We start from the raw sequence: 141,223 nt of genomic DNA on the forward strand, positions 1-141,223 counted from the left end.
GGCTCTCTTGAAATTAATTTTTTTTAATGTTTATTTATTATTATTATTTTTAACGTTTATTTATTTTTGAGACAGAGAGAGATAGAGCATGAATGGGGGAGGGTCAGAGAGAGAGGGAGACACAGAATCTGAAACAGGCTCCAGGCTCTGAGCTGTCAGCACAGAGCCCGACGTGGGGCTCGAACCCACAAACTGCGAGATCGTGACCTGAGCTGAAGTCGGATACTTAGCCGACTGAGCCACCCAGGCGCCCAATGTTTATTTATTATTGAGAGACAGAGAGAGACAGAGCATGAGCATGGGAGGTGCAGAGAGAGGAGACACAGAATCCGAAGCAGGCTCCAGGCTCTGAGCTGTCAGCACAGAGCCCGACGTGGGGCTCGAACTCACAAACTGGGAGACCATGACCTGAGCCAAAGTCAGATACTTAACCGACTGAGCCACCCAGTGGCCCCTCTCTCGAAATTAAAAAAAAAAAAAAGTTCAAGATGGGAAAGTGAGAAATTCATTCACTTAAGTATGACAATATATGATCGAGTCAGTAAATTCTTCCAATGTCATTCCACATCTGGGCACGGTAGAAACACTAGTGTTCAGTGAGAAAGGTGTTAACTCTAGTCAACAACCCATAGTTCGGGGGGAAATGTTTGTATTTAAAGATTAAACTTCTGGGGGGAGGCTGGTGAGGCAGGGGACACAGAAAAAAAAATTAAATTTCAACCATGAAAGTTTTTAAAATTTACCTCTTCCAATATCATGAAAATGGTCTTTGTCTGAGAAAGTAATGTGATTTAACAAATAATGGTACCATTTCATTTCTAAAAATTTAAACTATGCAATTTTGATATTTAAATTCTAATTTTAGGCAGACAGGACAAGAGGTCATGGAGATCATTTTATAAAAGCCGGTTATCCTGGGTTTTTTTTTTTCCTTCAGGAACATTTAGAAGCACATACTTACATATTTATACCATTAAAAAGAGAGTATGCCTTTTCTCCTATTGTACACCCAATTCTTTACTGATTCTGAACCATCTCAAGTGTGATTTGTAATGAACTTACTAAACTTTCCTTTAAGGAACGCTATAATATTCTCTATTTATTAAGTACGTTATTATAAGTAAATGAGATACAGTAGGTAAAAACGTTTATTTTTATTATTAGTTTTTTAATGTTTATTTTTGAGAGAGAGAGAGAGCGCGGATGCCTATGAGTTGGGGAGGGGTAAGAGAGAGAGGGAGACACAGAATCTGAAGCAGGCTCCAGGCTCTGAGCTGTCAGCACAGAGCCCCACACGGGGCTCAAACTCACGAAACCTGAGATCATGACCTGAGCTGAAGTCAGAGGCTTAGCCAACTGAGCCACCCAGGTGCCCCTGTAGGCAAAAACTTACGAACAATATCCAGCACAGTGTTAGCTATGAATCCTTGTATGAGAAGTTCATTTGACTTATTTGTGCATAAGTTATTTCCCTCGCTATATAAAGAGGTGACAATACATGGTATAAAAATTATTTATTAATGACTTAAGATTATTCACATGTATATATTCATACAGTGGTCAAGGTACTAAAAGTTAAAAACAAGATGATTTTGAGGAAGTTTTACTTTTTTTTTGGTCTCTTGGAGATGGAAGTCAGAAAAATCAGAAAACGGGATGGGAAAGATCCACATGAATCCCTAAGAATATTCTATTAAAGCTGAACCACCAAAAAGTCATTCTGGGAGAAAGAAACCTCTGGTTATGTTCATACCCACACTCAGGTACTGAGTTATAATGGTAGGCAGAAAGCTTTCCAGAATGTTCCCTAAATGAATGTGGTATAGCTGTGAGATTTAGAAAGGTGAAGCTATATTTGGTAACCCAATTAAAATAACTACATTCTCAAGTTACTTACTGGGAAACTATGGTATTCTTAGTATTTTAAAACTTGTCACAACCTGTGCTAACGTTGGCTTTTTTCTTCCTCTTTTCCAAATAACTGTAATAATCAGCAGGTATAATAATAATTTTTTTTCCCCTAAAAGCAGAAAACAAGGAATCACAGCCTCCAAGTATCTGGCTACTGTGGCTAATGCTCTTCATTAATCCTTGAATTCCAAATTTGCCCCCTGGAGCCCAGGAATAGTACCAGGACACCTGAGAAATAAACTAGACAAACCAACTACATTACTTCAGTGTTTGTGCTTGCCTATATTTTCTGCCTTTCTGTACTAAATACACATAATCTGTGTATTGATGAGATGATACAAGTACATATTATGCTACTGACTTTGGGTCAATTATTGGTATTATAATCCTTCCTTGAGTCTAGGGAAGGGAAGGTAAATATTCATGTCTAAACCTCCTCCAGAGGGCTAAACTTCTAAGAGGAATCAAAGGAAGGAGACCAAGAAGGTCCTCCAGGAAGTTTTTGGGAGTGGCAGGCGGGGAAACAAGCAGACATCAGGAAGTACTGGTCATATCTGTGTACCAAGAACTACTGTTTGTTAATAAGTTATTCAAGAAGTATCTATCAAACACCTATTCTGAGCAAGAATGATCCCTGTTACATGACACAATTCAGGTTTGGAATTTTCTTTCCTTAATATGTCTGAGTGATTCCGTTCAATATAGATCCCTGAATTCTAGGCTTTTGTCATCAAGCCCATTAATATTACCAACAAGTTCTTCACTTCAATTTCTTAATAGGAGGAGGATTTAATTAACATTTACTCTATGCATTTACTATGGGAATAATTAGCAGTTAAAAAAATTCCCTTTTCGTTCACTTGGACTTCACCTCCAATTAATACTCTTTTTGGCATTTACACTTTTAAACCAACAAAAGAATAATATTCCTTCCCGGCCCTTTTTAAATTTTTTTAGGTGTTTATTTATATTTGAGAGAGAGAGAGAGTGGGGAGGGGCAGAAAGCAAGGGAGACAGAGAATCCCAGGCAGGCTCCAGGCTGTCAGTGCAGAGCCCCATGCAGGGCTCCAACTAACAATGGTGAGATGGTGACCCGAGCGGAAATCAAGAGTCAGACTGAGCCCCTCAGGAGCCCCGGTCTTTTCTTATTCAGGCAAAACAGGTTGCTGCTGGTAATCTGACCCTGGAAAACACTGGCTAACCTCAGGACATTTGCTCTGGCCATAGTGATCAGTTAACATTCTAAATCCTGCTAAATCACCTGAATGTGACAACTGGGTAAGAAGCTGTTGATGATGTTTCCACAGGCCAAGTTCAACGTCTGTTTTTAATCTAACTTCCTAGATCACCTCATTTTGTTATCGCCGCTGTGGCTCTCTCCAATCCGGGAAGACATTGCTGAAATTACATTAAAAAATAACAGCAAAAATAGTAAACTATCATTTTTTGAGAAAGGAACTGTGATAAAAATTTTAGAATTTAGAAAACTGTGGTTCAGAAAAGCATTTCTAAGACAAACCCCGGTCCTTTACCTACTAGTTTCCTTCGGAATTATTTTAACAATCTCAATAGTGATAGTCAACCAACATAGTATTCACTCCCTCAGAAATAACCTTCAAGAGATTCTTCCAATCATCTTTTTCGATTTAGTGAGTCAAGGAGTCGTTTTTGTGATTCAAATTAAAAATTTTATGTCACTCCTCTTTAACACAGTTCCTTTGTCTTCGAAGCTACCAAACATGTTATTGAATCATCTATAGGCTTTTTTTTCTTTTAAATGCTTATCAAAAATGTTCAAGAACGATCAGGCCTCCTCTGGTAATTTTATCAGAGCGGTTAATTTTCAACTAAGTGTTCAGAGTCAATCAACCTTCAACATATAAAGTTGTAAAATACTCAGCGGTCCAGCGTTTAAACACCGCAAACTTCTCAATTAAATATCAATAAAATCAATGTCAATACCAAACATCTTTACTAGGTTTCTCCCTCACCTACTGTTGTAATCCTGTAAGAATATACTCAGAAGATAATGCCATTAAAGTAAGAAAGCAGGGGCAGTCCCAAGATGAGGCAGAGAGGAAAAAAGAAAAAAAAAAAAAATCTAATTTAAGGCTAACATCTTCCAAAACATCGATGATGCTAGCACAGTTTCTAAAAACGCAGTAACTCGGCACCCCAAAGTGGATCCTACAGATACCAGGAGGTCCTCGGTCCCGCCGCCCCAGGACCCGTGGGACAGGAGGAGTGGGCCAGAATACCCCCACCGCGAAAACAAGTTCGCACCGCCGACCCGAGCCCAGGGGCGGCCGCGACGTCAGCGCCCGTCGCCCCCGCCGCCCCCAGTCCCGCCCGGGCCGCGGGGACCACGGTCCCACAAAGGGGCCCGAACCCCAAGTCCAAAAGGAGACGCCAGTCGCCGCCCCCGCCCTCCTGGTCCAAAGCCGTCAGCCCCGCCCCCACCCCACCCGCCGAGGCGACCCCCGCCCCCGCGGAGACCGCGGCGCTACCGCTCGCACCGCCCCTCCCCCACCGCCGAGCCGGAGCAAGCCTCCGCACCTCCCCCGCTCCGGCAGCCTCAGGTCCCGGAGACACCGCCCCCAGAAACCGGGCAGTCGCCGCGGAGCTCTATGGGGCTTGTAGTCCGTGAGGAGCCCTTTGTGCGCCTTAGAGGCGGAGCTGGGACCACTACTCCCACAACGCCCCGCGCCCGCCCCCGCGCCTTTGGCTTCCCGTCGCCCACAGACTACATCTCCCGACAGCCCTCGCGGCTCTCCCGCCCTCCCTCCCGAGACACGAGCCGAACTGGGCGTCAGGTCGGGGAGCGGGTCGGGTTCCCGCTCGCCGCCGCCACCGCCCCCCGCAGCGACTCTCCCGCCTCTCCCGCCGCGCCGGCCGCAGGAGCTGCATCGCCAACTCTGCTCGGCCGTGGAGCCGCCGGCCCGGGAGCACAGAGCCCGGGACGCAACACGCCGAACCCCTCATCACCTCCAGCCGGGGCGACCCCTCCCGGGTCCGCCCTCGTTCTGCGCTGCCGCCGGAGCCCCCAGCCCTGAGCGGCTCCGCGGCCCGGCGCCCGCACCCCGGCCCCTGCACTCCCGTAGCCGCCGCCCCCCACCCTGAACATGGACTCCGACTCTTGCGCCGCCGCCTTCCACCCGGAGGTGAGTGAGGGCTGCGTCCGGATCGCCCCTGACCACCCCCACTCCAGTCCTGGCGCTCCCCGCAGCCGGACCCCCGCCGGCCCAGCGCCGCCCTCCCCTCCCCCGGCCTTCCCTCGTCGCCCCCTTGGGCGCTCAACCCCGCCCCCCACTCGGGCCCGCGCCCGGTCCTCCCAGCCGGCCCTCGCCTCGGCGTCCCTCCCGCGGGCGTCCGCGTCTTCCCGGCGCCCGCTTCCCTCGGGTCGCCGCGCCCACCCCTCCCCGGCCTCGCGTAGCTCCGGGACCTGTCTGCGCCCCCGGCCCCTCCCCGCCGGCTTGGCTTACTCCTTCCCCGCCCCCGGGGACTCGGTCCCAGCCGCCGCCTCGCGTTCCCGCTTCTCGGACGAGCCCCCTGCCCCCCCTCCCGGAGGGGCTCGTGGTCCCCCTCGGACCGGGACTCCGCTCCGCGCGCCCCCGCCTGCTCCCTTAATCCCCAGGGCCCGGTAGTCCGCGCCCCGCCCCCTGACTCCCGCGCGGCCCCCGCCCCCTCCGGCTCCGGGGGCCTACTCCTGCCGGGTCCCCACCCCCGCAAACACCCGAATCGAGCCCCCCACCCTCCGCGCGCTCTCCTCCCCCTCCGGGGCCCCCGCCCCCCGGCCGCGGGCTCTCTCGCCCCGCCCCGGCTCCCCCTCCTTCCGGGGATCGGCCCTCGGTTCTCCCGGGCGGCCCCTCCGGCGCCCCCGCCTCGGTCCCCTCTCGCTCCCGAGGTCCGCCGGGCTCGGGTGCGGGTCCCGGCTCGAGCGGGTGGGGGAGGCGGCGGCGGGCGCGTTGGCTCGTCGCGCTGCCGCCTTGGGGGTTCGCGGGGCCCACCAGCCCCGGACCCCGAATCCTGCCCGGCCTCCCGCGCCCCCTCCCCCGCGGGATGGGCCCCGCACCTTCCGGGGCCGAGTGTCGGCGGGGGGCGGCTTCCGCGGAGGGCGGGGAGGGGGCCGCACCGCCATCTGCTTTTCCTAAAGGCGGCGGGGCGGCGAGGCGGGCGGGCGCGGTGGGGGCGGCGCGGGTCCCTCCGCCCCGGGCCCGAGGGCGCCGCCGCCTTGCGCTCCGCGTCCAGGCCCCTGACCCACTTTTGCGCGTTCCCCGCCGAAATAAAAGTTCGCCCCGAGAGTTTGAGGGCCGAGGGCCGCGGCCCTCCCACCGTGGCCGAAGCGCGGGCGGTCAGTGCTTCCCGGGGATGGGGGCAGGGTCTCTGCGCCGCAGGAAATGCCGGGTACCTCTCTGAGGCCGGTGCTCCGCCGACCTGCGCGCCCCTCGGGTCCCGGGGGCGGGGGGGGGAGGAAGGGGTCTGCTAGAACCAAGTTGAAAAAATAAGCGGAGCCTTGGGAAGGAAACCTGCGGGCGGCGCGCCGGTGCCGCGCCGCTTTCTGGGCCCTCCGTCCTGGGGAGGGGCTGGGCTGGGTCCAGGAACCCACCCCCCAGCTTCCTGTCCCGCTTTCACCCTAGCAGGGTAAGGGGGTCCCTGGGTTCTCGAAATGGGAGCTGAGCACGTAAGGATGGGGTTGGGATGGGTGCTAAAATGCCTGAAGGAAATCTCGGTAAATAAGCTAGCCGAATAAACCAAAATTAAGGAGACTTGTTTTGCTTTTTAGCAAATAAACGTTCTTTCTCCCCGAGCTGCTCTTTTTCGGGAGAAAACCCCTTCTTGTTAAGGACGTTTCTAGATTGAATGGAGACAGGACACACAAGCCAAAATCCTCTAGTATTTCATCCAGTATTTCTTCTCCCTGCAAGTTAAGCCTAGCAACAACGTTCCTGGTTTAATTTTTGAGTCGGGGAGCATTTGGGTGCTGGCCCCCTGGACGCTGGGTGTTGCAGCAGCTGAGGGCCGAGCGGAAGTGGCCTCTCCTGGAGGAGAGCGCCCAGGAGGAGGAGTTCCTCCCTGGCTGGGGAGGGGTCAGACCTGAGTTGAGTTCTGAAGGGTAAGAAGTAGTTGACTTTGAAATCACTTAAAAATATTTGGATTACAGCTGCAGCTGGAGTTTATTTTCAAAATGGAAAATCTGTAGCAAAAACACAGTTATTAGAGCTCCTGATAGGCCTGCAGACAGTGATAATGTTGGAAAATGCCACAGGAGCACAAGAAATAGATTCTTGTGCATGTTGTTATCTGCCCACCAGTGCCCCAGTGTTTGCCCTTGGCAAAACACCACAATACCCTTCTTTCAGCCTCCTGCGTACAGTGCTATTTCTCGGACCCAAACCTACCTTATCTTGTTTCTGGAGTGTTTGTACATCTAGCCATGTATTTTCAAGTGGTTGACGAGAACATCTCCAGCTGGCTTTGTTTTGTTTCTGTGGTTCCATCTCCAAGTGCCTACTTTCAAACACACCCCGTTTTCTCGCCTGCTAACAGGAGTGCTCCCCCAGTTACAAGAGGCGCAGGACTGTGGAGGATTTCAACAAATTCTGCACCTTTGTCTTGGCCTATGCTGGCTACATTCCTTATCCGAAGGAGGTAATCTTCAGGGCCACCCTTCTTGCTGGCAGTGAAGCCAGTGGCAGGGTGGGGGTCTGGAATGGGTGGGGTGGGGGGACTTCAGACGGCTGTCAGGTGGAAATCTTTCTCGGAAGCTTAGACCTGTCTGGGAGGTGGTTTCTAAAACTTGGATAGAAAACATAGGCTTGTCTAGAAATGATTTAATAAACTTTAAGCATTTGCTTGCAAATAACATGTTTCCTGTCTGCCCGCTCTGAATGTCCGGTGCAGATGCAGTGCCTACAGTGGCCGGGCGGCGTTCTTGGTCTTTATGATCTATGAGACAGGTGCTGTTATTTATCCCCATTTTAAAGACGAAGACGCTGGGGCACTCCTCGCCCTGGGTTCCAGGCTAATTACAGTGGCAGAGCCTGGGGTTCAGCCGGACGGTTAGGCCCGGTCTACACTGTTCTTCTGGTGAGCAGCTCTCCACTTGCTTTGCACACCATGTTACAGTGTCTTCAGGGACTTGTGGCCCAAATCCCCTGTGTTTTAAGGGATTTCTTTTCTCCTTGCTAAGTAACTAACGGGCAGAACTGAGGACCACCATGGTCATGGTGTTCAAGCTTGTATTAGGTCTCAAAAGAAAGGAAAGTTTATTAAGAGGTCAGAGTCCAGCATTGGCTTATCGTTTCTGTTTGCCGTGGACGTGGATAAGTGTGTCTTTTGTACCACGCAGAATGTTGCCACTGTTTGTAAATAAAATGCTTGACTGGTCTGAAGGAACCACAGAGATTAGCTCATGGCTTTGGGGCTATGATTACCTACTTTGATTTTGCAGTATTTGGGGGGATGTCTCCAGTTTTGAAGAAGAGTGTCAGCAAACTCCCAAAACTAATTTAAATTCACTTAATTAAAAGAAAAATACACCCCTTGGGAGGACAAACAGACAGGAGATATTACAATCTGGGAAAGATAAGGGGGTTTGAGAGGGTGTCCTTGGCACTTTTCTAGATACTTACTGGGCATCGAATGAGTTTCTGGCTCTGGTCCAGGGGCTGAGGGTTCAGCAAGAGAAGGTTTTCCTCCTTGGGGGTTAACATTCTATCTGGAAGGTCACGGTAGAGTGCTCATGACACCATTCCTAAAGAATACTGCCTGTGAGAGCCGAGAAGGTCACGGTTCCAATAGCCCTGGTCTGTAGGCCTGACCTGGCTGCGACACTCTGCCTGTGGCTAGCTCTTGTTGCCGGGGACCGGCCGAAACACTCGGACCCCACGCCTGTGCTTCTGTCCTTTCAGGAGCTCCCTTTGAGGAGCAGCCCCAGCCCTGCCAACAGCACCGCTGGTACCATCGACAGTGACGGCTGGGACGCTGGTTTCACCGACATGGCGTCCGCGGTACCCTTGCCGGTCTCTGACCGCTGCTTTGGCCACCTGCAGCCGAGCCTCCTGCAGCGAGCCAAGCCCAGTAACTTCTTGCTGGACAGAAAGAAAACGGACAAGCTGAAGAAGAAGAAGAAGAGGAAGCGGAGGGACAGTGATGTGCCTGTGAAGGAGGGGTACATGGGGAGCTTGCTGAAGCTGGAAGCCGCTGACCCATATGTAGAGACCCCCACAAGTCCCGCCCTGCAGGATATCCCCCAGGCTCCCGGCGACCCCTGCTCGGGCTGGGACTCTGACACTCCTTCCAGTGGATCTTGTGTCACGGTGTCACCTGATCAGGTCAAAGAAATAAAGACTGAAGGCAAACGGACTATTGTCCGGCAGGGAAAGCAGGTGGTGTTCCGGGACGAGGACAGCACCGGCAATGATGAGGACATAATGGTGGATTCGGGTGAGTGGTCCCCGGAGGAGTGCCACGCGAGTGGCTGGTGGTCCGAAGAGCAGGGGATGTAGGCAGGAGTTTTGGAACGGTCCCTTCCTGGCAGTGTGACAGCAGAGTGTGCCCCGCCATCTCTAGGGAGGAAGGGAGAAGAAGGTGGACACTGAGATGTTTAGGAAGTGGTGGGGGAGGGGGTGATTGCGGCTGGAGACAGCTGAGATTCCAGGACAGGCCTCCAAATACAAAAATAAGCTAGCTTCTAAGTCCACCTCTCGTGGTTAATTCCTGGTGCCACACATTTCAGTGGCTTCGTTCACGCATTTGCTCCGCTTTCGGAGAGGGGAGCACTTCCGAGGGCCCTGCCGGTCTGATAGCCCTGCCCTTCGTGCAAGTTGAAGTCCGTGCATTTGGTGAAGATCGGGCTTTACTGCAGCTCAGCTGCCTGGACCCACTGGAGGAGCGGGTGGGATGGGGAGGGGTCGCAGGAAGGTTCTTCCCCTCCCCTTACATGTGTCTCCCCTTTTCAGATGACGACTCCTGGGACCTCGTCACCTGCTTCTGCATGAAACCGTTCGCCGGCCGCCCTATGATTGAGTGTAATGAGTGCCACACCTGGATTCACCTGTCCTGTGCGAAAATCCGGAAATCCAATGTTCCGGAAGTGTTTGTCTGCCAGAAGTGCCGGGACTCCAAGTTCGACATCCGCCGCTCCAACCGTTCTCGGATGGGCTCACGGAAACTGTTTCTGGACTGACTGTTGGTGCGCGAGGAGACCATGGGCGAGGAATCGGAAGGGACGATGGGCTTTTTGGCCCGTCTCTTAGTTGAGCACAGAACTCTCAGCTCTGGTGCGGGCAGACCCCTGCCATTCAGGTGCCTAAGCAAAAGGACAGGCTGTCCAAGGTATACCCTGTATATAGCCAGTGACTGAATAAAATCCTCGTTGGCCAAAGCTGCTGCCAGAGCCGTGTTCTCTGCAGTGGAGGTGGACTCAACACTCAAGTACAGTGGGTTAGGTTCAGCTGAAAAGGAGGGTACGTGGTAGTGGTGAACCCTTGCTGTCATTTTGTTAACGAGCTCCCTCCGCTGGGAACGGGTGCGAGCTGTTACCCGCTTCCGCTGTCTCGGGAGAGGAGATGTTCGGTTTCCCGGGCCTGTTAGTGAACAGCCATACGTGTAAGCTTTCTCTCGAGTGTAAGTCTTTGACCATAAGTGTCTGTACAGCAACCATCAAGCTGCCCCAACCTTCGTGGTCTGCCCTCTCTCCCTGCTGTGGTTGCTGCTGTCCCCCCCTCACACCCCCCCACCCCCACCCCCACTGCTGGCTGCCAGCTAGAGTCCTCTGGTCTTGCTCTGGGAGGAGCCCTGGGGCAGAGGCCAGCTAACGATCCCTAGGTTTCCTTCTGTTTGTTAAAAGGGACAGTATGTGGCCACTTCTCGGTAGAAAAGGGGTTGGTTGGGGGGGGTTGAGGTGGCCCGTGTTCATAACTCAGTTTCCTGTTTTGCACGATGTAAAAAACCTGTCTTTTTGCACGATATAGCCAAAAGTATTGGCAGTTTTCTGCCTGGGTGCCCTTTTCAGTTGGTGGATGAGGTCCTGGGGTGCCCGGCAAGCTGTTCTCCAGCGAGAGGGCCCTTGGTTCCGGTGCTCCTCTTTCCCTCACCTTACTCCAGCAGCAGCAGGAAGGTTAGGCAGTCACTGGGGAATGGTGTTCCTCTACATAATGAGGTAAGGAAAACTTGAGGGGAGGCCTCTCCTGTGGTTGATTCTCAGTATGCTCTCACACAGGCTGGCCCGCTGGTTTCACGGGGCAAGGTTAGGATTTGAAGCCTTTTTTTTTTTTTTTTTTTTTTTTTTTGGTTTGAATTGGTGTGTGAGTGATAGGGTAACATTGGTCTCCAGGAATATACCATTGGACGGTGCAGACTTCCTTAGATCTGAATCAGGACCCTGGACTGGGGAGACTCCTGTGCAGGCCAGCTCTGGAGAAGCCAGGGAGTTTGCGCCTGCAGCTCCACAGGGCTCTGCTCAAGGGCAGGGGACACGGGTGGCTCTGGGGCCTGGAGGGAGAGGAAGGCTTCCGCTTTCTCTGAAGTTGACAGTGCTCTTGAGCAGTTCAAACACTCTTCTCAAAAATGTTTTTTTTTGGTAAATGGATGGGTGTGTTTTCATACACATTGTTTCTTGTGAAGCATGGAAAGGGAAGGATGCCCAGCTTGGTGGGTCATACTTACATTTACAGTGGGGGTGGACCCCCCCAGTCTCTCTGTGTGGGGGGGGGTTGTCTCCATGTGGCACCCTTGTGTGGGGCCACCACGGACGGGGACTCTTATTTGTATTCTCTCCCTTAGGCACAGTGGGGGGAGGTTGAACTCGAATTGGCTAATCAGAGCCCATTTTCTGTGCTAGTATCTTTCATGCTTCACCAGCCAACTGCCTTTTGTTTTGTATTCTGTTGCGCATATTAACACAGAAATAGAAATAGTTTCTGAAACCTACTTTATTGTGAAGATCCCCAAGGGGGAAGTTCTGCTGTAGAGAAAAATAGTGAGAAGCGGGCTTAGAACCAACCTTCTCCCCAGACAACTGTCTGGCTCTGATGAGGGCAAACGTCCAGGAAAAGTCGGAGAGGAATTTGCCAAAGATCTGCCCCATGACATTGCCTGTCCAGTGTCTTCACCATGAGAATAGCCAAAGTTCCAAAGTGTTTTTTTTTCTTTTTTTAAAACTCCACAAAGTTTTAAAAGTGCATTTAAGAATATGTGTGATTTTACAGTGGGACTACCAGCCTGGGCGATTGCTGTATTGCTTTTAGAAGGTTCAATGCCTGGTGACGCCTCTGGAAGGTACTTAATACTCATTTTGATCTGTTTCCTTCGTTTCCTTTTTGTTCTTTTAACAGATCGATCTATCCCTGTGGCTGGTGTCTAGGAAGTCAAGACACCTTGGTTTTTGTGTTAGGTTGAGCTGGGCAGCTGCAATCAGCTTTATGCAAATTAGGCATGGCCCATCTAGGGGCTCCTGGTTGGTGGCTGATAAAGGGAGGGGAGGGAAAGATGTCACCCCAAAAGTAAGCCCCTCGCATTGGCATTGGCCAGGCCAGACACTTAACATCGTTTACATGGTTCTGTGTAATTATAAAGTTTATGTGTATAAAGCGAAGCTGTTTCTGTGAAACTGTATATTTTGTAAATAAATATATTGCTACTTTGAGGTTCCTGACTACCTTCAGGTGTTTGTTTTCTGTGCTGAAGGGCGTAGCTGTGGCTGACCCCCGCCCCGCCCCCCCCCCCCCCCCCCAACGGTGATCACACAGAGACTTGGGGAGGTGAAGCCTGAGTTTGGTTTGGCAGGATGAAAAGTGCCCACAACGCTTCATATACCTCTCTAGTAAATTCTCCAGAAACAAACCGCAGTATGAATAGCTTTCACCGTTTCATCACACCGTGTGCATCAGCCTGAATCCCCGTGAGTGACTACCTGCTTTGTAAAAACTGCAGCCTCCCGTGAGGTTCTGCAAGTGGGTTTGCAGTCTCCCAGGGGTGCTCGTCCTGCCCCTTTACGCTCTGGGGTCCCCATAGCCTGCTCCTTCTGTCCGCTGTGTCTGCCTACCTCTAACCTGAGACCCAACTGGTGGTCAACTAGTACCTCCAGTGACTTTGAGCAGCCCAAATCTACGTTATTAACACCTGTTAAAACCTTAGAAATGCTGGCCAGCTTGGGCCGCGAGCCCTTCTCTGGTTTCCAGGTGTCCAAGGCTGTTTGGTGGGTGTGTCTTGATTCTTCAAAGCAAGGAGGTGAGGACCACGGGCTTTTTCGCGAATGGGTGGAACTTGCACCCGCGGCGCTTTTGGGGTGTCTGGCCTGAGCTGGGTCCGGGCGCACCCCCTTAACGGGGCACCCCGGAGCCCACCTGACTCTAGCGAGGCGGGCGGCAGAGAGAGCTCGCGAGGCGGGCCCAGGAGCCGAACAGAGGCAGGCCCGCCTCCGCCTCCCGGCGGTCCCGCCCCGCTCCCTGGCTCCACCCCGCCCACAGCCCAGCTCTCGTCCGCGGGCCCGGCAGTGCCCTGGAGGCCCCGCCTCGCCACGGTCCCCTCGCTGCCCCCTGGCCCCGCCCCGCCCCGCCCGCAGGCCAGGCTTCGCCCCGCAGGCCCCGCCCCGCTCTCTGGCTCCGCCCCGCAGGCCCGACGCCGCCATCTTTGTTAGGGGCACCTGGGTCTGGTGTTTGGAGATGCCGAAGTCGTGCGCGGCCCGGCAGTGCTGCAACCGCTACAGCAGCCGCAGGAAGCAGCTCACCTTCCACCGGTGAGGGGCGGGGGCGCCGTGGGGCGCGGGGGCCCGGCCGCCGACACCCCTCGCCCGGCCGACCGGCCGCGACCCCCCGCCGGAGCCCAAGGCCTGGCGCGCTGGGCGGGGACGCCGGAGCCTCTGCCCGGCAGCCGGAGAGGCCCGAGGGCGTGTAGCGGGGCCCTTCGCAGAGGGGCCGGCGGCCTGGGGACCGGCGGGGTCACCGGCGGCCCTGTGCCGCCTTAGCCGGCCTCGGCGCGTGGGGAGACTGTCGGAGAGGCTGAGCAACCTGCTGAGGGCGCATCGGGAAGGTCTCGAGCAGAGGGGTCCGGCGTGGGCCGCCCCTCCCCAGGCCGCGCCCCGCAGCCCCTAGCACCCTCTGCAGTTCTGGTGCCTGTCGTCCCCGGGTCTTGGTCTTGTTCGCGGGTGCATCCTGGAGCTTAGGTGCTCAGTGTGTACTGGCTGAATGCATTTCCAAATGAATGAGTGATGGTGACGGCCATCGGGTTTGCCTTGAGCTGGCCCCTTCTTAGCCCTGGCCAGACCTCCTGTCGTGAAGGGAGGGTGGCGTGCAGGAGTGAGAACGCTCCAGGGTGTCGGGGGAGTGGGGTCTGTCGCCGCGCTCGCAGCATGTCGGGCCTGGTGGGGTACCGGCTCTCTGCCCAAGAGAGCTCAGGTTCCAGCCACTGCCCGTGTTTGTGCTGCCTTTCGAGCACGACCCCGGGGCCAGCTGGGCACACTCTGCCCCCTCTTCCTTTCCTATTATCATTTTCCTTTTCAAAGTAAATCTTTTTATTGAAGCGTAAGACCTACAGAAAAGCGCACAAATCCTCCGCAGTCCGGCCCTTTCCACGAAGTGAACGTGGCGTCACTGCTGTGATTCATAATCTCACCAGCCCCTAGGGAACCCCCAGCCGCACCCCCTCCCTCCCCTCCTTCCCTCTCATCCCCAGGGGTGACCCATATCCTGCCATCTGTCAGCGTGGGGCGCTTTGGGCTGTTTTGAACTTCACACGTGGACTCCACTGTGCTTTTCTTGTGTCTCCTGCTCTGCTCGCCGCTGGCTGTGAGCCGCCCGCATGGAGCGCGGTGCCTTCCTCTCCGTCTGGAGCAGCGCTCCGCTGAACGAATATACCAGAATTGACCTGTTCTACAATGAAGGGCATTTGGGTGCCTCCGGTTTTTGGCCATTTCAAGCACGTCACCGTAGACGTTGCCGGGACAGGTCTTCCCCGTGCCCGTATCTGTTCCTTTCAGCCGGGCTTACGCCTGGAGTGGACTTGCTCCGATTCTCTCTCCAACTCATTCAGGCTCTTGCCGCGGCCACTCCCACAAAAGTGCCCTGCCAGGTCCCCAGTAGCCCTTGGTGGCGGCCATCCTCATCTGCAGCATTTGGCCCAGCTGACCACTGACCCCCGTGACACTCTCCCACTTGGCTTCTAGGGCACCCCATGACCTCTTCCTCTGTCACAGTGTCCCTTCTCAGACTCCTTTGCTGGGTCCTCCTCGTTTCCAACACTAGCCTTGGAGCCCTTCGGGGTGAGGGCCGTGGTCTTGTACCCTCCCCATGCCCTCTTACTCCCCAGGGCTCCGATCTCTCCCAGGCTTATGGCTTTACCACCCTTTACATGGGGATGGCCCCCACATTGACATACATCTTCTGACACGTGTCCCCCACCACTCCAGCAGGGACATGTAAGAGGTGCCTCACGTTTAACAGTTAACATAGAGAACCAAAATTCTGGTCCCCCAAACCTGCCCCCTCCCCCTCTACAGTACCTCCCTCTCCCATCGTAATCCATGAAACTCCTTCCTTCTCTTTTATTTTATGGCCCACAGGCAACCTTTGCCACACAGCTTTCAAAATACATCCCAGCTCTGCCTGCCTGTCACCCCTCTGCTGACATCCTGGTCCCGGTCACCAGGTGCCCTCCCTCTGCCATCACCCTCTGCCCACAGCCCCACCCCCCTCCCACCAACTGCCCACCTGCCAGCCAAGCCTGCCTCTGACCACGGCCCCATCCCGGTGCCTTTGCTCTTAGCCCTTCCCTCAGATATCCACGGGCTCACGCTCCTGCTTCCTTCCGCTTCTGCTCAAAGGCCACACGGTGAGGACCTTCCCAGGACTGGGTGGCCGCTGTGTTACATTCAGACCTTATCCTTTTTTTTTAAGTCGATTTTGAGGCGGAGCGAGGGGCAGAGAGTGAGAGGGAGAGAGAGAATCCCAGCCGAGCTCTGTTCAGCACAGAGACAGATGCGGGGCTCGAACTCATGAACCGTGAGATCATGCCCTCAGCCGGAATCAAGAGTCAGGTGCTGAACCGACTGAGCCACGCAGGTGCCCCTCGACCTCGTCCTTTCCTTCCGAGTGGCCAGCCGGGGCCTGAGAGCTGTGGTCAAGGCCCCGGGGGCTGTGCCGCTGCCGCTCAGGGCCCCCTCCGCGCCGGCTGAGAGCTCTGGCCAGGGCACCGACGGTGGCCGCAGGTGCAGTGGCGGAGGGGGTCAGGGGCTGTGTGGGCGGAGACGAAGAGAGAGATGGACTGGGGCACGCTCACGAACAGCATCACCTCACGTCTTAGGAAGCCTTCCTGACCACTTCCTACTCTTTATTCCTACACAGTCCAGATCTGTTTGGTTTACCGTCTGTTTTCCTATTCTCGAAGGTTGGCTCTATGAGGGTGGGACTGTCCTATTCATTCCTCCCTCCCAGTGCCTGGGGCAGGGCCGCACGTGGCAGGCTCCTGAGGGAGCTCACACGAGCTCACCCTGCAAGTATACCGTCAGAAGGTTTTCTGGCCACGTTCATGGCCCCAGGTTTCCTAATGATGCCATAACCGGCCCTGACAGAAGCCTCCAGAAATTGGATGTGGTTTAGCAGAGTGAGATTACGGGAGTTTCCAAGCTGTCTGCTAAAATACCTCGTGGGATTTTTCAGAGTTCAGAAGTCTACAGGGCCCACATCAGCTTTGCAAGTTCCTTCCTGTCTCCCTCCTTTGCCTCCTAGGTTCCCGTTCAGCCGCCCGGAGCTGCTGAAGGAATGGGTGCTGAACATTGGCCGGGGCAACTTCAAGCCCAAGCAGCACACGGTCATCTGCTCCGAGCACTTCCGACCTGAGTGCTTCAGCGCCTTTGGAAACCGCAAAAACCTGAAGCAGAATGCCGTGCCCACAGTGTTTGCCTTTCAGGATGCCGCGCAGGTGAGCACACGGGGGACCGCCCAGCACGCGGGGTGGGGGCGTTTGTAGGGACAGCAAAGGTGGAGGCTGAGAACGAGCGAGCACAGTGCTGTCAGGCCTCCAGGGTTCAGAGCCCAGGGGCCCCACTGGCCGTGACCTTTGCTTTAGGTAATTTGCAGTTTGGAGCCCCTTTAAAAATGGATCACGCTTGGGGCGCCTGGGTGGCCGAGTTGGTCAGGCGTCCGCCTTCGGCTCAGGTCGTGATCTCATGACCTGTGGGTTTGAGCCCCCACATCGGGCTCTGCAGTGAGCGTGGAGCCTGCCTGGGATTCTCTCTCCCCCTCTCTCTCTGCCCCTCCCCCGCTCTTGCTTTCTGTCTCTCAAAAATAAATAAAAACTTAAAAACAAATATATATATATATATATATATATATATATATATATATATATATATATATATTTGCGACCAGAAGCTGTTGAAGCAGCTAACTGGTGGGTGTGCCAAAAAGCTTGGTCCTCGATGCGTTTCACGTGTGCTGGGCTTGAGGCTGCACGGTGAGGACCTTCCCAGGACTGGGTGGCCGCTGTGTTACATTCAGACCTCACCCTTTTGTTTTGTTTTTTTTTAAGTTGATTTTGAGGCGGGGCGAGGGGCAGAGAGTGAGAGGGAGAGAGAGAATCCCAGCCGAGCTCTGTTCAGCACAGAGACCGATGCGGGGCTCGAACTCATGAACCGTGCGTGAGATCACGCCCTCAGCCAGAATCAAGAGTCAGATGCTGAACCGACTGAGCCACGCAGGTGCCCCTCGACCTAGTCCTTTCCTTCCGAGTGGCCAAGCCGGGGCCTGAGAGCTGTGGTCAAGGCCCTGGGGGCAGTGCTGCTGCCGCTCAGGGCCCCCCCCCCCCCCCCCCCCCCCCGCGCTGGCTGAGAGCTCTGGCCAGGGCACCAACGGTGGCCACAGATGCAGTGGCGGAGGGGGTCAGGGGCTGTGTGGGCGGAGACGTAGAGAGGGACTGGGGGGCACGCTCGCGAACAGCATCAGCTCGGGCCGGTCGGGGGGTGGCAGGGGCCGGATGGTGCCGGGCCTGGATAGACCGTGGCTTGTTGGGGGAGGCCAGTGGGGACGCGGCTGTGGCAGGCTCCCTCCGGCCGGGGCCTGTGGTGTCGCAGGAAGGTGCAGGTGGTCGCCAGAGCACGTGGACTCTGCAGACCAGGAGGTGGGGCGGGGGGAGGGCAGCGCTTGCCGAGCCCCTGGAGGGTGGGGCTCCCGGATGAGGCGGGCCCCGTGCACCCGGAGTTTGATTTCCCGGCGAGACACCGAAGGGCCGTGCCTGGTGGCGCGGGACGTGCAGGTTCGGCTCAGGAGAGAGCTCGAGGACCTTGGGACGTCGAGGCCGCGAGGGGGATTATACTGAACTTCGTAAATCCCAGAGGTGTCCCGAGTCCCGGAGTGTGGGCCGCACAGCGGGCACCTGTGTGAACCGGGAAGGCAGGGTCGTGGCGGAGCAGAGCCGAGGCCGACCCACCCGACCGCTACGCGTGCAGCGGCTGCTCCTGGGAGCGAGAGGGAAGGGAGTTACGGGGTGAGGACGCGTGAGCCCGCGTGCGGCCGTGTGCCCGGCAAGCCCCGCGTCGGGGCCTCTGCCCTCAGGTGCCCTGGAGGGACCTCCCGGCCGCCGTGTCCGTTGCCCCCCACTGGCCTTCCTTCCCTTTGGGCCGGCTCCCTCGGGCACCACCACCAGCTGCCGCACTCGGCTGAGGGCAGGGATTTGTTTCACCAAGACTGTGGCCTGAACAGACTAGGTTCCTTCTTTCTTTCTTCTTTCTTTCTTTCTTTCTTTTTCTTTCTTTCTTTCTTTCTTTCTTTCTTTCTTTCTTTCTTTCTTTCTTTCTTTTTCTTTCTTTCTTTCTTTCTTTCTTTCTTTTTTTCTTTCTTTTTCTCTCTCTTTCTCTCTCTCTTTTTCTTTCTCTTTCTCTCTCTCTTTCTTTCCTTCCTTCCTTCCTCTCTCTTTCTCTCTCTTTCTTTCTTTCTTTCTTTCTCTCTCTTTCTTTCAAGTTTATTTTGAGAGAGAGCGAGAGTGCAAGCTGGCATGAGCGGGGGGGGGGGGGGGGGGGGGTGGAGGTGGGGAGGGAATCCCAAGCAGGCCCCGGGCTCATCACGGAGCTGACGCGGGGCTCGAACTCACGAACCCCGAGGTCATGACCTGAGCCAAAACGAAGAGGCAGACACTTAACCGACTGGGCCACCCAGGCGCCCCACAAAGTAGGTTCTCCATGCGTGTCTGTTTTTTTGTTATTTCAGCATGGAAGGCCGTTTATTTTTATTTGATATATATTCAATTTTGACTGGTAAGAACACTTAATGTGTGATCTACTCTCTTGACAGAGGTAAAAAAAATTTTTTTTTTTTAACGTTTATTTAATTTTGAGACAGAGAGAGAGCACAAGCAGGGGGAGGTGCAGAGAGAGAGGGAGACATAGAATCCAAAGTAGGTGCCAGGCTCCGAGGTGTCAGCACAGAGCCCGATGTGGGGCTCGAACCCACGAAGTATGAGATCACGACCTGAGCTGAAGTTGGACGCTTAACCGACTGGGCCACCCAGGCGCCCCTTGGACAAACTTTTGAATGTACAACAGAGTACTGTTAACCACGGCACGATGTTTGTGCAGCAGAGGCCAGAATTTTGTCATTTTGCTTGACCCAAACTTTGTGCCCTCTGATCAGTCATCTTCTCCGTCAGTGCGTGTCGCTGATGGGAGTTTGACAGCTTCGCACGCGTTCGTGGTAAAAGGTTTGCCCCTGAAGTGACATTACAGTTTAAAGCTCGGGGGACGTCTGTGAGCCTGCCCCTGGGTGCTGTCCAGGCCCGGGGCCGGAAGCTAGCGTGGGCAGCTGGTTCTGGCCCCGTGGCCGGTGGCTCGGCTCCGTGGACGCCCCGGACTGGCTGCAGGCCCTGAGTTGGATGTTGTCTCCTACGTGGCTGCCACTCAATGAGCCAAATGTGAGTCACCTACTACCACGCGCCTAGCATGTCAGGCCCTGGGGTGACACGTAGGAATTCGGTCTGTGGCTTCACAGGGCCTGTCCATGGGCCTCTGACCTAAGATTCGGGGAGAGAGAGAGACAGATGTGGTGATGACAGCTGGGCTGGGTTCAGAGCGTCGTTTGAACACTCAGGGCTGAGCAGTGGGGACAGATGCACGCGGCCGGGCACCCAGTGGGGTTCTCGGGGTCTCCTCGGCCTCCCAGGAGCAGAGTCCGGGGCCTGTGTCCACTGCTCTGTCTCTTGCAGCTGGTGAGGGAGAACACGGACCCGGCCGGTGGGGGTGCAGATGCGGACCCAGAGAAGGAGGAGGTGAGTCCGCGCTGGCACCCCAAGTCAGGACCCGGGCCTCGACGGGGACACTGCGCAGCAGCACCTGCCCCCGGGCTGGCCTGCAGGGGTCTGTCGCGCGCTCCGCAGAAGCCAGGGTTGAGGATTCCAGGTTCTCCTAGAAAAGGGGAGGCGGAGCCTCCCGGGCCTCCTTCCTGTCTCACTGCGAGCATGGCGAGCATGTCGGCGTGGCTCGTGCCCGATTTCCGAGGGCCCGAGTCCAGGCCCCGAAGGGCAGGCTGGCTGTTAACTGTTTGCACCGGTCCCCTGGCCGCGGCCGTCCCCCGGGACGGCGTGAGGGGATCCCGGGTGTGCTGCCCGCTTCCGCCCTGCTGTCCCTAGGTGGTCTCCGAGGCGGGGCCCGCGGAGTGTGGCCTGGGGAGGAAGACGGACGCCGCCCTCGAAGCACTGCCCCCACACGCCGGCAGCCCCGTAGAACAGGTAAGATGCGGGTCCCGGGTACGAAGGCAGCGTGTGGTCGCTCGGGCTCCACACGGGGGTGGGGGCTCCCTACAAACAGAATGAAGCAATCCGGTGCCCAAGTGGGAGCCCCACAGCCCGTGGCCCCGATCTCGGACCCTCCGAGTAGAACGGGCAGGTGGGGACATCAGGGGTGCTGTGGCATCGAGGGCCGGGCCGGGCCGTGTCCCCGCCCGCCACGGCCCTGGCTCTCGGCCCTGGCTCTCGGCCCTGGGCCCCGCCTCGCCTTCACGCGCTGTGTCCTCAGGTCTCGCCGCAGAGACCGCAGGCAAGCCAGGCGCCTGGTCAGCCGGCCAGCCCCGCACAGCCGTCCGATCACAGCTACGCCCTTTTGGACTTAGATGCCCTAAAAAAAAAACTCTTCCTGACTCTGAAGGAAAATGAGAAGCTCCGAAAACGCTTGAAGGCTCAGAGGCTGGTGATACAGAGGATGTCCAGCCGCCTCCGCGCCCACAGAGCGGGCCAGCCGGGACTCCAGGCCAGGCCGTCGCCAGAGCAGCAGAGCTGAGCCGCACGGCCAGGCTTTCCTGTCGGAGCCTCTCTGGGGGGTGGGACGGTGGCTCTGGGGCGCTGGCCGCGTACCTTTCAGTCCTGCCGCTGACAGGCAAAGGGACAGTGAGGCGTGCCGGGTCAAGCCCGTGGTGAGGAGCCCGGGCCACCTCAGGGGAAGTTTAGTGGCATCAGCCCCAGGACAGGGCCGGACCGTGATCAAGAGGAGCTCGGTGCTCCCGGAGGTGACAGCTGTCCTTTTGACAAAAGCTTGGGCGGGGGTCTTCAGAGCCACTGCACGGGGCGCCCCCGCTGGGGAGGAAGTGCACTTCCTGGCGGGGCAGCTGGGCCCAGGCCCTGGGTCACCTGGAGGACGGCGGCTCCGAGTGGCTGGGACCAGCCTCCGAGATCAGGCGTGCCTCCTTCCCCCCTTCCCCGGCCCAGTCTGAGCGAAAGACATAATAAAGCGTCTTCCTACGCCACCGGTTTTCCTTCTTTACTTGAAAACCAGTGTAGGAGTTCTGTTTCTCGAGAGCCTGGGTTACACCGTTTGCTTTCACAGTCGACCTGCATCAGTACCTGCTTTCGCTAACCTAAAGAGGTCGGAGGAGGATTTCCACTCTCGCGAGAAAAGGCGAAAAGCAGAACTAGCAACCGGTGTTGGTTCTGCACCGGGCACTGCCGGGCCCCTTCCCGGGAGCGAGTCTCGGCTTCGAGCCGCCGAGCGCCCAGCTGTCTGCGAGCCTCTGTGCTTCAGCTCGATTTTATGTGTCCGTTAGTAAGATGTGGCCTAAAGTATCTGAAAAACCTGGGATGGTTTTTTGGACCTGGGAATGCTCAGAACGTTTCCATACAAACGAACAGTAATTGCCTCTTCGCTTTATGCCATTGTGGCTTATGGACGGTTTCACAGGAGGGCTCTGTGTTCAGAGCGGTGGGAAGAGACCTGGAGGCGCTAGCTGGAGGCCCTCTCTCCTCCCGTCCTTTGTGGCTGCTGAGAAGACTGACTTCGTGTTTCCTGTGGAAGCGCAGGAAGGGCAGGGCATGACCACCTTTGGCTATGATAAAGGTGACTTTAATAAAAACAAAACCAAACAAAAACAACAAACGGGAAAACGATCCTAAGTGATGTCCTGACTCCCGTTTCCTGGGCAAATGTCTAATGTGTAAAACTGAATCATGGCTTCAAGTTCGGCCTCACAGTTAAAAAAGTAGTTAAAGGGGTACCTGGGTGGCTCAGCAGGTTAAGCATCCAACTCTTGATTTTGGTTCAGGTCATGATCTCACGGTTTGTGGGATTTTCCCTCTTGCTCTCTCTCTGCCCCTCCCTGGCTCTTTCAAAATAAAAAAGAACTGTTAAAAATGTGGTTTAAATAACAAAGAATAAAGGATGGAATGAGGCCTTGGGGGGGGGGGGCACTTACTTTATTTTGCCCATCCCTGAAAATGAACACACAAGATGCATTAAAACACTATCCCGTTTTCAGGAAAGATTTATTACGATAAGAGAGCGCCTTCCGTACAGTCCGTTTCAAACAAAATTGCGAGAATCGGTGCCCTGACGAGCCACCTGCCGCGGAGGGAGCGCACGGCCGCGCCCCAAAGTCCGATGTTTCACACCACGCTTATTGCACGATTTACATTCAGAGCAGCAGCTCAGAGGAAAACTTTTTGAGAGAGAGATAAATATTACAGAATTGGACGACCTGAACTGTTTTTGAAAACTGGAGGAGAGGGGTGTTAGCGATTACTTCGGTACCGGCGCTGGGGAGTGAAGCCTGACTTCAGCGACAGCTGCAGGGGGCTGTCACGGCCACCACCGTCCAGGGGGGCCTCTTTGCTCAGCGGTGACTCTTGGTCAACACTCCGGGCTGTTCAGGAGCATCCCGGCTCCTAAGTATTCTGCATCCACAGAGCGAACCGAGTGAGGGAAGAGGACCCAGGGGGGCGGACACCGGACCCCATGAGGAGGTGTGGGAGCAGCAGCGCCACCTGCTGGCTGTGAGTGAGAGAGCAAGCGAGGCCCGCCTGGCTCTCCCGGCGCTTGGGATTTGGCACGTACCTGGGCCAGGGTCTCCGCCCGGGCTCCCCCTCTCCTCCCCGCTCCGGTGCTCCAGTGTGGGGGGCAAAGGCAGGTCAGGCTGAACCGTGGGGGGCGGGGAGTGGGGGGGGGCAGGCTGAGAGGGATGGCGGATGGCTTAGCTCGCACCTGCCTCTCTCCACAAGGACACGGGTGGCTCCTGGGAGGAAGTGACCTGTGACAGGGATGGACCCTGGGACCGGGGGTTATACCGCTCTGTCCCAAGCCATCTGCCAGTGGAATGATTCGAGAAGTTCTGGGAGGGGGGAAAAAAGACACTAATTTCCAAAACCATTCGTTCTGAGATAAAAAGCAGATTTATAAACCCACACATTCCTCTCCAGATTCACTGAATGATATTTCAGCAGGAAAAAGTGGTTTTGGGGAAGTTGACCGGACAGACGCTCACTTGTTCTGGAGGCCTCTGCTCGTGAGACTCATGAGAACACCTTCCTTCTTTTCCATTTTGTTTTCCATGCTCTGTGGATGTTAGGAAAAGTAGTTCACAGTCCTATGTGTGAGGCAGGACATTTCATAAATACCTCAAGACAGACTGAGAGCTACTGGGAGGCTGCAGTCAGCCCTCGGGCTCAGGAACCTGGGGATGGGCTGGGGTGGGGGCCGAGGGCCCTTCCCTCCGGGGACATGATCCTTGGGAAAACAGCCACAGGCCACGCTGCGGCTCTGGTCCAGGTGGGGCTGCCCGAGTCCTACCTACAGCACCCATGAAAGCGGGGTGTCTGTGTGTCCCTCCACATAATTGATACGGTACCACCTTCTATAGGAGTAATATAAAATAAACACATCTGATGTCTGGGTTTTTTCCCTGCTTCCGAATTTGTAGACTCCCGGGAAAAGATTTTTTGCAGCCTCTTGGAAATCTGGTTTCTCAAGCAGTTTATCCGTCTGTATCAATCCTGTGAGCTGTAAGAGACAAACTGAATGTATCAAAAGGCAACTGTCCCCACGCCCTCCTTCCACTGGGGGCTCTGCCATCCGCTGCCCAGAGGCTGCCTGGCCTCCGGCTGAGCAGCGTGCAAGGCGCTCGACAATCAACCGGTTCCGGAGCACAGGAGCAGCCAGGTTTGCTTCCTACCCGGCCACCCAGGCTGCAGCTTCCAGGCCACGGGCTCACTCAGACCCCCCCCGGGGAAGGGCCGCCACCCCTCCGCCGGGCAGCGCGTCCCAGGCTCTGACAAGTCATCGCTCCCAGGCGGATAACAGAGGGAAGGTGGCTGTCATCCACCTCGATGTCCCGGTCCCCATCAGTGGCTGAGGGCCTCTCCCTGGCCCACGCCGGCCAAGGCGCAGCTACTCACACTGCTTTGGTATCCTAAGCGCCTCGCCGTCTGGCGCCATGACCTGGTGCAGGACGCCGCGGAACTGGTAAAGCACTTTGAGGTTCTTCTCCTCACCTACACACGGGTCATAGAACCCGGGCAGCCCGGCCTGTAACAGACACAGTATCACTCGAGTTGACTTGAGGTGGTCATTTAAAACCCAGCACCGTGGCTGTCCGCTGCCACCTGAAGGCGCAGTGTGGACGGGCCTGGACTTTCCCTCAGGAGCCGCCCACGCAAGAGGCAAACTTTGGTGCCTGAGAATGTCAGAAAGCAGCCTACGTGGGCCTAGACTTCTCTCTCAACACAGACCCCCTGTCCCACGCTAGCTCTCCCGTCTGGCCGGAGCTAACTGCATTTTAATTTGCCTTTACCGTCCCCGTCCCGGGCTCCAGGGTGAGTGTCAAACGTGCCACAGGAGAGCTCACGCTCTTTCTGGAAAAAGGCAAGGGGCACGCAGAACGTAGGCATGAAGGCAGGACGTAGATTTTGTTCACTGCTCTACCTGCCACATGGTAGGTGCTCCATAAACACTAATAGACACTTGCTGCGTGAACGAACGAAGGAATTAGCTCCAGTGTAAACAGAACCTGGGCGGGGGCCGCACCCCGCACAGCAAGTGCCAGCAGCACGAGGGATTCCGCTGCGATGGAACGGCCGCTCCGAGGCGCCAGGCTGGGCCCCCTCCCCAAAGGCCCTTCCTGACCGAACCCCGTGGGCGCGTGCTGTACCTTGGAGGCCTCCGTGAGGATGAGCTTCGAGTCCTTCACCAGGCACTGGAGGGGCACAGTCACGTCGATCACCTTCACCTTCTCGCTCTTCTTGCTCTTGTCGTTGACGAATTTGCCGTACCAGGCGTTGACGATGATGAGCCCTGAGGACGGGCTCAGTCTGAGCAGAGGCAGGTCTCGGCCGGGCACCCCTCGCACAGCTGGACCGTGAGAACACGGTGCTCCTTCGAGACCCCCGGCGCCCACCCTGCCCCGAGAGAGGCCACGCCTTCTCACCCATTCTGGACTCCTCCGCCTCAATGATTCTTCGGACAGATTCTTGCATCAACCGGACCTGCAAAGAACAAGGATGGCCACCGTCAGCGCCCTCCCCGGGCCCTGCGTCCCTGTGCAGAGCTCTAGTCCCGGGCCTGGCTGCGCTTCAGCCCCTCCTCTGCTCTCGGAGAACCCGACGGTACCCCTACACTTAGGCTGGGAATCTCTGTGAGGTCACATAGAAACAATTCACGTACAGGGAAGAAAAGGAAGACAGTACCTTCCAGTTCTTAGAAAACCTTGTTATGCCTTTTGAGGGCAAGTGCATCTAATCTGTAGGACAGGGACTGAAGTTCCCGGCAGTGCGTCCCATAAGCAATACAGAGACTAAAATGACCAGTGAAGCCGTTGGCCCTGGAGGCCCACACGCAGAGCGTGAGGTGATCCCGGAGCCCGGGTCCTAGGCGTGCGGGCCGGCAAAGGGAGCGGGGCCCGCAGCGCGGTCTGCTCTGTGCGGCAGCGCGGCGACATCCGGAGGCCCCTGGAGCGGGAGGACTTCCGGCTCGTGTCTCTACGGCACTTACGGCAGCTTCCGCCTCTTGTTTCTTCTGGAGAATGTCAGTGGCTGTGCTTTCCCTTTGCTTTTCCAACTCCCTCAAGTGAGAAAAACACAAGGCACATGTTAGCGTGGAGGGAGGCAGGAGAGCCCCTGGCTGGCCCGGCGCCCAGCGAACAGTCGGAGATCTTCCTGCACGCCTCGTTCCGGAGCCTTAGAAAATGTTTCCAAGACAGTCTCAGGCAAGTCTGTTCATTTTAGGCCTCTGCAGCTTCCCCTTCTTTCGTCCCTGGACGGCTCTGCCCGCCCTCCGCACCGGAGCACCCGGGGAAGCCCACTGCTGTGCGAAGAGGCCCCCACCCGACAAGAATCTCAGCACAGTGAGCGGCCAGAGAGGCAAGGGCCACGGGGGATGACGCCTTCTGGATTGCTACGTAACGCTCTGGGCGGGACAGTACTTACTGCTTTGGATACAAAATATACTTTCTTGCAGCAAAGCACAGGTAGCATACACCCGTCCCCTCAGAAGACTGGACCCCACACGATCTTTGCTCGAGGAGCCTCCTGGGGAATCAGGGCCCCGAACTCCAGTGATTCAAACGCTAAGAGGGGCCCCACAGAGGAGAATCTCTAAGCTCAATGACTTACTACCTCAGACTGGTGTAAGTTACGAGTCTACACCACCTCTCAGACTGGGTGTAATGTTCCAGTGGGTTATCTACAAGCAACTGCAAAACAAATAAACGTTTCTGTAACTTCAGAGACTCTGGTCAATGTGCGCCTATATGTAAGAACGCAAACCCACTCCTCCTGAACTCAGTGCCACGAAAAGATGGGGACCGGTGGCTCTGTCTCCTGTGCTGGCGGTGCACAGTCTGCACAATTTTGTAAACCAGCTTCCCTTTCTGGCAGTAGGAAGGAGGAGCGATGGGCCCGCGGCAGCAGTACCGCCGTGAGAAGAGCCAGTACTGAGCACTTACTACGGACCGGACACCATGCTGGGCCTTTACACGGATTAGTTAATGGAATTTTCCTAACAACCCTCTGAGTAGGTTCTAGTATCATCATCTCCGTCTAAAAGGCAGGAAAACCGAAGCACAGAGTTGTCTACGGACGTGCCCGTGACATGCTCTGAACTCACTTCTCTTTTTGAGCCCTGAGGTACGGCTTGATGACCAGGCGGTGAAGAGCGAAGTAGACCACGAGTGGCCCCACGGTGGCATAGAACACGGCGCTGGGAAGGAGCTGGTCCGTCAAATGAATAGGGAAGAAGTAAGTCTGACTGGCCCTGTTTAACCTGAAAACAAAAACAAAACAGAACGCTCAGGAGGAGTCACGTTTCCAGGGCACGGTTACGGAGACCGCAGTCACGGAAAGAGACGCACTGAACACCACCAGTTATGAGGAACCCGGAGCCCACTGGCTTCGTGAGCGACACACCTTCTGCTCTCGATTCCAAAGCGCAGTTGCTGGATTTGCAGTCTGTGACAGAAGAAAGGTCACACTATCTACTAACCTCAAGGGCAAAGCAACGACAACCACGTGACCAGAGTGAAGGTGGCCCGAGAAGACGGGAGCGCGCACCTCCAGGGGTCCTGGAGGCAGGGTCATCTCAGCCCTCAATTTATCGAAGTGAGAGAAGCTTGTGAAGATTTCTAAAGGTGGCAAGTTCAAGAGCTTCCGCGTCCAGTAACGGTCAAGTAGCGCCTCTGGGAGCAGTCACCCCACAGGGAACCCATGCGAACTCCGGCCACTAACAAGATCTCTGGGCAGAGCGGTGGGGACACAGGACCCTGAAAGTCTAGAGCGAGGAAGAGCACTGGGAAATTTCCCGGTTTTCGTTAACAGCTTTTAGCCTGAGGACAGGTCTCGGCGGGCTACCGGTGGCCAGGTAACATTGGAAAGAACTCTGTGGTTCTAGGAGATTGCAGACCCAGCGCTCAGAGTTTGGAGGCAACCACAGCAGATGGGAAGAGAGGCCCTCCAACAAGGGGAATCAGAGATGGGAAACCCCAAATTCTTGGTATATATGTGGCACAAACCCCCAGCGGTCCCTGGTCTATCCATGGCCTTAGCGGACAGTGAAATAATTGTGCTGGCCTAGCTGCTGCCACACAGGTTGAGTCCCAGTTTGCAGTCTGACTTCAGCCAAATTAATTACCTTAAAAAGGAAAAATGAACGCTTCTTTGGGAATCATAATAGACTACAGAGTCTCTACCATGTACTGTTCACAATACACAATACTCACAGTATATTTGTATTTGTTTTTAATGTTTTAATTAATTTTTTAAATTTTATTTATTTATTTTTAATTTACTTTTAAGAGACAGAGACAGGGACAGACAGAGTGTGAGTTGGGGAGGGGCAGAGAGAGAGGGAGACACAGAATCTGAATCAGGCTCCAGGCTCTGAGCTGTCAGCACAGGGCCCGACGCGGGGCTTGAACCCACGAACCGTGAGATCATGACCTGAGCTGAACTTGGCCGCTTAACCGACTGAGCCACCCAGGCGGCCCTACCCACAATAATATAAACCACTCTATACATCTAGATGTACAAGAGAAAGAGATAATGAACTAAGACCAAACCCAGACGACCCAGATGCTGGAACTAGCAGATAAGTATTTTATTGTTTTAAAACGTTGTTTATTTTTGAGAGAGAGGCAGTGTGCAAGCAGGGGAGGGGCAGAGAGTGAGAGGGAGACATGGAATCTGAAGCAGGCTCTGGGGTCTGAGCTGTCAGCACAGAACCCGACGTGGGTCTCAAACTCACGAACCATGAGATCACGACCTGAGCCGAAGTTGGATGCTTAACCGACTAAGCCCCCCAGGTGCCCCTGGATAAGGATTTTAGAAAGCAGCTTCTTTATGCTCAAAGACAATATTCAGTGCATGGCCTGAACAGCAGACTGGAGCGGACAGACATCTGTGAACTTGTAGACAGATCAACAGAAATTATCCAATACAAAGAACAAAGAGAAAAAAAAAATACTGAAGACTAATGGGCAGAGCCTCAAGAGGTTTAGAGTTTAAGTAATTAGGGTCCCAGAAAGAGAGTGGGGCGGGAATAAATATTTGAAGAATTAATGGCCTAAAAGTTCCAAATTTCACGTAGGAATAAATTTACAGATGCAAGAGGTTTAGCAAACCGCAAGCAGCATAAATATAGCAAAAACACATGTAGGTACATTTTAGGTGTGGACTGTTGAAGAACAAAAGTGAAAAACAAACAACAAAAAAACAGAACAGAAAGGTCAATAGCCAGGAAAAAAAAAAAAAAAAGACATCACATGCAGGGGGATAATGATTCAGATGACCACTGATGTGTCATCAGAAAGAATGGAGGCCAGAAACCAGTAGAATAACATCTTCAGAGCACTGAAAGAACAAATCTGTTAAAGGACAACATCCTTCGGAAGAAACGCAACTCCAGAACTGACGAAGAACAGGCAAAAAAAAAAAAAAAAAACCCGAAAAAAAAAGAGAGACCAAACAACCCGAAAACAGACAAAAGATCTGAATGAAGACTTTGCTTAAAAGAAAAAAAAAAAAAAGAAAAAAAGGACGGATGGCAAACAAGCACCTGGAGATGCCCAGCATTGTGGGGGTCAGGCAGACACTCATACACCTGCTGCAGCAGCGAGTGCTCGCAAGGCGAGCGGCCCAGGCGGCGAGGGTGCGGAGCGGCCCGAGCGCACGCGCGCTCTCTCTCTCTCTCTTTCTCTCTCTCACTCTCTCACCCTCATGGCAGGCCACTGCTGGGGAAGTACCACGAAGCCACCACCTGGAAAGTAGCTGGCTACTTTCTCACCAAGTGGAACACACACCTACTTTCGGCTCAGTGGGTGTGCTCCGAGGTGTTCACCCAAGAGAGATGGAACCTTCTGTTCACACAAAACCTGCATCTGAAGGTCCGCTGGCTTTATTTGCAGTTGGTAAAAATTGGAAACAAATGAAATATGTTTATTAAAAAAAACCCTTTTTTTAATGTTTGTTAATATTTGAGAGAGACTAAGAGTATGAGCGGGGGAGGGGCAGGGAGAGAGGGAGACCTTGAATCTGAAGCAGGCTCCAGGCTCCAGGTGTTAGCACGGAGCCCCACGCAGGGCTCGAACTCACGAACTATGAGATCATGACCTGAGCTGAAGTTGGATGCGTAACCGACTGAGGAACCCAGGCGCCCCCAAATGAAGTATCTTTAAACTGATAAGCAGATAAACTGTGGTACATCAACAATGTCATTCCAAACAGCGATAAAAATAAAGGACACACTACTGACGTATGCAACAGTAAGGGCAGGGGCGCCTGGGTGGCTCAGCTAGTTAAGTGTCTGACTCTTGGTTTTGGCTCAGGTCACGATCTCACGGTTCTTGAGTTCGAGCCCTGCACTGGGCTCCATGCTGAGTCCCAAACGGGACAGACCCTGTTTGGGATTTCTCTCTTTCTCTCTGTCCCTCACTGGCTTGCTCTCTTTCTCTCTCTCTCTCAAAAAGTAAATAAACATTTGGGGCGCCTGGGTGGCTCAGTCGGTTAAGCGTCCGACTTCAGCTCAGGTCACGATCTCGCGGTCCATGAGTTCGAGCCCCGCGTCGGGCTCTGGGCTGATGGCTCAGAGCCTGGAGCCTGTTTCTGATTCTGTGTCTCCCTCTCTCTCTGCCCCTCCCCCGTTCATGCTCTGTCTCTCTCTGTCTCAAAAATAAATAAACGTTAAAAAAAAAATTATAAAAAAATAAAAAGAAAGAAAAAAAAAAGTAAACATTAAAAAAAAAGAGAGGGATTCATTAAAAAAACAAACAGGACAATGTCAAAAGCACTATACTCACGGCAGAAGCACAAAAAGCTTCACACTGTATGGATCCAATCTATGACATTTTGAAAAAGGCGAAAATATAGGCAGTGGAAACAGAGCAGTGGTTGCCAGGGCCTGGGAGACCACACAAAGACCAAGAGGCAATTTCTGGACACGATGGAAATGTTCTAGGTCTTGACTGTGATGGTGGTTCCAAAGAGCGCTGCTCGAGATAAAATACACAAAGCCAAAACTGACTGGGGAAGAAACCGAGGATTCCACACTCATAGCAGGACATTTTAACACTTTCTTAGCACCTGATAGAAATCTGCCCAAATCCGTGAAGTCCTAGAACTTCTGATTTCTGGCGAATGTTGTCAACCCCCCTGACCCACGGGTATTTAAAGAATGCTGCATCCAACTACAGCAGAATACACGTTCTCTTCGAGTGCACATGATCACCAAGGTCAATTACATGGTGGGGCATGAAACAAGTCTCCATATATTTAAAATGACTGGAACCATACAGAATATTCTCTGACCAGAACATTCTCTGACCAAAATAAGATTAAACTGAAATCACTAATCGGATATACAGAAAAACCCAAATATTTAGAAATTAAGCAATACATTTCTAAAAGTAAAATTAGAAAACAGTTTGAACTGAATGATAACGATACAGCATATCCAAATTTGTGGCATGGAGCAAAGCAGTGTGTGAAGCCTCAAAAGTTTATATTAGAAAAGAAGGAAGATGTCAAATTAGTAACGTAAGGCCGGGCTTTAAAAAGCTGGAAAAAGCAGCAATGTGAAACCAAAATACGTAGAAAAAATAATAAAGAATAAAGAAATAGAAGACAGATAAACAATAGAGAATATTAACAAAGCCAAAGCTGGTTCTTTGAAAGTTAAATGCCCCGGCCAGACTGGTTACAAAAAAGGTAGAAAGAACACAAATTACCAACGTGAGGAATGAAGGCTCATCTACGGAGAACTACAGACATTAAAAGGATAAGGGCATATTATGAGCAACTTCATGCTAAGAAATTCACCGGCTGAATTCACCGACAAATTCTGAAAAACACAGTGACAAAGCTGACATGAGATGAAAGAGAAAACTGGAAAAGCCCCAGATTTATTAAAGGTACTGAATCCATTCTCAGAAACCTCCCTACAAAGAACCTTTAGTCTCTGCTCATTCCTCTAGTGAATTCTAGGAAACCTAAGGAATAAAGCATTCTTACACAAGCCCTCCCGGAAAACAGAGGAAGAAGGAACACTTCCTAAGTGAAGTGTGACACTTCCTAAGTAAAGTGAAGGAACACTTCATTTTATCAGGCTGCCATAACTCATCCTAAAACCTGAGAAACACATAACAGAAAAAGAAAATTACCATCAGTGTCCCTTAACATAGATACAGCGGTGCCTGGGTGGCTCAGGTCACGATCTTGCGATTTGTGGGTTCGAGCTCTGCATTGGGCTCTGGGCTGACAGCTCAGAGCCTGGAGCCTGCTTCGGATTCTGTGTCTCCCTCTCTCTCTGCCCACCCCCCCCGCTCCCCCCTCCCCCGGCTCACACTCTTTGTCTCAAAAATAAATAAACATTAAAAAAAACTTACCAAAAAAAAAAACCATAGAAAAATCCTTAGTAAGATATTAGTAAACCAAATCAAGCAATATATAAAAAGTATTATATCGTGATCATTATGATATCATTATGATATCAAGAATTTTCCTCAGGAATGTAAGGTTGGTTTAACATTCAAAAATTATTGTCATTCACCAAATAAACAGAACATAAGAGAAGAGTTAGCAAAGTCAGATCACATGTTATTGCTGAACTCCAGGGCCTTCTGGAAAACTTTGGTTTATACAACAATACAGTCTGGACATTTCAGCCTGCTGACACGGGGAACTCAGCTGAAACAAAATGAAAATGTTTCTTTCCGAGAGGCAGAGCGGCACTCTTGGGATGAGAATTCAGATTGTGTCATGTAATACCTGCATGGGACACGTGTTTAAAAACAGAAACGGAATCAGAGAACTGTCTCGTCAGCGGTCCCAATTTGAGAATAAAATTCTGTCAGCTCTCTGTGTGCTCTTTATTAAGTCTCAGGGGGCCTGAGATCACTGAGAGGAGAGAGGCCCGACGCGGCTCTGATACTGGTGGCCCGCTGTGGCTCTCCTCTCCCACACCGCGATGAGGTATATGATCTGCTTCCTGTCTGTCTGTCTCTCTCTTGCAGAGTTTCTCTTGAGTGCCAGGCTGTGTTCTAGGCTCTAGGAGTACCGTACAAAATACAACAAAGTTAAAGAGGTCCTGATGAGGGCCGGCGAGGTGGACGGCTGATCAGAGGGAGGTGGTGCAGTGGAGGACAGACAGGGTTAAACGGAAAAGGTCTGCCTGGGGCAAAGTGAGGGGTACAGCTCTTACAGGATGATGAGGGATGGTTTTGCCCAGGTGACCTCTGGGCAGAGCCCCGAGGGAATCAAAGGATCCAGCCGTGCTGGCATCTGGGGACCAAGGAAGAGCAACTCACAGTCTGGTTGCAGGAGTGGGTTTGCTGTTCTCTGGAGCGGCGCGGGGACCAGGGCGGCTGGAGTGGAGAAGGGGTATATGGGAGAGGAGGGGTCAGCAGGAAGTGAGGGCCTGATCACGGAGAGTCCTGAAGGACTCTAGCTTTGGCCAGGGATCGAGGGAATCACTGACGGTTTGAGCAGCGAGTGACAGACACTGACCTACATGCTCTGCCCGTGTGGAGAGCAGGGTCACCAGGGGGTGAAGGACGTGGGCCAGGAGGACAGAGCAATAACTCAGACACGAGACAGTGGGAGCAGAGAGCATGTGAGGAATGGCCCCACTCAGGAGATGCTTCCCGAGGACAGCCCAGGTGGGTTTTGAGATACATTAACTTTGGAGTGTGGGGAAAAAGAGCGGCCAAGGCCAACTCCAAGGTGTCGCACAGAACACCTCGAAGGCTGGGGCTCTCACGACCGGCACAGGGAGGCTCTGGGCAGAGCAGCTTTGGAAGCATCGAGAGTCGAGACAGGATGTCCGGGGGATGCGAGCAGTGATCTGGGATATAGGGGCTGCGGGTGTGGGGGAGGGCCAGGCTGGGGCTGCAAACGTGAGCTGTCAGTGCAGGAAGGTATGCGGCCTCCTGCGGAGGGAGTCTGAGCCTGGGGTCCCGCCCCGACGCTGCCATTTAGCAGCAGCCAGCCGGTCAGGTGACGGAGGCGGCAGGGAGAGGCTGGAAGGAGCGCCACCGGAGCAGCGGTGAAGGGTGTGGGCGGGCGGCAGCGCTCGGGTACCGAGGGAGACGCGGTGCCGCATCCGCTGATGGCGACCCTGTACGTGTCACACGTGTGACCTGTCGACGAGTGGGCGGGTGGGGCCAGCACGGGGGCCTCCGGGGAGGGAGAGATGCAGGCGGGCCACGGAGCACGTGGACGGTCCCTGACCACAGACTCAGACCCTGAGCGACTCCCTGACGTTTGCTTACCCGCCCGAGACAGAAGCAACCGTCTCTCTAAGAACATAATCACAAAGCAAAGTCTCTTTCATCCTTAAGGTGGGTGAAGCCCAGGTGAGTTACAAGTTGCCAGATAAGCCTGGGCCAGAAAGATCCAGTTCAACTTACTTGACTTTGAGAGACACGCCCTGAGGGACTCCCACGCTGACAGCCGCGCCCAGGACGCTGTGCCTGGAGATCTTCCTCTCCGCTCCGTACTCCACCACCGTCCCGAAGAAGCCGGCCCTGCAGGGAGCATGCGGCCTGAGCAAGTCGGGCCCCTCGAGGCCACCCCCCCCCCTCCTGTCCTTCCCTCTCGCCTTCCCCACCCCCACCCGGAGGGGATCACGAGTGACACCCAGGGGCGCAGTTCTTCCACGAGACTCAAGTTCCTCAGGGCGGGGACCGCGGGATGGTCATGTCCGGCCCGCCATTTGGAAGCCCCCGTACCAGGCCTGCTTCCGGTCAGCCGGGCCAGGACTTACTTCAGGGATCCTTTCACGCGAGTCTGATCATCATCCTGGAATTTGTGCTGATAGCTGATCAGTGCAAAGGAGTGAGGAATTCCCAGCTGGGAAGACACAGGGAGAGAAGGCAGGGCTAGCGGCCGCGACTCTGCGGGAAGGTGGGTATTGTGCACACACCGGCCGCGGAGCTCCCTTCCCGGGCAGCCTCTCGGGCAGGGGCCGCGGTCTGAGTGTGATTTATTAGAGGCCAATATTTAAAAGCTGGGAAGTTCACTTAAAAACCCAGTTTCCCGACTTCTCACGGAAAGAAAACGTTCTGCGACAAGGAGCCTGCATTCTTACACGGCAGCAGGTGGTGAGCGCTGAGGGGGGGCGGGTCCTCTCACACCCTGTGCCCCTGCCCACCACAGTGGCATCTGAGTGCATAACTCTGCTGCTCTGGGGGGTCGCTTCCTAACCTGTGCTCTCTCTCACCCTGATTCTGTGGGCTTCTCCTACTAGAAGATGTGAAAAGGGCATTTTGCTTTAGGGTAACTGGAACACAGTTACCCTGGGAGCCTGAGAACAACAACAGCATTTCGACACCGAGTGCGTGTGAACAGAACTTGCCCCCCAGGGCCCCCACGAGTGCTCAGATCCGGGTGAGGGACGTAAGGGACACACGAGGGGGCGGCTCTGTCCTCACCTGCAGGGCCACCGTGAAGTGGCTGGTTTTGGTGTCCCGGACGATGCTAGTGTTCATGGCCGACTGGATACCCCACCGCCACTGCAGGTAGCCCACAGTGTTCTTGTCCAGGTTCCGGGCCAGGACGGTGGTAAGGCCAGGCCGGATCCCACGGGAGGAGAACTGCAGAGCACAGTTTGTCGTCACAAAGCTGGGGGGACACACAGATCGAAAGGGTCCTGGATGACACACCTGGTTCTCAGCCGTTCTTGGTCCCTTCCTCTCTGCCAGGCTAAGACCCTGCTCACCCTCCCGTCCATGAATCCCCGAGCCAGTGGCCCAAAGGAAAGCAGGACACTGAGCCTGTCCTTGAGAGAGAGAGAGAGAGCGAGAAGACGCCTTGCTGTAATCTTCCTAGTAACCCTCCCTGCTGATGTGTACTGCCCGCCCCATCCTATGCTGTCTGTAACTACAGCCAAAGAGTCCCCTGAATGTCCGTGTTCTGAAAACCAGTGGGTCTAATCTGACTGCAACTGAGAATCATGTCAGGGCGGGAGCAGGGGAAGCGGAGGCCGAGGCGGGCGGGCAGGTCCCACAGCTGGCTACACACTGGAATCACCTGGCCAATCTAAAAAGTACTGATGGTCAGCTCCCATGCCCCAGGGAGCTGATTTACAGGCCTGGAGTGTTTTTAAAGCTTGCCAAGTGATTCTAATGTTCAGCAAAGTTAGAGGACCCCTTACCCAGAGACCACCCCAGACCAATGAGGTCAGAGTTTTGGGGTGGGGGACCAGGCATCAGTGTATTTTTTCCAAGACTGCCCATGTGACTCCTGTGTCCACCCATGGCCGTGCACATGAGAAGCCAGTACAGGAAACGACTTGCCCTGAAAGGCCTCGGAAGTTGGTTTCCAAAGGAGTCAGCCCCATCTTCTGGTTAAAAAAAGGTATTTCATTTCAAAAACAAAGGAATTCACACTTTACCCAAAGCATTAAAAGGTGAGCAAACAGCCGTTCGACTCAGTAAACAGCCCAGTATCTACCAGATTGCCAAAGTCTCTTTCCTAAGCTTGCAAGGCGTCACTGTTGCATTAAGTAATAATAAACGTGACAGCTGTGATCACAGTGTTCTTGCAAACTTTCAGTAACCGCTCATGCCCAAATGAATTAAGAACCTACTCCTCCTCTCTACAGGGCCCCTAATCCAAACTTTCCCTGGCTTCTCTCAAGTCACACCAGGTGACAGCTGTGTTATTCTGCTTCAGCCACAGCGGGGTCAGGGGAGGCAAACGGGGAGGAGACAGACTAAAGCCTAAAACAGCGACAATTAAAAGAATCAAACTGTAGGGGTGCCTGGGTGGCTCAGTCGGTTAAGCGTCCAACTTCGGCTCAGATCACGATCTCATGGTTTGTGAGTTCGAACCCCACGTCGGGCTCTGTGCTGCTAGCTCGAGGCCTGGAGCCTGGTCTGTGTCTCCCTCTCTCTCTGCCCCTACCCGGCTCATGCTCTGTTTCTCTCTCAAAAATAAACAAATGTTTTAAAAAAATTAAAAAAAAAAATAGAAGAATCAAACTGTAAAGACTGAGATTCCTGTTTAATTAAAGTAATACGATTTAGCATTTTTATCCAGCACGTCCTACACAGAGAGACCAATTCGAGACAGAGAACGGCCAGGCAGGCAGGCAGGCAGGCAGGCACTGGGAGACGGAAAATACTCCACAGGCCGTCTGCCTTTTCGGGGCTGATTCTACACCCCAAACCAACCTTCTGATCGCTAGTCTGGACTGCAAATAGCCCGACCCTAGGATCAGGGCACCCTGAAGAGCAGACACTGCATCAACGCCCTGGTATCCCTGTCTACACATTTGCATTCTCGAGTCTCATAAACTACTGGGCACTATGATGAAATTTAGTTTCCAAACCTGTAACGGCTGGTAACCAGCCAGCCCTAGCCCCCCTCCCTGGTGACCACTCACTCTGAGGCTCAACCAGAATGAGATGGCCAACAGATTTCCCTCAGTGAAGTGTCTCCTAAGTGCGTCTGATGACCTGGGTGCTTGATAAAAGTACAGATTCCTAGGCTTCTCAGAGGACCTGACTGGTGTGAAGGGTGGGGGCAGGAATCTGTGCTCTGGGTTGGCATCAGGGGTGACAGAATTATGCAGACAAGCTTAGGACGGGTCTTCCCCTGAAGAACCTGGTGGGTGTGCAGATAGACACCCGACTGCAAGTGAAAACCTTGCTTTGCAAACACAGACTATCTATCTCAGGGCTCCTTTAAAAAAAATTTTTTTTAATGTTTAATTTTTGACAAAGAGAGACAGAGTGAGCAGGGGAGGGGCAGACAGAGAGGGAGACACAGAATCCGAAGCAGGATCCAGGCTCTGAGCTGTCAGCACAGAGCCCGATGTGGGGTTCAAACTCACGAACCGTTAAATCATGACTTGAGTGGAAGTCAGATGCTTAACTGACTGAGCCATCCAGGCGCCCCTATCTCAGGGCTCCTTTAACTGTTTTCTCCTCCAGAAGAAAGAGGTTTTATTTCACCTTCCACCCAATTCTTTTATCTGAGCTCACACAGGTGGGAAATAAGGACATCTCTGTGGTTCTAGAAGGGGAGTGATGTACAGTTCTACGAGTGGGCCTTAAAGTGCCAGCATGTGCACATCTCACTGACTGCCAGGCAGTCTCACAAGTGCTCAGTGTTTTGTCCTGAGACAGTGAGACAGAGTGAGCGAGACAGAGACAGGGAGAGAGAATCTTAAGCACACTCAGTGCAGAGCCCAATGAGGGGCTTGATCTTACGACCCTGAAATTAAGACCGGAGCTGAAATCAAGAGTCTGATGCATAACCAACTGAGCCACCGAGACGCCCTCTCACTGTTTAATAAACACCCTTTTCAGAACTTGAAACATTCTCAGGACAAAGAAACAATCCCCACAAGTTCATAAATATTTCAGGCCACTGACCAACTTCCCCATGAATATGCTTTCCCTCCAGTCTCTCTCTCCCGGTCCTCAGTGCCCCCGGTGCGTAGGCAGGGGCCTCATCCCCACAGAGGAGGAAACCTCGGAGCATGGAGTGTTAGCCTGGCCCGGATGGGGACGAGCAGCAGACGACCCCTCCCCGCGCTGGCCAACCCAGAGCTCTCTGCAACAGGTACCCTGCCTTGGCCCCACGCCAGGGCCACAGGGTCTGCCCCCCGGTGACTTTGTATGACAGAAAAGCGAAGTCCGGATGACCTTGGCAAAAAGAACACACAGGTTCTAGTCTCCTAATCCACAAGGACCAACAAAAAGGATTTCTCTCTTTATATTTACCATCTTGGCGTGAGATTACGGAACAGCTTCAGACCAAATAAAGGTCCCTGCAGATCTCCTGCTCCAAATTCTAACTGTTCAAAAGAGAAAAAGAGAAGGTGTTAGTGTTTTCTCTCACAGCAGCAACCCAGGTCTCAGGTAAGCACCTCTGGTTATAATTCCTTTTCATTCACTGCCATCGGCCTTTGCCAGGGCTCTAAGAGTAGGAGCTGGAAGACTCTTAACACCTCTTCCTCACCTTTGCCAAATGGAGGACTGTTTCCACAGATCCAAAGGAGGCACGTTTCAGAAAGGAGCCCCTCTAATGAAAACGCTGCAGGCCTCTGCTGGTCACAAGGGGAGACTGGCTCCCTGTGGCCCTCACGGCCATCTGCACAGCTGCCCATGGCGGTCGGATGCAGGGGAGCCCCCCCTCCCTTGCGTTCCCGGTCTGCTCTGCTTCACTGCCTGAGGGTCTCCTGGGTGACTGGAGAGAGCCCTCAGGCGTCTGGAGCTAAGTCATCAGTGGTCCCTCACTCAGCCCTGGAGGTCCAGCCGATTCTGGCTGCCTCATTTACTTGTCTGGGTGACTTTCAAGGCAACTCTTCAGTGTTCATTTGGCGCAGTTCAATGTGCTCAGCAAAGCTGGCTGTTAAATGACCGCCAATCAGTGGAGCAGAGCACGGACACAGCACCTGCCTTCTGAACTGGGCAGGGGGCGGGAAGACCCTACAGGTTTCTGCCAGAAGGGAACAGAGATGCTGAGTTTCTCGAGGCTGGATTTCTGTAAGGTGGCATCTCAAGGGAGATCTTGCTGCTCTGTCCTACCTCTGAGCTGTCCAGCAGACAGAGGATTCCTTCTCAGGCACGAGACAGACTTTTCTCTTGGGGACAGTCAACTCATGCAAGTTTGACATCCACCTTTTATACAATGATGAAACCAACCCAGGTCTTTTTGAGGGTTGGCATTTAGAGTATACATGTTCAGAAATAAGACTTTGCAGTGGACAACACGATCCCGCCAGTCGACATTCTTACCTCTCCCCATCCCTTTGCGGAAGTGACTCGTCTAAGTGCGAAGTTAATGGAACCCCCTCCATTTCCATTCTGGGTTGAGAGGCTTCCGGAGAGGATGGCTGTGTCTGTAGCTGTCAAGGGTGCCTAGGAAGTGAGATTTGCTGGTAACGAATGAATCAAAGCACCAGGAAGCACAAGGACGGCAGCCTAATGAACACGCTGTATCTGCCCGGCCACAGGTGCAAGTGACCTACGGCTCAAGTGTACAGGGATGCACGGTATGACCTCAGCTGGTTCCCTTCTCTCCCACTTTGCCATCTGAACTGCACGTGGCCACCGAGGTAATGTTTTACAAAAGTGTTAATGGGCAAATTAGAAATAAAACCAGGGAAAGACAGGGCTACATCCTGGTTCCCGGTGTACCGATGGCATCAGACTGCACAGTGACTGCCTCATGTGTCTCTCCTCCCATCGTGGGATGTCTGCACCTCTCCAGGTCTTGCTCGCCACCGGCACCATGGAAAGGACTGAATCCAGGGCTGTACTAACCCTGGAAGCTCCACCAGAGGGGCCGGTTTCCCAGAGTTAGGACTTCATGTGATGCACTTGAGGATAAACATAGGAGTTGAGGGGGCAGAGAGACCTACTGTTACCCTCAGCAGACTGGCCCACCAGTGCCACATCCAAATCGTGGGTAGAAAGACGACATTTTAGTGACCCTGGGTTTAGCTGAATATTGCGTTTTCTGCACACAATAGAGTGTGCGTTAAAACTAAAACTGGTTCTTGGAATCACCCATGGAGGTCTGTTTCCTCGCCCCGAATCATCCTGAAAAGAGACTGCTCGCATTTCTGCTGGGGGAGCCCTACGACCTTGGAAGCTAAGCGTCCCCTGGCACTCATGTTGCTAACACGTCAGCAAAGCAGTAACAAACAAGGTTGTGCCTGGAACTCTCTCTCTCTCTCTTTTTTTAAGTGGCTAATTACATCCTTTCATAAATAAAGATGAGAAAAACCACAGCTGCGCAGTACGTTGTGCCTCGTTAACCTGAGCCTCACTGCACTGGGGGGCGGGATGGGAGTGGGGGGAGTCTGGGCTTTACCTCAATGGACTGGGATATGTGCATCTTGTTAATTTCAATCTGCGGAAAGCCACTTCCAGACACATCTTCGTACTCTTCCTCGTAGCGATCAAAAAGGTCAGTGGCATCGATGCCAACACTGATGGTCCCCTGGGGCAGAAAAACAAGCAGTCAGCAGCAGGGGTGGTATTTGTGGAACGAAAGACAATCTACGCTTTGGCACCCGGCGGTTCACTGAGTGTGGGCACGACTCCGCCAGGAGGCCCGCAGAGCATGAATGTCACAGTTCACACCAACCAGCAGCACAGCTCCACTGACTGCGAGGGTCAGAAAACCAGTCGCGTCTGCAGGTGAATGACGCGCCAAAGACAAGGGTCAGGGAAAGGAAAACAGTCTATGCAATTTGATTTTTAGAGCCCAAACAGGACCCACTTCATGGCTCTAATTTTAAAAGGTTTTTTTTTTTTTTTTTTTAATTTTTTTTTTTCAACGTTTATTCATTTTTGGGACAGAGAGAGACAGAGCATGAACGGGGGAGGGGCAGAGAGAGAGGGAGACACAGAATTGGAAACAGGCTCCAGGCTCTGAGCCATCAGCCCAGAGCCTGATGCGGGGCTCGAACTCCCGGACCGCGAGATCGTGACCTGGCTGAAGTCGGACGCTTAACCGACTGCGCCACCCAGGCACCCCCATGGCTCTAATTTTAGATCATCTCTAGATTTAACCCATGGATGCAGAAACCTAGACACAAGCCACGTGGACCAAGCATGTTCATGTTTGAGTCTAGACACTCTTAAATCATACAACTACCTCAAAACTCTTTAAAACTTAAAAATAACTTCAGAGATGGGGTGCCTGTGGGGCTCAGTCACTTAAGCGTCCGACTCTTGGTTTCGGCTCAGGTCATGATCTCACGGTTTGTGAGTTTGGGTCCCATGTTGGGCTCTGTGCTGACAGCCTGCTTGGGATGTTCTCTCTCAAAATAAATAAACTAAAAAAAAAAAAAAAAAAAAAAAAGTGCACACAAAATCAATTGTGGACAAACGGGAGATTGAAAAACTCTTCCCACCTTCTAAATCAGGTTTTGTTTTGTTTTGTTTTTCCAGAGCTAGAGAGAGTGAACAGGGGAGGGGCAGAGGAAGGGAGAGAAAGAGAAAGAGAATCCCAAGCAGGCTCCGTGATCAGTGTAGAGCCTCATGCGAGGCTCCATCCCACGACCCCTGGGATCATGACCTGAGATGGAATCAAGAGCCAGATGCTTAACCACTGAACCACCCAGGTGCCCTTCACTTTCTAAAATTAATCTGAGAATTAAGTTATGAGAAGTGGAACACCATATTCTCTCAAGTAATGTGAAGCTAAAATTTGCTGACTGATATAAAATGCTCCACACTCAGAAAATCAATGTTTATTATTTTATTGTGATAAGATTTTTCAAATGGGCATATTTCTTAATCCCACATATAAATATCTGACCACGCACACGTTTTTATTCAGTTCCCTGCAGCCCATTAAAAAAAAAAAACTGTTTTGAGGTTTTCTTTAAAAAAATGTTTATTTATTTTGAGACAGAGGGTGCGAGCGGGGTAGGAGCAGAGAGAGAGAGAGAGAGAGAGAGAGAGAGAGGGAGAGAGACACAAAGACAGAGACAGACACACAATCCCAAGCAGGCTCTGCACCATCAGCACAGAGCCCAATACAGGGCTCGAACTCCTAAACCGTGAGATCACGACCACGACCGGAGCCAAAGGCAGGTGCTCAACCGTCTGAGCCACCCAGGCGCCCCCCCCCCCCCCCCACTGAGGTTTCATTTACATATAATAACATAAACTGCACCCGCCCAAAGTGCGTAGCTCAGTGAGTTCTGACAGACATATAGACTCGCAAAACCACCTCCACAATCACGACCCAGAACACCTACCGCCCCCGAAATAGCGTGGGAGCATGTGTTTCTGTCCCTGAGAAGGGGACATGCGAACAAAGGCGGGAGAGGGGAACGAGGGAGGACGACGCTGGAGCACTAACAGCACAAGGCTTGGGAGGAGCTGGGGTTGCTGCCTGTGGCTGATCCGTGGACATCACGGGGAGGGAGCGGGGAGATCCAGGAGACGACCAGCCGAATCCTGCAGCTTTGCTGATTTGGCAGTTATCCCAGATTTTCACGTTTACATAACATACTACCATCACCATCACTAGTATTCTCCTCGTCAGTGGTTGACTTAAACTAAGAAGCCAGACTGGGTTTGGTGGACAGGCCTTCACTCTCCACTCCTGACATCTGCCACAGTCCCCTCTAGGGGCGTGTGGGGTGCACGGTGCACTCCCCGTCTCAGTGTGGGTGTGAGCCGTAGGAGACACAGGCAGGTGGCTTGTGCCTTGGCCCGGGACATGCGTGAAGCTGCGGTCAGCCGTGTGCCTGGACAGCGGCAGGTGCATGTGAACACGGGCGGAGACAGGTGGCCAGTCCTGCGGTCCTGCTACGTGGAGAATTTATCAAAAAAGAAAGTATCACCTCCCGCAAAATAACAAAACCCCTGCATATTTACATCAGATGGCAGCCTGAATACTCTCGCCAGTGTTTTCCTCCTACTGAGTGGTATAATCAGGCGGTGGCATACTTTCAGTGAAGGGCCACGGTGACTATTTTAGGTGTTGTGGATCCTACGGTCACTGTTGTAGAGGAGAACAGCCCACACCCAGCTGACCCCGGCTGTGCTCCGGTTCCAGTAAAACTCTCTTCATTCACCTTGAAATCTGAATTTCATACATTTTTTCATGTCTCAAAATATAACTTTTTCTTTTGATTTTTTTTGATCATAAAAAATATAAAAACCATTCCTAGTTCATAAGTCACTTAAAACTGGGCAACTCCTGATTCGGTAAATATGCAGGGGTTTTGTTGTTTTGGGGGGGGATAATTCTTTCTTGACAAATTCTTCAGGCAGCAATAAAATTAAACATAGTGTATATTTAACAACAAAAACAAGCACTCAATTTCCATTTTCTCAGTAAGTCGATGAATTTGTAACTTGTATGAAATGTTTTTCAACATCGACCATCCATCCATAGTGCTAACTCAGACCACATGAAAATTAAGTCTAAACTCCAGTGTCTCCTTTAATAGTTAGTTCATTGTTCTTTAAAGACCATGCCCAGAAGTGAAGGGTAGCAGCAGCAGGGATTTAGAGATCAAATGGTAGTTCCTCTGTTAATTTCACTATTTTTCCATTCTAAGGTTTGTAATGCACACATGAAAGATAAAGCCATGGCTGTATGTGTGTTCGTTCTAATAGCAAAAGAACCTCGCAGCTGCTAATGATGCCACTTTTATGTGAGTGTTAACCAGATGCTTCAAATAGAAAATCAGTTAGTTAATAATTGTTTGATTAGAATTATAAATGTACAATGCTGTGAATTATAAGAAATGTATATTTGGTCATCTGAATGACTAAATGTATTATTGGTCTTCATCCACAAGGTTCCAGGCTCACAGCTCCAGAAACCCTAGAAATTTCTGGTGACGAGGGCGATAAAAGTGTCTTCTATTATGTTAATGAAGGCGACTTGTGGTCTCCACCCAAGGGGGGGGGGGGAAAGCCAGAGGCTGAATCAGCCAATGGCCAATGACTTAGGTCAGTCTGACTACGCAATGAGGCCTCCATAAAAATCCAAAAGGACTGGGTTCTGAGAGCTTCGGGTTGGTGAACACAGCGGAGGTACAGGGAGAGTAGGGTGTCTGGAGAAGGCACAGAAGCCCCCGTACCCATTCCCCAGACCCCGCTCTGGCTGCTGATTTGTAAACTGAAGTGTTTTCCTGAGTTCTGTAAGCCCCTCTAGAGAATTAAAAGAACCCAAAGGGGCGGGTGTTGGAATCTGCAGCCCTCAGTCATAGGCCTTGGGCTCGGGACTGGCATCTGAAGTCGGGGGTGGGAGCAGTGTTGGAGGACTGAACCCCTAACCTGTGCAATCTGATGCCGTCTCCAGGTAGACGGTGTCAGAATGGAGTTGGATTCTCGGACGCCCTGTCGGTGTCCAAGATTTGCTGGTTGTGTGCTGCCCTCATCCTCGGTGTGGGAATTGGGGGAACTCTATGAGAAAATGTTACTGTAAACTCCAGTCAGAATGTTCCACTATGAATGTAAAATTTTGTTTTTGTGGTGACACTCAAATACCAGTTTTGGTAAAGTACAGCGTTACAGTACAAGTATCTTATTGAATCAAGAGACCTATGGAGTAGAAACAGTCTTGGATTAGTTACAATGCACACAGATGCATAACCGTGTCAAAACCTGGGTAGCTCAGTCGGTTAGGCCTCTGACTCTTGATTTCAGCTCAGATCAGGATCTTGAGGTTGGGGAGTTCGAGCCCCGTGTTGGGCTCTGAGCTGACAGCAGGGAGCCTGCTTGGGATATTCTCTCTCTCTCTCTCATTCTGTCCTCCGCTGCTCGTGCTCTCCCTCTTCTCTCTCAAAATACATAAACAAACTTAAAAAATAAAATAAAATAAAACAGACAAAAAAAAAAGCTGTGATAGTCTACCTATGGAAAAAAAGCTAAAGTTGTCAAAATGTACAAATATTTTTGTGTATGCAGAGTACCAGCAATTTTTTTTTGTGAAGCTGATTCTGAACACAAAAAAATGTGGCGTGCCAGTGCATTAAAAATTGAATATTAGGAATGTCTGAGTCTTTAAAGGACTTCTTTTTAAAATGGCACAATAAACCCTGTAGCTTTTAAAATATTTAAGAAATTGCAATCACTGGAAATAAAGCACGTAACTCTGAAATTGAGTTCCTGAGGAAGGACAGACTGCATAAGAGAGCCCCAACAGTTTTTTTCATTTAGAAATTCCATAATGGTATTTTGGAATATCTCAATTTTTGGTAAGAATCGTTGGGTGGAGCTGTCATCTTTAATTAGTTAAATTTATCTTCTATCCTGGAACGGAACGAAAAGGCCTTGCCTGCAGCTTTGTGGCTGGCATGTAAATTTGATGAAGCAGTCAAAAGATCATAAATAAAGACAGTTTATACAAAAAAAAAAAAAAGTGTCAAAGAAAAATATTCCAAATGGAGGCAAAAAGACAATATCTATGAAAATACTTGGGCCAAAATATATGCTCCACAAGGTAGAAATTTAGAATTTAGACTATTTTCTTCTCAATTAAGAATACTATAGTATACAGAGAAGAATCAAATATGTTAAAAATTTCAAATTTACTAAATACAAGTGTAGAAGATGGTAGGCAATGTCATGAAAGAAAAAAAAAACCACTAAAGGTACATTCTTCGGAAAAACAGTGGTGCCACAGTGAGGGAGTAAGAATCCAAAGAAGGCCTCCCAGTGGGTCCTGCCTGCTGGCACGTGACCCTTGCACAGAGCCCTCTCCTTGATTCTGCACAGGACTGCGACTTGCTTTTGTCCAACAGAGTGCAGTGGGTGTGAAGGTGTCGCCTTCAGAGCTAGGTCACAGGAAGACTCGAAGTTTCTTTCAGGCCTTTGGAGGTGCTTTCTGGGGAAGCTCACTAACACAGGACAATCTATGTCCCCTGAGACTGCTATGCCGTGAGGAAGCCCAAGCCAGCCGGGGTTAGGGGGAGAAGAAGCAGAGCCACCTGGGAGGCACAAGAGTGCAAACGTCATCTTCAATGTGACCCAGCTGCCACTGGACTTCACCCATATGAGGAGACCCCCCAGGGAGAACCATCCAGCTGAGTCTGGTCAACCACAGGACCAGGAGAGAAAACCCAATTGTTCACGCGAGCCACTAAGTTTTGGTGTGATTGGTAATGCACTGATACATAACCAGAATGCAGACTATCAGAGACAAACACAGCTGATATACGTATGTGAATGTGTGCCAAAAATGATTCTGCTTCTGCTACTTTTATTTATTTTTTTAAGTAGGCTCGACATCCAACGTGGGGCTTGAACTCACGATCCTGAAATCAAGAGTCGCATGCTCTACCAGCTGAGCCAGCCAGGCGCCCCCGCTTCTGCCACTTTTCATGTTCACATAATCAATATAATTTTTAAAATCTGCTTTAATATACACAGGTATGTGTTTTTTTACAGGAAATATTTTATTTTTGAAAATAGGTTTTAAATAAACCATTTCATAGTTTCTCCAATATAATAAAATCAGTGTTGATCAATAAACATTTCAAAAAGCTGTAAAATTTTAATTATTTTAAGTACCTCTTTTTCTCTCTCAAAAACGTCCTGGGGTTTGGATGGGGAATGACGGTCACCCTATACGGGCCACTGTCAGGATGCTGGCTCATAATGAATGATATAAGCCACTGGAGCGCCTCAGGCAGGATGGCGTGGTCCCACCCTAGTTTTGCAGGCTCAGTCGGGCTGCTGTGCTGAGGCGAGGAAGGAGGCGGGGAGAGCGGTCAGGGGAGCCTCTTTGGTGATCCGTGCGGCAGGAACGGTGGCAACCACGGTCTTATCTCTGGGGGTTTCCTGACGGGCCGCCTCATTCAACTTGTTGGTCTCGGCAGGTTTCAGTTGGTTCTCTAAGGACAGGCAATCATATCCTACACAAAAAACTACAGCCCTTTCAATATTTACATCTCCTTTATTATCTGTCTAATTGCATTGGGTGAAAACTTCCAGAATGTTAAGTATGGTTTTCTTTCCTTTCCCAAAGAAAAATTTTAGAATGATACATCTTTGTGTTAACTTCACACTGACAATCAGCCTGTGTACCAAAGGGTAGAAGAGCCCTTAAAAGCCAAAAATATTGCTCAAGTCATCAGTTTTTCAACTATTTTGTTGTTTCTTTCCTTTTAATTTAAAAATTTTTAATGTTTATTTTAGAGACAGAGAGAGATCGAGAGAGACAGATAGAGTGCGAGTGGGGTAGGGGCAGAGAGACAGAGACAGAGGGAGACACAGAATCCGAAGCAGGCTCCAGACTCCGAGCTGCCAGCACAGACCCCAACGTGGGGTGTGAACCCACCAATTGTGAGAGCATGACCTTGGCTGAAGTCAGACGTTTAACTGACAGAGCCACCACCCACGCGCCTGAGCGGTGACTTCTGAGACTCAACAGGCTTTGGTCCGAGTCTATGGAAAAGGACTCACCCAGAAAGGTCAAGAGAGCCACTGTACGGGATGTTAGGCTCAAGAGCCAGCCACACCCGATGAAACAGACTGTCCCAGAGCATGAGTGATCACATCATTCTGGGTGCACAAGGACATGTCTCTTAATATTTTCAAGAGTGGTTTGGATGTCTGCCTTCTGCTGTTCTCCCATTTCAAGGCGATAACCTTTTGAAAATGGGCTGGTCACAGTACCAGAACCGGATAGCTTTCTTCTCCGTGTGCTAACGAGGTATTTGGTGGCAACTTACCAACTCACTTTCAGGAACTTTCAAGACAATATGCTTTTATATGAGAAGTCACAACTTTGAGGGGTGAAAGATCTGAATTCTGACAGAAGATCAAAAAGATCAAGGAAAAGAGAAAGATAAAATAGATCTAATGCCGGGTAAATTAATGAGCCAGCACTTTCCCAACAACTTTTCATCCAATGTATGGAGGTTTGTGTCCTTTTATTATTAAATTGTAATTAAATCACATTTTTCAAATAAAAAGAGTTTACAAAGGAAAATACTTGCACACTTCACTTTAGTTTTCTAGAGCAGGGTCATCGAACTTTTTCTGTCAAGGGCTAGATCATATTTTAGGTTTTGTAGATGGTTATGGCTGAAACCACTCAGTCTGTGCTGTTACTGAAAGCACAAAAAAGCCACGGGTCATACTTAAATGAATGAGCTTTGCTGTATTCCAATAAAACTTTATTTCAGAATACTGAAATTCAAGTTTCATTTTTATTTTTGACAGAGAGAGAGCAAGAGAGAGAGAGAGCGAGAGCGAGCTCGAGCAGGGGGCGGGGCACAGAGAAAAGGACACAGAATCCAAAGCAGGCTCCAGGCTCTGAGCTGTCAGCACAGAGCCCAGCTCAGGGCTTGAACCTATGGACTGTGCGACCATTAACTTAGCTGAAGTTGGACGCTTAACCGACTGAGCCACCCAGGCACCCCGTTTCATATCATTTTTATGTGTCACAAATCCTTCTTCTTCCTTTTTTCTTTTTTTTTAAAGTAGGCTAAATGCCCAGCATGGAGTCCAGTGAGGGGCCTGAACCCATGACCTGGAGATCAAGACCTGAGCTGAGATTAAGAGCCAGATGCTCAACCAACTGAGCCATCCAGATGCCCCTCTTGTGATTTTTTAAAAACCATTAAAGATGTAATAAAAACCATTCTTAGCTCACGGGCTGAAAAAACCTAGACAGTGGGCCACGGTTGGCTGAGCCTTGTGTTAGGGTACTCAATTCTGCCATCAGAGTATAAAAAGACAACACGATGGTAGCTATAAAGTCCTTTACATGCATTCATGATACCGATGAAACACTGTCAGTGGGACAGGCAGCAGCTACAGATTCCCAACTAAGACCTCTGTGGTCTGTTCTGGAGATGGAAGAATCAGTCTGTCGCATAGGGCAGTTTCCGCTGCCCAGACCAGAAGCGACTGGGCTCCAGGGAGGACACTCCCCGTGGTTTCAAACCATCTTCAATCAGGCCACGGTAGTAAGAATATAGCACGACTTAGCAAATGAATCTGATTTACTAGTTTCTCAGGTTTTGAACTACTTAATAAAAATCACCAACTCTTAAGATTCAAAAGTTCAGGGAGGTAAACATAGGAGGAAGAGATCACCTTTTAAGCATCTATTCCAACCTCTAAACTACAACCACACTGGACCACCAAATGAACCATTCTTAAGTCAACCCTGTTTTCTTTAACCATGAAATAAAAATAAGCACTGTAAGCAGGATGGCTTTTTGCCCTCACGGCTGCAGACTACTGCAGCAGCTCCAAGTCAGCCGCCATCTGACCTCCCTGGGAGCCTGCTAGTTTAGATGCAGAGTCCCCGGGAGCAGCCTGACAGACTCCTGTGCAGCTCCTCTGAGAATCTGCAGTTAAAAAACAGGTTTTTTTTAGTGTTTATTTATTTTTGAGAGAGAGAAAGACGGAGAGTGAGCAGGAGAGGGGCGGAGAGAGGGAGACGCAGAATCTGAAACAGGCTCTGGGCTCCAAGCTGTCGGTGCAGAGCCCGATGTGGGGCTGGAACTCACGAATCCCGAGATCACGACCTGAGCTGAAGTCAGATACCTATCCAATTGAGCCACCCAGGCGCCCCTCTTCCCGACAGACTTTCAAACGAAGAAGCTGTGGTTGACAGAGTTGTGGCTATTTTCTTTTTTTTTCTTTTTTCTTTTGTTCTTCTATCTCGATGATGACGGACAAACAAAAGGCTTCTGGTACAATTACGTCCAATAACCAATGTGGATTTTTGGTTAAACCAATAGTATTGTTGTCTTGAAACCCTCCTGCCTCCCAAAGTGAGGCTCAAGGAATAACAGAGGTGATAGAGAAGAGGTGCTAACCAAGCCTTAGAAACTGGAAAAGGATGGAGATGGTCACTGAGCTGAGGAAGCTGAAACCAGGCCTCTGCTGGTTGAGGCACTGGAGGGACCAGGCACCCCAGGAGTTGCCTGCTTACTAAGGGGACAAGTGACAGAGGCCTGATCTTTGAAGACATCAAGGGAAGGCATGCCAGGTCTGGCGGGAGGGGTGGGGCAGGCCCTGGAAACAGGGTCATCTCCCAGCCCGCTCCCCCCACGCCCCTACCGCAGCTAGGCCAGAGACTGGGGGTTTCCTCTCCAGAGAGCAACCACCTGCTGAGCAGAAGAGGCCTTTCAACACTAAGCTCCGTCGAGGATGGAGGGAGTTAAGGCCGCGAGTGACAAACCCTGCCAAGCCTGGGCTTTTCTGCCTCCCTCCTCGGGAGCAGACAGCCAGAGATTATTACCACACGTTCGAGGGAAATCTCCAACACGGAAGTCGGAAACCAAGTAAAGATCAGAAAGAAGGAGAAAGAAGCAGAGAATACAAACGCCAAAGAAAATGGCAAACAACCTGTAAGGAATATCCTTAGAAAAATAAGAGATGTTGCGTTAATCGTAAAAAACAGCGCGTTGGGGCGCCTGGGTGGCGCAGTCGGTTGGGCGTCCGACTTCAGCCAGGTCACGATCTCGCGGTCCGTGAGTTCGAGCCCCGCGTCGGGCTCTGGGCTGATGGCTCAGAGCCTGGAGCCTGTTTCCGATTCTGTGTCTCCCTCTCTCTCTGCCCCTCCCCCATTCATGCTCTGTCTCTCTCTGTCCCAAAAATAAATAAACGTTGAAAAAAAAAAAAAAAAAAAAAAAAAAAAAAAAAAAAAAACAGCGTGGTGAACGCTATGTGTCAGGGACTCTCCCAAGTGTTCAACACGTGTTCCGCTTCAGCTCTTCACTGACGACACCGCCACTGTCTCCACTTCACAGATGAACACGCGGAGGAACAAAGAGGCGAAGTGTCTGAGATGGGATGTGAACGCAGGGCGTCTGTCTCTACAGCTCAAAGCACCAGAGCCCCACTTTGCACCTTCCCATGAATTAGAAAAACAACACATCTGAGAAGAGGAAACTTTGTGGATGTTAAAACAGAGCAGGAATATTCACGTTAAATATGAAGCTGTAACTAAATAGTGAGGTAGACTCACTTCATAACACGTGTCTCGACACACGTATACTGTCCAACGTATGCACACACACGCTTTCTACTTAGCTGAGGATAAAGATACAACCAAGACTTTCTGAGGTATGCAGAGTCTGGAAAGCAAGGTGGCGACATCTCTTAAGAGCTGAACATCAATTTTATATCTAGGTGTTCGTGGACACCCCTGCACGTGTGTGCACGAGGAGACAAGCACGAGAACACGCGGAATGTTCTTTAACAGCAAAACCCCGGAAACGAGGGTGGGTGAGCTGGTTTACAGCAACGACAATGAACGAGCCACAGCCTCACGAGAAGCACATAGACTCCAAAAGAGTATGAGTTGTGGGTAGAAAACAAGTCCCAGAGGACTACTGATAGCATGGTAGCATTTTTATAAAGCTGAAAAATAAGACCCAAACAGTGTATTACTTAAGCCTACATCCTTTTTTTTTTTTTTTGCTTATTTATTTATTTTTAGGAGAGAGAGAGAGAGAGCACGTGCACGAGTGGGGGAGAGGCAGAGAGACAGGAAGACAGAGGATCCCAAGCAGGCTCTGCAAAGTCAGGAGAGAGCCCAGTGTGGGGCTCGAACCTTGAGATCAATGACCCGGGCCGAAGCCGGACACTTAACCGACTGAGCCATCCAGGCCGCCCCAAGCATACACACAATTTATGGCAAAATTTAAAAAAGCAACACAAGGATGGCCATTTGGATTGTGTTTCCTTCTGGCAGGGAGGTGGGGCAGGCGGGGGCCATGGAAGCGGATGCAAGGTGTGGGCAGTACTCTTGTCCTGGGGTCAGGCGGTGGAGTCCTACATGTTCCTCACTCCTGTTACGGTTTATACATTACACGTAATCCTTTGTATGTGTATATATGCGTAGTCCTTACGTTATTTTTTCTTTTAAAAGACTTAGAGCAGAAAAAAAAGGACAAAGAAATTTGCCTTCCAGGCATCTTTTATAATGAGCTACTGGAGGATGCCCAAAAAAGGATCAATCAGGAAGACAGGGAGGCGGAAAGCCAACCCAGGAAAGGGTTGGGCCTCCGAGCTCCTCGAGGACAGGGAGGTTCTGTTTGGTGCAGCTCAGGACGTTGACTGAACGAAAAGGCATTCCTAGGAAGCTGGTGAGGAAAGTCCTGGGGCCCCAGCTGTACGCAGTCCTGGAAAGCAGGGTCCAGACTGGAATGGGAGCAGGGAGGATGAAGCGGGGATCCTGGGGGCGGGGGGTGCCACCAGGATGGGTGAGAGTATCTAAGGAGTGCGATGGAAGGGGGAAGGTTGAATCCAACAGTCTGGAAACAAGTAGTGACAGATTTATAGAAAGCTCGTCAAAGGAACCTAGGGGGAGAGAGAGTTACTAACACCGTAAGGAAAAGGCCTTTTGAGAAAGGTCTGGTAGTCGTGGTACACCCGCCTGGCTCAGCTGAGCATTTATTTGGTGAACCTTCACTTAACCCCAAGGGCGATTATAACCGCGCTGGGTGGACAAGGATGCTGGGGAACTGCATCCTTATCTTTACTGACCGGGGGAAACCGGAAAAACAGAACAGTGTAAACCTGCAACTCAGGAATACAGAAGAAACGTCTCAAGCAAGAGCTCAGGGGGCAGGAGAGGCACGTCCCTCCTGGGTCAGGTGGGGTGGGGGCAGGAGTCAGGTGGGAAAGACGGGTGCTGGGAGGGGCGGCTGCTTGTTTCTGCAGTAAGCCTGGTACCCGACTCGTAAACTACTTACGCGTATTACTCTGACCACAAAAACCTGCAAAAAATTTCCCCACACCTTAGACTGCAAAACTAGCATCTACTTAAAAATGATTAAAATCTTAGGAAGGTCTTACATGCGTATTTAAAAATCCGTCGACTTCTTGTGCCGCGGAGTCTCAGAGGCCTCCTCTTCAGGAGGAGCTAACATAACCAAGGGACACCACGACTCCCAGGCAGGGCCTGGAGACCGCCAGAGGTCATCAAAGCGCTCCAGCCGGGACGGAGCACCACCCGCCGGCCTGGCACCCACTCCCACACTGGCTCTGTGAACAGCCGGGAAAACTTATTTTTATCTTAATTATATAACTGCCCCCCTTCCCCCCACTTGGAAGATGCAGGTCCCTGCTGCTCTGTGTTTGGGACGAGATGGTGGATGAAAGTGCGGTTTCCTTCAGCCCCCAGCAGCCCACCTCGTTCACTGCTCCTTAGACGGAGCCAAAATCATCTCCGTGCCGTCGGTTCTGTTCTCTCGAACTGTCACAAATTAAGGCCAGTTGCTGCTTTTCAACAGGGAAATGGAGATGTGCCTCTTGGCCCTCAGCTGCTAATAATTTCCACCATCACTGTTCCAGACACACTGGTCTCTTTGCCTCTAGTCGAACATACCAGATCCAGTATCCCTCTGCACTGGCTGCTCCCTCCATCCAGAAGGCTCTTCCCCGATATCCACACGGATAACTTGTCTCATCTTTGTTCCAATGTTATCCTCTCAGCAAGGCCTGACCACCCTATTTCAAATTGCTTTCCTCCCCCCGGACCTTGACCTAGCTTCCCGCCATAGCACGGTCACGTTCTAACGTATTATATGCTTGATGCATTGTGTTTATTGTCTCTCTCGGCTAGTACCCAAGAGGGCAGGGTCTTGTCTGTTATTCTCTGCTGCACGTCCACATCTGGCACGGGATCTGGCTCCTCACAGGCACCCAATTTAAACTGCTTTGTGAATAAATGAATCATCTTTATCGTACTCATTCCCAACCTGCAAAATACTCTAAACTGTTGTTAACACTGAGTCAAATAAAGACCACCATTTCCCCGTCTCCCCTTCTCTTAGCTAGCACGTCTAACCTTGCCATTCTAGTTCACTGGGATCTTTTAGAATCTTGGTTTTGTCCTTCGGCCTTGGGTCACCTGTGAATATGACAAACACATCTTCACTGACATCATTCACAGAAATTCTGAGCATGACAAGTTACAGCCTTTCTCCCATGAGGAGAAGCTTCTCACCAGGATGGGGATGATGCATTAATCAACCCTCTTTGAGTAGAATCAGGTGTCCATTCAGCCAGGAATGTTTCATTCTGAATTATTTTCATGTTTGTATTTTATCTGGCCATAAGGATAATGTGAGAAATTTCTGTCAAATGCATTCTCAATTACTAACTGAAAATTCCACCCAAAGAGGCAATTGCTTTAAGAGGCACTGTGCAGTTTGCCTGTTTTATAGCCGACGAGCCCATGGTGGCTCTTGTGAGATGGTCTCTGCAGATTCATTCTGGGATCAGAGTCAGAACCCATGTTCTCTCATGTTGGAGGATCAATCTCAAACTTACCAGAGTTTCCAAGGACGCCACCCCCCTGGGCCACCCTCCCTGCATAAACTGAAGTCTCTAATTCTGACGCCTTGTTTCTAAGTGGTTATGCCACCAGGATGGGGACAGCAGCCGGCCCTTCTCTTCTGCAAAAGCTCTGCTTTATCCAACAGCCTTCTCGGACTCGGTCCCCTCTTCCGTGCCAACTTCCCAATTTCTTCACTCTCGACAGCTGCCCATTTCTGCACACATTACGTCGCCCCTTCCTGACATTGAGCGCAACCAACATATGGGCTCGAACAGCTTTTCTTCTGTACGACTTTCCTGTCAGCGAAGCCGAGTCAGTTTATGACATCAGAGTCATTTCCACCGAACAGACTGAAGTCATAGCCACAGGCTCATTCGGATGCCTATAATCATTAGCCATGGCAAGTGAAACACGGCTTTTCAAAAACCCTTTAAAAATAATTGAGTAATGTAATCCTGTGTCTTTATGAAAACACTCTGGGATTTAAAAATATTTTTACTGTTATAGGTCTTCCTTGATACATTTTTTAAATGTTTCCTGATACAGCTGGATTCTATTTTTAAGCTATTACAGGAACCAAACCAATAAGCTGGCCTTTCTAAAATCAGAAAGGAGGTCTTGCCAGGGAGTTTACGTTAAGCTCTGTACAGCGAAAGGAGAATGGAAAGTCCAGGAAATAATGTGCCGATCTCCAGGAACTGTTATGTAAAGGGGTCAGAAAGCAAGCAGTCCATACCCCCAGAGGCAGATAGTGACAGCCCCCCAACATTCTTTGACTTAACAGTGTGCTTCACACGGGATGGGAACAAGTTCATTAGGAGGCAGTAACAAAGTCCCGACTGCGCTGCCTGAGACCTGTCATCTTTAGACTCCCAGAGTGGCTGCCGTCAGAGAGACAGAAGGTTTATGGGCATTGACAAAGAAAGGAATGAAAATAATCAGTATGAAGTGAACATGGCACAGAACAACCCTACTGCATCATCTTAAGTCTCTGAAAGTCAAGACGTGTCGATGGATTAAGCAAATAAAACCAAGATCTTGAAGAGGGAGGGAGGGTGGCCATGGCGGTCCAGTCAGAGTCCAGTCACGCACGGCGCACTCGGTGTGGAGGAGCCGCAAACTACCCCCTACGCCTGCTCAGTGTGAGGGCCTGGGAGATCCCAGGACACCAGCAACCCAAGCCTCGCGTTTTCCAGCAGGGAACACGACTCTACTCTCACGCAGCAAAGACAGAAAACAGGGGCAATTAGACTAAGGACTTTGGAGTCTCTTGACCCCAAGCAGTGGGCTTTGTGGCAAACCTTTCATTTCACCCAAGAGGAAACAGAGTGAAGACTGGAGAAGTGACCTGACCTCGGGCCCAGAACAAGAGGGTGGAATCAGAATCCCAGTGCAGGGCTCCGGACTCCAGGTGGAAAGCACTATCGTGCTGCCTCTGGCGTCTGGCCGTCTGTGCGTGTGTGAGTGTGCGTGTACACGTGTGGCTCCCACGCGGGAACTGGGGATTCCGCTCATCGTTTCTAAGCACCACTGTGCTTTCCAAAGCTCATTTCACACACACCAAGCCTCACAGGTAGCTGGCCACACCGAGACACCACAAGGCCAAGGCCACGGGAGAAGGCTGACGGTGTTGTCAGAGGGCCACTTTGAAATCCCAACTGCCAGACCCCATCCAAACCCAAATGGGCCCAGAACTACCTGACCAAACCAAGTATTTCCCACGCAGTGCTGGAGGAGACACAAAAACAAAAGTTCTTAACCTCGATGGTACCTAATGAGTACCACTTTGCATCGACCCAGCACGTTTGTCTGTTTCCAATAAATTAACACCTATTTCCTATTGTTTCAATCATTTCCCAACTTCGCACGGTAGTCAGGAAGGTCAGGCGGCTTCGTTTTACGGATGAGAAAACTAAACACAGGTCACGCGCTTTGCTTCGGGTCCCGCATCACCGTGTCGGAATATTTCCCATCTACCATTTTTTCCCACCTGACCTCTTTGCCCGTTCTCATACATACATCCCACCGGCAGATCCCTGCCCAACAAACTCTTACTGGTAACAACGGAGAGAAATGCCCATCCAAGTCTCAGACAGCAGTGCCACAAATGTGCTCGCCTGCCAGTCCCCTGTGACAACAGGTAGGTGCTGAGCCCGATGGTCATCGGCAGTGTCCTTCCCCTGTGGCCTTAAGAGAGGAGATCTCCCCTTTCTTAGGATGAGAACATCCCAAACCTTTCCACTCATCATGAAAAGCAAAACCCTCAGAAATGGAATAAAAGCTCTCCTCAAAATGCGGCATGGCCAAACATCTGGTTATCACTCACTATTTCTGGATAGAAAATGTCTTATTTATTTGGAAGCAGTTTATGGAAGTAGCAAAGTATTAGGAATTTTACAATAACTCGCACGCTTGTGTGAAATGGTCACAGCTGTGCTCTCTCATTCCACGGAAACATGGCCCGGAGACACGTTTCCACAGAATCCCAATAAGCAATCACTGCGCGCACCCAGATGGCCAATTTTATCGCAGGACACGGAGGCTCAGGCTACTGTGACGTTCTCTTTCCCCTTCATTGCTCGGAATGCAGCATAACTCCAGCCAGAACGGCAAAGATTCCACAGCAACAGCTTGCTCCCGCCAGGCCCCACCCCGTCTCCTCAACCCTCACTCCATCTGCCGACACCGACTTTCAAACCAGACCTCCCGCGGCGCGTGGCCCTGAGCACTGGCTCCGCGAAGGGAACCCCCGAGCACGGCTCAGGGCGCCGCACAGACCTTTGGTGCTCCCCACCGTGTCACCCGCCCCGAGTCGGTTCAGCCAGCGTTTCGATTCTCTGCTCTCCTACGACCGTAAGACGGCCCCGCACCACTGACGCCATCATCTGCTGCAGGGAGGCTGGGCAGGAAGGAGAGGTGTCGGCATTTATAAATATACTTTGAAATGCAGGCTTCAAATAGATGGGAGTGTTCTGAAGATACGGTCCTCTAAACGCTGTAGGAGTCTTGAAAAAAAATTCCCCTTTCTAGAATGTACTTGATCAGAAGTTCATATTATCACAATGCCCGGGCTGTAAGCCAGCCTCTGTTCTTTCTCTTTAGGAGATCTCAGGCTGCCTGCCAGGCCATCGGGCCACACTGAGGGAGTCCGGCTGCTGAGGGCCCTTGTCAAGTGCAGCCGAACAGGACACCGGGGCCACATTCGACTAGACATTCACACAACCGGCACCTCAAGTTGACAGAGACACCCCATTTGCCACGGGGCTGGCGCGTGCACTCTGGACAATCTGCTTCTCTAACAGATCAGAGGAAAAGGTATCATCCACAGGACCGAAAAGTAGCTCTCAGACTCGGGCCCGTCACTAGGTCACGGGACTCAAACTCCCTTGGGGACTTGATGTTGTTAAAGGGGGGTCACCTCGTTGCCAGAACAGCCTGGTGACTGGTGTTCACAGCACCGGTGTCCAGGCAGATCAGAGCCGGGGCCCCGCGTAAGGCAGTTTGGAAACGTCCCACACCCCCAGTGCTGCAGGGAGTCCTGCTGCTTCGGAGCAGGGTCAGGTGGCTGCTGACAGTGTCCCTTGACTGTCACCAAGGGCTTGGGCGGCACGACTGCAGGAAAGGGTCTCAGGGACCTTGCCTGTGCTGCCGCCTGGGAGGTCTCCTCGGCTCGGGATGGGTTTGGTCTTCCCTGCACACGGTTCAAGGGTTCAAGACACTTTTCTCCAGGTCCTGAGCCGAAAGCCACCAGGAGCTGCTCTCCCGAAAGAGGCTGCTCTGAGATAAAATACGCACGATTTTGTTCCACCAATTCGGTCCGCTCTCACCACTGACCTCAGGCCTGCCGCCTGGCAATGAGGCCTACGCCATCCTCACTGCCATGGGCCCGGCTTACCTTGGGGTTGGTGCGCTGCTGCAGCCTCCTGTCCTCCCTCTCTCTCTGCAGCCGCTCAAACTCTTCCCTGATTTCAGCTGGCGTTCTCCTCCTCTCCACAACCTGCAGGCACAGTCAGGAGGAAGAGGCAGTTAAGGACCCAGAAAGCGAGGAAAACATACACCAAGAGTGGACATCGCTAACGCGGCGCATTCGCGTGGCCCAGGTCCGGCTGTTCCTCGCCCTGGGATTCCGAGAGCAGCAATGACACCCCGACAAGCCTTTCTCCCACGGACCCAGGCCCTGGTGAGCTCAGGCTCAGGGTCGTATCCGCTCAGCTCTGCCCTCCGGTCATCCCCAAGGCGATGCTTCCCCTCAGCTCTCCAGAGAGACGTAAGCGTGGTTTCCTTCGTTTCGGGAAACTTCTCTCTGACGCTGCAGGAATCTTACAGAGAATACGTTGCCTTAAGTCTCGTGGTCTAAATTTCCTAATGAGTCCCAGCCCAGTAATAAACGTTGAAGATGAAAGCAGAGGACGAAGGTGCTCACAACTGCTCTGTCATCTCTCCCCAGGGTGCTGGAGCCATCGCTGGAGATGCCTTCTGAGCTTCAGCCATCAGGCCTGGGCGTTTTTACACCGTGGGACTCTTCCCCCTTCAATATGATACGACCCTGAGAATGTATGATGCCAGATGGGCCTTAGCATAAAACAGTACTCAGGTACCAAAAGGCAGTCCACAATACTACTCAGGGATGCACAATGACAAGTCTATGAGAAAATAAGGCGTTCCGTTTTGGCTTTTCTTAGCTCATCACAAAATGGAGATTTCAAAGAGGCAGGAAAAGGCCACCGTGGGCCTCAGGCCCCACATCTCTGAAAGAGGGAACGGCACCACATGATTTCTAGGGGTCCAGGATGCCATGGCCTGGGAGAAACACCGAGAGTGGGGGCAGGCCGACAAAGTCATGAGATGGGTGGGGGACAAACCCAGAGAGCACATTCCTTGTATCAGTGGGAGAAACACAGAGGCGCCTCGAGAGGCTGCTCACAGAACAGCTAAAAAGGGAGGTGATGTGAGAAGAAGCAATCCTGGAAATCACAAGTTTAAAAAATTGTTTAAAAAAAATACATGCTTACAGCAAAAAATCAAAATAGTACAGAAGGATATAAAGGAAAAAAGTACAATTGGCCTATAGCTCACTCCCTCTTCTCCGCCATCCTCCTTTTCCCAGGCTGACATCTAGTTTTTAATGCATCTTCCTGGATACCCTCTGTGCATACATGTATGTGTGTGTGCATTCTCACATAAACCGGGTCACGTTCTAGGTTCTGTGTCCCTTTATTTTATCATTCAGCAATATAGAAAAATAAATACAAAAACTGGCTTAGCCAAAAGCATACTGAGAAATGTGTTTACTATGCTTTCAGGAAGTAAAGAGGAAAAAATAAGGAGAACAGCATTTCTGCCTCTAATAACCAGATGTAATCAATAATTCTAAAATAAAAACACGGGGTGCCCGAGTGGCTCAGCTGGTTAAGCGTCTGACTCTTGATTTCGGCTCAGGTCATGATCTCACAGTTCATTAGATCAAGTTCCGAGTCGGGCTCTGTGCTGACAGTGCGGAGCCTGCTTGGGATTCTCTCTCTCTCTCTCTCTCTCTCTGCCCCCGCCCCAGTCATGTGTGCACTCGCTCTCTCTCAAATGAATAAACTTCAAAAATAAAATAGAACACTTAAAAACCATCCAAGAACAAATGAAAGTCCTAAATGGCACGCCAGTGACTGCTTCGTTACCTCACAACAACACCCTTGGTTGTATTTAACTGACTCACCTACTTCTCCAAAGCTGAGGGCGTGAGGCACCCACCCACCTGAAGTCCCTGCCCTGGACAGAGCGGAAGTGAGGCTCAGTGCTTCAGTTTCCACCCCCGCCACCCCCCCCCCCCCGCCCCCGCGTCCTGTCAGCCTCTCCCTTCATCACAGAAAATAAAGACAAGAGAGCTTCAGGGAAATATAAGTAATCAACTATTCCATTTAACCGTGAAGGTCAAGATGGATCAGGAAAAAAGGATTTAAAATATTTTAGGAATTCTTTGTGACCTTGGGACCCAGATTCGGTGGGCCTGTGACTATGGAACCTACCAGTGGCGACCTACGTGACGCATTACCACGGCCAAGGGGGTCTGGATGGGAAGCGGAAGAGCCCCCTCCACGGGTCCCGGAGCAACTGGGCTGTTCTACCTGGACGAAAAGGCTTCACGCCGAGTAGTCTGCCCAACGGGACGCTGGTGTTGAGAGTGCAGACTGAGCACGAGTCTGACCAGCCAGACTTACCCAGCGACACTGACTCCGTGTATGTGGTGTATGTGCCTCTATACTGTTTTTTTTTTTTTTTTTAAGTTTATCTATTTATTTATTTAGAGAGAGTGCGAGTGGGGGAGGGGCAGAGAGCGAGGGAGAAAGAATCCCAAGCAGGTTCTGCGCTGTCAGCACGGAGCCCAATGCAGGGCTTCAACTCACGAAACCGGTGGAGAGATCGTGACCTGAGCCGAAACCGAGAGTTGGATGCTTAACCGACTGCGCCACCCAGGCGCCCCTATATTGGTATTTTTAAAATAGATTCGTAAGATTCCAGGAATTAAGACCAGAAAGTGTCAGGCTCCACAGAGGCCAGAGCAGAACAAGATTTGTTTTCAAAAACTCTATAGCTGCCTCACCTCTGCTGGCTGGATCAATAGGTACAAATCCCTTTCCCTCTCCCACACTCCCTGGTGAACTGAAGAGGCAGATGCTCTACAGGGGTTAAGTCATCCCATTTCTAGTCAATTTTACAGGAGTTTTGGCAAAGAGCTGGCGCATAATCAGAGCTAACTGCAAAGTCAGGACGGCTGGCACCTCCCGAGCAGTGAGGGGCCGGGCAGGGCGTCTCGCTCCAGCTTCCAAGGCCCCCGGCCTTTATGCTCTCCTTCACACGGTGTGCACTCTGGTGGGGACGGAGGAAGACCAGGCTAGGGGCAGGTCACCGTCTTCCATCTTGGTCACCCTCAGACATGTGCCCTCCTGTACACCCAGGAGCACACCTTCCTGAATGGCACTACAGCTGGTAAATACCAGACGTTCTCGATGACAGAGCGTATCACGTGCAGCCCGTGAATCCACACACCTGGACTGTTCGCCTTAACCATCCATTCACCAACTAGTTCTGTCCCTGCGTTAGCCAGGAAGACTGACTTCCCTTGTGGGAGAGGGGACAGGGACCCTGAAAAGCAAGGCAGCCTGGCGAAAAGCGGACTGTCCCACACTGCCTCTAACCTCCTGGTGGCCTCAGCGGGGGTCCCCTGATCTCTCACTTCAGATCCCTGCTATAAACTACAGGATTCCCGAGGTACCGTCTGGTCTGAAAATTCTGATTCTAGCTACCTGACTTTTGTTTTGGAATAATTCTAGAAGATTACTTAGAACTTTAGAAAAACGACAAAGATAGTACAGAAAGTTCCTGTACACCCTTCACCCAGCTTCTCCCGATGTTCACACCTTACGTAACCACGGGACGGCTGCCAAATCTCAAAACCAACCTTGGTGCGCTACCGTGAACTGAACTCAGACTTTCTGGATTTTACCAGTTTTTCCACTCGCATCCCTTGTCTGTTCGGGGATCCGGTCTAGGCTCTGGGACTGCATTCAGTCATCCTGTCTCCTTGGTCTGTGAGAGCTTTCAAGCCTTTGTTTTCATGATCTTGGCCACACTGCAGCTCTTGGTAATGCAGGTTACCTTCTTAGACACGGTAAGACTGACGTCTAAGAGAGCGGAAGCAGTGAAATAAGAACAAAGTAAGGGGCTGCAGACAAAAGTAGACAGTGAACGGTCTGGGCCAAAGGACACGATGGACTGTCTTGCCAGGGCTACTGAGGCATGTGCTCTCCATTCTGCTGGCGAGCTGTTAGCAGACTGAGCACCACCAAGCGTTCCCAGCTCAGGGTGAGCCTTGCCACTCTGAAGCCAATCTCATTTCCAACGTGGGTATCCACACAAACCCGCTAACCAACTTGGAAAACTGAAAGGGCTGGCTTTGCACGTGGGTGTGCCTGAACCTCTGCATCTCGTTCCCGTGGAATCCTGCCGGAGAATGACAAAGCCTCTTGAAGGTTGAAAGACAAAAACAAGGGGGGGCGCCTGGGTGACTCAGTCAGTTGAGTGTCCGACTTCGGCTCAGGTCATGATCCGTGGTTTGTGAGTTCGAGCCCCGCCTCGGGCTGCTTCGGATTCTGTCTCCTCCTCTCTCTGCCCCTCCCATGCTCATGCTCTGTCTCTGTCTCTCAATAGTAAATAAACATTAAGAAAAAGACAAAAACAAGGAATGAAAACTTACCTAATGACTGAATGCAGGGTACTTAGTGCAGCCCGAACAAGCTCCCATTTGCTCCCCAGCGGCCACCAAAAGAAGGGGGTGACCCCTCTGCTGGACAGGGAGTGGCCACTACGCCTGGGGTGGGCTCTTACATCTCTGGACTGAAGGCGCTAGGATTCTGACAGCACCCTTTGGCGACTACCCCATCTGTTCAGACTAACAGATGTGGGGCAAATGGATACCATCAGCAATTAGAAAATAACACCAGCAACAGCATGAAGGGAACTCAGCTTCCTCCCTGGGGAAGCAGCTCTGACTGATGCAGGAGAGTCCTTGTGTGAACCAGCCAGCAGCGGGAGGGGTCTCCTCTTAGGAGTGGCGATGCCAGCCCCACAGAGCGCTCCAGAGTTCACTGAGACTCTTCATTCACAGCCTGAATGAGGGGCTCAATTTTCCCCTCATGTGTTAGACACGGATACATCTCTTAGTGCACATCTGGGAGGGGATCTTCAGGTGTTCTTCCTTGAAGTCATTTTTATATTCAGTGAAGGCTTAGAATCAATGCAAAAAAAGCCAATTCTGATCGATGAGAACTTGATTTTCTTAAAGTAGCTTACTAAAATATATGCATATAAAAACTTACCCATTCACCATCCATGACTGCCTACATACTTGTATAATCACTACTGTGCATGCGGTTTTGCTTTGTTGCTAATAGGGAGATAATTTGGTTTGGTGATAGGAAACAACACAATATTTTGCCAGGAAGATGTTACCCCACCGCTCCATTAGTTGGGATGATGCTGCTGGGAATGAACAACCCTGACTCTGAAGGGAGGGGCATGTAAGAGAAGTCTGCAGCCTTTCTGCGGCGCTGACTGCTACCACGAAACACTATAACCGACCCACGTCTTCAAAAAACAAGGGAGCTTGAACATGGTGGACACAAGGTGAGGAGAAAGTCAGTAAATACAACAAGATTCTATTTTCCTTTTAGGATGAAAAAATGCTTAGCTATTAGACCTAACGCTTTGCTACGAGCTAATGTGACCTGAAGCACTGCTATTTCCATCAAACCAAAGGCCAGAAATCGACTGCCTGCTGGAGCCAGGCAGGACACGAGGATGAAGGGCAGGCCCGATGTAAGACCACGGGAGGTGCTAAGTGTCGGGAGGGCCGACGGCACAGCCTTGCCCACAGGGCAGAGGCTCAGGAGATCTGGTGGACTGCTGTTCCTCGCAGGGGAAGTCAGATACACTGCTACCAGATTTTCTGATTTTTCCAAGAGAAGACAGACAACCGGACTTTTATGCAAAATGTCCCGAGTTTTAAATGATAGCGACTACAATTTGTTGCGTGGGCAACCAAAACATGGCCACGGGTGGAACATGGCCCACAAGCCACCAATATTAAGCAGCAGTGGAAAGGGAACCAGAAGCTGTCTCGCTTCTCTTGTACTCTTTATCCCACGGTCTGTAGAAGGTTTTAATGCTAGTTAGAGGAGACAGGCTTACAGGCTTGAGATTCAATACCACAAGAACATCAGGGGTAATTTATACAGTGATGAGAAAGAAATCAACAATGACCAATTTAACATTAACAGCCTCCTACAATTTCTGGGGCGTCAAAACCCAAGTTTCTTTAATGAAATTAAGTACTAACACCTATATGTTCTTACAGCAACTTAAGGGTTTTCCCCCTGGTTTTCGTATTCATCTTCCCCTATCTTCCCATCTGATCCTCGTGCTGCCCCTCCCCCTCCCCGCACTCGTAACATGGACCTGCTCGAGGCTCTGTGACTAGTCAGCGACAGAGCAAAGGGAGAACGGAAGCTTGCGTGAATGTGAGTAACTGTTTTTACACAGCATGGCTGCCAGGGGAACATTTTTCCTCCTGGGCAATTCAATCCAGTAGTTGTCAACTTTTCTGTGTTTCCATTTGCTCACACGTACAGCACATTACCAACACAAACATGTCCCAAATGCAGTCACTCGTAACCTGGGGCAGAGGGAGCGGCACAGAACGGTGGAGGGTGGCAGGAAATGCGTGTGGAGACAGAACCGCACCCCTACGGAAACTGTCTTCCATCAGACCCCCAACCAGCCTGTTCCCTCCCGGGGGTTAGAAAATACTGGTACAGCCTATGCCCCTGGCTTTTTACCTGACAGGTTAGGAAACAGAGGACAAGCTGGATGGCTGACCTGCTTGAGCACACGGAGGTACGCAGAGGCATAGCCAAGCCTAGAAGTCATCTCTTACACCGAAATATGAAGCCAGGAAGGGACTCTCGCGGCTTCCAGTATTCTCAAGCACGTGGTCCCAGGCTGTGGGATCAGGGGGTTGGTGCTCTGCAGATGTTTAAAGACTTTCCTGGGACGCCAGATGCACAGGTTCTCTTACCTCCCATCCTTCCATCTCCAGGCCTCTCTTCCCATAGATGTCATAGATGGCCCTGGTCTGGGGGTCGCTGAGCACTGCAAATTAAAAATCACACGTTTACAAAGCACGGAATTCACCTTTCAGAGCTGGAAACAACGTCGTCAGGTAAATCCACCTCCTCCCCTTCCTCCCTGTCCAAGCACAATCTCACCGAGAGGCACTCTTCACCCCTGTGCATCTTTCCCCCTAACTGCCTATCTGATCTGGTCCAGGATGTGCTTAAAGGTGGGACACAAATGAGAAATGTCGGATTTTTTGTGTCCGAGCAATTCTTCATTGTGAGGTGCACCTGGTAGGAAGCTGCACTCTCAGGCCACTGGAGAACAGTTATTTTTTAACAAATTTGGTTAAGTTTCTGCCACAGTCTATACAGTAGCTGGGGATGAAAGAGTTAATTTCAGGAGTCGAAGAAACGAAACAGATGAACACAGAGGAAGGGAAGGAAAAATAAGATAAAAACAGAGAGGGAAGCAAATCTTATGAAACTCTCAAAGACAGAGAACAAACTGAGGGTTGCTGGAGGGGAGGTGGGTAGGGGGACGGGCATTAAGAAGGGCACTTGTTGGGATGAACACTGGGTGTCACAGGTAAGTGGTGAATCACTGGGTTCTACTCCTGAAACCATTACTGCACTATATGTTAACTAACTTGGATTTAAATAAAGAAATAAGCAAAAAAAAAAAAAAAAAAAAAAAAATACAGTAAGCAAACAAACTAAAAGAAAGAAAGAAAGAGTTAATTCCAGTTTCTAAAGCTTATTCAGACAGGCTCTGATCGTAAAATCAGATTTTTCTACAATCAGAGCCTGTCTGAATAAGCTTTATATATATTTACTATATATATATTTAATACCCTTCTGCTTTTTTGTAAATCATTTTAAGACCCAAACACCTGTCACCACGGTGGCTGCCACATCACCTAAATAAGTACATCAGAAAAAGATTTTTCAGCGAGGGACAGAGCTACTGGAAGGACATCCGAACGGAATGCAAGTGTCAGGAAAGCCAGTGGTCGCTCCCTTCCTCACCTCCTCTGCCAGTTTCTGTGCAAGACCTTCGAAACTTCTCTCCCTCGAGACTTCCCATGTATTTTTAGGCCTAATTAAAAAAACGATGTAAATGATTGTATCCATATGCAAATCCAACGGGGAAGAAAGAAGTGCTGACCACTGGAAGACGTGGGAGGCAGACTTCTTGGGCTAATCTGTAGGATTTCGTAGGGACTTATCTGTTCACGGCTTTCCCTTGGTCTCCCCATGAGGCTGAGCATGGGGGCGGCTCTGCTGCCACAGCACTTCTTCAAGAACCGTTCGGGTTTTCTGTTAACTCTTCCCTGAATCTCCAGGACAACACAAGCTGGCTACGGGGGTAATTTAGACAATGGTAAAATTCACACAGCCATTCAGACAACAGGATTCGATAAAAGGAACAGGCTTCTTTCTGAGCAGGAGTTAAATCTGCTAAAGACCCAATGCTGACCACAGACGTGGATCGCGCACTGCAGCCCGAGTTTTCCTCATCAGTAAAATCCAATTTTTTGATAAAACCATAAAGTGAAATATGGCATATGCTTTTATGTCTGTAACAAAAAGTCTTTAAAATAGATTAAAAAACATTTTTTTTAATGTTGGGGCACCTGGGTGGCTCAGTCGGTTAAGCGTCCGACTCCGGCTCAGGTCCTGATCTCATGGTTCACGGGTTCCGACCCCGCATTGAGCTCTGTGCTGACAGCTCAAGAGCCTGGAGCCTGCTTTGGGTTCTGTGTCTCCCTCTCTCTCTGCTCCTCCCCCACTCACGCTCTGTCTCTCAAAAATAAATTAAAAAAACCCAAAAGTTAAAAAAATTGCTTAAAAATTTTTTTAATGTTTATTTTTGAGAGAGAGGGAAGGAGGGAGAGAGGGAGATAAAGAGACAGAGCACAAGTGGCAGAGGGGCAGAGAAAGAGAGGGAGACACACGATCTGAAGCAGGCTCCAGGCTCTGAGCTGTTAGCACAGAGCCCAATGGGGGACTTAAACCTACAAACCGTGAGATCATGATCCGAGACTAAGACGGATGCTTAACCGACTGAGCCACCCAGGCACCCAACAACGAGAAGTCTTTATTTCATAAAGAAACACATTATCTAATTTTTGGTCTGTTCAACTAAGGAGCAAATCACCAATCTGTTCCAGAATGAATAACTTATTTTACTTGGCATATATTCTAAGAGTGCATTAATATTTTTAAATTTTTATTTATAAACCTGTGGCAGAATATGCATAACATAAAATTGATTTCAGCCACTTTTAAGTGTATACTTCAGCAGCATTAGGTGCATGCAGTGTCGTGTAACCATCACTGTTATGTTGCTAGAGCTTTTCCACCATCTCCAACAGAAACTGGACCCATCAGTTACTTTAACATTTAAAAAATTTTTTTAATGTTTATTTTTGATTTTATATATATAGAGAGAGAGCGCAAGCAGGGGAGGGGCAGAGAGAGAGAGGGAGACACAGAATCGGAAGTAGGCTCCAGGCTCGGAGCTGTCAGCACAGAGCCCGATGCAGAGCTCGAACTCATGAACCTGAGCTGAAGTTGGACACTTAACTGGCTGAACCACCCAGGCGCCCCGACTTCAATATTTTATACACAGCTACGTCACAAAATTTTCCTTCTGAAGTACCTAAGATGTAAGTATAAAAACCTGAATTACTTGATTCTACTTCCTGTTGGCCTTCCTAACATCATTTTCTTCCTTTTGTTAGAACCTTTCCTTAACCAAATGCTCCGGAGCCAATAAAATGATGTCCAAGTAAAAAAAAACATTCTTGTGAATGTTCTCATAAAAAAAGAGAACAAAGAGGGCCTGTCTGAAGCGATCAGCCTTTTACCTGGAAGAGCTCCCTTTAGAAGAAAGCCAGTGAGCGATTTAGAGCCTGAGTGCTCCCTGCAGCCCGGCCCCCGTCTGCTCTGCTCACACTCTCATGTCCCACTGACCGGACACATTGATTCCAGGGCAAACTACCACTCTTTCAAAGGACCTGTCAGTAAAAAAGCACTAACCTAACCTCCTCTCTCATGCACCTCTAAGGACTCTCTTTCTGTCCTCTACAAATCAAGCCTCTTAAAAATCGAGCAGCTGCTTTTCAGGGCATGTGCGCGAGGCCTAGCCCTCCGCTGACCTTCATAAGCCTGGTGCACAAGGTTAAACAGCCGCTCCGCCTGGGACTTGAGCTCCGGGTCCCGGTGCTTGTCGGGATGGTAAAGCATGCACAGCCGCCGGTAGGCAGCTTTCAGCTCTTCCGAGGAGGCCTACGGAGAGAAAAATCCAGTTAGAGAACAATCAATGCTGCTTGAATATTATCGTGATCAGAATCAGCCTTGAAACGGGAACCTGTCAGCCACTCTCCAATGTGTTTGCTTTCTACATTCTGGACATAATGAAGTTATGCTTTATGGCTTCAATAAGGCTTCTTTTTTCCACAGTTAATAAAGTGATCAATTATGTACATCAACAGCAATTGTGTTTTGCTGGGAAATGCTGCTATCAGATGCGTCTCTATACTGGCTCAATGTGCTCTGAGCTGAAACTAAAAACGTCACAGAGACCCGCTTACTTTCTAACCCAAGTTATTTGAAATAAATCACGCGGAGGCACTCTCAACAGAAAACTGGTTCAGACAGGAAAAAAGCTATCTACCATCAGACAGAAAGGCCATGCATTTATCCAGTTTTCTGACAAAGGAACCTTGATGAAGATTTACCCATAAAAACCACAAATAAAATTGTAAAACCAACACAAGCCTCCGATTCAATCTCTGATTCTAAAAGGGAGCACAGAAAGTGGGCAAAAATGCGTTGCTATCCTATAGAAACAAAAGCCCTCCCCCACAAACCCAGAAGACCTCCCCCCAAGCATTCAGCTCCCCAGTCCTCACATGTCCTCAGTTTGAGGGAAAACATGCACCATGGGAAGAACAGATGATACCAAGTAAGTACAATGGACTGAGTGTATTTTAGCCGCACAGAAGGTGGGGGGGGGAGGGGCAGGGAGGATAAAACCCACACTCTGCTTTGCCTGCCGCACAGCCACCAAGATGTCCTCAGACACAAACTCCCTCAGAGGCCCTAGGAACACCGAGCCACCAACCTGGCCAGCCCCTTGGGTCTATTTTGGGGAAACATTCTGTGTGATTTCATATCAGCCTCCGGGACCGTTTGGGTCTATTCGAGGTGATGCTGAACAGGCAGCTCTATCCAGATGACCGGTCAAGTAAAGAACATTTTGTTTTGGGGAGGCAACCCCCTCACCATTTTGACAATAGAAGCCCACTTCTGGGTTGCCGATGACACACCAGAGGGACCAAAAAACCAGCCATGCGGGCAGAGAACGGGACCAGGTCCCTGGTGAGAATGCCAGGGCTGACAGTGCACTAGGAACAGGCCTCAGAACACGTGTCCCCAAGGAGAACCAGTACAGGGACTGATCAAGGGATCAAGGTTACAAGGGAAAACGTTTGACCACATTTTTCTAGAATTTCCACAACTTTTCATTACCTTCCAGTTCCAGGACTAATGAGTTTTTTCACTAAGGAAAAAAGGAAAAACTTTACTGTACTTTAGTAATAACTTTTCGGCATGAAATTTATTTTTATTTTTTTAAGTTTATTTAGAGAAAGAGCATGAAGCGGGGAAGGGGAAGAGAGAGAGAGGGAGAGAGAGAAGGAGAGAGAGAATCCCAAGCAGGCTCTGCGCTGTCACGAACCGTGAGATCGTGACTTGAGCAGAAATCAAGAGTCAGATGCTTAACCGACTGAGCCACCCAGAGGCTCCAGGCACAAAATTTAAACACTTTATGCAAAACTAAGTTCTTCAGATGTTAGAAAACCAGCAACGTTGGGCAGGTTCCCTAGAGGTTTTAAACAAGGAGTTCTGAAGCACTCCAAAAGAAAGACACTCCATGTGACTGGTAAGATGTCAGTCACACGTGCCCGAGAGGAGAGGCCATGGGGAGGCCTGGTGCCCGTCGGTGCCATCAGGACGATGCCTTCACCTCCGGGCCCTCGGCTTCTTTGTCTGGGCGGGGAGGTGGCTGGCTGGCTGACCTCTACAAGCCCTACTAGCTCTGACTTCACATGATCTGTTATCCGGAAAAGAAACACCTACTATACCCGAGACACTCCGCCTGTCCTTTAAACCAGACACAGACCATTGCTGCTTGTTTGGACAGAGGCTCATTTGCACACAATTTTACATCAGCAGCTTCTTGGAAGGGGGTCAAAGACTTGGCTGACCGAGCAGCCCCTTGCCAGGCAGATGTCTGCCCTGTTCCAGCACCAGTCTTCCGCCCTCCCTTTGGGGCAGCCCCTGAGCGTTACACTGTCGAACAACTTGTAGCCGGCTGCCTTCCTTCCTTCTCTCCACCGGCCTCCGAGGTCAGTGGTGAAGAACACGGGCTGGGGGCAAATGAGCTTTCGGACCCTTAGCTCGTTCATCTGCAAAGTCTCAGGGATGGGGAGACAACAAGGGGAGAGCAGACCCTACGGTGCTTGCTTACAAAGGGTGGCTCTTGTAAAACCTTTTCCTCGTTTTCTCAACTTGAAACCGCGGACTGCGGGACCTCCCTCCTCAAAGTTACTGTGAGGAGTAAATGAAGTAGGACCTGTAGAGCACTCAACAATGCTGTGTATTCCGAAGGGGTCCGGGTCCTTGGCTGTCCTGTCACAAGTGAAGCTCGACATTCCCGTGGCATCACGCACACTGAGACCGGAACAGGACACGGGGTACTGGCACAGGGTAACAGGAGTGCTCATCCAGGAAGCAGTTCATTTCTGAAAATTCACTTAGGACACGTGCCCTTTGCTAGATGGGCACTCCGTTTCAGTAAGAACCATGAGACCCCATAGCAGAGATGTGCCTCAACAGTCCCGACTCTGCAGCTCTTTCTTCTTTCTCCTACCACAGGCTTCTTTCCTGGCCGACATCAAGCATGCGACGCATTTCTTGCCACATTTACCAATATGCCACCTGTACCAAACCTCACTGTTTTAAGCAAATAAGTAATGGTTAACTAAATAAAATAGATCTTCTCCAGGTAGGTTTACTTATGTAATGATGTAAAAGGGGCTTGTTCCTTCCAAGACAGCAACTACAGATTATTTTCTTTCTGCAAATTGTAAGTGTTCTTTCCAGTATCTCATAAAAGTTACAGGCGCATGATTAGACAGATCTGGCTGACTCTAGCTTAGACTGCTGTTTCCTGGTTGTTAAACTAGATGACAAGGGGGCAGAATATCTAATCCGCAAGACCTTCTGTAATCATATTAATAAATGGCTTAATGTGTTATTGATTAAGTAATAGAAACGAGGAGTTTCATTTTTAATAAATATCATGTTCAATAAAAGGTTAGATTGGGCCTTTCATCATATCTGAATAGCTAAGGTCACTGGTTCAATATTTCACAAATGATAAACTCTTTATCATAAAAATACTGGTATCATTTCAAAATCTGCTATCATTTAAAAATGAAACCTACAGTTGCACACTTGTTTCTAAAATCCTATATAAAGTAAGGAGATGTACTGTGCCTTAAGTCTGAAAAGTTCCAGCATGTCAATCATCTGGTTATATTTCTAATTAAAGTAAATTTATTATAAATCCAGCCTTAGTGATCATAACATTCACAGTGGAAAGGTCCTTTGTGACCTGACTGTAGAGTTTAGTGGTCTGTTGAAATGGTTGGATTCATCGATGCTATACAAGACAAAAATGAAATTCCTGCGGTAAGGCACAAAACTAAAAGGCATACAGATTACAAGGGAGAAGGTTAAACTTTCTGCATTTGCAGATATCACCTATGTGGGAAATCATAAAGCACCTACAAAAAGGCTGCTAAGTGACATTAGTGAGGTCACGGGATATGGGGTCAATATGCAAATATCAATTTTTTCCTACATTACTAAAAACTAAAATTTAAAAAGACAATGCACTTAGAGTACCATCACAAACATGAACTGCTTAGGGATGGACGGGACGAGTGCGTGCAGGACGTGTCCATGGGCAGCCACAACACAACTCTGACAGTGAAAACAATGGAGGGACAAACCATTTTTGTGCATCGGAAGAGTCAACATTATTAAGATGCCACATTCTCCCAAAGCATGCTACAGATACCACGCAACCCAAAACCCCACCGGGCCTTTTTCTGTAGAAACAGACAAGCCAATTCTAAAATTCATGTGGAAAAACAAAGGCTATGGAACAAAAAGGTATGTTACTTTCCTAGTTGTTTTATCAGCCAGAATAGCTGAAAAACAACTGGCGGACTTATGTGGCCGGATTTTAAGATTTAGTACAAGGCTGTGGGAATCGAGACAGTGTGGTACAGGGGAAAGAACCAATGTAAAAGTCAACGGCACGGTAGTGAGCCCACAAAGCGACCCCTACATACATATGGCCACGTGATCTCCGACAAAGAGGTCAAGATGGTTCAAGGGGGAAAAGATAGTCTCTAATACATGATGCTGAAAGAGGGGAACATCCACATACAGAAAGGAGAACCTGGACCCTTATCTTGCATCAGACAAGAGGTCACGCAAAGACCTCCGGATAAACAAAAGCGGATACACAGAAGCCAAGGGAGTTCATTACCACTAAACCTGTCCTGCAAGCGAGCTCCAGGGAGTCCTGTGGAGTGAAATGAAAGACTGCAACTCAAAGCCATATGAGGAAATATAGGTCTCAGTAAAGGTTAAAGACAAGTGCAAGTATAAAAGCTAGTGTTAACCGCAAAAACAGATCCTAACTCCACATTTTGTTTTCTTAATAATTTAAGTGACTAACACATTAAAAAAGCCTGTCAGACCAAAAGGTAGTCCTTTGTAACTTTGGCTTGTAACTTCACATTTTGTTTCTACATCATGTAAGAGGCTAATGCATTAGGGAAAACAGTTATCAGGTTATTTTTTGGAGACGCAACAGATAAAGATGTAATTCTATGACCTCGATCACTGAAAGGCATGGGAAAGAGTTTTTGTATGTTATAGAAGTTAAGCTGGTATAAATTCAATTAGAGTAGTAGGAAGTTAAACGTAGTTTAACACACTAAACCACAAAGAAAACAGAATACATGTGAAAAATGAGGAAGGAATTAAAACGTTTCACTATTAAAAAATGGCTAAACACAAAAGACCCTAATTTGGAAATTAAAGGACAAAAAAAGATACAGGGCGTAGAAAGGAAATAGCAAAACAGCAGAAATAAGGCCCGCCTTATCAATAATTACTTTAAACTCAACGGGTTGAATTCTCCAATCAAAAGAGATTAGCAGGATGAATTAAAAAAACAAACAAACCACGACCCAACTATTTGCTGTCTATAGGAGACTAGCTTTAGAACCAAAGACACTAATATGTGAAAAGTAAAGGGATGGAAAAAGATTCCCTGCAAATAGTAACAGAGAGAATAGGGTGGCTCCACTAATATCAGACAAAATAGACACTAAATCAAAAAAGGTTGCAAGAAACAAAGAAGGACAATATATATTCATAGGAGGTCCAATATAGAAAGAACATATTAATAATTATAACTATTTGTTACCTAATAACAGACCGTCAAAATATATGAAGCAAAAATTGACAGAATTGAAAGGAGAAATAGACAGTCCTACAATAATGGTTGGAAATTGCACTATCTTGCTTCAATTATGTAGAGAATAACCAGGCAGAAATAAAGAAACAGGACCGGACAACACAGTAAACCAAGTAGATCTAACAGACATATGTAGAATATTCTACTCGTGACACCAGAACACACTTTGGGATGTGTGCAGATGGGATGTCATGTATGTAGGAAATCATAAAGAACCTGCATAAAAGCTACTAAAGGCTCTTAGCAAGGTGATGGGATTGGGGTATCAACAAAAGGTTCAATACAGCAAGATATATATTAAGCCACCAATGAAGTCTCAATAGATTTTAAAAGAAATAACCTAAGTATCTTCTCCAACTACAATGGGATGGAGTTAGAAATCAGTAACAGAAAGAAAACTGGAAAATTCACACATTTGTGGAAATTAAACAACACATTCTTAAATAACCAAGAAGAAACCACAAGGGAAATTAGAAAACAGATGAATGAAAAGAAACAAAATATACTGAAACTTCTAGGATGCAGTGAAAGCAGTGCTGAGGGGGAAATTTACAACCATAAATGTTTGCATTAAAAAACAGGAAAGGGGAGCCTGGGTGGCTCACTCTGCGGAGTGTCTGACTTCTGCTCAGGTCATGATCTCACATTTCGTGAGTTCAAGCCCCACGTTGGGCTCTGTGCTGACAGCTCAGGGCCTGGAGCCTGTTTCCAATCCTCTTGTCTCTCTCTTTCTCTCTCTCTCTCTCTCTCTGCCCCTCCCCTGCTTGCACTCTCTTTCTCAAAAATAAAGAAACATTTAAAAAACAAAACAAACAAACAAACAAACAAACAGGAAAGATCACAAATCAATGCCCTAATATATAACTAAGAAACTAGAAAAAGAACACACTAAACTCAAAGCTGGCTAGCAGAAGGAAATAATAAAGACCAGAGCAGAGATGAATAAAATAGACAATACAAAAGCAATAGAATGAATGAAACCAAAAGTTGGTTCTCAAAAACAAACAAACAAACAAACAAACAAACAAAAAACACACACACACACACAAAACACAAAAAGCACAAAAAACAAACAAAAAAAATCAACAAAACTGACAAATCTCTAGCTAGACTGCCTAAGGAAAAAAGGAGAGAAGATTCAAATTATTAAATTCAGAAATTGAAGTAGGGATAACATGACTGATTCTATAGAAACAAAAGGATTATAAAGGAATATTATGAACACTTAATTGTCCACCAACAAGCTGGAAAATCTAGATAAAATGGACAAACCTCTGGAAATTCAAAACCTACCAAGATTAAATCATGAAGAAACAAAATCTGAATAGACCTATAACTAGTAAGGAGGTTCAATTACTAATCAAAGACTTCTTGACAAAGGAAAAAAAGCCCTGGACCTACCTGCTTCATTGGTGAATTCTATCAGAAATTTAAAGAAGAACTAATATCAATCCTTCTCCAACTTTCCCAAAACATCAAGGAGGGAACACTTCCAAACGCATACCAAATCTGGACAAAGACACCAAGAGAAAACTAGAGACCAATACACCTTATGAATACCAATGCAAAAATTCTAAACAAAACACTAGCAAATAAAAATTTCACATTCTAAAAGGATTATTACACATCATGACCAAGTATAATTTATTTCTGAAATGCAAGGAAGGATAGTTCAACAAAAATCAATATAATAATATACTACACTAAGAGAATTAAAGAAAAACAAAGCACCCCACACGATCATCTCAATTGATAAGGAAAGAGCATGTGACAAAATTCAACACCCTTGAGTATAAACACACTCAACAAACTAGGAACAGAAGGAAACTACCTCAGCATAATAAAAGGCATAAAGAGCTCTTACAACTGAAGACAGACCTACGGTGAACATCACTCAATGGTGAAAGACTGAAACAACTTCCTCTAAGATCAGGACCAAGGCAAGGATGTCTGCTTTGGCCACTTCTATTCTATAGTCCTGGAAGTCCAAGCTAGAGCAATTAGGTAAGAAAAAGAAATAAATGGTATCAAAATTGGAAAGAAGGAGTAAAATAATCTCTTTTCCCAGACTGTATGATCTTGTATGAAGAAAACTAAAGATTCCACACACACAAAAACTGTTGGAATTAATAAATGAATTCAACAAAGCTGGAGGATACAAAGTCAACACACACAAATTAGCTGCATTTCTAGACACTAAAAATAAACATTCTGAAAAGGAAATGAAGAAAAACAGTCCATTTACGATAGCATAAAAAAAACCAGTAACGGAACTAAGGAGGCAAAGGATTTTTATAACGAAAACTATGAAACACTGCTGAGAGAATTAAAGAAGACATAAAAAAATGGAAAGACATTCCATATCAACACACTGGAAGACTCAGTATTATTAAGATGTCAATACTACCCAAAGCAACTAAAAGATTCAAGGCAATCCCTATCAAAATCCCAAAGACAGTTTTTGCAGAAATAGAAAAATCCACCCTAGAAGTCACATGGAATCTCAAAGGCTCCCAAAGAGCCAAAACAATCCAGAAAAAGAACAAAGTTGGAGGATGCATATTTCTTTATTTCAAAGCTTACTACAGAGCTACAGTAATCAGAACAGTGTGGCACTAGCATAAAGACAGGCATACGGACCAACAGAATAGGACACAGGACCCAGAAATACAAATTCACATATACGTCAAATAATTTTTGACAAGGTGTCAAGACTACTCAATAGGAAAAAGACAGCTCTTCCAACAAATGGTGCTTGGGGAAACTGGATGTTCATATGTAAAAGAATGAAGTAAGACCCTTATTTCACACCATATATAAAAGTTGATGCAACTGATTTTGTATGTTGACTTCACATCCTACAACTTTGCTGGATTCATTTATTAGTTTACCCACTAAAAATAGATGGGTGCTCTAAACATAAGAGCTATGAGTGTAAAACTCTTAGAAGAACACATAGGGCAAAAGCTTCATTACATTGGACTTGGCAATGATTTCCTGGATATAACATCAAAGGCACAGGCAATAAAGGAAAAAATAGACAAACTGAACTCAAGAACTTTTGTAAATCAAGGGATACTATCACGAAAATGAAAAAACCACCAAAGAATGAGAGAAAATATTTGCAAATCATATCTTTAATAAAGGATTAATATCCAGAATATATGAGGAACCCCTAAAACTCACCAAAAATAACCAACCTAATTCAAAAATTGACAAAGGACTTGAATAGACATTTCCCCAAAGAAGATACAAGAGTAGCCAATAAGCACATGAAAGGATGCTTGATATCACTAATCATTAGGGAAATGCAAATCAAGGCCACAACGAGCTATCTATCACTTCACACCCATTAGGATGCTATTATAAACCAAACTGACAATAACAAGTGTTAGCAAGGACGTGAAGAAATTGGAATCCATGTACACTGTTGGTGGGAATGTAAAGTGGTATAGCTCTTGTGGAAAACAGTATGGCAGTCCTCAAAAAACTAAAAATAGATTTATCATATAATCCAGCAATTCCACTTCTGGGCATATACCCAAAAGAACCGGAAGCAGGGTCTCAAACAGATTATTTGTAAACCCGGTTCACAGCAATATTATTCACAACAGCTAAAATATGGAAGCGGCCCAAGTGTCCATCAACAGAAGATTGCTCAGCAACAAAATGTGGTAAAAACATACAATGGAATACTAAGCCTTAAAAAGGTAGGGAACGTTGACATATGCTACACCAGGGGTGAACCTTGAAAATATCATGCTAAGTGAAATAAGCCAGTCACAAAATGATAAATACAATGTGATTCTAGTTAGATGAGGTACCTAGAGTAGTCAAAAATCACAGGAAAGTTGAATAATACTTGCCGGGGAGCAGGGGAGGGGGAGTAGAGAGTTACTGTGTAATGGGTAGAATTTCAGTTTTGCAAGATGAAAAGACTTTAGAAGATAGGTGGTGGCAATGGTTACACAACAATATGTATGCACTTACCACCACTGAACTGTATACCTAAAAACGGGTAAGATGGTAACATTTTATGTTATTTGTATTTTACAGTTTAAACAATTGAAAAAAAAAAACCCTCAAAAATGGAAAAAAAAAACCCCACCTAAATGTGAAAGCTAAAACCATAAAACTTCTAAAAAGAAAACATAGGAGATCATTTTTGTAACCTTGAGTTAAAGATTTCCTGTCAGAATAAAAGAAAAATATTTGTAAAACATGTATTCAATAGACTCGTATCCAGAATATACAAAGAGCTCTTACAACTAAAGAAGAAAACCCAATAAAATAAAGAGTAAAAGATTTAAACAGAAACTTCAACCAAAGGTGATACAGTAATGGCTAAAAAGTACATGAAAAGACATTCAATATTATTAGTCATTACGGAAGTGCAAATTACAAACAAAAGTAGGTATCACTACACAACCGTGAGAATATCTAAAATGACAAAGACTGAGAATATTAAGTCTGGGTGAGGATATGAAGCAAAATAAACACCAATTTCAAAAATATGAACAAAAGCTTTGTCATCAGCATAGAGATAAAAATGGTCATCAATTCTTCTGGTCAAAATAGGCTAAAGAAATGAGTCAAGTGCTAGGTTTTTCCCAGTTGAATTACCTTTAAAAAACCTTTATTCTTATTAGAAAAGTATACATACTCATCATGGATAAAATGAAAAGTACATAGCACCAGGCTGGCTCAGTTGGTGGCAAGTGTGACTCCTGATCTAGGGGCTGAGTTTGAGCTCCACATACAGCTTACTTAAAAAAAACAAAAAACAAAAAACAAAAAACAACCTAAAAAAATAAAAATAAAAATAAAAATGAAAATAAAAATAAAAATAAAAATATGGGGCGCCTGGGTGGCTTGGTCGGTTAAGCGTCCGACTTTGGCTCAGGTCATGATCTCATGGTCCATGAGTTCGAGCCCCGCGTCGGGCTCTGTGCTGACAGCTTGGAGCCTGGAGCCTGTTTCAGATTCTGTGTCTCCCTCTCTCTCTGCCCCTCCCCTGTTCATGCTCTGTCTCTCTCTGTCTCAAAAATAAATAAACGTTAAAAAATAAAATAAATAAAATAAAATAAAATAAATAAATAAAAATAAAAATAAAAATAGGGGCACCTGGGTGGCTCAGTCAGTTAAGTGTCCAGCTCCTGGTTTCAGTTCAGGTCATGATCACAGTTCCTAAGTCTGAGTCCTGCGTTGTGTTTGCGCTGACAGTGCAGAATCTGCTTGGGATCCTCTCACTCCCTCTCTTTTTGCCCCTCCCCTGCTCACATGCACTCTCTCTCTCGAAATAAATAAACTTTTAAAAATAAAAGAAAAAAATTATAGACAAAATATTTGTTTTTCTATAATTTTGTCTTTTTTTTTCTGTTTAAAGGTCTTTATGAGGTTTTGTTTTTGTGACTTTTATTGGTCTTTAAGTATTTTCCACATCATTTCAATTTTTTTTTAATTTTGAGAGAGAGTGCACAGGCATATAAGTGGGGGAGAGAGAGAGGGAGAGAGAGAATCTCAAGCAGGCTCCACACCCAGCGAGGAGCCTGACCTGGGGCTAGGCCTCACAACCATGAGATAATGACCTGAGCCAAAATCAAGACATTGAACTCACTGAGCCATCCAGGTACCCTGAAACTTTTTTTTTCAACGTTTATTTATTTTTGGGGGGACAGAGAGAGACAGAGCACGAACGGGGGAGGGGCAGAGAGAGAGGGAGACACAGAATCGGAAACAGGCTCCAGGCTCTGAGCCATCAGCCCAGAGCCCGACGCGGGGCTCGAACTCATGGACCGCGAGATCGTGACCTGGCTGAAGTCGGACGCTTAACCGACTGTGCCACCCAGGCGCCCCCAGGTACCCTGAAACTTAATTTAATTTTTATTATGACTATGAAAATATAGCTCAAAGCTGAATGAACCAGATACTATGACTGTTATTTCTTTTCCTGAACTACTTTTAATTTTTCCTGGAGTTAGTAACTGCCTAACTTTTTTCCATTTGCTTTAGCTTTCTAGGTATCTATCACAGATTCTTCTCCAACTCCTCATAGTAAAGCACTTATAAGTAGAGACTTCTAATACTCTTTTCACTACAAAAATACAAAATAGTTTACCAAGTCCAAGTTTTTCTTTTTTCCTAAGAGGTATCCCTCCCAGAGATCTCTGCATTGTGTCCAATGTTAGGCCTGCTAGACAAACTTCATCCTAGGATTTCCTGTCACCATCCTCCAGGGTATCTTCTTGAGTCAGTCTCTTCTGTTCTGTATCCTACACCCTTTCTCTTTCCTGGTTTTCTTCTTTATTTTAGTAAAGCTCAACCTCCAGTAGTTTCCTTTACAAAGGTTGGCTAGGAGGAAAAATATTTTAGACTTTGCAGATCTCAAAAAAAAATTTTTTGGAGGGACGCCTGGGTGGCTCAGTTGGTTAGGCAACTGACTTCGGCTCAGGTCGTGATCTCACAGTCCGTGAATTTGAGCCCCACGTCGAGCTCTGTGCTGATGGCTCAGAGCCTGGAGCCTACTTCAGATTCTGCGTCTCCTCCTCTCTCTACCCCTCCCCTGTTCACACTCTGTGTCTCTCTGTCTCTCAATAATAAATAAACATAAAAAAATTAAAAAAAATTTTTTTAAGTAAGCTACACCCATCATGTGGCTTGAACTCAGAGCCTTGAGATCAAGAGTTGCACGCTCTACTGACTGAACCAGCCAGGCACCCCAAAATGTTCTTATATTCTGCCTTTATATTTGATAAGTAGTTAGCTGAGGCTAGAATTCTTGCCCAGAAATATTTTTTCCCTCAGAACTCTTACTGTATTGTTTCACTGTCTTCTAGTTTACAGTACCACTGCCGAGATAGGTTAATGTCATTCCAATTTCCAATACTTTGTGATCTATTTGGAAACTTTTAGGATGCTCTCTTTAACCTATGATTACCCTCAGCACAGGTCTTTTCTCTTCCACCCACGGTGCTAGTTACTTCACTGGCCCTTTCCATCTAGAGTCTCATACTTTTTGGTTCTGAGAATCTTTCTGATAATAATTGTTTAATACTGTCTTCCCCTTTTTTACTGCCTAAGAGTTGGTCTTCTAAGTTTTAAATTTTACTTTCAAGGAGATTTCTTCATCTTCCAGCCCTCTATAGAGTTTTAACTTCTATCTTATTTTTAAGTTCTGAGAGTTTCTTCATTTGTATATATTTCTTTTAAAAGTATCACCTTGTTCTTATTTCTTACACGTAGTATCTTATCTCTCTGAAGACCATCTAGTTTTCAAACTCGCTGCACTGCTTCTTTCATTCTCTTCTCTGTCTGCATGATCTTAGAATTTCAGACTGGAGCATTCCTTCAAATATTTGATGGTTCCTTAATATCAATGTATATGTGACAGTAAGATACTAAGAAAGTATTTGGAAGCCCTATGTGAATAGGCCTTGTCATCTCATGAGCCTCTCTGTGGAATGGCTGGGAGAGGACCAGGAAGGGAAGTTTCACTTGGCAGTGTTTTCTTTTTGATAGGTTAGTTTTTTCAGGAAAGAGCACAGAGAACAAATGGGAAAAGCTGTAAGTCTCACCATGCGGGATACAATCGCTCACGTATTCCCTGCTTTTGTAAGGGTGCCACTCTCGCCCTCCACTGCGTTGAGGTCTAGGCTCTGAAGCTTTCCTGGTTCAATTTCTCCAGGGAATAAACGTCACGTCTTCTGGCTGGGGGGGGGGGGGGGGGGGGGTCAGCAGACCTAGCATATCAGCACTGAATGTTACCATAAGAAAGGAAACAATCTTTGTCCATCTGGCAGACAAAAACGGGTACCCTGTTTTAAATTACATGTTTGTTTACATTAAAAAAGGGGGGGGGACCTGGGTGGCTCAGTCAGTTAAGCATCCAACTTCAGCTCAGGTCATGGTCTCGTGGTTCAGGAGTTCGAGTCCTGTGTTGGGCTCTCTGCTGGCAGCACAGAGCCTGCTTCAGATCCTCTGTCTCCCGTTCTCTCTGCCCCTCCCCCACTTGCTCTCTCTCTCAAAAATAAACTTTAAAAAAATTGCACGTTTGTTTACTATTGAGGGTGGATATTTTTCCATGTATTTATTTGGATTTTAGATTTCTTTTTTTATGAAATAACCTATTTGTTTCCTTTGTTTTGTGTTCCTATTGGGGCATTTATCCCCCCCCCCTTTTTTTTTTTTGCTTAACTTCCAAGAGTTCTTTATATACATTGGAAATAGATGAATTGTTGATCAAATAAATATACTGTATACTCCTTTTGAGTTTTTAAATTGTGTTATGGGTTGTTTTTTTTTTTTAGGTTTTGGTTTTTTGTCTTTAGCAAACACAGAAGTTCTCCACTGTTACAAAACCAAACCTATACATTGTCTCTCTTCTGATCTCTGCTGTGGCATCATCCTCAGAAAAGTCTCGGACTCCAGTTTCATCCTATTTGCTTCTGTTGAATAACGAAGCCACTGAAGAAGCTACTACTACCTCCACCTACCCAAAGTCTAGGGAAGACGATCTCTGGAATCAATGTGATGCACACACTCAAAGAGCATACTGCCACTCTGCTTCTGTTTTCTATTTTCATTTAACGAAGTAAGTGGAAATGGGTGAGGAACACCCGGATGTCTGAACGGAGACCGTATCGGTCATGATCGGGGAGGGCAGCGGTTCTCGGGGTGTGGCGTGGGGCCCCCTGGGGGTCTGAAAACTAGTTTCAATAAAACTAAGCCACCGCTTGCCTTTTTCTCACCGTGTCATGCGTACAGTGGAATTTACTTAAGGCCAAATGATATGTGATGACATCACTGTTTTGATGGTTAACAAAATGTGTACTTGTGTATTGTGTTTGCTAGTAATTTCTAAGGTGGTAGTTTTACAGCACAAATATAAGAGATTTCAGAGATTCATTCAACTGGCTCTCAGTTATTTCACTGTGTAGTTACTAGATATTTTTCATTTTATCTGCTGTGATGTCTGTATCTCTGTAATTTCATTACTTTTCAATACACAGCTATTTTGAAATCCTTCAGTCTTCCTGTGCCTTACTGAAATACTAGTACACTTTATGTCTCCTTTTATATTTTATTAATTGAGCTTTAATTTCTTCTTTTTTAAGTTTATTCTGAGAGAGAGAGAGAGAGAGAGAGAGAGAGACAGAGAGGGAGAGAGAGTGCGCACTCATGTGCAGGAGGGGCAGAGAGGGAGAGAGAGAGAATGCCAACGCAGGGCTCAGACCCATGAACAACGAGATCACGACCTGAGCTGAAACCAAGAGTCGGATGCTTAACCGACTGAGCCACTTTGGTGCCCCTGAACCACTGCCAGTCTCTAAGGCAGAGGGAAGGGCAAGAGACAGAGACTCTCTGGCTCTCACACCAGCATTTAAACCCCTCAGCCTGAGCAGGACCCACATCACTTCCACTCATATCATTGGCTAGAACTAGTCACAGGGCCTCGCTCAACCACTAGGGGACCAGGAAGCGTAGTCCTGGCCGGCAAGCAAAGAACCAATAAACGGCGTGCAGCACTTAAAACTAACGCAATGACGATATTTAATTCAATACTTTGAAGCACGTAAGCGGCAACTTACACCTCACCACGCTCATTTTAGGAAAAGGAAAGCCACTAGGTCTTTAGTTGCTGAAGCCTATACTTTCCAGCCCAAACCTCCAGGCTGCATCTATGTTGCTGTACTTCCGGAAGGAATTCTCCACAAACTATGTTCTAATGGATTTTGGGAAGTTTGCCTAATTACCACAATTGAAGATTCATTATTGTCCATAGGTTCCATGACAATCTGATTGAAATCAACTGCATCAGCTAATAAAACCTGTAATTTTTTTATGATACTTGGTGCTCATACAACTTAAAGGAAAAAGCAGATTTCAGAGCTAAGTGACACCAAGAGAGTCTGGGTTCTTTGTGCTGAGTAAGAGCGGCTTCATGGAGGAGGGCTGTTCCAGATCACTCGGTGTCACTGAGGAGAGCAAGTCACGTCCTCACCAAAGCACTACACCGGACTTGGAAAAACATCCTACTTCATTTTGCAAAGGTTCCCACTACGTAGCCCGAAACTCCACACAATAAAACCACGCTCACACACAGTCCTGCCATCTTCTACTGTCATCCGCCCCACTCAACACAGCCTTCTACATTTTCATTTGGAGGGTCTGGAAATAAGCTGGGGTTCATCCGCAAACAGCAAGACTCCAACGGCGCACGCGGACTCACCCTCAATCTCAGCCGTGGTGCAGACTCATTCTGCCTGGCCCACCTTTACAAGAGCGTCTCAAGCAGAACAGGATCTCAAGGGAGACTAAACCCGTGTTGTCCATCCTGAAAACTGAGCTCTGACAAAAGAAACTACAATCGAATCCATCTGAAACGTATTTACTTTTACCAATATCATCACTGACGCCAGTGCAAGAGATGAGAAAGAAGTAACCGGCTCCCCCTGCAATAAACAGAAGAGGAACAGGGTGTCTCCCAGGTGAAAAAGCACCAGCCCAGCAGGACAAGCCCTCGTTCCTCTCCCGGCCTGGTACCCAGTCTCTGGCCTGGTACCCAGTCTCCGCAGGGAGCGAGCTCCAAGGCCTGCATTTCAATTTGCTCTCTTCCTCCTGCATCTGACTTTGAGCAGTTTTTTATAAGTGAAAATTTAGAAATGCCAAGCTGATAACTGATAAACTCCTTCCAAAAAATTCCTCTAGAGTGGTTTGTTGCCAAAACCGCAACGTGATCTTCGACACAGGTTTTCCACAAACTAAAACGCGTCTAGACACGTGAATACGATGTTAGTAAATACTGACCTCTTCGAGTCAGTCCACTGATCGAGTGTCAGCCCTGTCCTAAGTACCACAGGAGGTACAACAGAAATATATTAAGGAGTTTACAAACTAGGTGTGCGTGTGGATGTGCGCTTCCCCTAAAAAAAACCCCACATGTGTGGATTTAACTAAACGATACAAGACAGAAATGCTAACATTAGCGGGGGGGAAGTAAGTTCGGGGCAGTGAGAATGCGAAGAAAACTTCATGGAGGTGGAGGGACCCAAATGGGAATGCAAAAAGGTGGACTGTGATTTGCTTTGGTATCTAGGACGGGCTGGGGCATTTCAGAGGAAAAGAACATCCTGACGAACAGGCCAGTGTTGGGGACAGAGACAGAACACTGACCAAACTGACAAGAGCTAAGCAGTATAAGCAGGAGGCTGGCAGGAAGTGAACTTGGACATCCATCCACTTGCTCGTTCATTCAGTAAACATTGGTAGGTACTTATCATATACCCACACTGTCCAAAGGGATATAACGGGGAATCAGACAGCTGTGGTCCCAAACCACATGACGCTTACTTTGCAGTGGAGAAAAGCAGAACATCACCATACGGTAGGCAAAAAAACATAAAACATCTAATTTATAAGGTGCTTTAAAACGGAGCTGAGAGTTTGACCCTGACCCGATAAACAATGGGAGGTCATGAGAGGTTTCTGGGCAGGGAAATAATGCGATTGGTACTGTTTGTTGATATCAGTTTGGTACAGTCTGACTAGAACTGACAAAAATCAAAATCAGAGAGACCTAAGGAAAAGTGCAGCAGAACCACAGGGTTGAGGTTAGAGGGTTGGTTGGGAGCCCAGAAGTCAGAGTGGAAATGAAGGATCAGAGTTGGCAGGGGGTCAAGGGGAGGCTTTATGAGCTGAATGCGTTTGTGGGACAATTAAAAGGGGCTCAATACCGTAAGGAGAAACAGACCAAAAAGCACTCCAGGAGTTCTGGCTCAGATGCATGGGTTGGGGAAAACTGGAAGCATTGGGCTGGGGGGGGAAGGTGAATCTGACCACCACGTACAGCCCAGAAGGCACACAGAGATGCAGGAGAAGCAAGAGATTTTAAAAAGAGCCAAGCTCACGAGGCCCAAACCTGGGGGAATTCTCAGGACGGAGAATGAGCACCTGGCAAGGTAAGAAAGGAGGACAAAGGGAGCATCAGAGGAGCCAAAGCCGAAGGGGACTTCAAGGTGGCACAAAGGCACACACGTGGTGCACACACACACTTGCACAAAACACTCCCACTGGTATTTCCTCATTTGGTGCTTTAATACTCCCAGAACACCTTGGGGCGCCTGGGTGACTCAGTCGATTGGGTGTCCGGCTTTGGCTCAGGTCATGATCTCACCGTTTGAGAGCTCGAGCCCCGCATCGATTGGACTTGCTGCTGTCAGTACAGACCCCACTTCAGATCCTCTGTCCCCCACTCTCTGCCCCTCCCTCATTCGCAGTCTCTCTCTCAAAAATAAATAAACATTAAAAAAAATACTCACAGAACACCTTGAGATTGGTATTGGGACCTCCATTTAAAAGGAGGTAGGGGCGCCTGGGTGGCGCAGTCGGTTAAGCGTCCGACTTCAGCCAGGTCACGATCTCGCGGTCCGTGAGTTCGAGCCCCGCGTCAGGCTCTGGGCTGATGGCTCAGAGCCTGGAGCCTGTTTCGGATTCTGTGTCTCCCTCTCTCTCTGCCCCTCCCCCGTTCATGCTCTGTCCCTCTCTGTCCCAAAAATAAATAAACGTTGAAAAAAAAATTTTTTTAAAGGAGGTAAACACAATGAGGATCAGAAAGATTTAAAAGTGTGATCTGAGGTGGAGAAGGAGTTTCCCTGACCTTGGACCCCTGACCCAAAAGCTGGCTAGAGAGTAAGCGCCCGTGCACCCTGGCCGGGACCACACTGTGGTTCATGAGAGTGAAAAGCTGCAGAGAGGGGACAGGTATTTACAAAACATCAATCACACAGCAGGCTCATCCAAACTGTGTGAGGAACTCTGACAAATCAATAAGCACATTCCTTGTTAACTTTTATGCTCACGATACTAATAACAACATACTGACATTTACTTTACATAATAACATGCCCATTACTATGCTGAGCACTTACATGCATTCTTGCTTAATTTTCCCCAAAGCCCTAGGACAGTGAAATTATTGTCTGGAGTTTATGGGTGAAGAGAGAGGCTCAGAGAGGCTAACCGGCTTGCCCCAGATAAGGCTGCTACAAAGTCAAACTCAAATCTGAGTTCAAGGACTTCATCTTTCGAAGCTCCACCACCATCTCTGCCTTTTCAAATCATCACCGACAAATGTGCACAGGGGCTTTCCATGGGAGGTGCTGGGCTCAGTGGCCCCAACTGTCCTTCTCTTGAACCCCTGAACACGGCCACAGCTTTGTAGAGCACAGGGGGCAGGTGGATACAGTCCATGTCATGAGATTTTGAAGAGTCAACCTCCTACACCCATCTTAGATGCTGCTTCGGGAAGGTGGGCTTCAGAGAGAGAGAACAGAATCACGAATAAGTCAGAAAAGTTAAACGGGGGGTTGATCAAGTAACTCCAAGACCTAAGTTGTCTTACACAGAAGGAAAACACTTACAAAATCTACACAACTCATTCCCCCCAAGATGGCAATATAAATTCAAAAACAGAATAGGCAGTCAGTAATGACAGAAGTCTACATACTAACAAAGAAAAAGCAAGCCCCTGGTCACCTTCAAGGTTCATGGGGCGGGGGCGGGGGCGGGGGGAGGGGCTTTCCTCCAAGCCCACCTCTACAGACCACGGAGTGTGAGGACAAAGGAGCCAGTGGAGCAGAAAGTTCGATTCCTGACCAGAGGTCATTCCAAGGGCTGAGGGGAGATTTTTCTGACCGCTGTACAATTTGGTGCTCATTTCTCTTCCCGGTCATGTCCATATGCGGTTTTTGGTGCCCTTGAGACACAACAGGAAATAAAGGCCAGCGTCTTAGAGAAATGAGCTCCAGTTCCTTTCTGGGTCAGGAGTGATGGTTCGGATCCTGTCTTTGCATCAAGAGCTTGGCTTATTTTTCCCTAAAAGCCTGACCTTCTACTTGCTCTCTCCGTGTCCATCTGTTAAATCCTGCCCACTCACGCAGACTTCTTGTGGTTGATGTCTGCTGGCATTTTACCACTGAAGAATGTTCTGGCTCCTCCAAACGAGGGAGGGAACACTGTGCACTCGTCGCATGCGGATATGGTTCTAACGGTACAAGAGCCAAACGGGAGCCGGCCGTCAGGCTATGAACTTGGAGGAGGCTCCAAGCTCCGAGCTCCTTCAAGGGAAAAAGGGACCTTGATAACTCTGATGATAAGGCGGCAGTGTTCCCGACGGTCTTTCTCCCAGTGGGGCCCCCTTTTAAACTCTTATGCCCTTTTACTTATTCATTCCTGTTAGTTGTCTTAAATCCTTTCTTGAACAAGGTAGGGTATAAATAAAATAAAAGTCAAAGTTTAATAAAAGTTAAACACTAAAATTCCACAGCCAAGGGAAACGCGAAAACATGTTGCTCCCTTGTCCTGTATTCTCTTATCCACTGTTTTACTACTGAACTCACAGCAAATATAAAAGCTTTCAATTGAATTCTCTTTAGCAAAGAAAAAAAAAGAGAGGTATTTTGGTAGATAATGCAGAACTAAGCATTAAAATTTCAAGAAGCGATTGTTTGAAATGCCTGAAGCAGAAAGGTAATAACTAGCTTGTGGTTCATTAAAGAAAACACGTTTTAAAATTTAACCTCACGGTGTTTGCTAATCATATTATGACACTGGAACCAACTGGGTATCCTAAGAGCTCCCTCTGCACCCAGAAGCCTCTCTGAACTCTAGCTGGGAACTCTCCTGACCCCAGTGCTCTGTCTTCTGATCAGGGAGATCCTCCCCTTCCTGCCTGGGCCCTTAAAGGCCGACAGCTCACGACAGTTATATTTTTGGGTCCCTCTGCGCCTTTACCACAGATACTCACTGTCTTTCTGGATTTTCCCTTTCACCCTACTCCCACACTTGGCTCCACCTTCTGGGAACCCCTCCCCACTCAAACTCATGACTTTGCAGGAAGCAGAGTTCAGAGGGATAACTGTCTTTTGAAGAGAAGAAACTTAGTATTTTGAACAGAAAGAGAAAAGAAAACTTTGGGAATTCATAACCTAACACTTAGCACAAATCCTGGCACTGTGTTTTTTATTTTATCAATATAACAGACGAATAGCAAACTTAGCCAGGATGAAGCTTTTCTATGTTCACACATGTCCTTTTTTAAAAAAAAAAAAAAAAAAAATTTTTTAACGTTTATTTATTTTTGAGACAGAGAGAGACAGAGCATGAACGGGGGAGGGGCAGAGAGATAGAGGGAGACACAGAATCCGAAACAGGCTCCAGGCTCTGAGCTGTCAGCACAGAGCCCGATGCGGGGCTCGAACTCACGGACCGCGAGATCGTGACCTGAGCCGAAGTCGGACGCCCAACCGACCGAGCCACCCAGGCGCCCCACGTATGTCCTTTTAAAATAAGCAAAACCTCATGCTTTATCAAAATTCAAGAAATAACAATAAATATTAAATGAACATCCACCTGTACAAAGGCACTGTATGCATATCCTCATTACCTTGCCAAACTCCAGTATACGGCATGCTGGCTCACAGTAAGTTCCTAATAAATTATTGCCTGTCACCTACATTTCAACATCAAAGAAAATGGGAAGCAGGAAGAGTAAACTATTGGCCCAGAGGCAGGAACCCGCTCCTGCCAATAGGAAAATGGGGATTCGAACACAGGACATTCTGGCTGCAAAGCCACAGTGTTGCCTCTTTCTACTCAATAACTCTGAAGTACTATAGCACATGAGTAAATGGGACACTTTAAGAGATTAAATGACTTGTCACTCAGGGGCAATGTGGGCTGAGACTCCAGTTTCTAATGACCTTCCTCCTCAGCCTCTTACAGGTGACCTTAGGGATGTGATCATGTGGATAAGACAGGTTTTTGGACAACCAAGGCTTAACACTACTTCCTGAATGCACACGTTTTTAAACAGAGTCACGATTACAAAGTATGGTAACTTTGAACATAGGAACAACCTTCTCAGACCTATCTTGATATCCCTCCTTAAGACTAAATTAGCTGCTCATCACAAAGTTAGATAAGCAACGGATGAGTAAACAACACCTCCCTGCTTCGAGGACTGGAGTGTGCGCCTGGCTGAGCCCACACCACCACACTCCACTTTCTAGACGGCCAGCCAAGCCATCCTGTTGGGTTGCGTGACATCCCTCTAGGTCAATCCGGACAGTGGCCAGTAAACCTTCCTCTCCTGCTCTAGCCCTTTCTTCCCATCTGCAGTCCAAACTTGAAAGTTTAGCCCCACTCTGTGACTCTCATCTCCAGCCAGAGAAACCCAGACAACCAAAAACTTTGGAAAGAACAGCGTGCTCTAAACCAGGGAACGAAAAAAAGTGCAGGGACTCCGGGGAAACTTTTTATTGGTAGGTGACAGTTTTGCAATTATAGTTTCAAGGCTAGTGTAGAAGACTGACCTCCATGGGTGGATTAGCAAGGAAAAAAAACTTTTTCACGCAAGTTTATTTTTTTCCTTAACTGTCTTTTTAAAAAGTGTTTAAAACTTGAGAAGGAGATTAGCCCCTTGAAAGCTAAATTGATTGGGATCAAAGATCTTAAAATGGGTTAGGAACACTGCTGAAAGGCATGCGTAAAAATGACAGAGCTTCTTTTAATGGTAATGCCACATTGATAAAGCAGGAATTTCAGTCACTTACGTAGAAATAAATTCAGCTTAAAAAAAGGCATAAATTCAGTGTAGAATGTGTCAGTTAAAATGTCTATAAAATGTATAAAGATCAAAAAAAGTTCACTGATTGGTCAGGAATTCTTTCTCCAAATTAAGTCCTGGAAAGTCATCCCAGAAACCTCAGATCAGTTAGATTTTAGGCACATGATGACACATTTGACTACACTAAACCAAAGATGCCAATCTGGTTTCAGAGTGCCGGGTTAATGATAAATTACTCCCTCCTCAGTGTGATAATGGCTCTACTCTGCAAACAGGAAATCCAGAACACTGGAGAAAAGGGAATCATTAAAGATCACAGAAGTCTTGTTTAGAGAAGAATCTGGTCCTGTCTAGCTGCCTGCTTCACTCTCTGAAATACAATACAAGTGGATATTTTGAAGTTTAAAATCTGGAAAAAGAGATTTGTAAGCTGGTTTTTGACATTTCTGTATTACTCCAATTTTAACTATGTATCAGGCTTGTAATTTTTCAAATTTTAAATAGAATTCCCCAGTTTTGGGTCAGGTTGCTTCCATTTGAGGTTTCTAGGGAAAAGTCTCTGAACTTCCTGAACACAGAGTGTTGAAGGTACTCTCTGGAAGGTACTCTGAATAACTGGTGGGAAGAGGACCTTGCCTCCTACAGGTATATTTAAATGGCGTCAAGCTGCAGAACTGACAGCAAATAAACAGGTGTTATTGTCTCCTTCCAACCACACATGTAAGAGTTCGGATTACTTCTATTTTCCTCTAACTCTCCAACGAAATCATGCTATTTCAACTTCAGGTTGATTTCTGATTTCACAAAACAAATCCTAGTAAATATCAAGTCCAGAGATCACCTTCAGAGCTTCTCTTCCAGTAGAATCTTCAGAGATAAAATCTGCACACACTTGGTAACATTTTACACAGAGCTTGTGGACACAGGGAACACAAAGTGACTCTAGCAAGAGAACATGTTTCACAGGAATTTCACCTACAGCCATAAATATGAAAAGTGCCTCAACTCATTGGGAGAGATAAGACTTTTTTTATTTTATTTTATTTTTTAATTTATTTTTTTGGGACAGAGAGAGACAGAGCATGAACAGGGGAGGGGCAGAGAGAGAGGGAGACACAGAATCCGAAACAGGCTCCAGGCTCTGAGCCATCAGCCCAGAGCCTGACGCGGGGCTCGAACTCACGGGCTGCGAGATCGTGACCTGGCTGAAGTCAGACGCTTAACCGACTGCGCCACCCAGGCGCCCCGACTTTTTTTTTTTTTTAAGAAATAAATATTTGGTTCCCACTCATCAGTCCAATAACAATGACAAGTCCTAAGACCCCAGCATTTTTAAGGTATACCTCTGACAAATGCCCACCAAAGACTCTGGCCAAGTCTATTATTCTAGATCTTTTTGATCAACTGCAGCTGCCTAAGATTCAGTAAGCCTGGAAAATGGGATACATTGTTGCTCAATTACTGATAAGGCCGACTATAAACCAGTGGTAAGAAAGGCTGGTTTCAGAAAAGCTGGTTTCATATACTGCTTTGCTTCTAAGAACTGGAGAAAACTTAGTAACTAGCCAAACAGCTTCATTCAAAGGGAAAGAAACCCAAGGCCAAAGAAGTGATTCACCCCAAGCTTTACGGTTTATGACTTATGAGAACCTCCAGGTGCCTATGGCAGATGGTAACATGACTTGCAGTTCCCCCCAGACAGTTCATTGTTCAGAATGCATGGTGGCTAACACATTTGGGGGATTTTTATGTGGGTGCCCAAGCTCACAGTACCAGAACTAGCAGCTCTGTAGTCTGACTAGTCACGACCGCAGAGCGGAAGCTCCGCATGGACTTCCCAGGGGTGAATTCCGGCTCTCGCACTTTCTACTGATGTGACTCTGGGCAAGTCACTTAACCTCTCTCTGCCTCAGTTTTCTGAGCTGTAAGTCAAGGATTATCATAACATTTCCCTTAGGGGCTGGGGTGAGAAATGAACAAGATAATGTAACATAAAGTGTTCACTGGGCACGGGGCCCTGCACAAAAGCAGTACTCAAAAAATGTTGGCTATTACCGACAGACACGACACACATTTGACTGGTTTTGTCTAGAACTTTGTCAAACTTGGCTAATTACGATCGCTGGGAAAAATGAGAGAAGGAATTAACGGTTCTCTAGCAGGGCTGGGAAGACCAAACCCGGCAGCCTAGAGATAAAAGATCCACCTTATGACCTGACCTTGGAAGCCTTCCTGCCCTTCACGCTGATGTCAACGGGGCTGGTCAACAAGAAATGAAACTTCCTGGGCCCCTACTACGTGCCAGGCACAGCGTGAGACCCTATCTCTTACTGGGTGAGGAAACAGGGTGCAAACACTCGGCGTGTGGAAAGCGGCGCGCGTGCTGAGGCCGTGCTTGGGGCACCGCCTGCTTTTCCTGGCTTTACGGCTTCTTCCTAAACTGAGGCCTCCGAATTGAGGCTGTAGGTACGGGAGGCTCTTCCTTCAATTTCGGGACAGCAGCTCAGGGGACAGGAGGACACAAGCCACGTGCCTCGGGGCCTGAATTCACTTCAGAAGCCGGACGTCCCCATGGATACTCGGGAACCGGACAGACCCCCGTGGGAAGGTTTGCTGGTGGCTTTGACCTTGGTGCCTGAGACTCAGTTTCCCATTCTGCCGGCCGGGGGCGATGACCTAGCCCCTCAGCCAAGGTGAGTTTGTGAGCCGGACGAGGCACCGGGTCCTGGAGGGCCGGGAACCCCACTCCAAGAGCCTCCACCTCGGGGAGCCTTCTTCCTCCTGCGGGTACCGGGGCCTCTGGCTTTGCCAGGACGCGGCGCCCCGGCCGCCGAGAGCAGGGGCAGAGGCCGGCGGGACACCCCCAGTGCAAGGGTCGGGGCAGTGGGGACCGCCCGGTCGGCGGCCGGTCGCGCATGTCGGACGGGGTCACGCGGCCTCCCCCGCCGGGTCCCGGCCGCCCGTGGCGGGGACGGAGCGGTGGCCGCCAGCCCGGCCCTCCCGAGCCACCGGGCGCGGCCTCCGCCCAGACGGCGTCCCGCCGCAGGCCTCACCTCCCTGCGCACGTTCAGCAACGAGTAATAGTCTTCATTGTCCAGCTCCTCCTCGCTCAAGGCCGTCGCCATCTTCGCAACCTTTCACCCCGCCAAACCGGCAAGGCCGTGCCCAAGAGGGACCGGCGAGCCGCGGCCCCAACAGCGCGGGCCAGCCCGCCTGCGCCACAGCGGCCCCTGGCGGACCGGAGTGGCGTCGCCGCCGCCCGCGCATTGCGGCAGCGCGCCTGCGCCCTGCGCCCCCGCGCGGCTGAGGGCGGGACGCGGCGCCGGGGGCCAGCCACGTGCTGCTCGCGATCCTGAAGCCAGCCCGGCTCAGCGGGGACCGGACCGGGACGTTGCGGTCACACCTGGGGACTCCCTGTGTGCCCCACGACCTCTCCCTTGTCTCACCACCCCCTCCTCCCGCCGGCTATCGGTGCGGCGAGCATCCTGTCCCAAACAGCCCCACCGAGGCCACCCCCGTGAGGCCACCCCGGCCCGAGACTCCGCGAGGCCCCACTTGCTGGCTCGTCTTTGCACAGGAAACCCCCAGAACGGGATTGGCTCCTGCCTCCGTTGTTCTTTGTCTTTTCTCGCGGCCGTCCAGAACCCTGCCCAGAGGACCAGCCTCCTCATTATCGTTTTTTATTATTGCCCTATATTTAGGAGCACCTGACCATTTTTTCTGCTTCTTAACTGACGAGGCAATACCCATTTGGTTCCTAACATAATTGTCTCTGGCAGGCATATATACCTTCAGTCCCTATCCCAGAGCCGTCCTCTTGTAAATTTCTACCTTATAATTTAGCGGTGGAGTCTAATTGATTTCAACCTGGTGCCTGCTGTTTGGTGCATTATTAAAGACGTCTCGGTTACAGTCATCTAAATAATTTAAATGTCTTCGAAAGGATGCAATTATCAAGAGAAGGTGGACAGCAGAGCTCCCATACTCTTGCCACCTGTTTGGTTCATGCGGACCTGTATCCATTCCTCATTATTTCTCAGGAATGTGTGTCGTTCCTTAACTAAGGATCAGTTTAGAACCATCCCTGTCGCCCTTCCTAAGCAGGTCCCCTGGGAAGCCCCAAACACCTGTCTGTGGATTTGAGAAGTTGATTTCTTTCTCTTTCTAATTTTTGGCCAGATGTTCACCACCTGGGCCTGTGTGTGGTCCCTTCCAAGTTGCCCACCCCTCTCAGGGTCTTTTGGCATGAGACACATAGGTGTGCTGAGGCAGGTTTATTGAGTCAGTCTGGAGCCGACCTCTGCCCGGGGCTGCAAAGGAAGAGCTGTTTCTCTAGCTGTGTGAGGCTTCTCCGCAATAGCTTCCGCAGACCCTCACGTTCCGCAAGCTATCACAGCAATTTTTTATGGTCTTTCTTTTTTCTCCTTTGCAGAACAGTGATTAGGGCTAAGCTGCTTGCTGACATTTGCTGGTCTTTAAGAATTTCTTACAGAGAGGCTGGGGGGAAAAAAAAACTACAATGTTGAGATATTCCTTTTTTCCTTAGGTTTGTAGACGTTAATTGGGCCATAATGCTCAGTTGGGTAGAGAAATTCCTTGCTATCCTTCTTCTGCTTTGGAAAACACCGCCTGTAGGAATTATATAAACAGAACCTAACATATGTTTCAGAACGTTCAGGTCTGCGTTTCTATGATTGAGGATGACCTGGTTTTTATCATCACCCGAACAAAATAAATAGTGACTCAGGGATGCTCTGTGTTTGTCCTCTCTCGGGCCCATGATGCTTTGTAGTTTGGTTACTTGGAAAGTGGTTGTGACAAATGGAAAATAACTTAGATACACCACAGGCCTGAGAGTAAATTTATTTCGGAGGTTGGCTGTTTTGTTTCTCCCTCCAAAAACCCTAATCTCTGATGGGCAAAATAATGGAAACCAGGAACAGCACAAATTGATAAGTTACCACACCCATTCAACCGTTACTCATGCCAGAGCAACGGACGAAACTCAGCCACATTAACTCATTGCCTTGCATTTTTTTTAACTTTATTTATTTATATATGAGACAGAGACAGAGAGAGCAAGTGGGGGAGGAGCAGAGAGAGAGAGAATGCCGAGTAGGCTCCATGCTGAGAGTGCTGACGCAAGGCTCAAACTCCAACTGTGAGATGGTGGCCTGAGCTGAAATCAAGAGTGAGGCATTTGAGGTGCACCTGGGTGGCTGAGTCCGTGAAGTGTCTGACTCTTGGTTTTGGCTCAGGTCACGACCTCATGTTTTTTTGTTTTTGTTTTTAAATTTTTTTAACATTTATTTATTACTGAGAGACAGAGAGAGACAGAGCATGAGCAGGGGAGAGGCAGAGAGAGGAGGAGACACAGAATCCAAAGCAGGCTCCAGGCTCTGAGGCTGTCAGCACAGATCCAATGCGGGGCTCGAACTCACGGACGGCGAGAGCATGACCTGAGCTGAAGTCGGACACTTAACCGACCGAGCCACCCAGGTGCCCCATCGGGTTTTTTTTTTTAAAGAGTCAGGCACTTGCCTGAGCCACCCAGGTGCCCCACTGCCTTGCATTTTTGTTTTCTCTTTATTGGGCAAAGCCACAAACCAGTTTGTAATTTAGCTGCAAAGCCCAGCCTGGTATACTTATGTAATATATTTATATATACATGTGTATGTATTATATATGTATATATAATCATTTTTGAATTCTCTTAGCTATATTTAAAAAAAACACTTTTTTTTAAACATTTATTCATTTTTGAGAGACAGAGAGAGACAGAGAATGAGTGGGGAAGGGGCAGAGACAGGGAGACACAGAATCTGAGGCAGGCTCCAGGCTCTGAGCTGTCAGCACAGAGCCCGACGCGGGGCTCGAACTCACAAACTGCGAGATCATGACCTAAGCCGAAGTCGGATGCTTAACTGACTGAGCCACCCAGGCGCCCCAAATTCCCTTAGCTTTAAATAGAAAAGATAAAAACCTTGACCTTCACCACCATTTGTTTTTTATTTTTAATTTTTTTTAATGTTTTTTATTTATTTTTGAGACAGAGACAGAGCATGAGCAGGGGAGGGGCAGAGAGACAGAGAGGCAGACACAGAATCTGAAGCAGGCTCCAGGCTCTGAGCTGTCAGCACAGAGCCTAACACAGGGCTCGAACTCACAGACTGTGAGATCATGACCTGAGCTGAAGTCGGATGCTTAACCGACTGAGCCACCCAGGCGCCCCTAACCTTTACCACCATTCGTATTCAGAATGACCCGGAACATGTGGCCTTCCCAGGACTGCCTATCGGGAAGCTTCCTCTGTTTAATGGCTCTATCTAGTGCTGGGGCCCTCCTTTCTAGCACTAAATACAGGACTCAGTTAGATTTGAATTTCAGATATGCAGTGAATAATTGTTAGGATAAGTATACTAATATTGCATGGGGCGTATGCATATACTAAAGAAATCCATTGTGTGTCTGAAATTCATTTGGACTGGGAGCCCCGTGATTTTACTTCCTGCTCGCGGCATCCCCCAACTGGAACCCCTTCACTCCTTCCCCCTTTTCCTGAGTAGGACTCCTGAGAGATGAGGTTAGCAGCCTGACCCAACCCTGCACAGCTGGTCTGGATCCACACCCTTTCTCTATAATTCAGGAGGAAAAATTACCTCTAATCTTTTTTATTATTCTCTTGTCACTGTGTCCAGATTGGGACTCAGTGCCTGTTTGCCATTCATAGCCTGTTCTCTCTTTTCCTCCTGAACTCTGATAACCCTGTTAAGAGGAGTTAGGGGGAAAATACTCCTTAGCTAAAGAAAAGAAGGGAAAGTCTGCAGGCACTCAAGGATTAAATTTTCTTGATGGTATCTCCCCCCTTAGCATTTCAGGGACGTGTCATTTACATCTTTAGCCAAGATGACAATTGCAGAAGGGTTGAGCCGGCCAGAGGAAGGGCCACTCCTGCAAGAACTGAGACAGTCCCACACCCCAGAGGCAGCCTGGGGGGGAGGTGGGGGGGAGGGTCTGGCAGCAGTGCAGGGACGGACAGGGGGTGGGGAGGTGGGGTCACGCCTCACCAGGTTTAGACCTCACCATCCCGACGAAGTGTGCATCTCCCCAGTCTCCGATTCAGAGCTCCTGCCTTTGGGACTCAGCATTTCACCTGCAAGGTGATCCATCCATTGTGCCAAGGGTACCGGTTTCCCTGCCGTTTGCAACTTTAGGTCCCTGGTCCCTGTGTGTTAATCCATCCTAATCCGTCAGCACTCAGCTGGGGTCCTTTCCGAGCTGCTTTCTTGGTCATTCAGCGATATCAAAAATCCTTTGACCTTTGGCTCTGTCCACCACCTCCATTCTCCGGTTGGTTCTCTCCCTTTTTGCGCTTCTCCCGGGCTGTCGGGAGTAGCTGGGGAAAGTCTTGGAAAACACACAGTTGATGCTATCTGACTTCAACGAGCCCCCAGTGTTACTTGGTAAACCTATTGCATTCACCTCTTATTAAGCCTCTGTGAATTCCCCCACAGTGTCTCCTCAGCTTATCTTTAAGTTGGAAGGCAACATCCAGGAAAGGGCACTGGCGGTTCAGCAATTCACGAGAAGGACATGTTTTCTGTTTTAGTGGAATTAACCCTCCAAGGGGACCGGGCGGGGAAGTGGAGACAATAAACCAGTTACTTAATAAACAAGATAATTTCTTGGGGCGCCTGGGTGGCTCAGTCGGTTAAGCGTCCGACTTCAGCTCAGGTCACGATCTCACGGTCTGTGAGTTCGAGCCCCGCGTCGGGCTCTGGGCTGATGGCTCAGAGCCTGGAGCCTGCTTCCGATTCTGTGTCTCCCTCTCTCTCTGCCCCTGCCCCATTCATACTCTGTCTCTCTCTGTCTCAAAAATAAATAAACGTTAAAAAAAAAATTAAAAAAAATAAACAAGATAATTTCAGATGCTGAGTGCTGTATGGAAAATAAAACACACTGATGTAACGGTGGGACATCGCAGGTGGGGGGAGTTCACGTTAAGTTGGTTGGTCATGAAAGATCTATCTGAGGAGGTAATTTTGAACTGAATGACGGGAAGGATCCAGCTTGCAAGACCTCGGGGAAGAACGTTCTGGTGCAAAGGCTCAGAGACAGGAAGAAGTTTGGTGTGCTCCAGGAACAGGGAGGGTGAAGCATAAGACTGATCGTTCAGTGAGCATGAAGCGTATCAGGTGGGGGCGGGGCTGGGGGTGGGGGTGGGGAGGAAGCGGTAGGAAAAGGTGTTAGAGAAGCTCGGTTAGGGCTCATGGAGGGCAGTGTTCAAGAATTCAAATTTTATTCCAACCACGATGGGGAGCATGGAAGGATTTTAAGCAGGGAGGTGACATGGTCCTATTTCCACCCCCCCCCCCCCACCCCGAAGGATTATTCCAGGGGGATGAGGCTAGAGGGAGCAAGAATGGGAGCAGCCCCTCCCCTCCTCCCCTGTTAGAGGCTATCACAGTGTTCTGGAAAGAGAGGGAGGTGGGCTTGCACTAAGACAGACGGGGGCTGCACGGGGCTGGCAAGCAAGGACCACTGGTTGCACTGGGGTCAACAGGAAGTGACGATAGGTTGGGTCTGGAGGGGGTGGGGGTGGAAGAGCGGAATCGGTGGGTAGCTACTCCTCCATTTTGGTTTGCGGTGCCACGGGGTGAGGCCATCTGTGCTCCCGAGGAAGCCAGGGAAGCGGCAGGGTTTGGAGGGAGTAACAAAAAGTTCTACTTCGGAGAAGTAGACCTAAGTCTTTCTTAGACCTCCACGTAGAGGAGGTACCTGCTGCTTCTGCTTCCTTTCCGCTCACTCTTTCCCTTCTTGCCATCAGACCCTCATTCCCATCCTTCACTAGAATTCCCTCCTCAAAGTTTCCAGTGACTTCTTGAGCCCCAGAGCCAATGGCATCTGTTTTCTCGCCATTGGCCTGGACCCCAGGCAGCATTAACAGCGTTGCCTTCTTTTTCATTATAAGCTCTCCATCCTCCACTGCTCCGCTTTCTCTCTCTCTCGACCTCCATGTTGCTCTGTATCCATCGTCCTTACTTCCTCCTGCTGGTATTCAGGACCCGTGTGATCTAGGTTCACCCATCTTTCAGCCTTATAGCTCCTGACTTTCTTCATGAAGCTTTGGTTCTAGCCAGAAAAAAAATTTTTTAAATCTCTGAACCATTCTTGAACTTGGTTCTGAACCTTTCTTGCATCTCTGAGCTTCCATGAAGGGTCATTGACCTTCAGCTTAAACAAACACCGTGTGGAATTTTTTTGAGTATGGGGTCTGCTGTTGAACAATGCTCTCAACTTTTGTTTATCTGAAAAGATCTTTATCTGTCTTTATTAATATTAAGGGATTTTTTTTTCCGCTCAGGGTAGAGGAATCTAGTTTGACAGTTCTTTTGTTTTCCAGCACGTTGTTCCCAATATGGTTTCACTTCCTTTAGATGTCTGGGATTACTGCCGTGACATGATTCTCTTGTTTCTTTGGGGATATCAATTAAGCGTGTTAGACCCTCTCAGTGTATTCTGTATGCTTTTTATTCTCTTTTGTATCTTCCTTCTTTTTGTCTCTATGGCTTCTTTGTGGATAGTTCTCCATGACCAGTCTTCTACTTCTCTATACTTCTCTCATTTTCCTAAAAAAATTTTTTTGCTACTTTATTGGAATATAGTTGACGTGCAATAAAACGCGCATGTTTAAAGTGAAAAATTTTATGAGTTTGACACATGTAGGTGCCTGTGAATCCATTACAGTAAATAAGATGATGAACTGCCAATCTGCTACTTATCATTGTAGATTAGTCTGCGTTTTCTAGAATTTTATATATGGAACATACAGCCTGTCCCACAGCTGTCATCTTGCATCTTCCCTAGGCTGTCACTGTAGGATGACCCACCCATTCCCTGTCTTCACTGTTGGCACCCCTGTTCCTGAGTGCCCTATTTCCTATTTGTTTGTTTCATTCCCCCCTTTTTTTAAATGTTTATTTTTGAAAGAGAGAGACAGAGCATGAGCAGGGGAAGGTACAGAGAGGCACACACACAGAATCCAAAGCAGGCTCCAGGTTCTGTGCTGATGCAGGGCTCGAACCCATGAACGATGAGATCATGACCTGAGCCGAGGTCGGACGTTTAACCGACTGAGCCACCCGGGCACCCCTCCTTGTCTTTAATGGAGTAAATCTTTCCAGGTTTTTGAGAACTTGGATACCCTTATTCTATCTTTATATTTGATAGTGAGTTTGCTAGGTGGATAGTTTGACTGGGTACAAAAGTCTAGGTTCTAAAGATTTTTCCTCATAATTTTGAAGGCATTGGTTTACAACCTCAGTTTCCCAATGTTGCTGGCAATAAGATGGACCCTGTTCTAGTTCCTATGGCTTTGTAACTGTTTTTTTTTCTTCTTTCTTTGGAAACATTGTTTTTATTCCTGGTTTTCTGAAATTACATGATGATGTACCTTGTATAGATCTTCTAAAATGGATTGTGCTATGCATTCAGTGGGTTCATTTCTGTCCATTGGAGAAATATATTCGTTTGTTTGTTTGTTTGTTTTGAGAGGGGGGAGGGGCAGAGGGAGAGAGAGAATCTAAAGCAGGCTCCACACTCAGCACAGAGCCCAACATGGGGCTCGAACTCACAAACAGTGAGATCATGACCTGAACTGAAATCAAGAGTTGGACACTTAACTGACCGAGTCACTCAGTCAGAAATATCTTAGACTGATATATCTGGATATATCTGATATATCTGGAGAAATATCTTAGACTGATAACTGAATTCCACTTAATTGGTTTTTTTTGGTTTATTCTTATTGGAGCTATGTTTATTGTGATGCCAGACCTCCTGGACTGATTCCCACATGCTTTTATTTCCATCCTTTTGTTCTTTTAGTCTTTGTTGGAGATGCAACTATATCTATCAGTTCTTCTATTGATTTTTGAAAAATACTTGTCATAATATATTTTTTAAAAATTTCCAGGGGCACCTGGGTGGCTGAGTCAGTTAAGCGTCTGACTTTGGCTCAGGTCATGATCTCGTGGTTCGTGCGTTTGAGCCCTGTGTCAAGCTCTGTGCTGACAGCTCAGAGCCTGGAGCCTATTTCAGATTCTGTGTCTCCTTCTCTCTCTGCCCCTCCCCCGCTCACACTCTGTGTGTGTGTGTGTCTCTGTCTCTTGCTCTCAAAAATAAGTAAACATTAAAAAAAATTTTTAAATTTTCCAGAGCTCTTTCTTGTTCTTTGATTATTTTATCTTTAAAATAGGTTTGTATATGCAACTTGTCCTCTTGTATTTCTGAGAACGTATTTAAGTTTTATTCTACCTTTTCACTTTTTGTTTTTCCTCCTAGTTATTTTTCCTCCTGTTTGTTTTGGCCTTTGTGGGTACGTGTGGGTGGGTGGAAGGGACTTTTCTCAAAACTCTGGTGATCCTTGGCTGTCTATTCATGGGAGCTCCGTGTACATGTTCAAGACTACTCTTCAGGGGGGCTCTTAGAGAGTTGTCAGGTAAGGTCCCCCACATGTCAGATCTGTAGGTCTTTTCTCTTGGGCGTATTGGTTTTCCCAGGGAGGAGTCCTACTTTTCCCTCTGCCTGGGGTAGGTAAAAGCTCTGTAGGAAAGGGGACGGGAATAGCATTTCATTACAATATCTGCTATCCAGCTTTGCTTTGTTATCTAGACTCCAGGGCCTTTCCTGTCGAGCCTCAGCAGATAATAAACCCCCTACAGGGTGCAGGTGGGGCTGTAGTTGCCTGACTGGCTAGATTGGGGAAAGAGTTGGGGTTCTAAACTATCTGCACATAGACTAGCCACACGCATGTCCAGCCTCCAATTCCTGAATCACTCCTGGATCCTGTAGCACAAACCAACCCACTTTTCAGTTGTCTTCCCTGACCTCACAAGCATTTAGCCAAGTGGAGAAAGCTGTAACCCAAGTTTGTTACAAAGGGCCCCTCCATTTTCCGTCTTCCAAATTTTTGTCGCATCTTTTGTCCAATGTTGTCTCTTACATGCATTGTGTCCATGTGTATTTATACTTAGTTCCTTTGTTATCCTTTCATTGGGATTTCTGGAGGGAGCAAAGACAACCTCCTATCTGTGTCTCATCAGGTTTAATCTCAGTCCTTTTGTACAACGTAATGTCCATTCGTACCACTTATATTCCACTGACAAATTTCCATCATTTACACGTTTATTTCCTCTGTTAGACTGTAAGCTCTGGAGGCAAGTGCTTGAAATAGTTTGTATTTTATTTCCAACAGCGTTGTGTGTCTGCGTGTATTAAGAGCTTAACGTACATGCGTGTATTTAACGTGCACTGAAACCAAGAGGAAAGAGAGCTCGAAGCAAAAGATGATGGAAGTGGGGAAGCAGAGAGATGTTTTCATCCACTGATAGGCAGGGCGACAGAGCTCAGGCTGAGGTGCCAGGGACCCCAGGAGCCTAGCAGAGAGCCAAGGGAAACTCTAAGCCGTTCTGAATTGGGGTCGGTCAGCCTTCTTCACAGACATCCCTGATCTCAGGAAATATGTGGTTCTGTAGTGTGATAAGCTGCCCAGCTCCCTTACCCGTCGTTTCTTGGGAACCCCAAGGAGAGACAGGTGGAGGTGGCTTTGTGACAGAGGGGACCCGCTTTGACCATAGAGTCACGCCGGGTTTGAAGAAATGTCTTCTTTTTAAACTTATGTGCTTTTTTGAGAGAGAGAGCACAAATGGGGGAGAGGGGCAGAGGGAGAGTGAAAGAGAGAACCTCAAGCAGGTTCCATGCTCAGCACAGAGCCCAATGTGGGGCTCAATCTCAAGACCCTGGGATCATGACCTGAGCCGAAATCAAGAGTTGGGCACTCAACTGACTGAACCACCCAGGTGCCCCAAAGAGATGTCTTCTTTTAAATTAAGTGCCAACTTTGAAGAAAAACCTATGGGTATTTTGTTGGTTGGCTGGTTATTTTAATTTGTTTTTACATGTTTTCTCCCTGAAACAGAAGTTATTATCTAGCAAGAAGCCAGGGGGTTCCAGAAGTAGATAGATCAGCAGCTCAATGATACCAAGGAAGAAGGCACTTTCCAAGTTGTCTCTGGCATTCTTGGGATTTGTGTCTGCTTAGGCTAGATCCTCTTACAGTGCCTGGATGGCTGCTGTAGGTCATCAAAAAAAACACACATGAGTATTTTATCTTACAGAGATAGCAGGAGTCCTTGTAGGGAGGGGAGACGAAGAGTTGTTTAATGGGTGTAGAGTTATAGAGTTTCAGTTTTGCAAGATGGAAAGCGCTCTGGAGATTGGTCACACAACAACGTAAATGTACTTACTCTATTGATCGGTACACTTAAAAATGCTTTAGGTGGGGGCACCTGGGTGGTTTGGTCAGTTGAGCATCTGACTCTTGATTTCAGCTCAGGTCACGATCTCATGGTTCATGAGTTCGAGCCCCCCCTAGGGCTCTGCACCGTCACAGAGCCTGCTTGAGATTCTCTCTCTCCTTCTCTCTCTCTTCCCCTCCCCTGCTCTCGCTCTCTCTCAAAATAAACAAATAAATGACAAAAAATGGTTTAGGTGGTAAATTTTATGTTATGTGTATTTTATTACAATTAAAAATTTTTTAAAAATATATTGGGAGTCTTGATCTCTTGACTTTGGGTGGCTTTTAAATCCAGAAGATTTTATCCTTGATTCTTGATTCCACTGTTGTCAGGAAAGCCAAGCAGTTAGCAGAAATGTTGCCTGCCAGAGATTGAAAGTTCTAGAACTCAGGGGCACCCCGGTGGCTCAGTCGGTTGAGTGTCCGACTTTGGCTCAGGTCATGATCTCACGGTTTGTGAGTTCGAGCTCTGCGTCAGGCTCTGTGCTGACAGCTCAGAGCCTGGAGCCTGCTTCGGATTCTGTCTCCCTCTCTCTCTGCCCCTCTCCTGCTCACGTGCCCCCCCCCCCTCAGAAAAAAAAAACATTAAAAAAAAAATAAAACTCAAGACGCTTCTAGAAAGGTCAGAGCAGGGTGTCCAACATCAGTGCTATCAGCATTTGGTGCTGGGTAATTATGGGGCTGTCCTGTGCGCTGTAAGGAGCTTAGCACTACCCTGACCTCTACCCCCTCAATGCCGGTAGTACCCGTCCCCAGCCGCAACAACCAAAAATGTCTCCAGATATTGCCAGAAGTCCCTTAGGGGACAAAATCACCCTAGTCAAGAACTCTGGGTTAGAGGTGAGGACACCGGTCATGAACCACAAGGTCATGAACCCCTCTTCTCTGACATTGGCTTCTCCTACTTTCCGCGCGCAGGAGAAAGATTTTCCAGCTTCTAGAATTAAATGGATTGAAAAAGGAAAATATTTAGACTACCATTTATAGAATAGTTGCCATGTGCCAGACACTGTGCTAACGGATTCCTCTCATTTAATTTTCCAATGTAATTACTGATAGCTTCACATGACAGAGGAGGCAGCTGGGCTCAGGCAGGTTCTCGTCCCAGCCCTCAGAGCTCGTAAACCTCAAAACGGATTCAGACGCAGGTCTGTCTCCTTTTAGGACTGCCTTTACGTTCAATCGTTATTTCGCTCTTAGACTGATTTGTATAATGATGTTTCAGAGGACCTTGAGCCGTACGTGTGGTGACGTCAGTTTTGTCTTCTCCTTCCCTCGGACACGTGGTGTGTGAAGATGTTATCAGGGACCCGCGAGGGCGGGGAATGTTCTCTTGCCCACTTAACAGCTCTGACTCCAACATGAAGTGTCTGCGAGTGAGGACACCTTGCATCCCCTGGCCAGGCAGGTGGCTAAGGGACCCAACATCATCCCCTTCCCAGTCGGAACGCTGCTCGAATGTCCCTTAACCAGCAGAGGGCAGACCTGTGGTCCCGATCGGCACAAGTGGGCAAAGAAAATTGTTCTTGAAGGTTTGGAACGGAGGGGGAGACGTTTCAGGAAAATGGCAGCTGCAGCCCTCGCTTGTCCAGAGGCGGGGCTGTTTTTCTATTTTTGTGGACAATGTATTTAGTCGTCCTGTGCTCTCAAAAATGCATAACCTCCTTCCGTAAAGATAACGTAAAGTTGCCAGACCACCTCGACTTTGCTTTCCTACTCCTGACTCCTCACTAGTACGCTGATCTTGGTCTGGAGTGTGGTGTTACAGGAGCGAGAATTGCCTCTGCTGTGAAACACCATTAAGAAGGAGGGGGTTTTCCTCCGCATCCTCCTATCTGGTAGGCTCTCCAGGGCTCACTGGGGCCATGTGTTCAAGCCCCAGCACGCTCCCCCCGGCAGGACGCTGAATCCAGAAGGGGACGGATGCATTGAAAGAGTTCATGAGAAAGGAAATTACCCACAGGACCTTTTGCCAAAATTCTATCCGGGCTGAAACTCTGACGAATCCCCCCAAATCTTCATTTTTACAAGCTCGCCTGCGCGAAAACCGCAGGAAGGGTAAACAACAACTTCTCCAAGTTGGTACAGTTCCCCGGAGAAGCGGGCTTTCACCCGCTGCCTGGCCCTTCTGCTCCGTGCCTGGCAGAGCCGTATGAATCATGTTCATGCAGAGGCTTTTCCCTTCCCGTCCCTGTGACCACCCGCATTTCTGGGGGGTCGAACGTTTTCAGAATCTGTTTTGCACTGGCGGGGTGGGACGTGGTGAGGGTGAGGAGGAGCATTTATTTCCCCTTCCCACTGGGCTGTTCTCCTCACTCCCAGATGCGTCCGATTACGATGTGCCTGATTATGTTCAACGTTGTGACTGAGACTAGTACAACGGTCGTCTGGGAAAAATCCAAAGAATGTCACAGATTCTGCTTGTCTGATGAGGGGAGAGGAAGGTCCCCACTCTGAGCAATGACTTTCCTGCAGAAACACTCCACCTCTCACATTCCTGTGCTTCCAGCGAAGCTTCAGTAATTAGTTCCTTGCGAACAATGCAAAAGGACAAAAGTTTCAAGGTGTGGGATCACCATGGCAACGACGCAGCTTCCCCGCCGGGCCCGGGTCTCAGAATGATAGGAACTGGTCATGGCATTCCTCTGAAATTGGCCAAAGCCTCAAGACCCGCAGGATCGCCAATTCGAGGCCGAGAATGTGAATCTGCATCTCCCCGGGCACAGTGGGTGTTGCTGGGTGGCACAGAGGCCCCCAGAAAGGTACGTCCACGTCTTCATTCCTGTGAATGTGACCTTACTTGGAAACAGGGTCTTTGCAGATGTCATTAAGGATCTCGAAATGAGATCATCCTGGATTTGGGGTGAGCCCTAAATCCAAAGGCAGGTGTTCTTACGAGAAAACGTAGAGGGAGATTTGAGACACAGACACGTGCCTCCACGTGAAGACGGAGGCAGAGGCTGGAACCACGTGTCTGCAAGCCAAGGGACGCCAGGAGCCCCCAGAGGCTGCAAGAGGTAGGAAGGTTTCTTTCTCCCCTAGAGTCTTCAGAGGGAGCGTGGCTCTACCCATATCCGGATTTCAGACTTCGGCCTCCAGGACTGTGAGAGAATAAATTTCAAGTCTCGAACCCCCCCCCCCCCCCCCCCCCCCCAGTTTGTGGTACTTTGTGACCGTAGCCACAGGAAACTGATACCATGGGTGATTTCTGCTCCCTCCATCCCACACCTTCCTATGCTTGAGTTACAGCAAAGAGCCCTTTCCCACCCACTGTAGAACACGCTTTTTGCATTAGAAAAGAAGAGGAAAAAAGTAAAGCAGATTCGGGCTGGGACATGTAGCCGGCCAGGTCATCAGAACCAACTCTGGGGTCGGTGGGCTCTACTCGGGCTACCAGTGCTCATCCTGGGGACCCCGAGAGTGCTGCTCTCCCTCTAGTATGGCTCCATGGCTTTTCCTGTCCTTCCCTCTGCCACAGGCTTACTGGAAAGCTAGTTTTCAGGGCTGCTACTCCTGTCTCGCTCTGGTCAGAATCCCCATTTCCGTGTGTGTGGCATCATGAATGGTTTCCATGGAAACGAAAGGTTGAGCTAGAGCGGTGCCAACGCGCATCTAAACTTCAGAACTGAACAGGGGCTATTGTTTTTGCCAGCCATGGGGTTTCATTCCTTCTGAAGATGTCACGGGGGATTTTGGAATGTGTGCCCATGACTTCCTGGTTTTCTCTCCTTTTCCAGCCCACCTGGCTAACGAAACATGGAGTGACTGACGCGGGAGCGCCTCGGATCCTCACATTCCTAGCTCTTCAGGCTCTCCCTTAGTTTTGCATGTGCATGTAAATGGTGACGAGTAAGGTGAGATTTGCTGTAAATAACCAGATGGTCCCCACAGGGTAGGCTGCAGGTGAGATGGAAATTCTAGCAGGAGATCTCACAGCCCAAACTTTGCCAATCTAAACTCATCTTTGGTTTAGCGTATCAGAACCAGCAAACAGAAGGGGAAAGTGGACCCAAAGCTCTGTGCTTGCCCTCATGACCCTGAGGACAGGGGCTGTGAGTTGACACCTGCTTCCTGTCAGTACCAGAGGCCCTAACCTTTCCTCCTCGGGTTAGTCACGGGGAGAAGCAGACCATCCCCAGCCCTCTAACTGGCTCCCGGTAACTGGTGGAGGAGCCCAGGTACGGACTGTGTGGATCACTGAAGCTCCGCACCCCTGCTTTACAGGAGACGCCACCTGGTAATTCTTACTGCAGAGTAAGTAAGCGTGGAGTGGGGGGTAGGTAGGGTGACCATATTGTCAAAGTGGAGTGCGTTTCAGAATTTAAGGAGCTGCTGTTAATCATCTCAGACCCACAGGCACAATCTGGACTGTCCCTGGAAGAGAGAGCCATCAGGTAACCCTACCTTTAGGCTAACCTGTACCCCACTCCACTAAAGATCTCAGTGTTGAAGTGCCCTGTGACTCAGTGCTTGGACCTCTTTTTCCTTTTATTTATTTATTTTTAATGTTTATTTGTTTTTGAGAGAGAGACAGAGAGAGAGAGAGCAGGGGAGGAGCAGAGACAGAGGGAGACACAGAATCGGAAGGAGGCTCCAGGCTCTGAGCTGTCGGCACAGAGCCCGATGCGGGGCTCGAGCTCACAGACTGCGAGATCATGACCTGAGCCGAAGTCGGACGCTTAACCGTCTGAGCCACCCAGGCGCCCCCCACCCCCCACCCCCTTTAAAAAAAAATCTTACATAGTCCCCATACCGGTGCTGTCCAGTGGAATTGCAATGAGGAAAATGCTCTACATCCGTACTGTCCAATATAATAGCCACTAGTCAAATGTAGCTGTCGAGTACTTGAAATGCAGCTGATGTAACTGAGTAAGTCAACTTTAAGTTTTACTTAATTACATTAATTAATTAATTAATATACATTTAAATGGCCGCATCTGGCTAGTGGTTACTATCCCGGACAGTGCACACCCAGATAATTTTTTTTTTTTTCCCAGCCAGGCTCATGGCTTTAAGTACCACCCACAGATCCTGACCCCCAAATCTGTCTAGCCACCCCAACCTCTCCCCTCACATCCAGATCCATATATCCAATTTGATGTATTTACTTGGATGTCTAATAGGCATTTCAAACTTAACACAGGCAAAACTAACCTTCTGATCACAATATGATACCACTTCAAGCCCATTTAGTAGGGCTATTAAAAAACAAACAAAGAGAAAGCAGCAAGTGTTGGCAAGGACTCCTGCACACTGCTAATGGGAATGTAAAATGGTGCAGCTGCTGTGGAAAATGATAGGGCAGTTCTTAAAAAATGTAGACAGAATTATCATATCATTGAGGCATTCTACTCCCAGGTATCTATCCCAAAGAACCGAAAGCAGGGACTCGAACAGACATTTGTACGCCCGTGTTCAGAGTAGCGTTATTCACGATGGCGGAAAGGTGGAAGAAGGCCAAGTGTCCATCCACGGACGAGCGTGGTCCATACACACAATGGAATATTGTTCGGCCTTAAACAAGAAGGGGATTCCGACACGCTATAACGTGGATGCACCTTGAAGTTCATCCGTGATGCTGAGTGAAGTAAGCCGGTCGCAAAAGAACAAACACTGTGAGAGCCCAATGATGTGAGGTTCCTAGAGCAGTCAACTCACAGAGACAGAGTAAGGCTGGTGATCGCCAGGAGCTGGGGAGCAGTGGGGGTGTTTAAGGAGGTCAGCGTACCTGTGGGGAAGATGTAAACATTCTCGACATGGATGGTGGTGATGGAGGCACAACACACGTATCAGGTGCCCCAGAGCCTTAGCGTTAAAAGGTGGTCAAAATGGTAAATTTTGTCACGTAAAACACCCGAGTCTTCTCATTCCAGTAATTCCTGATCTCACTTCTGATATTTCCTTCATACCTGCTCCTTATGCAGACTTCTCGTCCCCCTTAATACCACCTCGATTTTTCCATTGGCGGGAGCCAAAGACCCCTTTTATCTCTTCCAGGCCACCTCCGGCCCACCACTAAAGCTCAGCTGCGCCTTCAGATATGTGCTCAGAACCTCGCCACAGGCCCTGTCACCCACCATGCTGGGCCAGGGGTCATCCCTCCACACACGTGTCTGCTGATTTTTCGTGTCACCAGGAGCGCCAGCATGTCTTTGCTAGGACCCGGAAGCCCCGCCTTATCTGTCCTGTTGCACAAGCCTCTTCCTGTTCCTCACACATCCCAGGAATGTCCCTGCCTGCAAGGTCTTTGCTCCAAATCTTTGCGGCCCAGCCCCCAGCCCCAACTTCTTAGGTGTGTACCCATATCTCAGTGAGCCCTTCCCAGGCCAGCCTGTCGAAAATTCCAGCACCTCTCCTGCCAACGCTTCCTGTCCTCCTTGCTCGCTTTCGTCTTGCGCTCATCCCCTTTCATCAATATCTAAACATATTATATGTTTTATTCATCTTGTTTATTTTCAGCCTCCCCGCTAAAATGTATGATGTTTAAGGCAGGGGTTTCAAAATCTCTTTCGTCCTCTGCTTCTCTCACCGTGCCCAGTAAATGCGTGTTACATTAATGAAGGAATGCAGACGTTTAGGGGACTCCTCAGGACCCATCTCTTTCAGGGACTCTTCTTTGATTGACATAGAACTACCCTCAGCTCTTTAGGGTTCAGTCTGCATGAAGCACCTTCATAAGCTTGGTTTACATTTCACTGAAGTCATTGGTCCTGTCAGGGCGACGTTGCCCCCTCAGGGGACCTTCGGCAGAGTCAGGAGACACTTTTGGTCGTCAAAAGGGGCAGGAGGTGGCTACCTGTACCTCTAGTTGGTAGAGGACAGGGATTTTGCTGAACATCCTGCAATACACAGGACAAAGAATTACCAGAACACGATGTTACTTGTGCAGAGGTCAAGAACCCCTAATTCAACCCAATCGTATGACAAGTTATCTAGTCTGTGTGTAATAAGAGATGAATTCCTTGAGGGCTGTTTTAGGCTGAGTTGTGCCCTCCAAAAAAGATACGTGGAAGTCCCAATCCCTAATACTTCACAATGTGACCTTACTTGGCAATAGGGTCTTTAAGTTGAGGTCACGAAGATGACTTGGCAAGAGGTCATCAAGTTGAGATGAGGTCATTAGGGTGGGTCCTAATCCAATGTGACTGGCGTCCTTATGGAAAAGGGAAACCTGGACACAGACATGCAGCCAGGAAAGACCACATGAAGACAGAGGGAGGGGTGGCCGTGCGACTGGAGCCCTGTAGCTACAAGCCTAGGGTCACCAAGGACATCCGTCTGCCATTGAAGCTGGAAGCTACAGAGAAGGATCCTCCCGCGCGCCCCCCCCCCACCAAGGTCCTCAGGTAGAGCTCAGGCCTGCTGACTGTGAGAGAAGAAATTTCTGTTGCTTTAAGCCACCTAGTTTTTGGCACTTTGTTAGGGCAGCCCCAGAAAGCTAATACAAGGTCAGAGCCAGTGCTAAATCCGAACCTGATACTAATGGGGTTTATACCCTGTGACAATTAAATTAGTGTCTTGGAAAAATGAGAGAGTTCACCAGGATGGTGGTTAGATTCTCATACGGGAGGAGAGACAAGGATATTTAGTCTTTTGGGTATTATGAAACTCATGACCTAGAGTTGGCCAAGAGCACTTGGATGATAGATGTTCAAAGCCACCAGTCGCCAAAGCCTTTCATGGGAAAATTACCCTAGCACAAAGTGCTTTTTGCTAATATTAACTTTGGTTCCATTTCAGATCAATGGAGGCAAAAAACCAGGAGATCCCATAAATCCCGTCGAGCTCGTCACAGCTGCCAAATTATGCCCTGATAAAGCTTTTGGTGGCTAACGATATGGCCGTTCACCCGGAGTGGATGCGGCCGGGAGGGAGGTTTCTGGAGAGCGTCTGGCCCACGGTGGAGACACTTGTCATGAAGCGTTATCTGAAGGCCCTCTGGCCCTAATGAAGGGTGAAGCTTTGAACGTGATTATTTCTAAACAAATAAATAATAAGGATAACTTAAAAATAAACAGAGATCTCGATTTAAAGGCTACTTATTGTCTCAGGACCAAGATTAACAGTGAGTGGCAAGTTTTTGTGAGAGATAATGTCTTTTCACATATAAAAGATCCTATTGATTTCCTGTTGGTATTATCCCGAGAATGTGCAGTGTGCATCTATGGAGCAGAGACAATCTTCCATCACTTGCTTTATGGGAAGAGAATGGTTATTGTATCTCTTCCCATAAAATATAATCTCTTTTCCTCTTCCCCCCCCCCCAAAAAAAAATCTACCTGTTCCTCTGGGAATTTCCAGTTGTAATCTGGGGAAGTGAATTGATTTTTTTTTTTCTTTTCTTTTGCATGTGCCAGGATTTTTATATTTGGCTTCTTTGCATTTTCTCATTGTTCTCTGGAGTCTGGCTTTTCCAGATTGTTATTTGAGCCCGTCTAAAAATTCCTTTAAAATCAGTGCCATTGCAACACACGTGATGGTAGATGTCAGGTTCCCTGTGACTTGCTTAGAAGGGGTGCCCCTCCTTTATCCTCCAACCAGGGGCTGGTGTGAGTGCCTGCGAGGGCTTTGGAGGCAATGAGAACTTGCCTAGTGTGTTGCAACAGGATAAAAATGCAAAAAAAAAAAAAAAAAAAGAAAGAACCCAAAACCAAAAAACCCAAAACCCAATCACTGAAGGAAGGAAGTGTTCTTCCTGAGGATGGGGGCTCTCGGCATCACCTCCGGGCATGTCTTCAGGATCAATGCAGATGTCAGGGCAAAGTCCTTCCTACTTAAATATCGTGCTCTGAGAAGCAGTGGCTTCCTAAGCTAATGAGTGTGGCTATGTCCAGACCTCACACATGGAGGTCTGTGAACTGTACAGGCAGCTGCAGAGCCTGTCCTGTGGCTCTGCCTTCGCCTCTTTATTAATGCAGACCCTCCCCTCATTGGCCTAGCCCAGCCCTGCCCACCCTTCCAGGGTCAAGTCCCGCACAAATGCCCGCCACACTTTCTGCCCTCTACACTGTTCTTCCTCTCTTGCCTGAACTCCTGTGGTGCTCTGGAATGCATCCTCCCGCGGGCACCAGATGACAGCCACCTCGCCTTGTACCTGCGCTGGGGTGCAGCTCAGCCACGGGGGCTCAGAGCCTGGAGCCTGTTTCAGATTCTGTGCCTCCCTCTCTGTCTCCACCCCTCCCCCACTCATGCTCTGTCTCTCTGTCTGTCTCTCTCTCAAAAATAAACAAACATTAAAAAATTAAAAATAAAAGAGAGAGAGAGTGTGTGTGTGTGCTTTACATTATAAATCTCAATGTTATGGGCTGAAATGTGTTCCCCCAAATTCGTACGTTGAACCCCTAACCCCCAGCACCTCAGAATGTGACTGTATTTGGAGATGGGGGACTTTGAAGAGGTGATGAAGTCAAATAATGAGATCATTAGGGTGGGCCCTGACCCAGCGTGGCTGTTATCCTTCTCAGAAGAGAGGAGACACACACAGAGGGCTGACCGTGTGAGGGAGAAGGTGGCCATCCATAAGCCAAGCAGAGAGGCCTCAGAAGAAATCAGCCTGCCAACACTTTGCTCTCAGACTTCCGGCTTCCAGAACTGTGAGGAAATAAATTCCTGTTGTTTAAGCCCCCCAGTCTGTGGATCTTTGTTATGGGAGCCTTAGGGAACTAGTCTAATCAACTAGTCACAGAGCCTAGTGACACAGGACAAAGGCCAGATTGCTTAGCTTGGTATCCAAGACCCTTTATAACCTTGTCTCCTCCCAAATTCCCAATCTGTCTTCTTCCTTCCTATCGTATCATCCCAGGCACCCTCTCTGGGTGACTCCCAGGCTCCTTCCGCCCCAGATTCCCTCCCATCCCTGCCCCTGGCCCTCAGTGCATTCTCTTCCCAGACAGCTTTCTCCTGGGCCAGCCCATGCAGACCCAAACCAAGGCCAACCCAAGCCCAAATCCTCCGGAAGCTTCAGTGATAGTCCATTAACTGGGAAAGAATCGTGGAGCTCCATTGTGGATTGTGCAGTGGTTTTCAAACTGTGCTCCCCAGGATCCCCCAGGGGCTACTGTGTGTAACAGCGGGGGCAGGGGTGAAAAGGGTCAGCCCCTCCTGGCCATTCACCAAGCAGAGAGCCGCCTTTCTTCTGGGTGATTTCCAGATATTTCCATAGATTACTTTAAAAAATAAAGGGGGGTTCTGTGGGGTGCAAACGGTGCTGGAGAACGCCACTGAACATCTTATTCTGGATGTAATGACAACAAAATGTCCAAAAAAGTGATACAGAGCTAACGGTCCTTGTTCAGGAAATACTTAGGCAAACAGAGCCCGTAACACTTTTATCTAGATTTCCTAGAACTGTACTCATCACAAGGGATAAACTCAATTATCAAAACTCATTGACTCCGAAAATGTAAGTTCCATATACTTCTGCCCATTCCAATTCATCAGACCGGCAGCTGTCGTGTTGTTAATGTGATCGTGACTTGCCTTGTTATTAATCTATTTTCTAAGTACGAAAGGATGGCACTTTGGATTCTCTGATACAGATGTGGACATTTGCCAGGTCACATCTGGCCAGGGGTTTGTTGAACCATGACTTCATGAGAAATCAATTCCCGTCCCCTTCGGCTGACCTTAGGGCGGTCTTCTCAGGCTCGCTTTTCTCTCTTGTAATCTAAAAATTAAACTTCAGTCTTTATGATTTATGCGGTGCGATTTCTTTCAGATTTTAACAGCACATCCTGTTATGTTAAGGAGGTCTCAATGAGGCAAGGAAGGGGAAAGTCTGTAATTCTGTCCCTCAGAGAATTAAGCTAATGTCCCCCTCCAAAGTTTAGAGCAAATTTCCTTGGACCTCTTTGCTTCAGAGTTCTGACCGCAAGATTTTTCACCCACGGGACCTAAGGCTTTCTTAAACCAGCCTTTCAATATCAAATATCAGTCCGTGAACGTGCAGTGGGTTTATTGAATGCCTGTAGGATAAGTGAATCAGGAAAGTGTGGCTCAATTTTCCCCACAAAAATAGGCAAGTTCTTCCTCATGCCCCATCCCCAGCCGGCACCAACCTGCCAATACGCACGCAATATCCCTGGATATTTTCAGAGAGAAAGGCGAGTCCCTTGGAATCAAGGTGAGGTTATTTATTCTGACGTAGATGGATGTTGTGTTGAGAAGCGAACCCCCTTCCTTCTCCCTCCTCTTCTTTTTCTCATAAAATTCCGTAACTAGATTCATAAGTCACTATCATCCATCTGATTACTCTGTCTCATCAGAGATTCCTATGTCATAGATTTCCTATGTTTCTGATCAGTTACCATGGATATGGTTTTGGTTATCAGCGTTCTCAGTATCTGCAAGCCGTACTTTTGCGGGCTTTACCCACTGCAAGGACTAATCTGTGCAAAGCTCTCTGGATAAACCTTGGTTATTTGTTTTTAATTCTTTTTCATGGAAGTGGAAGGATTACAGATCGAGGGGAAACAGTGGGGAGGGGAACCGGAGAAATTTGCCATATGCTTGTTTTTTACTCAATATTTCCATCTCACGCTGGCTCAGAGCATCCATTTCGAACGTGGTTTAAGCTTTGGGGACACTTCCCTCAGAGAAGGAGGAGTCTGGGGACTCTGAGTCATTTCCTTCCTCTCCCTATCATCGCACCACAGGGTAATCACTTGCTCACCTGTCTTGTCCCCTCCCCCAAGGCCACACCGAGGTCCTTGAGAGGACCGGCCGCCCATAGCGTCCCCAAAGCCTGGCAGAGTGCTCGGCTTGGAGTTCTCGGTGCGTGTTGAATGAATGAAGGGCTCTTTTCTTGTATGTCTCTCCTCTTAGCTGAAAAGTGCAGTTAAACCTAAGATCCTGGTTTGAAGCAGGACTCTTCTGGTTGTGAGAAAAACCTACTGAGCGAATAGAGGAGAAGAACGAGGAGGGCTGGCGAGGCTGGGCAATGCCACCAGAGGCTGGACTGCGCTCAGGCCCTCGGGAGCAGGACTCTGTGGGCTTCACTCTGGGGCTCCGCCAGGCTACTCGGGTCCTCCGTTCCCCCACTCTCCTGCTTCTTACCTTTTGCTCAAGATCTCTACCCTATGGCTTCTGCTGGACCCGGATCTTGTTCATGATTTTGGTAGCACGAGACCCTCTGTGGCCTCCCTGACTTCTTTTCATGTCGTAATGTTTAAACTTCAGTTTTGAACATTAACTTGTCCTCCTTCTCTCTGAGTCCTATGGTTTCTTCCTTCAAATGCCCAGAGCAACAATCGGGTCTAATCCATCTTTCTATACAGGTCAATATATAACCGATCGGTTGTTGGTCCTCAGGTTGGGGCACCCGTGTCCCAAATAGATATGGCTCGAGGTCAATGTCATATGCTAGAGAACATGGCAGCTCATGACAGCTTTCACCAAGGAATGTGGGCAGGGCACTGGTGCAGTCGTGTGGATTTGTCTCTGCAACACCCAGCGCAGCAGCAAGGTGGTCTGGGGGCTGAGCTCAGCTGGATGGGGAGGGGGCTGTAGCCCCCTTTCTTGCTAGTTCTTGGTCAAAGAATCCAAAGTTGGGTCGGTGCACGGCATGTTGTGCACAGTTGGGGGGGCCCCGATGTGCAGCCATTCTTGCTTCCAACCTGAGGATGATGTCATTACCCAAGAGGGCAGAACCCAGAGCAAGGCAGGGAAACTGAGTCACAGCCAGTGCATTAGGGACGTCCCAAAGCCCAAGCTTTCTCTTGACTCTCAGTCATGGCACCCCGTCCATTTCCTTGTTGCTTAAGCCAGTTTGCTTTGGGTGTTTGTACTTCGCAGCTGGAAGCACACGGCAGGGGGATGAGGGGGAGGGGGGCATGGGAGACAATGGGTGGTACCTATGCCTCAAATGGTAAATTCTAAATCTCGCAGGAGCAGGGCTACTTACACAGGTGGCTGACCCGGGCAGCCACAGAGCGTCCTGGGCTTGGCTTAATGTTCTGTGGTTGCCATCTTCAAACTCTTAAAAATTAAAAAAAAAAATTTTTTTTAATGTTTACTCATTTTTGAGAGACAGAGACAGAGCATGAGCTGGGGAGGGTCAGAGAGAGAGAGAGACACAGAATCCGAAGCGGGCTCCAGGCTCCGATCTGTCAGCACAGAGCCCGACGCAGGGCTCAAACTCACGAACCGCAAGATCATGACCTGAGCCGGAGTCGGACGTTTAACCGACTGAGCTACCCAGGCGCCCCAAAATTCCTAAAAATGTTTAAATGGGGCCTGTACCAGCCCCACAAATTATATTAGCCAGTCCTGGGCAGGCGATACAATGAACGGAAAAGGAGTTGTAAACTGGAAAGCACTATACAAAACATTCTTTTTATTATGTATGAGCCTCCTGTCCTTCCTCCCAGGGACAACAGTGACTGTGTGGACCTCCTAGGTCCAGTGACCGGTCTTCCTGCCAGGAAACCTTCTGTTCGACAACCCTACTCTCTGCTACCAGGCCCCCGATCACCTGCAGGGGCGGTGGGTGGGCTCAGACCCTCTGGGCTCCCTTGGGAACATGGAGAGAAAGGTCGGCAATGATTGCTGATAGAAATTTCTTTTCCATTTCTACAAGTTTGGGGAAGCATATGGCCAAAGGTGAACTGATTGTTTAGCTGCTAAACAAACAAGCAAACATATACACACATGCACACGTGCACAATTGCACACGCACGTGCACACACGCACACACACATTAGCTTTGCTGGGCCTGCATTAAGTCACCTGCCCCGTGTACAATCTTCCCCCGCCCTGCGGTGACCTATGTTGGACCCACAGGCCGAACCGTCCTGTCCCACCCTCCGCGTGTGCACATACGTGTATGTGCTCACGTGTCTCAGGTAGGAGGATTGGCTGACTGGCCCAGCCTGCCCTTTCATCCTGCTGATGTTACTGAGCGAGTGTTACTTTGGAGATAATTAATGCGCCCCATTTTAGTGCAAAAATATACCTTGTCTCAGGTCACATGACAAATGTAACCATAAAAAGTTTAAAATGCTATTATTTAAAATTTATTTTCTCGTAAAAAAATGGTTCCTGAAATGATCATAATTTGAATAACTTACTCCATAGTTATGATCCATTACACCCTGGCCCGGGGCCAGGTTTGGTAATCCGGGAGCCGCGTGCGATCTCAAGGGCTGTGGCCACGGTCTCCATCATCAAGTCCTTCCTGGGAGGCTCAGTTCTGTGTCTGCCCCATTTTGCATCAACCTGAAACTCAAGCTGCACATCATCCATTTTATACTCTTTCCTCCCCACCCTAAAATGGCATTTCTTTGTGAAATTATTGTGGAGGTATACAGATTTTTACAAAGTGGGCTTTAATCCTTAGGTGAAAGGAAAGGGCGTGATGCTGGCTGGAACCCTCAGGACTGAGGTCCTCTTTGCTTCATCTGTGATTCTAAAGCCTTCGCTTTGGGGATCCTTCTCCGCCAAGCTTGTCTGACCTCTAGGCATCGGAGGTGCTTGGAAGCAGGAAGTCCAGGGTCACCACTTAGTAATGACCTCCCTGCTCCTGGCCAGGCTGAGGGTGGAACATGAGCGTCCCCCACCCCCACCAACAGCTGCAGCTGCCTGAGTGCCTGGCACCGTGCTAGGAGCTGCTTACGCAGTTTCATGAATCTTTACAAACTTCCTGTGGAAAAGCGTATTTGTTTCCTATGATTGCTGTCACAAATTACTGCATATTTGGTGGCCTAAAACAACAGCAGGTTGTTGTCTTACAGTTCTGGAGGAAATGGGTTGTGTGGGGTTAAAATCAAGGTGTGGACAGACTTCTGTTCCTTCCTGAGGCCCTGGGGGTGGGGAGTGGGAGAGTCCGTTTTCTTCCTCTTCCTTCCCTTTTCAGCTTCTAGAGCCTGCCTGCATCCCTTAGCTTGTGGGTCCTGTCTCCCCCACTCTGAGCCAGGAGCATAGCACCTTCAAATCTCTCTCCCTGACCTCTACTGTCCTCACTGTGTCTTCTTGTCTGACTGAGCCTCCTGTCTCCCTCTTAAGACTGGTGATGACTTTGGACCTACCTGGATAATCCAGGACCTTCTCCATAGGTCAAGGTTTATTTATTATTTTGAAAATGTTTATTTATTTTGAGAGAGAGGGAGAGCGAGCAAGCAAGGGAGAGGCAGAGAGACAAAGAGAGAGAGAGAGGGAATCCGAAGCAGGCTCCACACCATCAGCATGGAGCCCGATGTGGGACTCGAACCCATGAACTGTGAGATCGTGACCTGAGCCAAAATCAAGAGTCGGATGTTTAACCGACTGAGCCACCCAGGCGCCCCAAGCCACAGTCTTTAACCATAGCTGGGAACACCCTTTAGCCATGTAAGGTCCCACAGTCTCAGGTTCTGGGGATTAGGATACCTACTTCTTTGGGGGCCATTGTGCTGTCTACCACAGAAAGGTACCATTATTCTCCCCATCTTATTTTATTTTATTAAAAAAAATATTTTTAGTCTTTATTTTTGAGAGAGAGAGGGAGAGAGAGAGAGACAGAGTGAGAGCAGGGGATGAACAGAGAGAGAGGGAGACACAGAATCCGAAGCAGGCTCCAGGCTCCGAGCTGTCAGCACAGAGCCGGATGCAGGGCTCGAACCCACGAACCGTGAGATCGTGACCTGAGCCGAAGTCGGACGCTCAACCGACTGAGCCACCCAGGCGCCCCCCTCACCCCATTTTATAGATAAGGAGACTGAGGCTCAGAATGGCTTGCCCAGGGTCATGCAGCTGAGGTAGAACATCTGGGGCTTGAACCCCTCTGTCACACTCCTCGACTTTCCCAATCGGATCAGCGTGTACCCTCTCTGCAGTGACACTCTTCCCCTAGTGGATAGTGGGTGCTTGCACCCTCCAAACCCACAGGGGTCCCCGGCAGTGCCTACGCTGAGGGAAATTCTCACATGTGCTGGATACAAAATCATGGGCCTTCGGCTCCAATGTCGACCTGCACGGACAAGGTCAGGATTTAGAAAACATTCACCTTCCAAAGCAGGAGCTCACCACACCTGAGTAACCCACCGCCATTAGCTTCACCCCCCCAACCCCACCCCTATTTGCTCTCTCTGCCTGGTGGCCTTTCGTTTCATTCTTGGTCTCTGAGCCAGCGGCGGCCGCATACCTGAGCACCTGTTAGAAGTCAGGATCTCTGGCCCCGCTCAGACCTGCTGAATCAGAGCTGCGTTTTAACCAGCTCCCCCCGCTGAACACAGGCAGACTGAAGTTTGAGAAGCGCGGGTCTCCAGGGCCAGACCCCTTTTGGGCCACCCCCTCACACACCTTCATTTCCTTCCCACCCACGCCCTGTGCAGGTGTCTGGGGCTTGGACTCCAGCAGCTTGGAGGAAGCATCAGGGAAACGTCTGTGTTGCTCTTTCTGTCTCAGCTTCTGTGAGTTGGCAAGCAGAAAAGGCACCGCCTGGCAGGGCTCAGCGAACCCTGCAGCTGGGTGGGAGCGGGGACTGCGGCCGGCCTGCCAGTTGGGGGGGGCATTCGTCCTGCACCTCCTCTCTCCTGGGCAGCGGCTCCGGGCAGCTGGCTGGGGCGGCGCTGGGCGCCTGGTCCCTCCTCCTGCGCCCCAGCCTCTTGAGAGGCAAGAGGCGAGGGGAAGGTGTGAAATGACTTTGACCTTCGTGTCTAGTCCTATCCCTCGCGCTCTGAAAGTGCTTCTACATGTTGGCCTGGTACGTTCTGAGCGCTGTGGAGTTTTGGCAGGGTGTCCGATAAGTATTTTTAGTTCCTTCCTCCTTAATGTTTGCCAGAAAACCACAGTCATTACTCATGAGCAGGAAAAATTTCTTCCCTCCAGGTCTCCAGAAGAGTTTGGGTCTGCCCTCCGATGCCCACGGAGGGTCCCCCACCCTGGCTTCTAAAGCCGCCTCTGAGATCAGCATGAAGCTAACACCTAGCAGAAAGCACAACGCTGTGCTATTTTTTTTTTTTTTGTTTTGTTTTGCTAGAATGAGCCCTGACTTAACGTATTTTTGAAAATCGTAGTAAATATATGTAACGTAAAAATGACCATTCTAACCATTTTAAGTGTATGCCGTTGGCATGAAGTACATTCAGAATGTGGTGCAGTCATCACCACCGTCCGTCTCCGGAACTTTCTCACCCTCCCAAACTGAAACTTTGTTCCCGTGAAACGCTAACCCCCCGCCCCCTTCCCCCAGCCTCTGGCGCCCGCCCTCCTTCTCTCTGTGTCTGTGAGTCTGACTCCCCGAGGGACCCCGCAGCGTGGATCCCACCGTATTTATCCTCCTGTGGCCGGCACTTTCCAGTGAGTAAATGTTTTCAAGGTTCATCCACGTCCAGCATCCTAAGCTTTTAAATGAATCACTCATCTAATAAGATAATGCTAAATGAAAGCACAACTCCATTTTTTGTTTTAAGCAAGTAGTTTCTTTCTTTCTTTTTTTTTTTTACATTTGTTTATTTTTGAGAAACAGACAAAGCGTGAGCGGGGGAGGGGCAGAGAGAGAAGGAGACACAGAATCCGAAGCAGGCTCCAGGGCTCTGAGCAAGCGGTCAGCATAGAGCCCGATGTGGGGCCAGAACGCACGAACTGTGAGATCATGACCTGAGCCGAAGTCGGACGCTCAACCGACTGAGCCACCCAGGCGCCTCTAAGCAAATAGTTTCTGATCAGCCCTCACCCGTGTCTGCTAAGACAGGGCAGCTCTGCATTTAGGAAAGGGATAGCAAACGAGGAGGATGCCAGACGCAGACCACCCTTGGGCTCCTTCGTGGGAATGGTCTGGGAAAGCTGGCTTGGCCCCATCAAAGTCTACAGGATTAGGGCTCAGATCTTTCCACAAATGCCAGGATGCCAATTACCTCTGCCAAGGGGAAAGTGTCTGAATCCTCAGCATCTTCAATTCTGGTTCCCCGTGTGGATCTTATTTTAATGGCAGTACCTTCCAGACCACGAGGGACAAGGCTCCCTCAGAAAAATCTCACCATTGGTGGAGGGATAATGGCCCTAAGGATCTAGTTCAGTAAACACAGGATTCTTTGTGATGCACTTTCCAAATGAAGCGCACACTTTGGGATTAATTAAACTCTTTTCTAGCTGCCTGCCAGTGTAACCTTTCTTTTATGCTTCTTAGGGGGGCACACGATGTAAAAAGTCAAATCTATTATGTTCATGACTCGGAGGGAAAGATCTGGGACAAAATTACCTTACACTCTGTTATGTTTTTGTTTTTTTTTTTTCACCCCCGAGCGTGGGATCAAATGGAGAACTCTCTGAGCTGTGTGGTAGCTGAACAACAGGTTTGACCCAGAAGAAGAGTGACTTGGAATGAAAGCCATAGAGACCACCGGTGACAGTGTGAACCCCCAATTTGCTGGCACACTTGGGGGGCTGTTCAAGAGATTGGAGCGCTAGCTGCTTGAGCCACAGCCACGTTCTTGTTCCACTCTGGCTGCGATTCTGATGCATGACATTCAATTAATTTGACAGCTAATTCTTTTCACTGTTCCTTCTTTGATGGTGTCACTGTCTGATCTCTCAGCTGGTTGGGAAAAGTCTGTATCAGTCATTACCCTTGCTGGAGCCCAGACAGGGTCATCTGGCCGCAGCGGGAGGCCGCAAGGAGCAACAGCAGGTGTGCGGCAGAGACGAGATTTCAGCACGAGGACGGTTCCTGGAAGAAGCTCGGTCCAGAAGCTCCACCTCCGTGTCCCATGAGTACCTTGCAAAGCTTCCCTTTCCCTGGCCTCGATCTCCAAGAGCTTTGAAAAAAAAATGCTTGCATTTTTAAGATTTTTTTTCTGTTGTGTCAAAATCACACACACACATACATACACGCAGACAGCAACAAATAAGTAGAAAAGAGATAACGTGGCAAAGCAGCTTTCTTCTCCAACACTTCCCAGCCCTCTCCCAAAAGTGACTTTACGTTCCTTGTTTTAATTCTTCCAGAGCTTCCTGTGCTGTGCTAGGGTCACACCTCTACTGTTTGATTTATCATTTTGGGGCTCTTACCTTTTGACTCCTAACTGGAAAGATAAGGCTTTAGTTCATCATTTTCCCTTTGCTGTCTTCTTTTTTTTTTTTTTAAGTTTATCTATTTATTTTGAGAGAGAGAGAGAGAGTGAGCACATGAGCAGGCGTGCACACACACACACACACACACACACGCACACAGAGGAGGGGCACAGAGAGAGAGGGACAACATCCCAAGCAGCTGACAGCACAGAGCCCGACATGGGACTCGAGCTCATGAACTGAGAGATTAAGGCTTGAGCCAAAATCAAGAGCAGGATGCCTAACCGACTGAGCCACTCAGGTGCTCCCCCCTTCTGTCTTTTATGTTTATAACTGCTTTCTTGAGCTAGCATTCACATACCATAAAATTTACCCTGTTTAAGTGCGCGGTTGAGTGGATTCTTAGCGTGCTCACAAAGTTGTGCAACCACGTTTAAAGCCGGAACATTTTGTCCCCCGCGAAGAACCCCCATATCCATTAGCAGTCAGCCCTCATTCTTCCCTCCTCCCAGCCCCTGGCAACTGCTCATTTCTCCACATCCTCACCAACACAAGATATTTTTGTCTGTCTTTTTTCTCATGGTCATTCCAGTGGATGTGAAGTGGTTTGTGACTGTGGTTTTTGTCTTGTATTTTCCCTAATTACTAATGATTCCGAGCGCCTTTTCATGAGTTTACTGGCCATTCATAGATCTTCTTTGAAGAAATGTCTATGCAAGTCTTTTGTCTTTTTAAATTGGATTACTTGTTTATTGTTGAGGTGGCAGAATTCCTTATGTATTCTGAGTAACTAGATCCTTATCAGATATATGATTTGCAAATATTTTTTCCCCCACTTTGTGGGTTGGCTTTTCACTTTCCTGATGGTGTCCTTTGAATCACAAATATTTTACATTTTCACAGTGACCGAGGCAACTATTTTTTGTTGTTATTGTTCATATTTTTGGTGTCATATCTGAGAAATAATTGCCTAATCCAAGGTCAGGAAGACGTACTCCTACATTGTCTTCTAAGATTTTTATAGTCTCAGCTCTTGCGTTTAGGTCTGTGGGGGATTGTGTTGAATCTGTGGGCCGGTTTGGGGAGTTGCCATTTTCACGGTTAATTCTTCTAGTCCATAAACAAGGGCTCCATCTTTTTCAGTCTTCCTTAATTTCTTGCAACAACATTCTGTGGCTTTCAGCTTTTGATGTCGTTGTAAGTGGAATTGTTAATTTCATTTTCAGGTTGTTCATTGTTAGTGTATGAAAATATAATTGATTTTTATATATTGATTTTGTATCCTGTAGCCTTGTTGATCTTGTTTACTGGTTCTGATAGTGTATGTCTGTGTGTGTATGTGTATGTGTGTATTCCTTAGAATTTCCTATATATAAGAGCATAACATCTGTGAATTGTTTTACTTCTGTTTTCCCAAACTAGATGCTTTTTTTTTTTTTTGCCTAATTGCCCTGCATAGAACTTTCGGTTCCATATTGAATGGAAATGGTGAGAATGGTCATCCTTGGGGCGCCTGGGTGGCTCGGTCAGTTAAGAGTCCGACTCTGGCTCAGGTCATGATCTCATGGTTCATGAGTTCGAGCCCCGCATCGGGCTCTGTGCTGATGGTGCAGAGCCTGCTTGGGATTCTCTCTTTCTCCCTCTATCTCTGCCCCTTCCCTCACTTACTCTCTCTCTTTCAAAATAAATGAACCAAACCAATTTGACAATAAACTTCATATTAAAAAAAATAATAAATGAACCAAAAAAAAAAAAAAGAGAAGAAGAAGAAGAAGAAGAAGAAAGAATAGCCACCCTTGTCTTATGCTGATCGTAGAGGGGAAGTGTTCAGTTTTTCATCATGAAGTATGCTGTTAACTGTGGGCTTTATATAGATACCTTCATCAGGTTGAGGAAGTTTCCTTCTTTTCCTAGTTTGTTAAGTGCTAGTAATGTGATGGAGTATTGAATTTGGTTAGTTGCTTCTTCTGTGTCTATTGAAGTGATTATGTAGTTTTGTCCTTTATTTTTTTATTAAAAATTTTTTGTAATGTTTTATTTGTTTTTGAGAGACAGAGGGAGACAGAGCATGAGCTGGGGAGGGGCAGAGAGAGAGGAAGACACAGGATCTGAAGCAGGCTCCAGGCTCTGAGCTGTCAGCACAGAGCCCAATGCAGGGCTCGACCTCAGGAACCATGAGATCATGACCTGAGCCAAAGTTGGACGTTCAACCAACCGAGCCACCCAGGCACCCCTGTCCTTTACTCTATTAACATGGTATATGACATTGGTTGATTTTCATATGTTAAAACCAACAGTGCCTTTCTGGGAGAAATCCCACATGGTCATATAATCCTTTTTATATGTTGCTGGATTTTATTTGTGAATACTTTGTTGAGGATTTTTGCATTTCTCTTCGAAAAGGATGTTGGTATGTGATTTTGGGGGTGATGCATTTACCCAGTTTTGGCATCAGGGAATGCTTGCCTCAGGATGGGTTGGGAACTGTTTCCCTCTTGCTTTATTTTTGGGAAGAGTTTGTGAAGGATTGGTATTAATTCTTGTTTAAACGTTTGGTGTAACTCACCAGCGAAGCCATGTAGGTTGGCTTGTAGGGGTGGTGGGGGGTAGTTTTTGATTACTAATTTAGTCTCTTATAGGTCTGTTCATATTTTCTATTTCTTCTTGAGTCCCTTCTTGAGTTTTCCCTCTTCTCTTAATGTTTGACATTTACATTATTATTAAATCTTCTAAAATTTTCCTAACTTTAAATAATGGGCTTGTGGCTTGATTTCTTGTGTATCAACTGTCCATAATTTCGTTTGATCCTTCACTTTGTCAGGTAAGGATATTTATACCCACCCTTTCCTTCCTCCTTCCTTGTTACAACTATTAACTACATTTCACAACATCAAAGTTGGTAATATTTGCATTCTGACAACACAACCAAATCTTGGATGCTATGTCTACAGTTTGAATTGAAAGGCTAAAAACCAATGAGTGGCTTTACATTAAAACGACATCCCCGGGCACGTTTGATGCTAAGAGCAAACTCTGTGCCATTTTCCCAAATATTTAAAAAAAATCATATGTTATATTCCATAGACGACTTAAATTTATGACACATCTTGCTTGCTTCTTTTTCTTACTTTCTGTTGTTTCTCCCTGAAGGTCTAATTGCCTGCCCTTCTCTCTTTCTTTCTTTCGAGTGTGTGACTTGTCTTCACCCTACTCTCAACTCCTTTTCAAGCTCTCAATTATTCCATTTATTTTCACCAGAGATCTTCTTCCTGGAGCTCCCTGCTTTCCTGCTCCGAACCGGATGGTTGCTTGCTAGATTCCCAGCAGCTTTTGAAAGCAGTTTTCTGCTCCAGCCCTAACCATTTGGACCTCCTTCTCTTTGCCAGGTAATGTCAGCTCCTCTGATCTCTGCCTCTTCCCTCCTTCCTAGTTAAGCCCTTCCTGAATCATTTCTTCCTCTGATTTTTCATCCTGTCACCATGGAACTTTGCTCTAACTTGGTTTTCCTGTCTCTAAAAGGAAAAGTCTAGATCTTTCTAGAATATGACTTTAGCAGAATTTAGAAGAAGGAAATGAGCTCATATTGAAAATCTGCCTCAGAATGCCCAGGAGAAAGAGGCGTGACACAAAATCAAGGAATTGATTTCATTGTTAATTTCTTGTGACTTTTTCCCTGCTTTTGACTAATTATCCATCCTGCAGGCTAGATTAATTTTTGAATTTAATATCATTGTATAGCGTTCAATCAGAAAAAGGGATAATCAAGGTTAAAATTGTTATACAATTAAGTCATAGGTTTCCTTTCCTCCTAAAATGGAAAGATTCAGAATTTACTTCTTTAACATTAAAATTAAGCCCAGTATTGATAAGTCTATCAGCAAGTTTTTGAGGAAGATAATTTAATGCATAATCCTTGCTGAGTACTTATTAAACACAAGACTGCCTACTTTACTGGGCAGAATTTGTATTTGAATCAGGTGCTTCACTGGAAATTTTTTGGCTAACTTCAACACGTTTTTTAAAAGGAAGAAACAAATTGGATGTGCAACTCTTCTTTGTAAGAAGATGGAGAAATCATTTTATTGTGAGCAGTACATCAAGAAATCAAGCTTACACCTATGAGCTGTAGGGGTAGGCTGAGCGGACACTCCAATTCTGACAGACCTCATGGTATCTCGCTTCATATTATAAAGCAAATGGCAGTGATCAAGTTTTTCAGCTTGCATGAAAAATTCAGGCCAGAAACAAATCAAGGTAAACTGGAGAACATCAAAATCGTATAGAAATTAAGATATTCGAGACCACATGTGACTTTCAAGATTTTTGCAAGGTACTTTTGCCTTCGTCAACACAAACCTTTGGGCAACCATTAGATCAGACGTGCAAGTATAAGAAAAATTGCCAACTCGTAAAATGTTTTCCTCGCGTGCCAATCCCTCACGTGGTAAACAAGGGGGCAAATCTTATCTTTTGCCACCTTCCCGGCCAAAACAGTTAAAAGTTCTAGGCAGGTGGGTCAGTTGCTGTTTGTGAAGCAGATTTGAACAGATGCCATCCCAGAGATAATGCAGGTCACTTAGGACTTGAAATTGACACAGCGTAGGTTTCCCCCCTTAATTTATAGTGCAATAAAAGTGGTAATAAATGTAGGTGCACTCCACCTTTGCGAAGAGTTACCATTTTTACGATTTTGACAAGTTCACACTCCTGGCTTTACCCTCACACTGTCCTAGGTTCAAGTATTTAATATTTAACCATCTGTATTCTATAAATAATAGATGTGCCTGTCTTCACAACTGAATATCAGCAGCAGATTTTATTGTTGACAAGAGTGATAATGTTCTTTCACCTTCTTAACTTTCTATATTACTGTTAATTTTCCCTTTGTGGCACAGAGTTGAGGGAGGGCCTGGGTCATTCTGCAGGAAAATGAGCAGTTATAATGCAGTTGGAACTGAGCACCAGGGGAAGCTTGGGTAACCCCACAGCCGTTTCAGTGCTTTGACATCACAGACACAAGCACGGGTCTCGTGGAAACGGAAGGCACCCCAGCCGTCATCCACCGCCTCCCCACTATAGGGAGGCAACCCAGAGTTTCATGTAACACATGCTGGGCTCAAGCTTACTAAGCGTAAAGAAGATTCTGTGGGACAGTCGACGGTGAAGGAATTTGGTCAAGGTCATATGGCTAATATTGGAAGAGTGGATGAAATTCAATTCACTTCAATAAATGGTTGGAAACTATTGGGAACAAAATCTTGACTTTGCAAAAGTTTAGATCATATGATCTCCCCTGCTGAAAATACTACAAATAGAGCTTCTACTACACATAGAATAAAATCCAAACTCCTCCTCAGGGGGCCCAACAAATACCCTTCAGTTCCGGCTCCTTCCTTCCCTGTCTGGTGTTCCTATCAGTTCCTCAGACCAAGCTCATTCTCTCCTCAGGGCGATTGCACACACTATTCCGTGTGCCTGATATGCATTTCTTCCAGAGAGTCACAGCTCCGTTCCATCCGCTGTCCTGCACACCCAGGGAGGTCTTCCCTGTCCCATTTCCCTGATTTGTTGACTTTTGGAGCACCTGTCACATAGCACACCACCTTGTTTTTTCTTTTGTTGTCCATCTTGTTCTGTAAGGGCAGGACATGGTCTCTGTCCTTTCCCACTGTATCCTTAGGGCCAAGAACAGTGCCCGAGCTCGCACAGAAACACAAATATTGTGGGGTCAATGAAGGACAACAGAGAGAGGCAACCTTTCTGAGAGCAATCACGATGCTGTGGGATGGTGATGCCCATTCAGCCTTCAAGGCCCATCTTGGTCAGCCCTCTCCTGTAAGGTGGCCCTGGTGTCCTCCATGGAGGTGATCTCTCCTTTGTTCTCCCCAGCACTTAGTGTGATATTCCTTGGAATCCTTATGTCGTAAAACCATTTAGTGACTTTGATAGTTAATTTTACATGTCAACTTGACTGGGCCAGGGTGTGCCCAGATTATACATTATTTCTGGTGGTGTCTGGGGCGGAGGCTGGCGTATTTCCAAGTGACAAGAGCATTTGAATGGGAGGACTCAGGAACACAGGTTCATTCCTCAGTGTGGGTGTGTGCCATCATCCTTGGAAGGCTGGAATAGAATCAAAGGCAGAGCAAGGAGGCCTTCGCCCCTTTTTGCTTCCTGCCTGCCTGCTTCAGTTGGGACAGCTGATTTCATCTTTTCCATTGCTCGCACTGGGATTTAAACCATCAGATCCCTCATTCTCAGGCCTTTGGACTCAGTCTGAATTACACCACTGGCTTTCCTGAGTCACCAGCTTGTGGAAGGCAGATCATATGACTTCTCAGTTTCCATAATCACACGAGCCAATTCCCATAATAAATGTCTCTGTCTTGGGGCACCTGGGTGGCTCAGTCAGTTAAGCGTCTGACTCTTAGTTTTGGCTCACGTCATGATCTCATGTGCTTGAGTTCTAGCCCCGTGTAGGGCTCTTCACTGACAGCATGGAGTCTGCTTGGAATTCTCTGTCTCCCTCTCTCTCTGCCCCTCCCCCATTCGTACTGTCGCTGTCGCTCTCAAAATAAATAAATACGTAAATAAATAAATTTAAAGAAAAATAAATAAAGAAAATGACTGGCTGGACAGACACCCGCTGCAGATCTGTAAGTGATAGAGAGCAGATGGTAACTGTTGTGCCTTCCATTTGTATGAAATATCTTGCATTTTATTTTTTTATAATTTTTTTTTTTAATTAAAAAAATTTTTTTTCAACGTTTTTTATTTATTTTTGGGACAGAGAGAGACAGAGCATGAACGGGGGAGGGGCAGAGAGAGAGGGAGACACAGAATCGGAAACAGGCTCCAGGCTCTGAGCCATCAGCCCAGAGCCCGACGCGGGGCTCGAACTCACGGACCGCGAGATCGTGACCTGGCTGAAGTTGGACGCTTAACCGACTGCGCCACCCAGGCGCCCCTATTTTTTTATAATTTTTTTTAATGTTTATTGATATGAGAGAGAGAGAGAGAGAGAGACAGAGTATGAGCAGGAGAGGGGCAGAGAGAGAGGGAGACACAGAATCCGAAGCAGGCTCCAGGCTCTGAGCTGTCAGCACAGAGCCCGACGCGGGGCTTGAACCCACGAACCGCGAGATCATGACCTGAGCCAGAGTCGGATGCTCAACGGACTGAGCCACCCGGGCGCCCCGGAAATATCTTGCATTTTAAAATAGAGTTTATTTTTGAGTAATCTCTATGCCCAACATGGGGCTCGAACTCACAATCCCGAGGTCAAGAGTCACATGCTCTACCAACTGAGCCAGTCCAGGTGCCCCTGAAATAGCTTTAATTTTCCGAAGACCTTGTACAGATACTCTCTGACACTCACGACAGGTCACGGTGTGCCACAGTAGGCACCATGCACGTTTTCGGACGAGGAAACCGAAGCTCACAGAAGCCATGTGACTTGCCCAGTGCCGCTGTGTCATTTTGGCTGAGTCAGGCCATTGGTCCGGGCCCCTTTCTCGGATGCGCCCAAGTTGCAAAGCGGTGCTGGGAACAGTAAGGGAAACCAAGGACTTCTGTCGATACCCAATCCTGATGGCCCAAGAGGAGTTTGGAAGCAGACTCCCTCGAATTTTCTCTCCATTTCCTTTCCAGTCTTGCGCATTTACTGCTAACTATGTGATGGTTTGAAGAATTGCACTCGGTGGAGGTTCCAGCCTGTCTTGTTAGATAATCCTCTGTAGCATTTCATGGTGTCTTTGGGGAGGCCAGGGTGCAAAGCGGGCAGGTGCTCGAGGCCAGGGTCGTGCAGGTGCAGGGCTGGTGTCTCTCTTGCTTCCCCTTCTTCCTGGGTCTGGCTTTGGGTGCCCATTCGGCTCGCTGCTGGGGGCATGCTGGGAGGGACAACACTGTCCCCGAGCATCAACATTTTAGGCTCTGGGAGGCTCATCCACATCGCCCCTTGGTATGGGCGGAACCAGAACCGGGACCAGCCTCAATTTGTCCCTTGATGAGGAAGAGCTCTGACAGAGGCCTCCCCCCACCTCTTCCCAAAGCTGGTCATAACTCAGGACTATTTTTACCTACAGAAAGTATTCGCTGAGGAACGGCATGGAAAACAAGGGAATTTTCCCCTTGCCTTTGACACAGACTCTCCGTGTGCACTGGGACAGGCTGACTCTCCTTCCCATGCAGGGCTTCTGGCTCCGGAAGGTGGGAAATAATCCGGTGACTTGTCTCATCAGGCTGGTAAGAAAATATACACCAAATCAACGCTGACTCAGCACCTACTGCTCATATAAAATTCCTGGCATAGCTGCTTTCCTTCAGAACCCAAGAATGTATCAGCGAATGGTAAGACAGTCAGGTTAGATGGATGGGCCACCAGACTGAGGGGCTGTAAAAAGGGATAGGAGCCCCCCCCCCCCGCCGTGGTTCTGAACCTCTTTTTGGTAAACTTGGCGGGGTCTCCCGGATTGCTGTAAGGACTCAAGCTTCTATTACAACGAAGAAACAGGACCATTTGTTAGGCGTTGCAGACTGCAAGGTAGGCTGGTTTACCAGGGTTTCCCCTATACCCTATTTAGAAAGAGCGGTCCATGCGAAGATGCTAGCCAAAAGAACAGTTGGTTTTATCCTGATCACGCAAACATTGAAAAAGTGAGCCTCATGTTTGACTAGCGTTTGAAAAACAACATCATTTGGCATTTTTACCACTGTTTTCCTCTGCAGAGAAACTTTGTAACTGGCAAAAGGTTTCAACATTGCCCCGCGTACAGGGAGGAATTGGAGAAGTCATCTGGTTGTGTTAGGCTTGCCAGAGCAACTGGGCACATAGGTGTGCGTGTGTGTGCGTGTGTGTGCGTGTGTGTGTGTGTGTGTGGTTGAGTGCCCATGACGAAATAACTGGATGTGGTCCCCGCTGCTTACATGTGCGCGTCTTAAATAAGCAGAGACCATCTATAAAGAAAACTCCAGATAGGGAACCCAGAAGCTAAAGGCATAAAGAAAAGTCTCTCTCTTCTTGTTCCGACTTCCCAATGTCTACCCCTCCCGAAGGCAGGGATTAAAGGGGGGGTGTGTGGTCGTCTGGAAAATGCTTCTCAAGGCTCAGTGCCCCTCAGAATCATCTGGGGAAGGGGCACCTATGTGACTCAGTCAGTGAAGCGTCCGCCTTTTGGATTCGGCTCAGGTCTTGATTTTGCTGTTTGTGGGTTCGAGCCTCACATTGGGCTCTGCATCGACAGCATAGAGCCTGCTTGGGATCCTCTGTCTCCTCTCTCTCTCTCTGCCCCTCCCCTGCCCGTGTGTTCCCGCTCTCTCTCTCAAAGTAAATAAATAAACTTTAAAAAAATATATTTAAAAAATCACCTGGGCGGGGGGGTTTGTTAAGACACAGAGCACTGGGCTCCTCTTTTCTAGGATTTTCTGACTCTGTGGGTCTCGAATAGTACCCCAGGATCTGCATTTCTCCCAGTTTCCCAGAAAATTATGGACGCAGCTTATCCAGGGACCCCCACCTTGAGGACCACGGATCCAGAGGTGTGCCCTGCCAGAAAAGGGCGTGCATTACTCACTCGGGGACACACCCACTGCTAACACCCCTGACTTCTCAGTACTCTGAAGGTAGGCAGGTTTTTACAGAACCGTCCACGTTTAACAAAGAAACGTGGAAATCAATCTTTTACTCTCCTGACGCGTATGCCACATCGATGGTGACTCTGATAACCAAGAAATGACAGGGCTGTGATTTGGCTGCATTCTGGTTCTCTAGGAAAAGGAACGGGCTACCCAATCAGTCACATCTTATTCTTAAATTATTAACATTTGTAACAGGTTCATTCTCCACCTGGCAGGATAGATGGGAAGTAAACTCTGGGTTACGAGTTTTGCCACGTAGTAGAGAAACTCCAAGCTCACATGTCTTAGGTGAAGCCTTTGGGATGGTGTTGGGAAGGAGCTAGTGGAGCCAAAGTCCTAATGTTGGTAGCAAAGCCACACCATCAGATCTGCTTGCTCACGTCTTTAAACGCTGAGCACATCTCCCACTGTTTTCCTGTGCTCACTCAAGTGCAACAGTTTACCCTCTTGTTCTTCCTCCAATCCACGAGGGAAATGCCTGCCTCAGGGCCTTTGCACTGACTCTCCCTCCTGCCTGGGATGCTCTTCCCCCAGAGACCCACAGGGCTTTTCCTCATCTGCTTCGATTTTTGCTCAAATATCACCCTGAGGCTTGCTTTCCCCGATTGCCCTTTTGGAAATTGAAATTCCATTCCTCACTCATGCTCTCTCTTTTCCCTATTTCTGGACTTTTTTTTTTTTCCTATAGCATTAACACTATCTCACATATACACTTAACTTTTAAACTTTGTTATCCGTCTCCCGCTGCAAGAATGTTAAAATCCACAAGCAGAAAGGCCCTTCCATGCCTTGCTTCAGGGGATGCAACATGGCAGGTGCTAATGAACAATGTGTTGAGTGAATTCTGATGTCAAGTGTAAGGGTAGGTGGACCGTGGCATGGGAGCATTGGGAAGACCGCACGGGGGAGGAGGAGGGGATGGAACATAAGTCTGCGGAGGGGAGGTGCTAGAAAGCGCATTCCCCTTGTTGGTCTCAGCCAGTAAGGAGCTGCACATGGGCTCTGAGACCCCAGGAAACATGTGCACTAGGTGATGTCTTCTGATGGTTTTCTCCTTCTCTGTTTTTCTCTTTTTCCTTCCCCTTCTTCAGGTAGGTAGCTGGCTGTGCATTTCATTGCCTCTGACAAGCTCTGGGACTGGCAGATTGTGGGGGGAGCTGCAAGACGCTGGCCCTCGTTTCTGAAAGCCTGAACCGTAAGAAAACTGAAGAGTGTTCACAATGGAGGGGAAAGGGAGGAGCAGGCTGGCTTGGAAGAGGCCAGAGGGTCCCTCGGAGTGGGCACGGACAGCCTCCCCCTCCTACCTCGGCCCCAGCAGTGATCCTGGAGCCCAGGCCTGGCCAAGGGAGCAGAAAAGTCCAGGGAGGGCTGAGAATGCGCCCCCCCCCACTCCTTAGCCGCCACCCCACCTTTCTGCCACCTTCTATGGGCGCCCTGTCAGAGTCTTCCTGTCCTATGCTCTCTCATTTGGCTTCTACCCTTTTGCCTTCCCAGACGCCGCGCTCATCGAAATCCCTGGTAACTGCCCGGCTGGACTCACACCCATCCTGTAACTGGATGTTTTTGTTGCGGTGGCAAAACACACGTGACGTGAAATCTGCTATGTTAACCAGCAGTTCAGGGGACATCAAGTACATCCTCGTTGCTGAGCAGCGGTCCCACCGTCCACCTGCAGAACTTTCTTTCTCACGTTTCCCAGCTGGAACTGCCCTCGTGAAACACTAATGCCCCAGGCTCACCCCCCCCCCCCCCGCCTTGTATTACACAACCTCTGTTCCACTCTCTGTCTCCTCGAACTTGACTACTCCAGGGGCCTCACGGAAGTGGAATCGTACACTATTTGTTCCTGCGTGACTGGCTTATTTGAGACGTCGCATATCGTCTTCAAGATGCGTTCGTGCGGCAGCAAGGTCAGAACTTCATTCCTTTTTAGAGCTGAATGACATCCCGTTGCGCGAATACCACAGTTTGGTTATCCGTTCATCCAGGGATGGCCCTTTGGGTTGCTTTCACCTCTCCCTATTGTGAATGATGTTTCTACAAACGTGTGTGTACGAATGCGTGTGAGTCTCTGCTTTGAGGTCTTCAGGGTGTAGGCCTGAGTGTAGGAGCGCTGGGTCACAGGGTCATTCTATGCTTAATTGTTTCAGGAATCGCCACACTGTTTCCCCAGCAAGAGCCATCCTCCAAGCCCCCTAGCAGCAGCGCCCAGGGTTCCGATTCCTCCATCCCATCCTGACACTTGTTACTCTGTTGTATTTTATTTTTCTTTCGATGGTAGTCGTCCTAGTGGGTGTGAATTGGTTCTGACTTGGCTTCTCTGTGGCCTTCTTCGATTCCTCCTTCTCTTTTCTGCTTTTATGGTTCTTTCTTTCTTTCTTTCTTTTTTTGCTCAGTCTCCAATCCAATCACTTCATCAATGTTAGCATTGCCCAGGGCTGCATCCAAGGTGTCTCACCCTGAATATTCACAAACTCCATATATTCGTTACTCTATATATTCACGTACCCAAATACTCTATATAACTCATATGGTTCATATAGCCACATATTCATGGAACTCATATAGTTCATATACTCATATACTCCACGTAACTCTGATGACTATCATCTGAATAACGATAATGCATTAATTTTAAAATAGGAACTGTGGCTTTTAAAAACAATGCGTTTTAAAAAACAGGTACTCCATATATGTTTTGAAAAATCAGGTCATACAGGAAGGTTCATGGTGAGAGGTCTCCTTCCCATCCCTGTCTCCCAGGGCCCCAGATCTTTCTCTCCGAGGTAACCCCGTTACGGGTTTCCTTGTATGACTCCAAAGTGTGCTTGGCATTCACGAGCATTTATAAATACCCACACGCCCCCTGCTTTTTTTTAAACAAATGGTAACACCTTGTTCTGCACCTGGATTTTTTCACTTTGTAATATATCTTGGCAATTGTTCCCTATCAGTACCTGGAGAGCGGCCTCATACATCTTCATGGCATACTAGCACTGCTCCAACTCCCCCCGCCCCACCCCAGTACCCGGGACGACAGAAACACATAGGCAGCAGCAAGGACACATTTTATTTGAAATCTTCAGTTTTATTTGCGTTTCATGCCAATTTTTTTGTTCTGCTTCCTAATGCATCTGTGCTTATTTTAATATAACGATCATATTTTAAAACAGATGCTCTAGAAAGCTGGACTTGTTTATTCTGAGATTTATACACCTCGGCGGGCACATGTAGCCGGTTGGACACATAAACATGACATTGTGAGATCATCACAGTGATACTGTGAGGCAGGCAGGGCAGGGACGATCGGGCCCCTCCTGCAGATGAGGGGGCCCTCAGCAACGTCGAGACACCTGCCAGGCAACAGCCTGCATGGGCAGAGCCAGGAGGCCACCGGCACCTGCTGACATATCATGCTGCCTCTCAGGATACGGACGAAAGAAGAGAGGAAGGAAACCAGGATCTTAAAAGACAAAAGTACATCAGGGTTTACACTGAAGGGATACTTGCATAACATGTTTTGGATGAAAGGCCTGGAGAATGTAGCCCCAGCTAACAGGGCAGGAAAGGAGACCAGTGCTCTTTTGCATTAAGAAGCACCAACGTATTGGGGGCGCCTGGGTGACTCAGTCTGTGAAGTGTCCAACTGCGGCTCAGGTCATGGTCTTACGGTTCGTGAGTTCAAGCCCCATATCAGAGTTTTTGCTGTCAGCACAGAGCCCGTTTCAGATCCCTGCACCCTCTCTCTGTCCACTCCCTGCTGTGCTCTCTCTCTCTCTCTCTCAAATATCAATAGACATTTTAAAAAGTAAGTAAATAGGGGCGCCTGGGTGGCGCAGTCGGTTAAGTGTCCGACTTCAGCCAGGTCACGATCTCGCGGTCCGTGAGTTCGAGCCCCGCGTCGGGCTCTGGGCTGATGGCTCGGAGCCTGGAGCCTGTTTCCGATTCTGTGTCTCCCTCTCTCTCTGCCCCTCCCCCGTTCATGCTTTGTCTCTCTCTGTCCCAAAAATAAATAAACGTTGAAAAAAAATTAATTAATTAATTAAAAAATAAAATAAAATCATTATTAAAAAAAATAAATAAATAAACGTTGAAAAAAAAAAGTAAGTAAATAAAAAAAAGATTGGTACCTTGAAGCCCTAACCCTTGGTGCCTCAGAATGTGACTATATTTGGAGACAGGACCTTGTAAAGGGTGGTTCTATTAAAATGAGCTCAATAGGGTGGGTCCTAATTGAGTAGGACCGGCTTCCTTCTAAGAAGTGGAAATTGGGACTCACAGAGACACCAAGAATGCTTGTGTGCAGAGGCAAGATCTTGCAAGGGCACACTGGAGGAGACAGCCATCTACAAACCAGAGAGAGAGGCCTCAGGAGGCACGAAACCTGCCGACCCCTGCTCTGTGACATCCAGCCTCCAGAATTGTGAGAAAGTAACTTCTGTTATGTAAGCCCCACCCTGTCGATGGCACAGGGTTATGGCTGCTGGAGCAGATTAGCACAGCATCCACTCAAGGGCTACCTTTCCTGCCTCTCTATGTGAATTTCCTGCCCCCGAAACAATGTGGTTCCTCTGGATAGGGCTGGGCTATTCATTCATTCATTCATTCACTCATTCTTCATTCATTATTTATTGCTCAGGTCCCTGAGCAACGGGATGTGACGAGCCCCTGTTATCCTGGACCTCCCCACTAGTCTCCCATCTCCAGAACAATCCGCGTTCCAGCTTCCTCCCCGGGTGAGACACTATAAACATGTACCAGGGAACAGGAGGAAGGAGGTGACATGAAAAGTAAAGGAAATGTCCCAGATGGATCCAAATGTTTGTTTGTTTGTGTTTGCTTTCCCAAGGAAGTGTCTCTTGTAGATTGCCTTGCTGAACATGGGTGTGGAGGACAAAGTAGCTGAGGTGGGATCATGGTTCGGCTTCTTCTCATTTCGAAAGTGGTTCAAAGCGCCCAGCTCAGCCAGTTTGGAGGCTGGGAGCTCTGACAACGCTCAGAGCTATTAATTTCCTTGCGTGTGTTTGTGTGTCTCCAGAAACCACCCAGTTTCAGAGAAGAGCTAGGATTCCCCCGGCACCGGTGAGGATCGTTTCGGCTGCTGGCGGAGGAGACGAGGGGTAAGACGGGACGGCCAACCTGTGGGTCAGCCTCTCTCGCCAACGGGGGTCCCACCAGCTTCCCGGGCCCTTTGTGCCACTGGGCGCCAGAAAGAGCTGGCGTCACCGCAAAGCCCGGCCGTGACTCATCCACCTCCCCAACTTCGCTCTTTAAATGCGCTCTCTGGACTTTTCCAGGAAAGCCTGAGTGGCTCATTGCAGACACCCATCATTAACGTGCCTTTCACGCTTCTTAATTCCCTCCCGGGCTTTAACAATCATTGCAAACACGAGCAGGGGATTCTTCTCAGAGAAAGACATTCATCATGACTGTACCCAACCTCCGTCTCCAATGCAGGAATTACGGCAATCGCCAGTGGGGAAAGGGAGCCAACAGGTATTTTTAAAGAGGCTCTATCCACTGGAGGATCGAAAAGAAAATATCCCCTTTGAGCATTTAGTCACACACATCAAAGGAAACAACACTTTCAATCTTCATTTGCATCGTACAGGCATTAGATGTGGTCCAGTTACACTGAGCTCCGCTTGAAAAGGCAGAAGTGCCAGTCCTTTCCAAGCCTTGACGGAGACAGAGAGAAAATGCAGCCAGGCAAATAATATATCACCCTGCCAAGGCATTTTCCATTTTTAAAAGGACAGAACAATTTTACATTATTTCTGGAGCCTCTTTGCAGCAAATATCCCTTGACATTTATTCTAGCACCCTGGCCGCCTGGCCTAAAAGCCTGGCTGCTCTCGGCCTGCTGTTCCTGTGCGCTGGGCACCGCATTCTGCCTCTTGGGCTTGAAGCTCCAGACGTGAGAAGGGCAAGTGGCCCGGGTTTTTGAGCACAGGCAGGAGGAGGTTGGCTCTGCAGGAGGGGCCTGCGAAGAAGGCTCCAGCCTGGTGGCAAGATCATGGCGTTTCAGGTCACTCGAAGACAGTGGATGGAGAACCAGCATTCAGGGCTCAGAGCCTCCGGGTTGAAACCCCACAAGGCAGGCTTGGGGTTTGTCACTGATAAAACAATGAAGTGTGCTTGCACTTGAGGGGGAGGCCCCTTGGGGAAGTGGAGAACAGGCCACCAGTTCTAGAATAATTAGCACCAAATGACTTCTAGTTAGGGTGACAAATGAGCACATTTTCCAGATCTGGAGAATCAGGACTGGGCTATTTATTAGGTGAAATTTTCCCAACCGTTTTTCTCTTTAAAAAAAAAAAAAAAAACAGGGGCACCTGGGTGGCGCAGTCGGTTAAGCGTCCAACTTCAGCCAGGTCACGATCTCGCGGTCTGTGAGTTCGAGCCCCGCGTCAGGCTCTGGGCTGATGGCTCGGAGCCTGGAGCCTGTTTCTGATTCTGTGTCTCCCTCTCTCTCTGCCCCTCCCCCGTTCATGCTCTGTCTCTCTCTGTCCCAAAAATAAATAAAAAACGTTGAAAAAAAAAATTAAAAAAAAAAATAAAAAAAAACAAAAAAAAACAAAAACTTTTTTAACGTTTATTTATTTTTGAGAGAGTTGGAGCACAAGTGGGAGTGGGGCAGAGAGAGAGGGAGACACAGAATCTGAGGCTCCAGGCTCTGAGTTGTTAGCACAGAGCCCGACGTGGAGCCCGAACTCACGAACTGGCTCATGACCTGAGCTGAAGTCGGATGCCCAAACGACTGAGCCACCCAGGCGCCCCTTTTTTTTCTTTTTTTAAAAAATTTTCTTACGTTTATTTTTATTTTTGAGAGACAGAGTGCAAGTGGGGGAGGGGCAGAGAGAGGAAGACATCAAATCCAAAGCAGGCTCCAGTCTTTGAGCTGTCAGCACAGAGCCCGATGCGGGGCTCGAACTCACGAGCTGTGAGATCGTGACCCGAGCCGAAGTCAGATGCTCAACTGACTGAGCCCCCCAGACGCCCCCAAACTGTTGTTTTCTAAGGTGGTTTGTGGTCCACTCCTTGCCAAGTGTGAGGTCCTTTGTCAGAGGGTGAACTGTGGATTTTATTGTTTCGAATCCTCAGCCCCGGCTGGCCTGAAAAATCTCAGGGTGCTGAATGATTAATTCCAACCTGCCCTAGAAAACGTTAGTCAGCTGGCAAAAGGAAATAGCCCAACACGAAGGCAAAAAGAGCAAATTGACTTTATCTGTGAGTGATTATGTTTGACAAGATGAAAAAGAAAGAAATCTTTTGTCACAGAAGAAAATTGTGCTGTGAGAAAGCTTTGCCCAGGTCTTGAGGCTCTGCTTTACAGTTTGAATTAAAATGGAAATAATCCCAGCACCGCCCCCCACCCCCAACACCAACAGAGAACAGAGAAACGAAACTTCATTTTTCTACGTTTACTATCGCAGAGTTTTAGAAACCACATCAGGAGTTCCGGGTCTACTCCAGAGCAGTGCTTCCATTAACCAGCAAATTCTCTTTCGAGAAACCTATGTTTGAATTGCTATTTACTACTAAAAGTTTAATTTTTCCTCTAAGTATTTGTCACACATGCAGTCAAATTCTTTGTGGGTGGGAGAGCAAGGCAGATGGGACTCCTCTCCAATGAGAAAGAAGAGCCAATTTTCACTCTGAAAAGGGCGAAGAGATCAGGACTGTTAGAATCATCTTTCTGATTTAGCATTTATCTTGTACCCACGGCATCACAGTCTGCTTAGAATCGGAAAGAAGGCGTCGCCGGCAGGGAAACAAACTGTTTTGGCTCAATCTATGACTCAAATTTTACTGCTTACATTTTTTTCCTTCACTAATTAAAAACAAAATTAACCTTCTTTTTTAAAAATTCCAAATATGGGGCTCCTGGGTGGCTCAGTCGGTTGAGCGTCCGACTTCGGCTCAGGTTGTGATCTCTCACGGTTCACGGGTTGGAGCCCCGCGTTGGGCTCTGTGCTGACAGCTCAGAGACTGGAGCCTGCTTTGGATTCGGTGTCTTCCTCTCTCTGCCCCTTCCCTGCTCATGCTCTGTCTCTGTCTTTCAAAAATGAATAAACGTTAAAAAAAATTAAAAAAAATTCCAAGTGCTTTTTGTCTTTTAAGCAAACTTCTCCCTGATATCCATGAGGTTAACTACCTCAGCTCTTTCAACTCTTTGCCCAAATGTCAATTAAAAAAATTTTGTTAATGTTTATTTATTTTTGAGAGAGAGAGAAAGAGAGAGAGAGAGAGCAGGGGAGGGGCAGAGAGAGAGGGAGACACAGAATCCGAAGCAGGCTCCAGGCTCCGAGCTGTCCGCACAGAGCCCGATGCAAGGGCTCAAACTCACAGAGTGTGAGATCATGACCTGAGTGGAAGTCGGACACTAAAGTGACTGAGCCATCCAGGTGCCCCGAATGTCAATTTTTTAAAATTTATGTATG

General features: G+C 48.6%; 4 protein-coding genes and 3 long non-coding RNA genes across 10 annotated transcripts; 5 read left to right on the plus strand and 2 right to left on the minus strand.

Annotated features, from left to right (window-relative positions):
• Positions 1-3,701: 3,701 nt before the first annotated feature.
• On the plus strand, positions 3,702-4,964 carry LOC122482046 (basic proline-rich protein-like). The gene is made up of 2 exons (XM_043578466.1): positions 3,702-3,729; positions 4,105-4,964. The coding sequence occupies exons 1-2, from the start codon at positions 3,702-3,704 to the stop codon at positions 4,962-4,964; spliced, it is 888 nt and encodes a 295-aa protein (XP_043434401.1).
• Positions 4,691-12,559, plus strand: PHF13 (PHD finger protein 13). Its single transcript, XM_043573679.1, has 4 exons — positions 4,691-5,072; positions 7,459-7,560; positions 8,823-9,357; positions 9,873-12,559. The coding sequence occupies exons 1-4, from the start codon at positions 5,034-5,036 to the stop codon at positions 10,097-10,099; spliced, it is 903 nt and encodes a 300-aa protein (XP_043429614.1). The 5' UTR covers positions 4,691-5,033; the 3' UTR covers positions 10,100-12,559.
• A 970-nt stretch (positions 12,560-13,529) lies between these two features.
• THAP3 (THAP domain containing 3) lies at positions 13,530-21,635 on the plus strand. 3 transcript variants are annotated; one of them, XM_043573682.1, is made up of 5 exons: positions 13,530-13,651; positions 16,638-16,830; positions 20,104-20,166; positions 20,527-20,625; positions 20,912-21,635. In XM_043573682.1, exons 1-5 carry the CDS (start codon positions 13,578-13,580, stop codon positions 21,170-21,172), a joined length of 690 nt encoding a protein of 229 aa, XP_043429617.1. In that variant the 5' UTR covers positions 13,530-13,577; the 3' UTR covers positions 21,173-21,635. The 3 variants fall into 3 exon arrangements, with proteins under 3 accessions (XP_043429617.1, XP_043429619.1, XP_043429618.1); XM_043573684.1 differs by having other exon boundaries at positions 21,041-21,635; XM_043573683.1 differs by lacking the exon at positions 20,104-20,166.
• On the minus strand, positions 21,156-22,429 carry LOC122479876. The gene is made up of 2 exons (XR_006296451.1): positions 22,381-22,429; positions 21,156-22,211 (listed from the first exon to the last, which is right to left on the minus strand). It is a non-coding gene; the product is annotated as an uncharacterized LOC122479876 (long non-coding RNA).
• A 199-nt stretch (positions 22,430-22,628) lies between these two features.
• DNAJC11 (DnaJ heat shock protein family (Hsp40) member C11) lies at positions 22,629-94,009 on the minus strand. Of its 2 annotated transcripts, XM_043573680.1 has the most exons (16): positions 93,853-94,009; positions 68,708-68,837; positions 65,507-65,580; positions 58,778-58,879; positions 40,966-41,094; positions 39,885-40,007; positions 38,868-38,941; positions 35,568-35,757; positions 34,901-34,986; positions 34,545-34,661; positions 27,257-27,412; positions 26,144-26,213; positions 25,581-25,638; positions 25,305-25,447; positions 24,553-24,682; positions 22,629-24,157 (listed from the first exon to the last, which is right to left on the minus strand). In XM_043573680.1, the coding sequence occupies exons 1-16, from the start codon at positions 93,922-93,924 to the stop codon at positions 24,132-24,134; spliced, it is 1,680 nt and encodes a 559-aa protein (XP_043429615.1). In that variant the 5' UTR covers positions 93,925-94,009; the 3' UTR covers positions 22,629-24,131. The 2 variants fall into 2 exon arrangements, with proteins under 2 accessions (XP_043429615.1, XP_043429616.1); XM_043573681.1 differs by lacking the exons at positions 68,708-68,837; positions 93,853-94,009 and adding an exon at positions 66,573-66,685.
• Positions 94,010-107,719: 13,710 nt separating this feature from the next.
• LOC122479877 lies at positions 107,720-112,418 on the plus strand. The gene is made up of 2 exons (XR_006296452.1): positions 107,720-108,010; positions 111,897-112,418. It is a non-coding gene; the product is annotated as an uncharacterized LOC122479877 (long non-coding RNA).
• A 24,482-nt stretch (positions 112,419-136,900) lies between these two features.
• On the plus strand, positions 136,901-139,043 carry LOC122479544. Its single transcript, XR_006296356.1, has 3 exons — positions 136,901-137,202; positions 137,419-137,515; positions 137,818-139,043. It is a non-coding gene; the product is annotated as an uncharacterized LOC122479544 (long non-coding RNA).
• Positions 139,044-141,223: the final 2,180 nt, after the last annotated feature.

The sequence above is a fragment of the Prionailurus bengalensis genome, chromosome C1 (genome assembly GCF_016509475.1).
Source record: "Prionailurus bengalensis isolate Pbe53 chromosome C1, Fcat_Pben_1.1_paternal_pri, whole genome shotgun sequence".
Classification (NCBI taxonomy): Eukaryota; Metazoa; Chordata; class Mammalia; order Carnivora; family Felidae; genus Prionailurus; species Prionailurus bengalensis.

What these genes read in the sequence shown, in the direction of transcription:
- LOC122482046 (XM_043578466.1), top strand. Translation starts at nt 3,702, where the DNA reads ATGTTCAAGAACGATCAGGCCTCCTCTG. An exon ending in GAACGATCAGGCCTCCTCTG is followed by an intron (nt 3,730 to 4,104) that starts GTAATTTTATCA and finishes TGGATCCTACAG; the next exon opens with ATACCAGGAGGTCCTCGGTC.
- PHF13 (XM_043573679.1), top strand. Translation starts at nt 5,034, where the DNA reads ATGGACTCCGACTCTTGCGCCGCCGCCTTCCACCCGGAG. An exon ending in ACATTCCTTATCCGAAGGAG is followed by an intron (nt 7,561 to 8,822) that starts GTAATCTTCAGG and finishes CTGTCCTTTCAG; the next exon opens with GAGCTCCCTTTGAGGAGCAG. An exon ending in GGACATAATGGTGGATTCGG is followed by an intron (nt 9,358 to 9,872) that starts GTGAGTGGTCCC and finishes TCCCCTTTTCAG; the next exon opens with ATGACGACTCCTGGGACCTC.
- THAP3 (XM_043573682.1), top strand. Translation starts at nt 13,578, where the DNA reads ATGCCGAAGTCGTGCGCGGCCCGGCAGTGCTGCAACCGCTACAGCAGC. An exon ending in AAGCAGCTCACCTTCCACCG is followed by an intron (nt 13,652 to 16,637) that starts GTGAGGGGCGGG and finishes TTTGCCTCCTAG; the next exon opens with GTTCCCGTTCAGCCGCCCGG. An exon ending in CCGGCAGCCCCGTAGAACAG is followed by an intron (nt 20,626 to 20,911) that starts GTAAGATGCGGG and finishes CTGTGTCCTCAG; the next exon opens with GTCTCGCCGCAGAGACCGCA.
- DNAJC11 (XM_043573680.1), bottom strand. Translation starts at nt 93,924, where the DNA reads ATGGCGACGGCCTTGAGCGAGGAGGAGCTGGACAATGAAGACTATTAC. An exon ending in TGCTGAACGTGCGCAGGGAG is followed by an intron (nt 68,838 to 93,852) that starts GTGAGGCCTGCG and finishes TTCTCTCCGTAG; the next exon opens with GCCTCCTCGGAAGAGCTGAA. An exon ending in TGGAGATGGAAGGATGGGAG is followed by an intron (nt 58,880 to 65,506) that starts GTAAGAGAACCT and finishes CTGTGCCTGCAG; the next exon opens with GTTGTGGAGAGGAGGAGAAC.